At 42.3% G+C, this 119,888-nt stretch overlaps 4 protein-coding genes across 6 annotated transcripts; 2 read left to right on the forward strand and 2 right to left on the reverse strand.

Moving 5' to 3' along the window:
• Positions 1 to 5,738: 5,738 nt before the first annotated feature.
• Positions 5,739 to 54,478, reverse strand: RFX7 (regulatory factor X7). 2 transcript variants are annotated; one of them, XM_088519944.1, is made up of 9 exons: positions 54,196 to 54,478; positions 31,475 to 31,508; positions 24,416 to 24,498; positions 23,534 to 23,656; positions 16,386 to 16,506; positions 15,400 to 15,480; positions 14,529 to 14,736; positions 10,915 to 11,210; positions 5,739 to 9,952 (listed from the first exon to the last, which is right to left on the reverse strand). In XM_088519944.1, exons 1-9 carry the CDS (start codon positions 54,339 to 54,341, stop codon positions 6,656 to 6,658), a joined length of 4,389 nt encoding a protein of 1,462 aa, XP_088376070.1. In that variant the 5' UTR covers positions 54,342 to 54,478; the 3' UTR covers positions 5,739 to 6,655. The 2 variants fall into 2 exon arrangements, with proteins under 2 accessions (XP_088376070.1, XP_088376076.1); XM_088519950.1 differs by having other exon boundaries at positions 15,400 to 15,474; positions 16,380 to 16,506.
• Positions 54,479 to 78,931: 24,453 nt separating this feature from the next.
• LOC148596394 (testis-expressed protein 9-like) lies at positions 78,932 to 87,980 on the forward strand. The gene is made up of 6 exons (XM_088520926.1): positions 78,932 to 79,335; positions 81,107 to 81,170; positions 82,762 to 82,835; positions 86,042 to 86,090; positions 87,129 to 87,205; positions 87,788 to 87,980. Exons 1-6 carry the CDS (start codon positions 78,932 to 78,934, stop codon positions 87,978 to 87,980), a joined length of 861 nt encoding a protein of 286 aa, XP_088377052.1.
• LOC104572171 (testis-expressed protein 9) lies at positions 87,109 to 103,161 on the forward strand. Of its 2 annotated transcripts, XM_010219323.2 has the most exons (7): positions 87,109 to 87,205; positions 87,776 to 87,954; positions 90,037 to 90,119; positions 92,244 to 92,417; positions 94,550 to 94,684; positions 95,213 to 95,347; positions 103,009 to 103,161. In XM_010219323.2, exons 3-7 carry the CDS (start codon positions 90,075 to 90,077, stop codon positions 103,084 to 103,086), a joined length of 567 nt encoding a protein of 188 aa, XP_010217625.2. In that variant the 5' UTR covers positions 87,109 to 87,205; positions 87,776 to 87,954; positions 90,037 to 90,074; the 3' UTR covers positions 103,087 to 103,161. The 2 variants fall into 2 exon arrangements, with proteins under 2 accessions (XP_010217625.2, XP_088383177.1); XM_088527051.1 differs by lacking the exon at positions 94,550 to 94,684.
• Positions 103,162 to 104,473: 1,312 nt separating this feature from the next.
• On the reverse strand, positions 104,474 to 110,761 carry MNS1 (meiosis specific nuclear structural 1). Its single transcript, XM_088519661.1, has 9 exons — positions 110,665 to 110,761; positions 110,422 to 110,549; positions 109,827 to 109,929; positions 108,794 to 109,023; positions 107,844 to 108,060; positions 107,655 to 107,762; positions 106,171 to 106,428; positions 105,110 to 105,235; positions 104,474 to 104,634 (listed from the first exon to the last, which is right to left on the reverse strand). The coding sequence occupies exons 2-9, from the start codon at positions 110,445 to 110,447 to the stop codon at positions 104,536 to 104,538; spliced, it is 1,167 nt and encodes a 388-aa protein (XP_088375787.1). The 5' UTR covers positions 110,448 to 110,549; positions 110,665 to 110,761; the 3' UTR covers positions 104,474 to 104,535.
• Between the last annotated feature and the right edge of the window lie 9,127 nt (positions 110,762 to 119,888).

Here is a 119,888-nt window from a genome sequence, read left to right on the forward strand (position 1 = left end):
TACAAGCCATTTCTTTTGGAGATCTATCCTGACTGATGAGCAAATCGGCGTAGTAAGAAGAGCAACCACAGTGGAGGTGGCGAGTGCATATATAACTGCTACTGTGCATACGCATCTGAATGAAGGGGTAAGCGCTTGTCTGAGTCACCATCCCTCAGATGTCATCCCTCTCCCTCCCGTTTCAGCATGAGGGGGAGCAGAGCTGCCAGAACAGAACAGGAACCGGGAGGTGCTGCGCTCCCCTGGGCTGCTGTCACGCCAGGTTAATTCACCAGCAGCGACGGTGTGCGCGGGCAGCCTGGCTAGGGCTGCTCCACACTCAGCCCTTCACACTGGAACAGAACCAGCATCTTCCGGGGAACCGTGTATTTGGTCCTTTTTGTTTTTCCTTTAAATACCTTCAGATTATCATTCTCCATGTGCACATAAAACAGTGTGTTCTACATGCTCTTTGCTAATGCCTAAAACACTGATAAAATCAGAGAAACTTCCTGTTCTGACTTAGGACACAGGAGCGAGGGCAGTATTTGCACTCCTGTCTTTATATATCTCTTTCATGCTGGATGCTTAATGAATCCCCTCCCTAACTGTTAGTCCTGTATTCCTTTAGGAAAGTGGGCTAATAATTAATTGCCATTTTAAGTTGAATTCACTCACATCTCAGTTTTACTAAAAAAAAAAAAAAAAGTGGATTTTCAATGTGCTGTCCTTGGCCTGCAGCTCTTGTTCAGGTCTGGCACCCCCTTTCCTCTGCCCCCAAGGATGGTGCCCTGGGGCACGCAGGGCTCTGATACCTACTGGCGAGGCTACTACCCTGCCCCACAAATGGAAATGCCAGTACTCCAACGTACTAAGCAGCTACCTTTTCTTTAAAACATATTTGTATATATATATAAATGTATACATATATATATAAAGTGGCTACCTGTATGATATCTTGCAGGTTTTACAGGCCTTAAAAATGAATTTATTAATTTAATTCCTGCACTACTATGAAAATATTTTTACCAAAAGCAGCTACTTTTATGGATAGGTAGATTAAAATGGATCTTCTCTCAAGCTACTAAGGCTCGTTTCCATTTTTGGGCCCATTTTTTAAGTAAAATTTTGAAGTCTAGTTCCACAAAACCAAGGATGTGCTCCAGGTCAGTAGCATAATGCTAAGCAAGAACACTAGTTGAGGCAGCTACTTGAGATGCACTGAAAATTTGTTTCTAATTGGCATCATCTGAGTAGGTATTGTGAAGAGACAAAGTTTTAATGACACGTAGCTTATCATAACCCATAGGAAAGCAGCAGTTCATTAAAATGAAAATGGCGATAGAGAAAAGATGAGGCACAGGGACAAAAATGGAACTTTTTGATGATTGCAGAGCCAGGGCATTACCAGATATAGCAAACGGGTAGGCAGCACCGGGGAGAGCAGGCTCCGGAGGAGGCACGACGAGGCCGCTGGAGAACAGACACGCACGGGCTCGAGGCGGCGGCATCTCCAGCGCTTGCATCACCCGTGGGATCTCTTGCATTTTCAAAACACGTAACAGAAATATTACAACATACCAAGAATTATAACTGTATTGTACATCAATGTAATCTCCTGGCTTAGGTATTTAAACAGTGCAATCTGGAAAAATGTAACCGTAGTCTCTTTAGCAGCATTTGTTTTTAAGCAAACCTCTCATACCCCTCACTTCACTTTTGTCTCCTGTTAATTCACCTAGCTGTACTTAGGTTACATTTTACTTTTTAACAAATTGAGCAGGAAATGCCAAAGAGATTAATAGATTTCTAATAGCTTAGAAACACTGTTATAGGTGATTTATGAACACCATTCCCTCCATCATGACATTAAAACACATCCATCTTTCTGATGCTCCTTCCCCTGCCTCATTTATGTCTCCATGATGATTCTCAGTCTCCTCCTCCTGTGACTAGTCCGAGTGATTTTGTGTCACCACAAAATCTGGCACCTGCCAGCTCACCTCAGCGCCACAGTAGTCTGGGATGGAGTGTGACAGCCAGCGCTGTGTTTCTCTTGGCCAGTGTCTGCTCTGTGGCCATCCTCTTCCATTGTGTTTATGCAGACTAAGCTGGGAATGTTGCTATAGGATTTTACATATGATTTCAGAATGCATTAAGAAATCTTCATAGAAACCTTCCTGCTTGTATGGCAACAAGTCAAGCTGGACCATGACAATACGCTGTGGCAGTGCTTTGCTAGTGTGAAAGAGCAAGGGCAGCCAAGCATCGCCACGGTGGATAGTGACACCAGTAATGTGGCTCTGTGCCACGATGGTGACAGTCACCACCCCAGCATGGACCAAACTCCCACTAACCATCAACGCGGGGATGTCTGCGCCGAGTAAGCTGGCCACGACCGCAGTGCCAGCCAAGGCTGCTCACTACTACGTGCCAACGTACGGCCCAGCCCAAATATCATTTTCATGTCTGACATGACAGCAGATTTGCTTATCAGTAAGTTCTAACTGTTTTTGCCCCCAAACTTAGAGGTATCATCACACAGGTATTGTACTTACCACTTGAAAGGGACATCAGCACAACTGGAATATCAAGAGACAAAGTGAATGATCAGAAGTGTGTAACTACCAACTTGCCTTAAGAGAAGACGGCTCTTAACACAAACCTACCTAGGCCTCCAGCCTGGGCGGCCTGAGCTGGCTGCTCAAATGTAAGTGCTCAGCAAGTCAGTACAGCCAGACAGCTGCGACCTGCCTTCACCACGTCAGGGAGCACGGGCAGCTTCAGGGCACATCCTTCATAGAAATAAAAATCTCCAGAGTCCTTTTAATATAAAATGTTTTTATTGTTTTTGAAAACATTTAAAAAACAATTTTTGAGCACTTTCAATAAAAAAAATAACTGAAATGCTACTGCAATATTCAACTACTGTAGTTTCAGCAGTACAACAGACAACAAAACACTGGGGAGGAAGGGAGAAATCGGGTTTCCTGCACTAAATGAAAACATAGAACAGGGGTTTTTATTTCCTTACGGTGCAGTAAAGAAAGCACAGTATAGTACAAGACTATCATATGAACCTCAAATGCACTGCACAAAAAATGCTTTCCTTCTTTTCAGTTCAGAAGTCAGTGCTTATTGCAATTATTTGCAAATTATTTACTTCATGAATTCTTATCATGATAAAATGATGCAAAAATGCTTTTCAACACCAGAACAATAAAAAATAATCCAAGAAAGGAACATATTCAACAATAACTAAGCTGAATTAGTTAATATAAAAAAGTAAATAACTTGTGAATAACTATGCTCACCTGGTTAACACCGAACCAGTTTCAATACCGCAAAAGAATAAAAAAAAAAATAAAAGTGGTTACAGGAATATATCTAGTACTGTACAAGTCATTAACACGCATGCACGTTTTGTGATCATGTATTAACATGGTGAAGCAAACTAAACTTAATTCTTCCTGCTGTAATATTCTCATGTAAGAGAATAAGAAATAGAAATATCTCATTGAGATCAACGCACATTGCTACATAAGACAATTTCACTTGTCACTTTTAATGACATTTTGCCTTTTAATAATGAAACACATTAAAAAGTCTTTTTTTTTTCTTTTTTCTTTTTAAATCAGTGGGCCGTATTTGTTGCATTTATCCTAAGGAATGTGCCTACCACAGGTTCGACAGAATTTTAGTGCAATATATGAACCCAGAAAGTTTGCTGGACTAACCAACCAAATTTAAAGTGTTTGCTGCAATACTGTACATAGGGTACAAATTCACAAGTTTGTATACTTTAGCAAAAAATGTTATCAAAATAATTTATTTCTTATGTTAGTAGGAAGCCAATAATGTAAACAAGGGGTCAGAACTATCACAAATTCTTAGTTTTGGAGTATCTGACACAGACAGGCTTCCATTTTTTAGGATCACAGGATTTTCCTTTGGGTATTGCATACTTTGGTGTGCAGTAGTGCTCTGTCTTGATGTACAGTAAGGAACTAGCTAGCACTAAGAACAGGGACCCAACAAATTATAACACCAACACACAAACACCTCTAAAATAATACATATTAATGTACAAAGCTGTGTGAACTCGCCCTAGCACCATTTATTGAAGTGAAAATGTTTCATCTCTGTGCCTGGGATTTTACTTGAAACAATCCTTATTGAATTGAACACTTTTTAAATTAAAAATAAATTTGCTTTAATCCACTGATTATAGATTATTCTTGCTAATTAAATCTTGTGTTAGGCCCAATGCAATACTTGGTATTTAAATATAATTTTAAATGCACTTCTAAAAACCTTTGGTGATGACTGCATAATTTAGAATGCATCAACTTTTAAATTGACTCCTGCTTTACTGAGGAACGTTCCTAAGGGGAAGCAGAGGAGTTGGGGGCAGCAACGTCTTGTCACGATGCGTGCACCAGGCCTGGCCCGGCGCCAGGGCAGCGGCCACGCAGGCGCACGGACAGCGCCTGCCGCCACCGGCGCTTCCATTTCCCCCACTCGTCTCCACCACAAAGGGGGGTTCACAAATCCCTGGTCATGCTGGCACTTTACCTATGGTAGAAAAAGAGGGGCTGCTTCCCTTTGCCCCAGTGAAGTCCAAGTGAAAGGAGGATGCTCAGCACGTCACTGCCGAGAGGGCATCAACATGCAGAGAGCTCAGGTCCCCCTGCTCCTTGTTTCCCTACCAAACTTCGGGGCACTTGATCTTGAACAGAACTAGCCACAGCACTGTACATCAGCGTGCCCACAGGTGGGATCTGAGCTCTGGGCCTGCTCCTAGGGAAAAGGCCGAGCTCCCGGGGTGAAGCACAGGGAAGTGAGGCCCCAGGTGAGGTGCTCGAGCCCAGCAGGGTTCGCGCCTGCAGAAGAGGCCTCAGAGCGGGGCCAGGCGCAACGAGCACCCCAAGTGCCAGTGCAGCAGTACCGTGTGGATCAGCACAAACAAAATCTAACCAACACTGAGATCTCTAGTCAACAGGAGAAACAGAAGATCACCAAGACACTTAAATGAAAATCTCCATTCAGTTACAAATCTGATTCTCTCTTCCTTGACTAAATCTAGGGGGTCTCCCCCTTCATGAGTTCATGACCTCTCATTCAAAGAACACAGACAGGGAAATGTTTTCTGCTCTGCTTTCAGCTGCATAAGCATCAATTTACAGGAGCAAATCAATTTTACCTAAGTTTAAGGGATGGCACCATAAGCATCCTCAGTGCTTCTGAGTGTAAAAGCTTGTCTGCAAGTCCTCTTCACAGGATCAGGGCCATGGCTGGTTAAGAACCCCTCTCTTTTCTCTATTCCCATCATGAGAGATAAGATGCCATGCTGGCAAACCAAAGAGATTTTTTTCTCTCTTTTTTTTTTTTTGGTTTAAGTGAGCAAGCAAGGTAGAAATCTAAATGCCTTTTTTTTTCAGGATGGAAGAGCTAAGGACTTCTAATAATAATTAGATCATCAATTCTATCAAATCACTTACAAAAATGGAATTCAGGCTCCTCAAACAATATGCACTTTTAGAAGACTTTTTACCGAAAGAGGGCTCACGTGTCTTACTCTGTATCTGTAAAGTGCCTGGCAGCATTATGGCTCTATACAAAACATTTTTAGTTCAACCACATACATATTCTAATATTTTAATAATCTTTTCTTTGAGAGAAAGGATGAGTGAGAAAGGGCTCAATCTACTAGAACACACAGAGAAAAGGACATCTTCCTACACCTCAGAAAACAGTGGACTTAAATGAATCTTTAAAAATACTATTTTATTGAGCTCCAGTAGCTCTTTTATTTAAAAATGAGGGAAAATATCATGCTCCTTCTCTATCTTTGATAAATAATTAAAATAGGGTATTAGGTCTCGATTAAATTTCAGTGCTCAAAATCTTTCTCCATAAATTTTACCTAATATATTGACATTGAAATGAGAACTAAAATATCAAGTGTGATGTCCTGAACATTAATGGATAAAGCAACTACATAGATTTGCTTCTCTTAAATAAGAAATTTAGTGCATCTTTCTTTTTTTTCTTGATCATTGTTCCTGTTAATTTTTCCTATCTCTGTGCTTGCTAGAGAAGTAAATGACACTGGTACTACAGAGACTTCCCAGTTCCCCCCTGCACAGTACCCAAAATCGCCACATGTTGATCGAGCACTTGCGTGTCGCAGTGCACTTGCATCCACTCCCCATCCGCTGCCCTTCCCTAAGCACCCTGCATTGCAGACCTGAATGCCCAAGGTCTGTAAGAATTATCTGCTAAGAAATAACAAGCAACACAAAGTATGGAAAGCCTAGTAACGAGCTGGACTTGCAGCCTTCCTAAAGCCTCAGCTATAGGTGTCAATGCCGGCTCGCTGTTAAACCACTCCGTTATTTGCTACGGTAAGAAACAGTGTGTGGGAACACTATAAAATTCTAATGTTAATACTGGCTCTTTGATAGCCCATCATCTTCAGAGATCTATTTAAAATTGGTAAGACTGCCTTTTCCCTGCTGAAGAGTGAGCAACTGGTACAGCAAACTTTTTTTTTTCTTTTAAAATGCCACAATACATAGCAAGTGTTTCTGCTGCAGGAGGCACTTCCATTAAGACAAATACAATACGTCTGTCTTTTAGATACAGTGTGCTACATACATACTATAAAACAAAATTAACCCAACATTTCAACAGCAGGATGATCCTTACTCTCCATCCACTCAAAACCAGATGCAGTCATTGAGTTAATGGATTCATTGCAGATTTGTTGAAACAAGGGGTCATTTTTTAATTCCTCCAGTGTAGCATCATCGTCTTGTCCCTGCTGACGACCTGGATCAAACAGTAGGTTTGTATCTAAAGTGTTCAGATCATTAATGCTGCCTGAGAGGTCGGAAGACAACCTGATGTCGCTGGAAAAGACAGATGCAACGTTATTGAGATCTGATGCCACCTGATTCACCAGCTGCTGGTTGGTTGGCAGACTGTCCTCCCCTAAAAGGTCTTTTACAGTGCTGCTGAAATCTAACTGCTGCTCTCCAATGTCTGATTGTGCTTGGTTATCTCCAGAAGAAAAACTGATCTGATCGGTGCTGCTGTTTTTCGTGAGGTAATTTGGTGTTTGGAATTCATAAACTGAAGTGCTGGAATTGATCATATTTTGTGGGTTGGCACTAGGAAAAGCAGTGGATGTTTCTAAAATCTGAGTGAGATTCATCCTGGCTGTGTAATTCGAGGGCATGTTATTCATTCCCAAACCTCTCACTGCATCATCGCTATCAGAATCAAGTTTGTTTAACAACACATTGGTTATTTTTTTAGTGTTTGTTTGTTTCTGAAGAGACGGAAAGGCCGTCTGCATCATCACAGTCAATGGGACTGACTGGCTTCTTTGAGCTATGTTATTGGCACTGGTGTCTGCAGGGATATTAGTAAATACATTGTGAACTTCAGGAGTCACTGGACTTCCAAACGGTGTCACGTTAGAGCGTGGTATATTTGAGACAGGGTAGACAGTGCTGCCACTGAGGTTACGCTGGCGATGGACAGCGGGGCTCACGCTCCGGCACCGCAGGCTGTTGTTGAGAGAGGATCCGGCTCCTTTGCTGTCCAGAGGAGCAGGAACAGCAAAGCCCTCTTGCTTGGCAGTGCTGCTGGCAGGGGCTGCCTGGTGCTGCACAGGCGACACAGGAGTCACACGGCCAAAGTGAGGATCATGGTGCCGCGGCTGAGCCTGGTATGACTGGCCGGGAACTGCAAAAGCATGAGGCTTCCTGAAACGGTCTTCCACTAGCTCCTGATAGCTCGTGAGAATGCCATGGTTTGCAACCGAAGAGTTACTGACACCGCTGTACCCGTTGTTCATCCACTCAAGCTTGGTTTTGTCGGGGTGGGTGGCCATAGGCCGCTGCATCGGCTTCACGGGGCTGCTCGAAATGATGCTCGCGTCGTGGTAGGCCATGCTGGAGCTTATGGGAGTGAAGGCAAAGGGGTTTCGGCACTCCACGGGGCTCGGGGGCACGCTGCTGCTGCAGTTGGAGTGCGGCGTGCCAATGGGCGTGTGGCGGCTGCTGCCCAGCGCGCTGTCCACCGGAGTCGTCTGGGCCAGCCGGGAACACGGGCTCTCCCGCGACACGTTCTGCGACCCAGCGATCATTTCCGAGGTGGGGGTGGGCGTCGGGGTCGGCGTGGGGGTGGGTGTTGGGGTCGGCGTGGGGGTGTGAATCGGAGTGCTGTTGTTGTGGATCGAGTGGTAGAAGTGCGCACTGCTTGGATGAGATGACACGGGAGCTCCCGGAGCTGCTGGCTGAGCCTGAAGTGCCATTCCTAGACAGCCACTGTAAGGATGAGAATTACTCAAGGACATCTGCTCTTCCATTAGCACCAGCTCCTCCACAATGCTGTCCTGGGTAAGGTCATCGTCAAACGAAAAGAAGTTTTCATTCGACTGAGGGACCGCGTGTTCAAACTCCTTCAGCTCCGACTGCAGAGGTAACTGATTTGAAGACTGTGCTTGGATCTGCCCCAGGGAGGAGTCCTGGATCTGGCTCTGTAACTGCTGGCTGTACACATCTGCCTGGATCCCTTCGCAGTGCACTGGCTCCCAGGCGGACTCAGGTAAGTCACTGGAGCCAGGATGAGCTGCCATAGCCATAACACTGATATCTTGCTGCTGTTCACAATTCACAGATGCAAAGTCAGAAGTTTTGGTGATATGGTGCCATGTATTTGGGTTAAAGCTGCCATCAGATTTTGAATCATCTTCTATGATAAACATGTTTCCTTCCAACTTTACTTTTATATCTGGAGACGCTGCTGCTATAAGCTGCTGTTCTAAAGTAGCATCACTGGTATTTACACTGGTATTCAAAGAACAGTCTGCCACCAAGTTTGCTGAAGCTGCAGAATTTACATCGCTGGGAACTTGAGCAAGTGTCGCAGTATTGTCACTGCTCACTAATGATACGACCTGCGGAGCTTTCTTAACACTGTTGGCTTTTTGACCCTCCACAGCATTACCAGCTGAAAGCTGCCCCACCAGTGGTTTCTTTACAGGTGGTACCTGGGAATCCTGAAGTGTAGAAGGCTGTCGCTTCCTGGGACTTTTAGTGCACGTTTTGTCTTTATTTGCAGAGTCACCAGTAGGAGGTGAACTGATGCTGGTGCTGGACAAGTTTTGATTGGCAACTGACAGCGTTACAGTGCTTTGATTATTGCCTGCTGAAGAAACTGGTGTGATCTCATTAGACTGTGTTTTGTATTTGGTCCTTGCTTCTTCAGCTCCCTGATCACAGCCCTTAGCTGTTTTTGCCTCCACAACACCATCAGCTGAAACTTTCAAGGTTGCAACCTCAAAATTGATCTGTTGAGCAGCAGGCAGGCCAGGGGCTCCCTTCACGGATTTAGATGCATCAGAGCTCTCTTGGCCCTGCACTGGGTTCTCATCCAGCAACGCTTCTGGTTCCAGTTTGATCTTGACTGCAGACGTAGCTACCACAGTGCTAGGCTTGGAACCTGGAGACTGAAGTGAAACAACAGATCCATTTTTGATCTGAGGAGCAGTCCTCACTTCTTCTGCTGCTCCTGCGCTGCTGTTAACAGAAGGCGTCTGTTTGACAGGCACACTACTGCTGCTTGGAGCTAGAGATATTGCTGTCATTTTTACCACGTTTAAGGAATTCACATGTTGAGCTGGCACAACAGTCTTGATTGGGCTACTGGAGAAGAGCAACGTGGTGGGAGAGCGGATGGTGAGAGCACTGGTGTTTGCTGGCTTCGGTAAGATCTGTGGGTAGCGATGTCGGGCAGAGCGGTCACCAACCGGACTGGCTGGAACGTTCTGGGGAGTCTTTGGTGACTGTTTGACTGACTGCATGTGCTGAGTGACCACCTGAACATTGAGAGGCAGCACCTTGCTATCAGATGATCCTATAGGACTTGGAGATGTCACCAACTGCCTGGTCCTTGGCACCTGTTTAGTGAGAAAAAGAAAAAGAATGTTGATGAAAGCCCCCAAATCCCATGGGCAATCACGTCCCAAAGCACTTCAAAGATGAAGGCCAACAGTTCCAACCTACTGAACAATCACTTCATATCAAAATCAGCTCTTCAACTTATGCACAAACAATTGCGTATTTGGCTGCCTAGCACTGGTGGACAGATACATGACCTCAACTTTTAAGGCAGTGGTCTATATACAACTCTGATCTTCTACAGGACCTTAAAGAAAGGGTCACTCACATGCAGTCCTTCACCACATGTAAGGAAATGACATAAAAAGGATAAAGAGGAGAGGATGTGTTCAAAACACTGACCATTTTTAAGAGGTCTAGAGTGTGTTAAATGCAAACCTAGTATCAGGCAGAGAAACAGGCTTACTACTAAAAACAGCAACATAGTTAACACCTTATGAGTAGTTAACATCTTCCCCTGCTGCCTCACTTTTGTATGGTTGAAAGACAAGGACAGTCTTTCAAATATAAGGATATTAGATATCTGTGCAAAAATGAAACTGTTCATGTCACTAAATCCACTGGAGCAATGAAAGTCCATTTAGCGCCCGTATTAGGGGCTCAGTGACCTACACGGCTTGTGCTGGCTTTCCTGTCTGGTTACACTTCACGTCAAGGGTAATTATTCCAATATATAAATTAAATTACTGACAGCTTAAATCCAACTGTCACTCACCTCAAAGAGGAACTTGGCTTATTCTACCTAATTACAATTTTACTGATACCATCACAAACTTGATAGTACTGGTATTCTCACGGTACAACAAAGTCACTGGGACAGAAAAACGTCAGTGCACACAAGTCTTTGATAACTGAAGGAAATCATTTTTCTCTCCCACTGACATCACTGCTTAGTTCCTGGCAATTTACAATCCATCCTTTCATGGGTTGTTTTCAGTAGGGAAGCACTGCAGAGCATTACCGGTATCGGGCTGGGGACAGCTGCCACAACGATGCCAATGGGCTGAGGAGACAGGATAGCAGGGCTTCCATTGGAGAGGGTGGCCACGCCGTTGGTTGCAGGGCCTTCTGTTTTCTTTGCTGGAGACTCCCCTGGCAAAGGAGACTGCAGCTTCTGCTCCTGCTGCTTCTTCTGGATCTTACGCTGCAGCTGCTGCTTGGCATCGACAGGAGATGACAGAGTTTTCACTTGTGGTTGAAAGGAATTACTTTCAGCAGTAGGTACAAAAGCTGAGGGCTGGGGGATCCCTTTTATTCCTGAACACACACACACAGAAAAACAGTATTACAATAAAACATACCATGTTTGTTGTGCCATTTCTGCATGTAACCACACATGGCAGGACCTCCACAATCACTCTCAGACTACCTCACCCAGGAAGACATTTCATATTCAAATCTGTTCACTGCTTTAGTTTATTTAAAACATTCTGGCAAAATCTCTACTGTGACATTAGCAGATAAATATTGTGTATTGGCATCTTGTGTCTAGTAATCCCAAACTACATCTTTTGTACTATCAAAATCTAAAAACAATGCATTTCATTAAACTGACAGTAGAGGGCAGTGGCTATGAGACTTTAAAATTCATCTTCTATCATGTTTTTGTTTTGTTATCAATATTTAAAGCACTTTTAAAATAAAATCTTTGCAAAAAGCTGTCAATCTGTGCCATAGATGTGCAGTTCTGAGCAGATTATATTAGCTCATGATCAGTGTGTTAAATATAACACATTATTATGTCAGAATGGATCACCACCAGTGTGTGATCAGGGATAATGCCAAAAGGGTAAGAAATGAAACAACAAGGGCGGAAGGAGAAGCAGGAGAAGGCAAAAAGCAACATAGAAAATATGATGAGAAAAATTTTTTTCTGAAGGCGATGCTTTCGCTGATCATGCACAAGCAAAGGTGCTGCTAGGAAGAGCAAGGAGGAGCGAAGTCATTGGTATAGCTGGTACCAATATCTGTTACTAAATCACATCACAACTATGATCTTTCATTTATTACCAGTCAAGAGATTAATACATTCCCTCCACGAACACTCAGCCCTGTAAAACTCCCCATCAAGAAGTTTTAACACTGTTTCTTTTATACTTCATAGGTTTCTCAGTTTTTAAGACAACTCTTAACTACAAATTAATCATCACCAGCCTCTCAGCAGCTGCCTACATGTACCATGACAGCTCTAATACTGCAGCATGTCTCCACTTTCTGCTTTCAATTCCCTTTTCAAAGAATCATTGAAATACCCAAATACATTTCAGGACCTGGAAAATAACGAGCACGCTGTGTGGGCTAAATACTGAAGGCAAATAACATTATGAGGATACTCTCCCTGCCCTTTTTACCCTACTTGAGGGTAAAACTTTTTCTCTTACTGCCCACACACCTAGTTCCTTGTGAGAAAAGGCAATGGGGATATTTTATTTGCTCCTGCAGCACACAGCAATAAAAGAACCTGTCCTGACCATCCAAGTCCCAGAGACACACAGGAAAAATAAATGCCCATTTTCTCAGAACACCACCTTTTCTCAGAGGAAGCAAGGGTATGGAGGAGCTCCACGAGCCAGAGCTAACCGCATACATGTGCCCCCTTCCTTGCAGCAGCATGGCTAGCAGAGCTGATAAAGCCAAGCAATGACATGTAAAGAAAAGAGTGTACAGACAGCAAAGCCTTGCACTAAGTTTAAAATTGTAATAAAGACAGCCAGAAGGAGAAAGGACAGTGGTGAGGGAAGGGGATTGCCAGAACCCACAGCCCTGACAATCTGCTTCCATTTGAAACTGCCTTTTCTGAAGGTAAGAGATTTGCTTTGGTTCAAACACATTTCCCTCAGCAGATGTGGGGGAGAACCCCCTGGGGAGAGCGTGAGGAACCTATACTTCCCTCTTCAGCCCTCACCTACAACCAAAGAAACTTCAGATGCTTCAGTGACTGAAGAGGGAGACAGAGAATACAGACGTAGATATACCAACAACCACATCAAATAGAACCTTTTCTAGCGACTGAGTACTGAAGGAATTCATCTGGCAGAACCAAATAAAAAACAGCTCTTTTCTTCACTTAACGAGGGCGTGAAATTGTGCAGGAATCCCAGTCACACAAGTGCCCCAGACAATGTTCTCCTGTTCCTCTCAATGCCCTCAGACCCTTATTTTTAGCGTGGCCAATAACAACACTGGCCTAGTTGTACTACCTGACACAGATCAAACATCTCAGGAAAATTTGCATCTGACATATCAAAAACGCCTGTAAGAAAATCTACTCTTGAGAGAAAATTAAGACAGACAATTGTTTCCATATTAGGGCAAGTTATCAGACGGAAACACAGCTATACCAGCGTACGCCTACAAACCCCCACGCTATTGGCACCAAAATCCAGATTTAGCAAAGTGCTTGAAATTCAGTGCCATTACTCATGTGCTTTAAGTTAATCATGCCTTGAAGTGTCTTACAAGATCAAGGCCCTCACTGGTGGCATCACAGGAGACCACGGACTCGGTCGGGAAGGACAGGTATCTTCCCTCCAACAACAGCCCTTGGGCCTGCGGCCGCCTCTCCGGAGCTGCCACAACCGGCGCCTGCGCTACCCACGTGGCCTTCAGCTCTGCGCACGCGGATCCATGGGGCCAGCACGGACTGGAAGACCCGCAACATCCTGACCGTTCCCACTCATGGATCAACTCCTCTCCTTCCACACACCACGAACTAGAAAACCCATTTGTCCAAGAGCACTCTCAATTATGCCGTTAATAGTTTCCTTAACTTCCTCGATTCCATTTCCGTATTGTTAAGGTTTATACTGACCTCTAAGAACTTCTGGAAAAGTAATCAGGTCTCCAAAGTCCTCTCACTGATCACCCCCCAGATAACCTACAGCTCGCACTGGCTATGATCAGGTGCTCACCTCAAGGCCAACTGAGAATTCCCTCTCCCTGTTTCCTTTCCGCTTCTCCTCTCTAAAGGTAGCAAGTACGTCTTGAGATGCAGTTATGTTTTGCTAGACATTCCTACGGCTAGTCCTTCCCAAATGAACAGCAACACTAAAAATCCAAACTGCCGCAAAAAACTGTCAAACACGACAGTGATGTAGCAAACTACCTTCAGAGTCTGAAAGGCTAATGCCACAGACCAGATCTCAGACCATAGCATATTTTCATCTCCTGCTTCTAGACTTCCACAGAGAAAAGTAACTTGCAGCAGCTTGGACTAAAAAAATCTCTTAAATCCATGTTCAAGGGTCAAACCCAGCCTGTCCTGAAAGGAGGTGCTTACTCAAACTGATATATTACTCATGTCACTACAAGCAACTGAACTATCACCCTTTATTTCATCTAACACTCACAGGGAAGGACTGAAATGTCACTGCCTGCAGTGGGATACACTGCCACACAGGGCAGGGACAAAAGCGGCACCTACCCTCAGTCGTCCCGGGCTGCCCACTCGCTTCGCTCCTCTCTTTCCTCGACATACTCAGATTCGATGTTAAAAAAAATCCCTCTTACATAAAATGCATTCCTTCTTTTAAAGATTCCCCCTTGCACAGATTCAGAATTAAGGTAACTCATTACCTGCTGGTGCCCCTGCCATTACTGTTAAAGCTGCCATTGACTTGGTACCGATATAGTGACTTTTTACAAGGAAACGAGCCAACTCCAAGACGGTATCAAAAGGCTGGCTTAGCACTTTCTGGGCCCATTCACAAACAAGCCGGCAGGCCGCGGAGACAACCTCCTCATCAGCACTTTGTAGCTGCCCAGATGGCTCTGTCCCATCCAACTAAACAAAGAAAAAGGAAAGGTTATTTATATTAAAAATTACTAACAACTAAAAACAACACGAATACAGAACAAATGATGATAAAAATGACACAAAGCACTAAGTACATACATTCTTTTTCATGAAATGGGAGAAAAGAACCATAACCAATATGATTCAAAATCAAAATGATTGAACTTTATAATGTTTCCAAGAGCAATATATGAAGCTAACATTTCTGGAAGAAAACTGCAAAGAGAATCCTAACACTCAGACCACCTACAGTTGATGCCTTCTGCATCCCAGTCAACTTACCAGGCATTCTCATCCAAGAACTGTTTCTATCACTGGGGTTCCAACAGTGATATTTTTAAAAATATATACAGTAAAAATAAAACAAGGAATTATCGTTTAAAAGAAATTTGTGAGTAGCACCACTGTGCAAATCTCCTTCATATCCCCCTTTTTTTTTTGTGAAAAGCACTCTAATTATTTCAGAGCTTTAAATTAAAAAAAAGATCAACCAAGATTTGTTTTAGAGTATGAGCGCATTGTAAAGAAAAATCTTATTAAAAGTTACGTAGCTCTTCATTCTGTTTTGGAAATTTTAGATGGACGGTAAAAATAACTTAGGAAATGTAAATTTGCAAAATAAATAAATAAATAAGCAAATGTATACCATACCCCATCTCCAGTTTTATGAAAGTCAAGGTTGGGCAGTGTTGGCATATGCACAAAAGCCTTCTTCCTCAGTCCACTGTAGCAATATGTGATCAAAAATTAAGGTCTAAATTGTCTCGGCTTGTTACTTTGGGCAGAAATAAAACAGCTTTAAGTCTCTCCCCTCTCACCATGAACTTGATGAAAACGTAGCATGAGATGAAAAACGCCATCATTTTCAAAAGTGAATCAATCCATAAAAAAATTGTGCCCGATTTCTAGCCTGTATTTAATTTTTACTTCCAGTTTTAGTTCTTATTTTGCCTGTTTGCTAAATTTTAAGAAGTAACTGGCGCTTCCCTCTCATAAAGCACTTGAACAAACTGCAGAAGTTGCCTTATAATGAGATAAAAGTGGATGAACTTCTCTCAAAGGAAGTCATTTTCTTCCTAAGATTTCATACATTTTTTTGTGGACCTCTCCTCATCTATGAGGATTCTTTAAAAATACGGGACACAAAAAGAAAGATTTATTCTTAGATCATTCTCATCAAAACTGTATTTCCTATTTTACTATTTCCTATTTCACATGTTGACACATGTAAGTCAAATTAGCCATTTTTTTTTCCTGTCCTTAGCATTTCTTTAAGAATTCATATACCGCTTGTTCTCTATGACCTCAAATCCTTTCCAGATTTAATAGTTTTTCACTGTAAACATGGTCTTTATTTCTCTTTATTATACAGTGGATCTTGCATTTACTTACCATATGCATTTGCATATGGATGGAGTGTAATTGCAGTGGCTTAAATGTCTTAACACCTAGCCCCTTAGAAGTGCAAAATAAGGTCACATTTTAATCATCCTGAATTAGACACTGAGGGAACAGAACTGAAAGAGACACCCTGGGCTAAGCTATAATTACATCGTGATTTCTGCCTTCCTTATGACTACGCTACAATTTCTCCAGGCAAATGCAGAAGAAATGACTGAGAAGAGTTCAAGCAAAGGATATTTTGATTTGCCTCTTGTGCCTAAACGGCGAGCCTTCATATTTGGAAAGACATTTTTCATGATCTTTCCAAAATCAGCAGCACTTAATGGGTGGTAGCCAAGATTGTCACAATAGCTCCTGCAACAGAGAAAATAGTGAATGGAAGCAGAGTTAACACAAAAGGCCAGCCTACACGGTGGGCTCCATCAAAAGTTTTTAGAAGAAAACACTCATATCCATCCATATTTAGAACTACATTTAACATTAATGAAGCTATCCACAATGAATCAAATACATTAAAAATGTATAAACAGAGCTATTAATACCAAGGTTTTTCCCTTCTTCTCTTCTGAGTTCAAAGGCAAGTCATGGGGAGATTTAACAAGCAGGGGCATCATCCAGAGCACACAGATTTACTCCACAACTTACTTTGAAGCTTACATTTCAATTCATTTATCTTAGGATATAAGAAAGCAGCAACATCCTCTAGGCAGCAGCATGATTCGTGTGGGGCAAGGCCTGGCATCCTGCATGGCTATTTGAACAGCAGTAGGAGAGAGATTTGCCTGCCCGTACAGACAGACATTTGGCCTAGACAACGTCAGTGCCATGGAGCACGGCCTCCCAGGGCACCAACTCTGCCTTTGTAAGGTACAACACAAGCAGGCAGCGAGGCCCTGGCCCTCTTACCAGGGCACAGGCAACTATTCGCCCATTTTGAACTGCGCAACTTGAAGCAGATGCCAACCTGACAGAGATATCCTTAGAGTCAGTTCTGCATGAGCAGAGAGCAATTTGGCGAGGGCGGCTGCAAACATAAACCTGCTAATCTTTGCACTCCGGAGGATATTTCCTGAGAACACAACACAGAAAAAACAATTGAAGGTGAGCATTTTTCTAAAAGTGGACGTAGTTATCTGTCTTCAGCTCTCAAGAGCAGCAGAAGGAATTTTGTTTCAACATCTGAGATGTTTTAAAACTACCTCCTTGAGGCAGACAGCAAGAATTTTTAATTTCACTGCAAAATATGAACATTCTGGAAAATTACAACCCCATGAAAGCACAAGAGAAAAATGGAAGCTGCTCAGGAACTCTTACCTATGTATCAAGCGCTCAAGGCATCATAAAGATATGAACACTACTACATGCTGCCTTTTATTCAAGACCCTGTGGTATTTAACAGATGTTAATGAGCTACACCCCAAAACATATCCCTAAAGCATTTGCCTTCGGATTTCCATGACGTGCCCAAGGTCATGGAATCAGCACCAGGCAGCAATGACCTCCTTTCCTGGAAAAATTCCTACCAGAAATACATAAAAGCAACCTGTCTCTGAAAAAAAGGAGACGATTGTATGCAGCTCTGCACGGCCTCATAGCAGGGGAGCATTACCTCATCCACCACCTGCCTGCTGCTCTAACCACGTGTGTTTATGCAGACAAACTTCTGCTCAGAGAGACAGATGGAGCATCCCTGAAACAGAAGTTCCATTCCCATGATCACCTACTAAAACCATAACAATTAATAATGACATTTGCTGAAAAGACTGATGTAGGCTGCAAGGCTTTTCATCCAAGTAGACTGAAGGGACCAAAAACTCAGCTCTGTATAGCACAGTATAGGTGTAGTTCTTGAGACACTATAATGTTTTTTTTTTTTTTTTCCTGACAAAACCCTAGTTACTACAGAGTAAGTATCCAGTGCTCTTATCCTTGCTGGAAGTAGGTATCCCTCGTGCAGAAGGCACCACCTCAAAAGTCAGGCTGCTGGATGATAAACAGCAAGGTTTATGGTATTTGGTCCTAATGCTCCCCTGGAGAGCTCATCTGCACCCATTTGCTTCAGCTCCTGGGCTACATTTTTCAAACCCGGAGATGTCACCTGCAGACCTGTATACAGACCCCCCATTATCCATGAGGCTGAGAAAAAAAGGCTTTTGTTTCTCCTTCCAAAAGGCAATGAAAATACGAATGTAATGCAATTCTGATACTTTCAGCCCACTCTTGTGAGAAGACTTTCACCCTTTTTACTTGACAAAGTCAGAAATGAAACAGAGAAAGCAGGAAAAAGAAAAAAAAGGAAAAAAAAGAAAAAAGGGCCTACAGAACACGAGAGTTGACCATGTGAGGGGGAGCCCATGGAAGTTCCATCACTGGAGACGCAGCATCCCAGCTTCCCTCAGGTGGGAAGGCACCTCAGGAGGGCTCCAGCTTTACCCAGGGCTTTACCCAGCCATGTCTTGTAAGCAAGGATGGAGATTTCACATGCATCCCATTCCAATGCTTAATTATCCATCTTCATACATGACCTGGATGTGGCCCTGAGTAACCTACTGGCACTCTGAAGCTGCCTTTGGCAAGGGGCAAGGTGCTGGACCAGGTAATCTCCACCTGTCCTTTCCTACTTGAACTGTTTTGTGTGATTCTATACAGGACCTCCAGAAAGGTCATGAATATATATATATATATATTTTTTTTTTTTTTACTAATTTGCATACCAAATTTCAATAAAGTGAATGTCAGTCACAGTATCTGGATATGTCCCTTTGAAGGGATGGATATGTCTCCAGCTTCACTGCATTCTCTTAAGAACTGAACTGTTTCAGTTATAACGTTGTTCTAGATAGTTGTCTATTTGCTTTTTGTTGTGGCCTCTTAGCACTGAATTTTATATTTACACTTTGAAGATTCTTAAAATGTAGGACACTGTCACTTGGTCATGCTGATTACATGATATTAAGTCTCAACTTCAAGCAAGGAGGGGTGCTCTTTCCTATCATCAGCAATATTGCTGACTGAAAAATATAATATAGTAAACACCAGGATTAGGAAAGTATTAATCAGTTTTAAAGTGAAAAGTATTCTCTACACAGGAGAAAATGAATAAACAGGAGAAAAAAAATAGCTCCTCGAGTCTAGCACATCTGTTTCAGGACAATTATTTGCTAGCAGCAGCAGCAGTTACACAGTCCCCTTGTATCCATGCTGGCAGCTCCTGCAAGCTTGTGATTTCTAAGCTATTATTATTATTATCATGTAATTTCAGTTTTCAGACAGATCATTGCACATGGTCCCTCCTCCTCCTGGCTCAGCCGAGATCCCTCCGTGTCCATCTGGGCTCTGTTATTGACTTGACAACACGGAGGGGAGTCTCTGGCCCGCAGCTCTTCCCGCTGCTGCTCGTGCTCCTGGCACACGGCTGCGCCCCGGAGCGCTGCTGCCCATTCCAGGGTGCTGGGAAGCGGAGCGGGAGGGAAGCTCCCACCCCGGGCAGGAGCCACAGCGGACACACGGCTGCTTGCGTTCCTTTGCACAGTAGATTTGGCAACGAAAGCACTCTTTTTTTGGTGAGATCTTCAGAGTAAACGTATTCTAGACATAAAATACAATGAGAGTAGCCTTGAACTAAATGACCCAAAAGATTACCTAAAAGCCAGAGAAGACCATCAGCCTCTATAGCCCAGATTAAACAGCTTCCTGGGCAATGAACTGGATAAAATGGAGATAACAGACTATATTGAAACAGAAGGGCCAGAGAAAAGCTACAGACACAGTGCCTCCAAAAAATCTGTCCTGCTACTGATCTTGCTTAATGCTGTATTAAATGATGTCATCAGACAAAAGCAGCAAAATCATCTCATTCTGCAACGTTAGGAGGCATCATTAATACAGAAAGCTGTTACAAAAAGCTGAAAAGGGATAGAAAAGGATGAAGAAATAGAAAAAGAATTTTCTGATTTTTAATTAAATAGTTCAAAATACAAAATAACACATATGAGAATTTTCAAGAGTTGTTGCTGTTAAGCAGGCACTCATCAAACCAACACAACAAAAGAGAAAATGGATTTATCAGTTATCCTGTTATCAATTATGACCTATCTATAGCAGCTGATAAAAAGGTGGATACAATCTCAGAGCAAGAGCAGCAGAATTTGAGGCAGACATAGTATTATTGTCGCTCTAAGTACAAGCAAAATCTCACACAGAATGTTGCATGCATTCTGTCATATTTGAGCAAGATTAATTCAACACAAGACAGATATAAAAACACTATTGAGAATAACAATTGATAAAGAGCCTATTACATGAGATGAACCAAAGACCTTGGCTTAAACAAACCAGCAAAACCACTGGGCTCTAAAAATGCATTAGAGTGAAGAACCTCAGGAAGAGCTTGGCTCTCTTTAAGCAAAAGCACAATGCTGGCACCTGAAACAAATTCTTCAAATGAGGTAGGATGGAAACTAGAAGGTTTTAAACCATCAGAGAGATAAAATTCTAGGTCAGATTTTCAAAAGCAGCAGTGGAGGTGAGAAACGACTGCTTTAGACTGAATTTGATCAGCTTCTAAAGAGAACATATAGGCAGTTCCTCATGATCGAAAACTTGATGAAGCTGTAAGTTCCACACTGCTCCTCTCAGGGAGTATTATGCAAAGCACTGCTTAGGTGTTACTGAACAAAATTAGTGCATGCAACCTATACACCAAGTGGCAGGCCCAGCAGCCAGCAAAGCAAGAATTAACGATTTCCACACTAGAAGAAATAGATACAGGCTGTCTCAAAGACCTCCCAATCTGCACTTAAGTCTATCAAGTGAATCTTCAGGCACCAAACAAACACGAACCATCTGATTTTCATCGCTTGAGCCACTGTTGTAAAGCAAAAAGAGGACACAAATGTTTACTCAAATTATTTTGTGGGTAAACTGGGGTTTTGTCTGCATGAATGCCACAGGAGCACACTCGGACTCTAAATGCTACTTCTTCTGAGTTTGGCTTGAACTACACCTGAATTCCTGTGAAAGGGTTTTTATTAATAGAGAGAAGATGCCTCTTTGTAAGACTGGCTTGTACAAAAGGAGGGAAGAATTTGATGGGCAGAAGCATCTGCCTGCCATATTACATGCTAAGCAGCTCCCCATGAGTCCCCATAATATTTTCCAATCTGTATTCCCCCATAAAGCCCAAAGTCAACAGAAGAAATGTCTGTCCACTATAGAAATAAATCTTATGGCACAATTTCCTCTGCCAGCGTAAACAGCATCATAAAGCCAGCAGGAAAAGTGAAGTATCTCCCATCTACCTCCCGTCTCAAATTGAGCTGTGATGTCTCAACCTTCCCAAGCATGATCACCTTATCTTACAATACATTTTTCATTTATTTTATCCCTTTAAAAGCAGAACAGATCTATTCACTTTTACCTAGAGATGTGGGCTTACAATTAGAAGAATAATAAAATAGAAAGACTACAGAATGGAAAAAAAGTCACTGTGTTGAATGAATCCAGAGACAAAAGCCTACAGAAAGGCAAAGGAGCTGGCAAGGCGATTAACACTTGCCAACACTGGATTTGCGTGGAGTAGGAGCACCTGTCTGTCTCACTTCAGGGCAGTAGAAAAATCACTTCAGAGATGAGGCAAAAGCCCAGTGGTTTTGTAAGATTTATTTTTACTGAAGCTTACAGCAGGAATTGAGATGCTGGTACAAAGCAGCACACTTCTGAAGCACTGATTTACGTGCACAATGCATATAATTGCTTACTGGGAGCTCAGACAACATCTATCTTTGCAAGCAGAGAAGAGGAAATGATAACATATAAATGAGACTGAAGCAAGTTTTGGTAGGTCTTAAATCCCCTAGGTAAAGAAAATGATTTATCAAAACTAACTGCCGTATCTATTTATATGCCTCCTCCCCACCTCCTACTCTAAGCCTATTCTTCTGGGCAAGAATAACTCATGAAAATATTCAGAGAAACTGAGTGTTTTAAAAACAGAACAGATGCTTTCAAAGGGGAACAGATTCCAAACATTGATATTTTCCTGAAAATTTGCTTACCACCCTTATTTTGTTAGAGAAAAATACAATACACAAATACTTGATGCAGCTACATCGAAAAGCCATCCAAATTTCACACTACACAATCTGTAGACGAGGATTTTTTTCCGGGCATCTGCAGCTTGGCACGGCATGGAAGCCAAGCAGATTTGTTGCCGAAGCAGGCCATAAATTATTAAATAAGAAATATATTTAAGAATAAGGCTTCCACTTCGCTCCCACCCCGCAGCTGCCGCCGCTGTTGCTGTGTGTGCGTGCGCGGCGCTCGCGGCGGGGATTGGCCGGCCCGGCACATCTGCGCCATTGGCTGCGGTTCCCAGCTGCGTCACCGCTCCAGCCGATGGTGACATCTCAGAAATAGGTGTGTGCGTGTTTATCAAACCCAGGCTCGCTAATGCCATCGTGTTTCAGCTCAGACAGAGGGGAAAAAAACCCCTACCAGAGAGAGTTAATTAAAATGAAGTATTTGCACAAGGGAAGCCAGCAGTAACAATTACTAAAAGCTGATTTCTGTGGGCACTTAAGAGGTGAAGGGTCTCTGCTCCCTGCAAATTACTGTAATTGTTCGGATTATGGAAATACTCATACTAGATCACAGATCTGTTATTTACCTTCAGGCAGCTGGGCTATGTTCCCCCCCCGCTTCCTGCGAGGAACATGCTGTAAATGAATTCAAATCCTGCCTGTCAGATCCTGCCCCTCCCTCGGTTCTAGTTGCTTTCCTTGCTGCACGGTAGCTTTGAGACTCGCAGCACAGACTTGCTGGGGATTGGTTACTGGTGTCATACATATTCAGTTATGCTTCACTGTGCTGTACAGGAACCAGAGTTGCCGCAGGAAGGTCCAGCAGTTAGGCATTATTGCAGAGCGAAAGGTATGACGGGTTTGAAATAGCTCCATTCCCAGGAGGAAAATGGAAATTCAACCTTCACCCTTGAAAGGCAGTCTCACACACCCCCACGTGTATGTGTATATACATACATAAAGCTAGACCAGAACGTATTGTAAGATAGTAACTGATGCTTTTTACCAATATCACTGTTTTTTCACAAAAAAGCATTATTGATATTTTCTTGCTAAGAAATATTTGTATATGTATTTCAGTGTACACAATGCACAGCTTAAATGGTACAGTCCTACTCTCAAAGGCAGAAATAATGAATGGGATTCACCTCCCTGCAGTTAGCATTTTCTCAGTTGCATTAGTACTTAAGGACTACTTATTCTACATGCACTTGTACATGTTTATTAACAGAGTATCTGCAGAGCTTGTGTCACAACACTTGTTATAGCCACATGTACAAATTCAGCTTAGGAGCACTCACTTGTATTCATCATAAACCTCCTGTTTGGGAAGGGATGTCTCCGGGTGTTCTTCCAAGGTATTCCGTATCCAAGAAAATGCATGCATTTGCTGCGCACGGCTAGATGACATGGAGATCTGATCACTGGTGAAAGAAGAGAGAGTTTTGGCAGAGTCACTCTATAGCTCCTCCTTGGTTACAAAACTTAAAAACGGACCACCTACATGGATGGAGAGACACCAGAGAGACAAAAGGCCAGTGCCTCACAAATTTAGCTCTTCCTTCATGTATGGGCATGTTACCTTCCATGTTTACCTACAATTTAGCAAAGTGACCCCATATTTTGTCTCTTTGACAGGTGAGAGTTCAGCTATTTCTCTCTTAAAATTATTGTTTCTTACTGACCACCTAAGCTTCTGCCTGCTCAGTCTTCAGAAGCATCTAACCTTCATAGCAGAGCTCACTGTACTTTCAGGCACTTCTCTGCCTATAATTATTCTGGGCTAACTTGGGCATGTTGTGATCTCCAGATTGTCTTTCTAGCTCTTACTTTAACCAAACAAATGTTACCAAAAATATTCTGAATTCTTTCTTTTCCTACCGTCACATTTGTGTTGCTACATTATCACTTCCTACAGAAAAGAAGGAACAATCACGCTTAGGCTGCACAACATTTTATTTGATGAGCATTGCATGGCAGATTTATGTTTACAAACTACTCATGTGGTACAGATTTCAAAGTTTTGAAGAAAAACCTTTTAGAAAAGTCCTAAATATTTATTAAAGACTTTCCATCAAACACAGCATATAAATGCATGCTGAATATGTAAGAGCCAAGAAAATTATAAAGACTTCAGAATTAGCTGCTTCCCTTTATGTACACACACAAAAGCACATACATACCTTTTGTCTCCATTGTTGGGACCCGAAGGCAGCTGAAGGTAGAGGTAGAGTTTCTCTAGGTCTGTAAACTTCTCAACTTCTTGCTAGATGACAAAAATGTTTTGTTAAAAAAAAAAAAAAAAAAAAAAAAGGTTGGGTGCAACCAAACAGTAAAAGATGAGCTGGAGAGTTGGAACTTGTCACAGAAACAGTATATTCCAGATAACAGCAATATTTATTGAAGTGAATTTGATTTTTATTTCATTTGAAAATGAAAGTGATCAAACACACTGAAACAAGGCATTTAGTTAACAGAAATCTCTCTGATATTAAATTGCCATGCTATGATACTAGATTCCCACGCTATTTCACTCCCATTCTTCCAAAGTAACCTCATTTCAGATGAGATATGGTGAGAATTTTACCTATTGTAGAGAAATAGTGACTACCACAATGAATTAACAGCTAAATGATCTCAAACATGAAAAAAACCAGTTGTGCTAATTTACTTGATCCTCACCAGTTGGTCTCCACGCAGCAAGGAGCAAAGGGACACTCCTTTGAGAAGATGCTGCAGAACCAACACAGCCTTGCCTAAGGGGAAGGAAGAGGGCAGGACTGACGGCCAGCGAGACCTGAATGTTTTCTGCAGCGGTGACCAGCCTCAAGTGAAGGACCTTAATACCTGAACTTCATTTAGAGCCAGGGTCCCCACCGGGCAGAGCCTTTCCAGCCTGCAGCCAGGCCGAGGGCTCTCGCCCGCTGGTGGCCAAGGGAGAGGACAGGGACGGGCTCCCACCTCCTCTCCACGTGCAGCTGCCCTAAGACAGGGGTCCCCTTCCCAACGGCAGCACCAGGAAAACGTGGACTGGGGAAGGAGCGTGGGGAAGGCAGGAGCTTCCTAAGACCAGCTGACAAACATGGCAATAAAACAGTTTCACACAAGTGGGCTACCAGCAACGTGACAGATGTTCCCAGAGCCAAGAGAAACATTTCCAGCAGCAGCCAGGTAACATTGGCTACGCTTGCTGCTTTTATCAGCTGCGGCAAACCACAACATTTGTGTTGGTTTTTTTTTGTTTGGTTGTTTTTTTTCCTCTTGACACACTCCTGAATTTGCTGACACCAATTTGTGTGCGGCTTTTGCAGCAGCTTACACAGCAACGGTGCTTCAACCACCACCTATCCAAGGAGGGATTCCTTCATGGAGCATTTTGCAAAATTCTCTCTGCACAAATCACAGCCTTGGGTCTGCCCTTCAATAAACCTGCAACTGGAAACAGTGACAAATTCTTCAATGAAATAACATAAAGGAAATATAACAACAGCAAGAAAATTTGCATTTATTATATCTCCTTTGCTTCACGGAATTTTTAAATGTTAAATGCCAGGGAAGTCTGCCCTCAGACACAGTTCAGGTAAGATAACCTCATAGTGTAAGCGCTAATCCCCAGAGTGACAAAGCCCTGGAAGAGAGCCTCTCAAATCTAATCTTCTACCTTGCAACAGAAAGGGTGAGGATTTGGGGTGAATACTGAGAGGCCGGGGAACATCAAGCCGCTAGCGCTGCCCTGGGCGGGAGCCCCGGCGCAAGGCAGGGGCTGGGGCCGGGCCCGGAGGGGGGGCTGTGGCTATGTAGGCCACCCCGGCGAAGCCCCTCACTTGAAAAACAACATATGTCAAGAGAAGAATGTGACTGGGATTACAACAGAGAAACCGTTTTCGACAGTGGAAACTACCCAGCAACTCGCTCGTCAGCAAAACTGCCTCCCCAGAGCTCAGACAGCTCAGGATTATGAATTTTTCACATCTTCGGCACAGAAAGCTGGGTAGTAACTTGGTTTCACTGTTTTTGTCGTAAACCCGCTGCTCTGTTCTAGGCCTTGCCACCAGCAGCACATTCCGGACGACTCCTTCGCCCTTTGCGGGGGAGCCCGAAGGCAAGGAGGACGTTAACAGGCCGCAGGGATCCAGGAAGGTTAACAGGCCACAGGGATCCAGGAAGGTAATCCTACCTGGGCAATAACTAGATAAACCTAAGCTTATTAGATGAGCCTGAATCTATTTAGATTTATCCATCTTAGAAATGAAGGAGCTGCACCAAAGGGATGGAAGCTGGCAATCGGCACAAATCAGGAAGCAAAACTATTATGCTCCATTTAGGCTATTTTCTCCAAACGTTTCTAAAACTCTCAAAATTAAGTTCACAATCTTAATAAGTATAATTTCTTTTTAGCCTCAGCTGACATCTACCAGTTCTCAATGCCAAGTCTCCAGCAAGCTCAGTAGTAATGATATTACTGAGACTGCTCAAAGTAACAAAACTTGCAGTTTTTTAATGCAGTCATATAAACATTTATAAAGCAGAGAATCACTTCATCTGGCCAACTGACTAGGAATCTCCAACCAAGGGAAAAAGCAAAAGTAAATAACAATCATAATTAATAATAACAGAAAGTTCTTTCATCCTGAGTTTTCCTTTGTGTCAAGCTTGATTAATATATAAATGAGTAAAAAGAAAGAATACTAAATATAAAATTTCATTTTTCTCCTAATAGTCAATGTGAGGCTTCCTGGAAAAAAACATTCCCCTTTGTGTAACCCTTTAAAGTCTATGCGACAATAGTTTTTAAAACCCACAGGGAATGTAAAACATCTGGGGAATCCTTTTCCACTACTTAGAAGGATCTAAGCAAAAACTGTGCTCAAAGTTTCCTGACCTTAATGGACTGACTCTCTTCGTCCAATTAAATGAAGGGTGTCTAATTCTCTAAAGGTTATTTTTAAACCACGTTTCTTGAGGCTGCATTAGAAAGCTACACAGAGTGCTCAACTGGCTGCAGGACCAAGGTGCAAAGCCCTACAATAGCAAAGGTGGTGCTATGCGAGGTCTCCATGCATTGTGTTCATCTCTTACAACCTCTAACTGCAATCACATCAAACGAAGGGAGATTCAGTGAACATGTGGAGCAGGCAGTATTCATACTGCAGTTAAAACAGAAGGAAAAAAAATGTCCAATACTCTAAATTAGCTATCTGACACAGAAGAACTCAGGACAAAGAATTAGAAACCTGAACTCACAGATCAGTGAAGACCTTCAAGCAGCCTATCAAGAAGCACACGCCTTGACCGAGTTGGTTGTTTGTTTCATTAGTCACCATTCCACAAAAGAATTGCACAAAATACAGCTCTGTGCAAACAAATTAATCCAGAGACCAATTCATCTTTGCAAGACAGCAGCCACACAGATCTGGTCCAAATGAACCTGTCCTTTTGCTGCCTAAGAAAGTTACAGAACAAGGCTCTCATAGGAACAAAAGCAACTTTTTCATCTAGTTGGCATTGTGTTTGAGCAAATAAAAAGTTGGGAAGAACAGGATGGCCAATTTTTTTTTTTAAATGAAAAAGGCAGTTTTTGACATATGGTTCCATTCTGAGTGACAATAACTAGACACTGAAATTTTTCACAGCACATGGGGACAAACGGCAGCCCAGCCCAGCATGCTGCTGGGGAATCCATCTGCGCCACAGGAAACACGAGCTCAGTTGTGCTCCGGCTCCGACCTGGAGAACCCAGAGCTGAACCCGAGCCCCCCTGCTGCAGAGCGCTCTGACTGCTGATCTGCTGGCAGCTCTGACTGCTGGGGAAATTCACCCTAAATTTGTCAAAATTAATTACCATGGAAATCTCCAGGGAATGTGCTTTTTCTGAGTTGTTTTCAAGAAGAAAAAAAGCAGACAGGCCATCTGTAAAGCAAGATGAAGAAGGAAACTACTACTGATACAAGGAACGATGAGTAGAGTTAGAGTTTCTTTAATTAGCACAGCAATAAACAGCATTAAATTTGAATGATTTTACATTTCCATAATGAAGGTAGAACTACGAGTTACTTCTGTCTTAGAGTTTTGTTGAAGAGGAGTCAATGCCCAGAGGCACTGCTGCAAGCTCTTTGCAATACTACCATTTTAGAGGAAACAGACTGATCTTCATATTCAGATCTACATTTGGGTATTTACATATAACTACACTCCAACTAAACTCTCAGGCCTGGAAAGTAAACAAGGCTATGCCGATGGCAACGTAACTTGCACCTAGCGGCAGGCTGGTCCTAAACGTTATCATATTTCAGCAGAACAAATATCTATTATTGAACAATCAGACTAAGAATAGCAGAGCAGACAAGCAGATAATCCCCTCGCTTCGAGTAAGGGAAGCAAGATGCTGAGGTTAAATCATTTGCTCAAGGTCAGATGGTTTGTTTGGAGTATAGTCAAGAAGGAAAATAGTTTTAAGATCACTTATATTTTAAACTATTATTATTATTAAAGAAGCTATTATTATTATTATTGAAAGAGAGATGCTAATAAACACATCCAATATGCCATATCTGAACAGAAGCAACGGAGACATGCTTCAGGTGCTAAATGTTCCAAACAATCCCTAAGAATACATGGCACCATTGTACTGACAGAGCACCCAAGTTCAGCCACGGAAGCTGCACGGAGCTTCTCCGTGTTCTCTGCAGAGCCAAACAGAAGTAACAAGGTGACCACTTGGTCTGCAGCAGGATGCCGAAGCACACGGCTTCAGCAGCAGCAGCCCACGTATTTGTCCTGCCTACACTACAACTGCTCCAGACATCAGTGGCTTTGGTTATTACTGCCATCAATCCAGCAATCTCTCACCAGCACTGACCTCTTTTTAGCAGATTAAGGAAAGAAGCCTTAACCTTCTTGCTAAGTGATTATATGGATCATACCATTTTTTAAATCAGGTTCAAGAGTTCAATTAGTACATAGCAACAAATATAACAAGCAAAGTCATAAGAGGATCTACTTCTAGACATGTTTACTACAGTTAAAAAGATGTTATAATGAATTTTTAATGGCTGTTTACACCACAATTCTTGCTAATTATCTTTTCTGGATTGCACAGCACACAACGATTTTCTTATGATCTTCCAGAACCTGACAGTATGTCAGAATGCAAACAGTACAGCACAAAAGTTAAGGCAAATAACTTTGGTCTCCTGTACAAATAAAAACTGCTCTTTTAGTATCCTCATTACTATCTGTTTTCTACAGTTCTCTGCTCTTAGTTGCTTCCACAGCAGAGACCATTGCCATCGCCTTTGTCTCTTCCCTTTTCTTTCTTGGTACCATGTTGTAAACCAGACATCCTCCATGCTAGAAAGCATCGTCTCTGCACCTGTGTGTGCTAATCCACACGCCACGGCTAAAACCGGTGCTGCCAAACACAAAACAACTGTGAACACAGCTTGATAGTTTCCTCCATGGCTGATTTTTTTTTAAGTTGCTGTCAAAGTGATGCTTAAACGATTTAAGATATCATCAGCACCCTTCCAATGTACCTGAAGGCTGAAAACTGCTGCTCTGTTCCAAGACAGGCTAGGTGCCTCCCGGGGATGCCCGAGCTCTTCCGACCAAGGGCCGCCCACCCTACGGATGAGCGCAAGCTGCCACGCAGACCAACGCCAACACCGGCTTCGACGAAGGAGCAACCACCGCTCCCAGCCTCCGCAGCCCGGGCCCACGAGCCTGCAGAATCCAACACTCCAATAGTCCTACTTTACTCTCTCATTATTTAACAAGCAGATTAGCTGGCTACTTATGTTCTCCTTCCCTGATATTACAAAAGAACTTCCCTCACTTCCCATTTTGTATTGCAGAAAGAGCCGGGTAAGTAGTTTTGCAAGAGCAATTCGCCCTTTTGTCACTGAAGACTAGCAGAGGTCAAATTTAAGATCTTATATTCACCTACTTTTTGTCCACAGATGCCACTGAAAAATAAAAAAAGGGGGAACAAAAAAGGGTATTTTGCATCATTTGTTTAGTCTAATGCAGCCTAAAACTCTTCTTAAGCATAGGTAAAACCGGGTCCCACGTTTGTTTGCAACGCAACAACACAGTTAGCTTTAAACTTCTGGACACGGTAAATTAAAACAACATAGTAAGGGAAGAACTTAGTGCCATCTGAATTTGTCTTTGACAACTTGACTTTAAGGTATTCCTCCCCTGCTCAGCTGGATAGATTCTATTTGATAGTATCCAGATGGTTGTCTGTGTTGTCATCTTATTTTACCTGCTTCTGGATGAAATGACAAAAGATAGAAAGTCAGAATAAATAGTTCCTTCTAATCTTAAGACTTATTAACTCAGACTCCTGATTTAAAGAAGCTTAGAGCTTGCTCACTATTATTACAGAAATAGGCAAAAACACTTCCTGAGTTAGTCCTAGGAATACATTTCCCAGAAATAATCTCTTCTGACAGTCTAGATCTTGTTATTGCAAATGGAAGGAGATGTTTATACATTTAAAGGACTTTGCTTTTTCAAGAATGGCACATCTCTGTCCCAAGAAACACAACTGATGAGCACCTGCACCTAAGACGAGCCCTGCTCATTTCTGGGAAACCACCTGACATGGTGCACAACCTCTGAGGTCGACAGGATTTAAAGAAACAAACCAAAAATCTGACAATTGTGGCACCTGCAAGGTTTACACGGACCAGGACATTAGCATGCCAGGTTTTGCACAAACATACATTCAATACAGTTCCTTCCCTAAAAGGCAATATTGGTCGTTAACCAACTGCTTGAAGGAAACAGCAACAAGTAGTCAAGGGCAATAATCGCTGTTACAACAAAACAAAAGGCAAAAGAGCAAGGGAACCCAAGGGCACAATTTACTTCTTACAGACTCTGGTCTGTGCAACACACAACCCTGCACTGAACACAGCCATACTTACAAAGGTAGCAGGGCACATTGCCATGCCTTATCTGTGTGCACAGTTCTACAAGGGGAAACCCTGGCCAGCATAGTAATCATGCTGCTGCTTTGGGAAGAGGGGAAAAAACTCTCATGAAAATGAACATTAGAGCCACATGATACTTTCTTTTGGCAATGGGAACTACTTTTGATCACATTTAGCAGTCGTGCATTGAAGTACTGACAAGAAAAGGCCTCATAATAGCAGCCAAATGTCTGTCTCTAGAGTCATCTATTTTGGCCTTACAATTTTATCAAATATTAAAAAGCATTCTGGAGTTGTACTTACCAAAATGCAGTCCACTTTAGATTGTACAGTTTTGCTAGACGTGAGGGAAGAAAGAGAGAATAGAAAACTTGAATTAATCTCATCAGTAATGACAAAAATATTACAATTTAGAATAGCTGTAACTATAGTAGATGTTTCATCTCTTTCTGTGAAATATCCTGCTAATCTATGGAAGAATACTCATCCTGATACTTCTTTGTATATAGTCACTCCAAATGCAACTGTTTGTCAGAAGAGTTGCTGTTTTGCTCTTTTACAGAAAAACTCTTTACAGAAGAGGCTGTGCATATGTTTTAATTAAGTATCATTGCAATTGGGAGCCATTAACCCAATGTGCCAAGCTGTCAGGATGGATGAACTACTTCACAGCACTGGGCTCAGAATATTGTATGTTCTTCCACAGTTCAAATGCATTTTACTTTTTATTCTCTTTACACAAAGAAAAAAATCCTGCTTCCAAAAATCCCACCACCTCAAGGCATTTATTTCTAGCTTTCCAAAGAGCTACTACAAAGCAGGAACAGTTGGTATTCTACTGACAACTTAAAGTTTTCCACTTTCATCTCACTACCTCCCAGATGGTTTATTAAAAAGAGACTGGGTGGGGACTGAATTTAAAGTATGCCATAAATGACCTCAGTAAATGCGCCAAGGAGTGCAAATGGTATGGAACTTATTATGCATCACATAAACACACCCGTAAGCAGCTTCTGTGTTTCTTAAGACTACTGTGTTTTACATGCTTGTACTGACTCTGCATCATCTGAAGGTATTTACCATCGCTGTGAAGAGAAGCGGGAGCTTTAGTGTGAAAAAAGCAATAGTCTTTAATCCTGAAGACTTGCTGAACAAACACTAAAACAACTGGCTTCTGAGTTTAGGGAGAAATCTTTTCCTACTGGTATGAAATACAATTCAGACTATCGTTAACCCAGAACAAAGACCATCACTATCAAATATTTCACTTTTATGTGGGCATCACTATGTCACAAAGACGGATCGAGGAAGGTATCCGATGGAAGTGTTCATCACAAGGAAGAAACAAACGTCTCTAGTACAGGGAGAGGAGAGAGAAGGAAGGATCCTGGAACAGCATCTGCTGTTGCCCGAGATGCTCAGAGAGGCAGGATGCAGGCTGTGCAGCCTGCCACGGTACCTCATTTTGGGACCAGGTCCAAAATCTTTTCTGCCAGCACTACTATTACTGATGTGGAAGTGCCCATTCCCATACAAAAGCTCCATACAGCTACAACGATCACATTTAACCAAAACTTCCATGGGTAAGGAGAGCAGACATCTACTGAAGCAGATACATTAGCATTTGATTTTGCACTGGGAGAAGACAGTCAGTTGGGTAGACACTCAAGAATGACAAGGAAGAGATAAAGTAGAGCATTGGGATTTGAGAAGAGAGTGATAAAGGCAGTAAAATGGAAGCTTCTCTTTGCTCAAGGGAATGGGATTAGGTTTAATACAGTGTGTGATAAAGGAAAAGAGCACCCAAATGTCATCTTACTCTCCATAAGCCACTGTCTTACTACATACACACAAGAAAGGAAGAAAAAAAAAAAAAAAAAAACGAGCAAATGGCACCAAGAGTGGAAGTCTGTGGCTGCTGCTAAGGGCAATCCCTGCTTCAGACTCCAAACTGAGCATAGCACATTGCCAAAAGTCAACCAAAACACCCGGCTGTTCCAGGCACAAGCACTTCCTTCCCCCCAGCCCCTGCTCCCCTGCCTCAGGTCCCCGCCAGGTCTCACGATGCCCAGGCTGCTAGAGCCTCTCTTACAAAGCGCTGTTCACGTCTGCAGGCAGCAGCTCATGCCCATTCCGGCACCGAAACCCCGCTCCAGGCTTCTCACGGTAGCTTAACGGGGAAAGGGTGCACAAAAGGCAGGGGATGCAGGGAGAGGAACACACCAAACCCATTCTGAACTCAGCCTCCATTCCACAGGCTGGCACACATCACCATGGGGTAAATTTGTCAGGAGAGCAGGCTGCAGCCAGCATGACTGACAGCCCTACTAGCCTCTGTCACACTGCCCATAAGCACGTCTGTCTGCATTCATATTTTCTTGCAGAAAGAAAGAGGCAAGTAGAGTCATCAGGGCAGCTGACCCCTAGAGTCTCCTTTATCTCCAGAAATCAGTCCAAGACCCTAAATGGAAACTCTCAAATGTTGTTCAGGCTCTTCTAGTTTAACCTCTGTTCCCACAGTACCACCAATGGTGTGCAGAAGGACAAGCAGAAGAGCAGTAATAAGACCATGAGTACAACTTTTATATGTATACATACATATATAGGCACACATACATATTTGTATGCATATACATACACCCTGTTCCGTGGAGCAATGTTTCCTTTTCACCAAATGGTGGCACAAGAAGAATAACAAGAATAGCGTTAGGGCAGCTAATACTATTTCAGAAGAATGAATAGTATTATTCTCTACGCTGAAAGCCTCCCTCAGGTTAAAATAAACGAATTCACTTATTAGGCCTAAAATTGAATTCAGGCATAGACGAGCAATTTATCTAGAATAACATGGAATCCTTCTGAATCTAGGGTAGGGTGTTTCCTACGAGCGATAATAAACTTTTTACAATGGCTCTTGAATTAACAATTTGCAAGAGGTTTCAATTCACCATAAGAACCTGAGAGTGTAAAGTTATAAATAAAAAATTTACAACAAAAGAATTAACCACTATCACAATTAATGATGAAACTTTTAAGCAGACTGTTGGAAACTTAGGCAGACTGTTGGAAACTTAAGATACACTGAACTATTGAAGATAGATGTGGTTCCATTCTACTGCCAAGGGAAATCCTACTCAAAAATATCAGCTCCGTCCAAAACAAAACTACAGCGTTGCTCAAATACACCTCTGAACAAGGATCATCAGCCATCGGGCAGAATTCTCAAAAACACGAGCCCAGCTTCTCTTAACACAGTAAAGGACATTTCTTAGCCTTTGCTTTAGAAGGGCCCAAGAGAGCTGCTTCGTGCAAAACCCCTCTGAGACCAGAGGAGACTTCCAGCCCTCTGTCTTCTCAAGGAAGACATGGTGGCAGCTGTTGCTCGATGGCTGACTACAGCCAGCTTTAACATTTTCAGTTTTTGACCTAACCATTACGCCCGAGAGCAGCCCGAGATCTCAGAGAGACTTTTGAACGTACATTTTGAATGCTGCAATAACTTCAGCTCCTAAATGCCGAAGCCATATTGACAAACTCCTGAAGATGTCTTGGGGAAAGGAAAGAAAAAAAAAAAAGAAAAAAAGAAAATCAGACTAATGCATTTCCTCAAACTGCTCTTCTATCTTATGCCAAAGTATGTGTGTCTGCTTACCATGACCTATTTATGTATTTCTACTCAAACAGCTCCATTTTAATGGCCCTGACTTGGCATGAGCAGAATGAAGAGTGTGTTCTCAGGTGCTTGGTTGGATTTATTTTGCACTGAGGGAGAGATGGAGAGGAAAGTCGGAGAGAGGGCAAGGAGAGTTAATTTTTTTTTCAAAGTGGCATAAAACCAGATGCTACCAACCTTTCTCAAATTAAGCACTATCTTACTTTCAGGAATAGGTAGTTTAACCACTCTAAGCAATAGGGGAATATCGTATTACAAGAGGTGGCGGAATCCAGTTGTTCAAAGAATATTTAGTATTTCCTTAATGCTGTAAATAGTTGAAGGCATATAACCACAAGGGATATGAGAAGCCTTACACCTGAGACCAGAAAGACAAAAGTAGTTAGGAAGAATGGAAAAAGAAAGCACTCAAACCTACCAGCTACTTCCCAGTTAACTCCGTATGACTTCTCAGAGCTTGTGCAATCACTGGAAGTAACCCTTATCAGCTTTTTGACTGTAAATCAGTCATCATTTAATATTAAAGCCAGCAGCACAGCAAATCCTGCAGAAGTATGCACGCACAGTAAGCTGTGTGAATACCCATCAGCAGGAGCATTCCTAGGAGCTCCACAGGCCCCACAGTACAGGTGTCGCCAGCAAACCAGTGTTCTGGGCCAGGGATCTAGCGGGAGAGGGACAGCAGCACCTCCAGGAGGCTGGCACACAGCTCCCCCAGCCACAATCCCTGCCCTAAGAGGCACCCAGGGTAAGCTTTTGACCACAGAGCAGAAAACTAATCCTCAAAGGAAGAAAGATGCCAATAATGGCAATAGTTCAACTTGGCAAAATTCAAGAGAAAAGTAGAAACACAATTACTGTGCAAAAGGCTGGAAGGACTTCTCCCAAAAAATCACTTGCAGCCCACGTGCAGAACTCAAAGTGAACGGTGGCACAGTGCTGCTCCGTTACGTTTACTCGGATGCCTGCAAACAAGCCTTCCATGCCAAAGCGAAGGATGCCCAGGGAAACAGTTGGAGCTGGCGGCCAAGGAAGAAATACTGTGGCCACAAGGCCCATTATTGAGCTATGAAAAGCCTCCGTTTCCCACTGCATCAATCCTTCCCCCAGGTGACTGCCAAGGGCCATTTGTGACAGCAGTCTACAACAGGGTCTAGAGGGTCTTGCACAGGTCCCTGCGCAGGGCCAAGGCTGCCCACGGCTGGCCTGGCCTCCCACGCTTCTCACCTGCTCACTGGGAACAACCAACAGCTCTTCTTCCTGCTCAGGTTCCCGGTGCCTCTCTTCCAAAAATCCCTTTCATCCCCACACTAACCGAGCGGTACTCCACTGCTAAATACCAACAGTACTGATCTAGAGTAAGCCATCTTTGTGAAAGCCACACACAAACAGAGGGAATCATTGTTAAACTGAACACACGTCCTTTTGGAGAGACCCAGACATCCCCTGCAGAACTCAGAGGGTGGTTAAGAAGAGCCTGTCTGTGGTGGCACGCTGCGAGGCGGCGCTCGGTAACAGGATTACTGCCTGCACTGCGGTCGGCGGTACCACGGGAAAGGTGCTATTACTACCGACTTACCACGACGAGTGCTGCATCCCAACAACGCCTGCAGGACTCAGGCCCCGATTCCTAATCTTACTAAATTAATGCTTGCGTTTCTTAGAGTAACAGCTCTAAATATATCTCCGGGTAGCGCTCCATTCAGAAGCACAAAGAAGTGTTAAACGGAGCCAAGGATCATCTGAGGAGAAAATTACGGAACAGCCGCCTGTGTGTGCTGCTACTCAATTAACATCTTAACATATGCCACACTACATTGTCTGGCTTGGCTCGCACGGATTCAAGATGTAAAATGGCTGTAAAAGCATTTCAATTAAATATTTAGAAAGCAGAGTCACAAAAGGTTGATGTATGTGTCTGGATTGCTGAAGTGATGACTACACGGGCTCCCAGCTAGGAGAACACGAGTTTGGGCACGCTGGGGCTGCAGACGAGAGCGCGCGCGGCCAGGGCGTTCCCACCGCTCAGCTGGGCACTGCAGAGCTGCCCAGCCCGCTCCATCCTCACCTCTTGCGGGTGACACTGCACGAGCCAAAAATCACGGCTGCGGATGCCACCTAGGGGCCTGTCCCTGCCTGCAGCCTCCTCTCCCTGCGGATACTCGGCCTTGCCTTCAGGACAAGGTCGGACATTTAACATGCCAGAACTTGAAGGTTTCCAGCTCTGCAGCTCCCGGTGACTTCAGCCATGGCCTGTGCGGTGGGGTGCGAGTCTGTACAAAACCTGGTCTTTTCAGATGTGCCAGTTTGGAAACAAATTTTGGCTCCATGTGACTTCAAATATATTCAAGGATTAAGTTAGCATTATCTAGTCCAAATAGCATTGTCTATTTTGTTTTCCTTCCCAAATATACTGAAATATATCATATATTAGTGAAACTATTTCTGAATTCTCAAAACATCAACTTGGAAGTGTGTCAGAATACCTACCTCACTTCCACCTAAATATCTTACACAACTAAAGGAAGGAGGATCTGGGAATAAACACACGTTGGCAATAAATGTCTTACGGCGCAATCACACCCACGGACATTCATCTGCAGGTGCCACTCAGGCAATGCTGAATCCCACCTATCTGTGAGCTCTTACTGAACGGGAGCAGTTTGTTTTCCTCCCCACGTGAGTGCCTTTTGGTAAGACCAAACTGTACAGCCAGATCAGCTTTGTTTGGTTGCATTGGATCTGCTTGCTGACCCAAAAGAAAATTTATCACTTCTTTAACAGATTCATATTCCAACAAATCAATTAACTTATCCATTTCATCCTACAATTCCATGATGCCACACAAGGCAGAAGGGGAGAGCTGCAGAATAGGTCCTCTTAGCAATACCATGGGATTTTACTTCTAAAATTGACTATTCACTATTCAAAACACTTAAAAACAAACAAACAGAGGCATGGGAAGTTTTGAAGACAGAAGCACAACGGGCCTCTTGTATTTGAAGGCTACTTTAAAAAAAGGGGAAAAAAAGTCTTTATCAGACAACCAGACTTCTTGCCGGAAACACAGCTGAACTTCCTTGCGGAAAAGAAACAATTAGCTGGCTGCTTGTGCTCCAAGTTCTCTCAAGCTTTTTTCAAGAGATCTTCCTAAGTAGGTTAATCTTAGAGTAAATTTTGACAACCCATTTTATATGCAACAGCAGTTTTCTGTCAAATCCAGCTGCACCTTGTCCTCTGCTGTATGTTGCAATTTTAAGCTAGCACAGCAGACTTATAAAATGCCAACTTACAACATCAGGTCATGAAATTTTTCATTCAGTGTAATATCGGTACAAGCAAAGACAGACCTGGTCTCAAGCAGATACAGATTTGTAAACAAAACAGATACCAGTAGCACAAACTTACCCCAACTACTCTTCTAAGTTGCCTGAACATAGTACAAAAGCAAGCAAACTCAAGCAAAAGAATTAAAATGAGATAATTCCAACCTTTCGGTATTCAAATGTAAAAATATTCCCACTCCAGATAAAAGTTACAGGGACTTATAGTGTGCCTTGCAAGTACATGAGGTATTGTTATTTCACCAAAGCATAAAAATAGCCACACAGTTCTCTCTGCTGGAGACGTGGAAGAAGTATACAACTCCCAGGTCTCCACTGACCAAGGCAGTACTGACCAATTTGTAAATATTGGCTCTTCCAGCTTGAAGGCAGACTCCTCCTTAATCCAAGTCAAATCATTTTTCTTGGCAAAATCAGGAAGCAAGAGAAACAGCAAACTGATAAAGGATTGAACAAGGGCTAGCTGCACCGCACTGATGTTCCTAACAACATGTAACCTAATCTACGTCCTTCCACTTGCTGAAGAAAGCAAGTGAGACCAGTTTTAGATCAGACGCAGAAGGGAACAAGACTGGATCACAGTGCTGAAAAAAGTAATGGTTCCGTATGCCACTATATTTTAAGATAGTGCAGGCTAAAATTGGTCAGATAGGGCTTCAACACTTGTTACTAGGGCAAATATAAGTCAAGCATGAGATAAACATTAACTTTAATCCCTTTACCATTTCTAAGACTATGATGATTTTGAGAGTGTTAAGTAAGGCCAATTATATGAAGGTAATGCTGCTAATAAAATGCCCAGATCTCAAATTCAGTCCACTGTAAAGAACTGTGGAGACGGCCTGAGAAGGAACTAGCTGGCAGACAGCAGAGTGCCTGGGTCTGACGGTCAGACCCCTGAACCTGCCCTCAGCTCTCAAAAGAAATCTAACAGGATTCAACACCTCAGACTTACTCCACAATTCTTAAAATAGCTGAGAAGAGCTTACACAACACTTGCTGCCAGGTGCTCTACTTCAGCAACAAGACATTCACATCTGAAGTTCCTTTTTTTTCACAAGTTACTTCAATGAACTCCTAGAGCACACAAAGCAAGCACTCACATATACCTTTCACCTGGGCTCTCTGTGTGTTGCTCTGTGTGTATTCAGGCAGGATCTCTCCAGCCAGGACACACTATTTGAAGGATGTGATGCCCTCTGTACATTATGTGGGAAAATAATACGATTTCAGAGGAGCTGCAGATTATATTTATTATCAACAATCTAGATGAGGCACTGCAGGGTATTCTAAGATGAGGCTGCAAGGATCAGTCGCCTAGAAAGGCTAAATACAGAAAACACATGGTGATCTCACCAAAGCTACATGAGGAGGAGAAAAAAAAAAAAAAAAAAAAGACGACTTGAATAGGACCTCTGCGTCTAAAGTAGGCCTGGCTAAAAGCAGAAAGCAGCGGTACAGTCACCAGCTAGGCAGGTTCGTGGCTAAATGTCAAATCATCTATCATAATAGCTGACCTATTTCAGGATGAAGCCTTCTGGGCTCAATACTAATTACAAAGAAAGATTTGGGTGTTTCTAAATTCAGTCTAAAGACAGCTAAAAGATTTGCTACAGAATTTTTGCTCATATTCAGCAGAAGCCTTATCCTGTTACAACATTATTACTCGAGGGCAATATTTCTCAGGGGTCAGAACTGGAGACAGTACTAACCTTGATGAGATTTTTTGCCTCAGGCTTTTGTTCTACAGGACTCCAGAAAGGAGACCCGGGAAACTAAAGGGGTGACGTGCCCCATCAGCACAACTGATGGGGGGATCCAACTTGCAAAATACACAGGCAGTCGCACACACCACACAACCTGCACACAAAAATCCTCTGTACTACCAACTTCAGAGAAGACAAAATCGTTCCATAAATGTAGAGCCGTGCACCCTCACCGTCAGGACGCAGCATGAAGGAGGGAGCACCTTGCTACACAGTAGATCGCGCAGCAGAATGAAGACCTGCTGCTGTAGGATCCTCCTTCTCCTGCGGAAAGGGGGGCTGTGAATGGTTGAGGGCAAAACAAAATGGTATATACACCCCTGAGAAGATGGGAATGGTTCTACACTCTGCTTAGCTTTATCTCACACACACATATACGTACAAATTTTATCAGATTATTTTATTACATGCATAGTTACACAAAGCTCAGATTAACCCACTATAAAGGCCTTTGATCTTAACAGGATCTATCACAACGGCTTCCTATCCTTCGCTTGCAACCCAGATGAACTTTAGTTTACTTGCAGACTCAAGAGCTTGTCTAAACATGCAAACCATGCTTGTTGAAAACTGCAGCCATACAAACTCCAATTATATTAAAGCAATGTAAGTTCATACCTGCATGCATCTAATTCAGTGCCTAGCTACAAAGCTGTGTTTGAGCAGCTGCATTCACTCTGAGGTGCTGAGAGTTTAACTAAATGTGTCGAATGAGCATGTCAGACTGCACGATGCAGCCCGTCGGTCTGACACAAGATTACAGCTACAAACTACCTGACTTGTGAACCCATGAGGCTTACGGAGCTTCACAGCAACCAAAAGAAGCAACCTCACTGTCAGCGTTATGTATACGACAAGGAAGATTAGCACCATTCACTCAATCACCTTCACTCCACCCATTGCCTCCTTCACTGCTATGGTACTTCTGCAGCGGCGAGGAATGAACAGTCAAGTCTGTCAGACTACATCTTTCCTCTAAAACTTAAGTTTTTAAGGTAAATTATCAACAGCAGATACTAAAGCGGCACTTGATACCCCAATTTTAGAGTTCAGAACTTCATCTCCTCAGCACAGACCATCTGCACAGTCTGCATCAGCAGATCGCGCTAAACTCAGATCTTCTGCCCAGCCTATTTCTAAAGACAACTGGAAAAAAAAAAAAGGCGCAAAATTGGCTATTATTTTCCTGCTTTGCTGGCACAGCATTACCAGTAAACATATCAATATAATATTTTACAGTTGTCAATATCATAGCTTTCCTTGCAAAAACATAGCAGACAGCATGTGTCCTGCCCTTGGGTAGCATACTGAAACCACGCAGGTTACAAATTGGGTTTACCACCATTTAGGATGATTTCCAGAACATTCTCATTACTTCATTAATTCATAATATTTTCAACACAAACTTCTCCTAACAGACTGCAAAGTTATACCATCAGTTACTTAGGAAAACATGCAGAAACAAAAAAATCCACCCATTACAAAATCTACAACAGATCTCAGAAAAAAAAAATCATTAAACTTGCTAATTTCCAAAAATCATAACACCAGAGTCTAAGTTTGGACAGAAAGTTACCAAAGCAATATGGACTGAGATTCTTGCACTGTAGCACCTCACCTGCAGGCTGCAGCACACAACTGACTATCATCTGCAAGTATCTAACATTTTACTGAGCCATACGTGCATGGAGGTCTCACACCAACGTCACCTGTGTTTGCTACCAGGTGCTCTTTTGAACAGAGATAGGCCTGTTAGCAGTACAGAGTCAGTCACACTGGATTTTCACTCCGGTGAGCCATGATCCTGTGCAAATGAGCCACTAGGAGAGCAGATGCCTGTGTCCAGGAGATTAAAATGTCTTTAATTGATTGTTATAACTAAGTTTGATTTCTGTTTTCTGTATACTGCTTTCCTGCCACTCCTCTACTGGGTAGCTGAATTAATAAAGCTGCAGTTGTAGCTCACTCTTCCAAGTTTGACAGAACAGAGGAAGGACCGTATCCTCCAGAAAGTACAGTAGGCTGGAGCTATTTCCTTATGCCTCTACAGGGTAATGCATTTGCTCTGGAAATAAGATTCATTTCATAAAATGGCTCAAGTAACATGGTACTATTTGTTCTTCTTTCACAATTTATTCAATTACTAATATGAATGGTAATACTTGTTTCTTAAACCTTTTTTACTACTATAACACATCTAAAATTCTGTCTCACACACTGTACACTGGTTTTGAAAGATAAATCAGTGGTCTCATTAATATGCAAACATGGGGCAGATAAACCTACTAAACACAAAAGCAGCTCTATCTTCTTTGATGAGCAAGATCTAAAAGCTCCGATTAGCAGGTTCATGTTGGACTCCAAAGCCAAGTGGTGTCAGAGTTTTAGAAGTTCAATTTTGAGTTCCCATTCTTGAATATCTTGGGTCAACGTTTGACACAAAGCTAATAAAATATTCAGTGGCAACTAAGAACCTTCCTGAAATAACAAGAATCATTTTAAGTTACAAATACACATTATTAGTAGTAGGTACTGCAAACATCTACTCCATCACAAATGGCTTACTCTGAGCACATGGGAATTGTTGATAGGCAATATCCCAGTATATACATGTGCCTAACTATTTACAGAAACTGGGCTTTCATACACTGAAAACAGTACAGGAATCTAATTTTAAATAGTTTTTAATCAAGCTACAAGATTAACTGACTTCGTTTACAGAACCATGATGACAAGAAATTCTCACATTCCTAATACCTCCAAAAGCAGCAAGGTTTTGGGAAGGAAAAGATGCAAGTTATTGCCCATTTCATAGCTAAAGAAAGCTAAGCGGGGACTGCTTAAGCTTAATAGTACTGAGCAGAAAAGCTTTTTTTTCTCCCCCTTTTTAGACAGTCTAAAGATGCTGAATCTCAAGGGTACTATCATTTTTTTAAAGCTTTATTAACCAGGAGAATTATTTATAGCGTACATTCAGGCACATGACTATAAAAGTAATCAGACATCCAACTAGTACTCAGAAGTAATCAATAACAGACCGCCGTCCAAGTATCTTCATAGGTCATGGACTTAAGTTTTACAGGTTATCAAGTCTTCAGGTCAAGTATTTTAGCATTTTTTGTATTAAAAAAATGGTAATACTATTAACTAGACTGTATTTTAACAGAAATTTCACTCTAAATTGCATTTAGATAAATTTTTGTCTACTGTAATTAAATCCACAAAAATCAGCATTACCAAATGGCTGTAAAAAGCTTAAAAGTTTTTTTACGTCTTCAGCACATTTAATAATTAGTTAGCATTTTTACTTGACACAGTAAGCTATTTCTAGTTGTTAAACTCAACTGTTCAAAACACCCCTTTCCAAACTTTTAGAACTAGATCTGACAGTCCCACTTTACTCAGCCACTGTTTCAAAAAGACAAATACACTTCTCAGCTGTCAATTCATTTCTCAGCTGTGTATGAACTAATTATTGAACTACACCACTGCAATCTAATCTGAATGAATGTGCTTCTGCAGAGCAGGCTTCTGAAGGCAAAAGCTGCCCAAGTTCTCCAGCACACCCTCGTTCCATGTATGCAACCAGTGATTTGACTACTGTCATTTGACTAATTTGACTGTCTTTTAAACATCAACTAATTTATTCAGCTTACATGACCACTAACAGTAAGTGGTCTAAGCCCTAACACACTTGCTATTCAAAATGCAAATAGGTCTAATAATAATAATAAAACTGCAAATGAAAAAACACAACCTTTTTATGTATCCTAATCAAAGAAACACCACACTTCATCTGTGCTTAGTTAAACAGTTCCTGGGGCACAGCCTCTGACTCTCCTGAGATTTTAAAATGATTGTTGGCTTTTGCTTTCGGCAGGCTCTGAGGAGCTGCAGCTTTCAGGCAAGAAAAGGCAGTCCCAGACATACCCCGCACGCAACAACCTGCGGCTCAGGGTGAGAATAAGGAAGCTCTGTGGCGACTCCGCCAGCGTTCCATGGACTTGGCCTTCACAGAACTATTGAAGGGACCTTTGGAGATCACCTAGTCCCACTCCCCTGCACAAGGAGGGTCACCTAGAGCACACTGCTTACATTGGTAAGGTCCCCCCTCAGCCTTCTGCGTCTCCAACAACACGTCTATGTTCATTCACTCTGGGATGTGCTACCGCTCTTCATGGAGAGATGGAGTAAGAGCTGGCACAACATCCCCTTTGGCGGGCCCAGCTCCCCAACGCACACAAGTCCAGTCTTCACCTGGATGCCCTCCCCTCTCTGAGGGCTGGCAGCGAAGTGCCTCAGCAAGTCTCGCTTGCTCTAACCCACTAGAGAAGGGAGGGATGTGGCCCCTAGTCCCAAATGGCTTCTCATGCTTTTCACTGGATGACAAATCTGTAACCCACCAAGTATCTTTGAAAGGCTTTTAGCCCTCAGCAAGAGAAAGGCTCCTTGCCCTCACTCTTGGGACTGTATCCTCATGTGATGCGTGCTACTTTAGTCCAAAGAGCTTTAGCTGCAGCATCAAAAACCCATGGTCTTTCATTTGGAAGCTGAATGCTCTGCCCTGGTCTACACTTCCTGCCTATGCCCAGCCATGCGCTCTCCTGCAGGAGGCCGTGCTCCAGCACAGGCGGAGCGACGCCGCGTCCCCACGCACAGCACTGCACACAGGTGCTCCTCGAGCCCGCACGCCGACCCGCACTGCCAGCCCCAGGGAGGCTGCTGCTGCGGTTCCCAGCGCTGAGCACAGCAGGACGAGTCACGTGCTCCTCATCTGCAGCAACAGACTTTTGTATAATCAACATAAGGACCACGGAGTAACTGTTTACCTTTCATTGAGAAACACTGCGAGAAGTACGAAACCTCTGAATCTAAACAGAGCATGGGAGATGGCAGTTGTAGGCAGAAGCTGCTGCCTATGCAAGTACCAACAAACACAGAGCTCACTTGGGCAAGCGCTTCTGTCCAGTGATTCCATCAATACGATCCAATCTTACGATTCCATCAATAAAATGAATTTGTACTAGATAAACATTAAAGCCTTTTTTTTTTTTCTCTCTCCCTAATACACTTTTGGGTCTTCAGATCAAGTATACTGTAATTTCTTGTACCAAATAACATTCTTTTAACTCTATATTTTAATATGGTGACATTTTTGAAGAGGAAGGGAAAAATATATAGGATATGGTTAATTAAAGCCAGAAAAACTACACCAAATACCTTCAGGTGGCTCCTAAACAAGGGCAAGGAGGTGGTGACGCAGAACAAATGGCCTGTCCTGGAACACAGCACAACACGGACACAAACTAACTCTTGTTTGCCCAAGAAAGATGCTCTCGAGGCAAAGACTTCCAGACAACCTGCTATTAAGAAGTTCCAACAGTTTGTCTGTATTGCTGACAGCTTTAAAAATAAGTTAATTCACTGCTTTATAAGCAACTGAAATAATGAATGCAACCACTGTAACTCCTGCTGTCCGATGCAATCCAACTTTTTCACTGGCAAGAGTCCCAACAAGCTTTTAATGGCACTTAGGAATTTTTGACGAAGAAATATGGATTGTCCATACCCATGAGACTATCCATCAAAAAGGACAGCCGTGGATTATGGAGCTTGACATTTAACCACAAATTTCCTCTAAGAGGAGATGTGAAGATGCCTCATTTAATGAGAGCGCTCTCTCCAGTAACTAGATTTTCTTCCCAATCTTGAAGCACCTGACAATCAGCACCTGCAGGCAAAGCAGAGCAGAATCTGTTTTTCTGGAGAAACACTGGCATGTTTGAAGAAACATATGTCCTTAGAAACAAACCCTGGCTCTGCAATAACCATGCACTTCACAACAGAGTACATTCACAAGCTATAAAAAGATTACATCTTATATAGCCTCAGCAATATACAACAGCAAAACAAACAACAACAAAACTTAAAAGGATCCCACACTTCAAATCCCTTTACAGTAAGTGTCAGCTGGGTCAATCTCCTACGTACAAACCGAGCCAGCCCTTCATGCTCACCACCTCAACAGTGCCCGGAAACTGAACTAAGAGCTGACGTGAACCCAGAGGAAACGGCATCGACCCACGTTGGACAAGCAGAAAGTTGCTCCTCAGCATAACTGTTACACAGGGCTAAGCTAAAAGCAAAAGGAGGACCTCTCTCCCCTGCAGCTCTGTGAAAGTATTATTGTATAAAAGATAGATGAAACATATTGTTTAGCAAAATGCTCAAGGTGGTAGGGGCACTTCCCCCAAAAGTACATGTTAATATCCACAACCAACTCTTAAGTATTTATATCCTAGCCTATATGCAGTATCCACTTAAAATAGCAGCTGCAAAGAATACTATACTCTTTTGTTAAAAGGTGAGAAGAAAACACACTTCAGTTTTCTTAAATTAATGTATGGATGCAATGCATAAGATGAAAGCACTTATGTAAAAGAATTTCAGTTTGCATTCCATTTCTTGTTTACTATGCACAAAGCTCTAAGGGAAGAGTTTTAAAACATTACTACTCCACTCTTCTGCTTTACTAATGCGTATTGCTTTCGTCTCCTTTGGTTTTCCTGATATTTTCCCAAGTGGCTTGGGAATTTGTTTCTAGGATCGGCCAGGGAAAAAAAAAAAAAAAGAGTGAAAGAAAAAGAAAGGAAGAAAAAAGATTTAAAGCAACAGAAAAAGGCCAATTCCTATGCTCACCTATGAAAAAAAGAAATTGTCTCTACAGTGTGGAGAGCACATTATATTGAAAGTGTATACTGAAAAAATAGACTTAAAATTACCCCTAAGTGGCCACCTCAGGGTAGGCAGCTTGAAGAGAAATCTGTCAGACAGCCCCACAATACTTCCAGTACCATTAACAAACATGACTGGAAAAAACAACACATAGAGGTTTTGGAAGGTTTGCTGAGTCTGATAACGCGCATCATGTAGCAAACTGCATTTGGGTGTTTAAAAGGTGCTAAAAATACAAGCTTTTAAAAAGAGTTTGAAAATACTTTGTGCACCCCAAATTTACTCCTCCTTTCCAAGCTGCAAAACTCGACCTTTCTCTAGGAATGATTCCAAGCAGCTACAACATGAGACCTCCCTGCAGTCACGGTGCAGATCGCATCTAAACAGAGACCAGCTCCTCTCCTGCAACCACCCAACAGCTCCCGGACTCTCCTGATAGCAGTGTCAGTGCAGCAACCACAACCAATTAAAAAGAGGCAACAGGGAAAATACTAGGAAAGTTTTAAATGTTTTCCCACTGTCTTAATGATTAAATACACACAAAAAACACCACACTCGACAGTTTATAGAGAGCCTGTTGATGGCACAGCAGCCGATAACGAGCCTCCTACTTGATGACAGATAATCCTTTTTCCATTAAATCAAGAGAGCATTAAATTGAGATACTGCATAACTCGCATTAAAACAAAACAACCCCCTAAAATCCCAAAACGTTCTAACACCCTCGGAGTTTCTAGACTTATTCAAGGGATTTTTCTTGTTGGCTTGAGAGAAAAAGAAAAATACTGGTCTTCCGATTGGGCTCTTTCTGCATGTCAGAACACTGTATATGTATCTATTCAATTTACCTTTTAAGTGATCTGATGATAATTTTTCAAACATGCAATGCACCATTCAATATTGACTTGCTTGAGACGCATACAAGAAAGCTATTCTATCTCCACATCTTTGCAATTACAAGAAGTTTCTTATTTATAGATGAGGCTTTGTAATATTAGACATTAGAGAGGCTTGAACCAAAAATCCAAATTTTGATCCTGATCTGAATTTTGCAGCTCTGGCCCTTCTCCAATACTTCTGTTTGGCAAGCTGCAGAGTGGAGTACCAAGAGAAGGCAACAGACACAAGTTAGAGGATCTGTATAAAAACATTAAGCTCAATCCTCTCTCTCAAAATGACCGTTCCACCCAAAAAGAATAAGAAAAAACATCCCAAGTGACAATCAATTAAAAATCTGCTCAGTTTCTCAGCATAAAACTGAACACCCAAACTTTAGCTGTACCATCATCCTACCCAGCTTCAGTATTTCTCTAATAAATTTGCACAGCATTGAGAAAATTTCAGGGGGGATTTTTGAGTGCTCTTTTTTTGGCTGAGATTTGGAGTCCTACTTGCCAATGGTATACATACAGGTGCAAATCGCACAAAACTGACCCAAATTCAGGAAATCCAGCTATGGAGGCCTGAGATGACAATCCCACAATCTGGGATGATGTTCTTATTAAGAACTCATTAGAAATGCCGTTCCGTACCACAATGTTGCACTGTCTGATTTTCTTCAACAAAGAGAACTCCTGTGGTGGAAAGGGAATATTTCTGCAATAAGGAGTTGCATATATTTGATGCTGTGAAGTCAACAATTCAATGCACTCCTATTTTAGAACGAATGGTAGTAAAAGTTAGCCAAGCCTTTATTACTCAAATATTGTTTTTCTACGCTACATACTTTTTTAGATCCTACTGTTTGTTGAAACAAAGGAAAACAAAGTCACTAACAAGAGTGGTCCCAGTCTTCCTAAAAGAGGATTCAGAACAGCTCCTTTCTGCAAAGCTCTTCTGCCATACCCAGGGCCAGGATATTTTCTCCAACCTCAACACCATTCTCCAAAGGTTATAGAGAGGTCAGCAATCATTTTATTCAGGTTTATTTTCTAACCTTGTAAAAATTCCTGTAGACCAAATTGGCTCCCACACCTGCTGACACAGAAGCTCCAGCAGCCAGCGGAGGCCGGAGCCCGTGGGGAAGCGGGCAGCGCGCTGCCCGCGCGGGCGCCGCCATCCCCGCGCTGCGAGGAGGCCGCGGCTCCACGGAAGGAGCTGGTTTTCAGCAAGGAACAGCACACGCTTCGCCCTACCTGGGCTTTGCCCAAGGGGAAAAAGTGACATGTAAATGACCAGGCACATACGTAGAGCTTAAACCTCACTTACTGTCAAAGCAAGAGTGCACCGAATGGCCAGGTTTTGGGGTTTTCTTTTTTTAATGGAAACACCTGCCCTAGGAGGCAGGTCTCACCTCAGGAGCAAGTGTTTCTGCAGAACGGCAGCCAAGAGCTACCCTGACCAACTCATGGAGTTGGATGAAAAAACCTGCTTTACATCCCCATATACTTGAGGAAACGGGGGGCGAAGGAGAAGCACACTCAGCTAAATGCTTTGCTGAGGGAGGCTGGCGGCCTCCACGGGAATCGCTGCAAACAAGTCTGAAATACAGTCCACAGCTCACATTTCTCCCTGTATTTGTCTGCTTGTACACCGTGAAAGGAACATTCAGGACAGGGCACTCACACAATCATCTGTAAACAACAGGCCATAAATACAGGGAAAACTAGGCTAGCGACAAGAAAAAAAATCAGTTTTACAGCACCCCTTACCTGAGGGACCCAAAGTACTTCTTGAGATGGGGTAGATGCACTTGTAATATTACTCAGATTTACTGAAATAAATGTGGCCTTCTGTTACATCTGTTCAATAATAATCTTGTTCTTCACAACAGTAGTGAAATATTTAAAAAGGGAATTTCAAGTTGTGTTCCCACCTTCAAAAGTGAGGTGAGAGGGATCAAGAAAGGAGCAAGGGTGGTTGATGTGTTTAGGGCTGGAGGTATAGGATAACCAGAAAAAAATCTATAATTAGTTACAGGAATGTCAAGTTCTCCGCTCAATATTGATAGATTGTTTAGCAAATCTAGAATTGTTGATTTTTACTCCACGTACCCCTCTACCAAGCTACAAGAAACTGAAAGAGTAAATGCAGATGGGCTGGACTACACACACATCCAACTTGATAAAGAAAAAAAAAAATAAAGGTGCAACAGGAATTTCAACTGCAGACGAAAACAGCTGAAAAGTTGTTTACACCTGCATTTGCAAAGAGCCTCAAACCCGTGCCCTCCAAGCTGCCTCTCCACAGCCAGGTATCTCATTAAAAATACCCACGCAGTCGGTCATTTTTCCTGCTCATCCAAGCACACAAATAAGATGCAACTGCGACTACGAGACATCTCAATGGCATTTTCCAAACGGTGGGACATTCACTCGACAGCAGAGCCGCCGGCGCCAATCCCCACGATGACTAATGAGGAGCGATAGATGCAATTGCAGGAGGCAGCAGGACTGATCTCAGTCATAAGCAAGGATGGAGCTTTCAAAAGATTAGAAAACACTGCTATTAAAATCAGCTAATCTGGTTTTCTAACACAGTATCACGAGCCCAGAACTAACAGGGGCACGAGTCACCTCCTACTCTCTTCAACACAAGACATACCAGGCCTTAGAACATACATAATTTTGGCACTAAGTGGCCCAGCTGATGTGGCTTTGGAATAAAACTACTAGCTTGAAGAGTGATTTGAGGACAAAATTATGATCAGAAGCACACACCCACGGCTGGTGCAAAATACTGCAACAGCAACGCTTTGTGTTTCGAGCGGCACGCTGCCTGCTCTTCAGCTCGCTTTACACGAGATATTGGGGAGGGGGAAATTCATCTCAGGCAAAACCATCACATTCAAACCATAATGGATGCCCTTAGGACAAAAAAGCCGACATGCAGGCTAGGTGAAAAACCGGGGCCAAGTCGCGCACTGACGCAAGCAATAGTTTACTGTTTACAACAGTAAACAAGTGCTCATTTAAGAATCATCGCAACTTATTCAAAACAGTGAACACGAAAACAAACCCTACCATTTTAACGCTCTCTGGCTGCATATGGCCTGGATTTTAGCTCAATGCAGCGAGCAAAGCGATGGAAGCGCCTCAAGACCTGGCCTCTTTCATTGACCCCCGTCGGAGCGGAGACACTCTTCCCCTCCGTGACTCACGCCGCTCAGTCCTTCGGCCTCGTTTCTCTTGCATATGGACACTACAGGCTGTCTCTAGCGATAGGATATTCTCCTACAACCTAAGGGAGTAATGAGTCGCCTCGGTCTTTGCTAGTGCATGCTTGCAGCGCCGTACACAAATAACACGCGCTTGGTAATGCAGTATTCTCATCCGAAAGAAATAATTGAAGCCCCGTTAGTCTATATGCTCAGACAGCTGACTAGGGAGGTTTTCCCACCCTCAGGCTCCAACGTCTGGACAAAAAGCTATTAATAAATACAAAAAGCTTTAACGAATCTAAAGGGAAATAAACAGGCAGATTAAGGACCCACGTCCAGCAGAGACCAAGGCGATTCACAAAACCGCCCAAACCGACCTTAATCAGACAGTCTAGGCGCCGCAAAGACGCAGCCTCTCTCGTCTAGACTTCTAATCCATCAATGGGAAAAGACGTCTAATATTATTTCTGCCCTTTTCATCGACACTGCAAGAACACATCCAACTGTCTGAACAAGTTATATATGCAATCTGAAATAAGAACAGACAACATTTCGCTGGATGTGTTCAAGTAGGGCAGCTGGGAGAAAGATACGGTCAGACAGTAATGAACTTTAGCGTCTGTCTGGCTACAATAATTAATCAGCTCTAACTATCTGGCATACCTGTACAGGCAACTATAATGCAAATAAATACTTCCTAATTTGTTTTTAACTGTGAGCATAAAAACTCTCATCTTTTCTCCTCTGTACACACATGGTCACGTGGTATGCAAATTAAAAAAAAAAAAAAAAACACAGCAGTACATTTAAGTCTTCAATACATATATGGACCATGCCTTCAATTTTAACCCGCAGGACTTCATCTATTGTTTGGTTTTAAGGGACACTGCATGTTCACAATTACTTGAGCTACTTTTGTCAAACTACATTTTAATTTAATAAACAGAACAAATTAAGTATGAGTTGAGATAATGAATAACTCATTGTCCTGCTTGAGGCCTGCATCACATACTACATCTATATTTGTCTGTACAGTGGAAGGACAAGCACAGACTTGTTTGTGATCCTCGAGTCCAGTATTTTAGTAACTGCTATATTCTGCTATACTGTTTTCCCTGACAATCATTCTGAGGACTAGAAACCTCAGAAGAAAGGAGTTTAAAAACACCCATGCACTGTGCACAAACAAGTGAGGGAGAAAGGGGGGACAACACAAAAGACTATTCTAGACAGGATGAATCCTTTGGGAAGCAAAGGAGGAATTCAACGCAGCAACCTCCCCACACTTTTAACTGGAAAGGCAGTGGAGGATGGGGGAGGAAGAGGAGGGAATACAGAAAGAGGAAGCTCTCCTCAACAAGTTCTACCTAGCTCTTTTTAACAATAGAGCCCTGCCATTTTCACAAGAAGCCTTCCCACACCTCCGGTGCAGCCTATGAGCTCCCAGCACCCTGCACCTATGGAGGAATAGCAGATCCCAGACAGCACACAGGGAAGAAGAGCCCTTGCAGTGTTTACTCTGAATGCAGCATGCATGACTTCCTCTGCAACGCTCTCTATCCCTTCTGCTTAAGGAGAATGACTGAATCTGCACTAAGACACAAATTAACATTAAACTGGGGTTTCGAATGAAGACTGCTTGCTAGGAATCCAGAAGCAGGGGAAAGCACAGAACTGCTATTATCTGCAGACAAAAGTACAATTTGAACATATCAAAAAAAGTTTATTATAAAACTAACCTTATCTTCCAACACCACATATCTAGAGCACAACCTGCGAGGAACTGATACTGCGTGAAAGGAGCAGAGAGGCTGCAGCCCCATGCAGAAAGCTGCCGGCTGGCCAGGGAGGAAAGGTCAGGCCGATGCGGGGAATATCTATTAAACTACCAGGAGACGGGGCCGGAGGCACCGCCGCAGCCGCCGCTGCTCACAGGCGCTTGGCACCAGCCTGGACACCTGCATGGGGCAAAACTCCACATTCCTGCACACCGAAAGCAACGTCACGCTATTCGCCAAGCGCACCTGAATCAGAACAGCAACCTGATATAAAATGCTAACACATGCACTCGTTTTCCTTTAAAAGAAAGCCCATAATAAAAGGAGCCATTTTGTCTTCAACTTGGACATGATACCTAATCTGAATGCAATGTAAACACACTCTCCGCTGCCTTCCAAACAGCATGTTCATGGAAAGAGAAGAAAATGACAGGGAAGAAATGGCCATCACAAAAATCCCACAGTAAATCAGGACAGCACAGAGGCTTCACCAGCTAAACGGACAGGAAATTCTGCAGTTTGCATTCCTTCTTAAGGTCATTTCGTTGCATAGAAAAACAAAACAAAACAAAAGGTAACAAGTGTGGTTTAAGGGCAATGAATTACTATTCTCTATTTAGATTTTTTTAAAAAGAACAAAATCAAAGGATAAACGCTATTTCACTGTATCATACAATAAAATAAATGAAGGAAACACTATATTTAGATATTCTTCCTCTTAAAGGCACATTACTCAAACCAAAAAAGCTAACTGCACTATGAGGCAATACGCAGGCTAGATGAATCTATAGCATATTAAGGTGAACGCATGCATACAAGCACATACGTACACAAGGAGCACATATATGTGTATGCATGCACACACATAAATAGTACAGATTATCAATAACCCATATTTACATGGGTCCACACTCAAAACACCGTGTGAGCCCTCTCTGGCAAAAACAGCTTTTAGAAGCCTACCGAAAAAAGGCACATACTGCAGGTGATGGCCACTTACGGAATTAAAAATAGCAATAATTTTTATTTGCAGGGCAAGCCCAACCCCCTTTACCTCTTCCCCGCAAACACACATAAAACCAGCCCCGTAGCTGAGCAAGAAATGCGGGTTCATTTTGCAGAGCGATGTTCAGGGCACCAGCACCGGGCAGGTACCGGCAGCGCCGGCCCAAACCGCGCTGCCCTCGCGGGCCCTGAGGGGGCTGCGGACCCGGGCGGTGGCGCCCGCAGGTGGCACCGGCCCCGCTGGGCCGCCCTTATCGCGCCGAGCAGCCCCTCCGCGCAGCGGCTGGCCGCGGAGGGCGCAAAATAAAACAGGATATAAAAAATGAAAGTACGAAAATGTGTATTTTTAAGAAATAATATGCAACACAAAATATTTTTAAAAAGCGAACCCGCCGGCGCTGCCGCCCCCGCGGAGCGCCCACCTGCGCGCAGGGGCGCGGAAGGGCCGCGCGCCGCAGCACAAAGGCGGCCGCGCCGCCCCCCCCGCGGCGGCAGCGCGGAACCGACCTGGGTGGGGGGAGCGCGGCGGCTGCGGGCGGGCGCGTTAAACAAACAACCCCCCCCCCCCACACGCCATACACACGCCCGCCCGCCCGGGGAGCGCGCGGCCCGCGCCGCCCTTACCAGATGGAGGTGCGGATTTTGTGCTGCAGCGCGCTGCCCTCGGCGCCCTGCAGCCCCGGCACCAGGGCGGGCAGGGCCGCGGCGGGCGCGGGGGTGCCGGCCAGCCGCCGCGGCGGCTGCGCCTCCGCCTGCTGCTCCTCGGCCATGGGCGGCGGGGACGCGCTAGGCCTCTGCCGCAGCCCTCGAGTGCGTCGCCTTGCCCCGCGGCCCGGGGCACATCACGGGCGCAGAGCCGAGCCGAGGCGCCGCTACGCCGCGGGATGGCGAGGCGCGCGCGGCGCAGGGCGCATGGCGGCCCGGCCTCCCGCCGCCGCCCCCGCGCAGGGTCGCTCCGTGCTCCCCCGCCTCGCTCCCTCCACCTGGCCCGGCCCGGCCCGGCCCGGCCCAGCCCCGCGCCGCCGCCGCTCGCCCCGCCGTGCCAGCCTGGGCGCCCAGTGCGCAGGCTCGGCGCTGCCCGCGCCCACGGGCCGCCCCGCGCCGCCAACGCCGCCGTGAGGGGCCGGGGGCGCTGCGCGGCCGCGGAGCGCGGCGGGGCGGGGCGGGATGGGACGGGGCGGTGCGGGGGCCTCCCCGCCCGCGGCCTGCGCGCCTCGGCCGCCCGCTCCGCGGGTGCGCGGGGCACCGCGCAGCGGCCCCGAGGCGGCCTGGAAGGGCGCGGAGTCCCCGGCGGAGCCTTTGTGGCGGCAGCGCAGCCTGGACCCGCGTGCCACCAGCCGCTAGATGCCTGGGCCAATAAACCCCCGTTTTGCAGGAAAACTGCGTGGACACACGTGTGCAGACGGACACAGACCAGGGCTTGTGCGCTCGGGCGCATCTGCCAGTTTCCCACACAGAAGCGCCAGGGGCGCCTCTGCTGGGGTCTGTGCCCGGCCCTGTTCGGCCACGGGACAGGGTGGAACCCATGGGCCCTCAGCCTCGAAAGCGCTGCTGGAAGCAGGCGAGCACCAGCCCGACGCCCTGCACCCCACAGCAAGTTCAGCCGGCCATGCTCGCAGGACGGACTGCTGCAGAAAACAGGGGAAAAGACACGCATAGCATTGCAGTGTTGCTTTTTGCCTAAATACATATATTATTTAGCGCCTGTGCGTTCAGCTCCCAACAACATCAAATTGCAATCACACTTGTTTACAGCAGTGTTGGCATCACATGACTCACGCAGAAATCGGTTGCAGCTCTTGTGCAGAGCCCTGGTGCACGCAGGCAGCACTGCGCTCCTCGCCCCGCTGCAGCGAGTCCGCGTGCGCCCACCCCACGGCCCCGCATCCCCGAGGGGCTCTGGCACCCACCATGTCTACTGCCAGCCTTGATAGTCAGGCCGTAGTGCCCAGAGGCCTGAGATAGGGTCCCTGCCCGCAAAGCGAAGGAGGTTATAACCTTCCTTCCTGGTCTGGCGCTGGGAGACGCCGGTGCTCTCCGGTCGATGCTGAGCGGGACGCGTGCGGCCCCAGCGGAAGCGGAGTGCCAAGCGCCTGGCCTGTTTCAGGCCTCCTGCAGCCTCGTCCAGCTCATGCAATAGACCTGACCTACTGCAAAGAAATCCATCCACCATGACTTTTTTTTTTCTTTTTTAAGCAAAGAAGAGCTTGTTCTGACACAACTAAGACACTCGGGGATTGTTTAACTGCTAAGAGATTAGCAGGTGAGCCACCTCAGGCCTCACATCTGCCCCTCTGTGGGTACCCACCCAAGAACCATCCCAGCTCTCTGCTGGAGGTTGTGACCCTGTGGCTGGGAATACCTAAGCCTGACGGGTCAGGGTTTCTGCTCAGCACAGATAGAAATACATGACACTGCAGACACCGAGTTTAATTCTGTGTCCCTTTACTGTAAACAAAGGCAAGGGCTTAGGGCGGAAGCCTTCAGAGTGTTTGCAGGACTGGGATCTTACTTACCATTCCTTCCTTCCTTATCATTTGCTAAATGTCTATTTTAAAGCATGCAACAGCTCAGCCTAGACACCTAGACTAGGGTGTTTCTCCTCCAGTGTCTCTATTCCCAGACACTCCCTTTCTGCAGATTGACTTCGCTAGGCTAGACAGTGAGGTGGCCATATTAGCACTGAAATTCCCATGTTTTCTAACTCAAAAGTGGTGGAATCCTGCTCTGCAGGACAGAGACACTCTTCAAAATGTATCTTCAAAAAGAAACTGATAGAGCGAGCCCCAGAGGCCTGCAAGAAGACAATCTGCTGTGAGGTCTGGGGCACCAGCAAGAGTTAACTCCCTTTTACCTGGTTAGATCCAAAAGCTGTGTTTATTTTTCCTCCATTTCTGGAACTTAAGAGCTAGCACAAGCCCTCTCTGCAGGAAAAAAAATGTGCTTAAATACTGTCTAACCTATTTTTCTGGTATTTCTCTACTGTACTTTAGTGTGTCTTTCTTTTGATTTGGTTTTTTTACTTCTCTGCTATGAATTATCTCTGGCAGTTGGGGAATACACTGTCTCCTGCTTTCGAGGAGGAATGTCTCTGCCCTTTTTTCCGCCAAGTGGCCAGGATGGAGGGGCATGTGCTTTTCCTTGTGCTCCCTGGCGATGGAGAGACATCTGCGGCCTCTTGACTAACACAGGGCCGGGGAGAGACCTGCAGACTCAGAAACTAACCTGAGGAACGAGGCAGATAAATAATGAATTCTTGCTATCTTTATCCTCAAGACAAGCATAAAATAAATTCTGTGAGGATATTTGACTTTAAAGCCTTGCTAAAAAAAGACACTTCGCAAAAGCTTTAAATGCTGGTTCAGTGAACTCCATTTTGGTGCCTTTTTTGCAGCTCTCCTTCCCAAGGGATGTCTGTCTCTGTGTATCCTGCATTATGCCCGAGACATCTCCTCACCACTTCTCCTCTGTTTCTTCCATGCATGTGTAGTGATGGGCAAATGGGAGTGTAGTAAGTAGTAATTCACCTAGCCAATTTTAATGGGTACTTCAACATTTATGCAACATTCAATATTTGGTTAAAAAAGTCTGTCTTAGCTCAAAAACCTTCACACTCATATCATACCAACCAACAGCAGAAACTGGGTTATGTACAGGACACGGGAAGGGAGCTTTTTCAGTGGGATGTTTTAATTCTAGCGAGAGCCTGCCTGGCTGGGAATTGCTGAACTTTGCTGGTTCCTGCAGCCCCTGAGCGCAGGAGGTGCAGGTGCTGTGAGGTGGGCAGCACTGCAACCTGCCCAATAACGGGCAAAGTGCTAAAAACGCCCGCGGAGTCTGAGTCAGGCCCCTCACTCATGGCTCCACCTCTAGCAAAGGTCAGGGGTTCGATACTGCCCCGACTAGCTATGGAAACTGTTCTTCAAAACCACCCTCCCCAGCTCTGGTTCTGTCCTGTGTTGCCATTCATTTGGTCATTTCCATCTCTCTGAGTCAGTTCTAAGATGATAACAGAATGTAAGTGCTGCCCTTGCACGTGCAGATGTAAGCGATCATCAGGCACAGGACAGGGATGGCGCAGGCTCGGCGGGGCCTGGCTGTGCTTGCTTATTCCAGATGAGGAACACCATGTTTTGCGGGATACTATATAGATCGTTTACAGTCAGTAGGTCATGATAACCAGAGTAAATTCCCAGGATTCAGTCTGAAAGTTCTCCTTTCTGTGAACTCCTTTCTTTCAGCTCCCTATCCCCCACAAGACAGCCCAGTGTCCTGTCATGTACAGCAAAGGTCAAAGCAGCCATGTTTCACCACGAGCACTTTCTGCCCATCTGTTCTTAACACTCCAGGGCTTTTTGGTCAAAACTTCAGCCCAGTGCCGTGCTCTACCTCATCCGCACAGCCTTTGGCCCCGGTGGCCGCTCCACACGGCTCTTCCCAATGTTTCTACTGGAAGTCCCACACCTCCAGCCCAGGGTCGCTGCAAAAGGTGGCCCCACACGGTCGTTTCCCAGGACAGTGCCGCAGGGAACACCGGGCATCCGCTCTGCACCATGTGCTGGAGCCAGCTTCCCCCGGCCCCCGGCCAGCGCTGCATGAAGGGTCTTTCACAGCCAGGTCTCAAGCAGCAAAATAGCAGAGGAATACGGCAAAGCATGGAATTCCCTAGAGGCAAGAATCCTTTATGGATCCCAGGTCCTTCTGGTAGCCAAATGGGTTCACTGCAGTCAATACTGAGGAGGAAGAGAAGCCAGGAAGCAATTAGAGAGAGATGCATCAAATTAGTTCAGCCTCTGTATTTGCTAATTTTTAAAATTACTCCTTTCTCATGATCAGGCATGGGGAAAAATTAAATTGTCAAACTGGATAGTTTAACTTTCAATTTATGTATAGCTATATATGCTATATAGAAAGTGTGTACAAAGACAGAAGAATTCTGAATGTTACTACTTTGGATATTTTTCATGTTATAGGAGAGAAGGACTCAATGAAGTGTGACTGATTTTTTAAAAGAACAGATTGCCATGTCTTTTAAAATAGGTCAAGTTTTTGGCCTAGTTTCCTTGATAGTATCCCTTCAAGCAAGGGAGTCTGAGTATCTGTGATAGTGCCACTGCTTTTTTATTCTTAGCCACATGTATGCATGGCTCTAGTTGTAAGACAGCAATGTGCCTACATGGGAATACAATGGAAAGACCAGGTGTGTCGGGCAACATTGCTGAACAATTTACACTGCACGGGAAAATCCCTTCATCAGTATGTATAAGGTTACTTGGATACAAGGCTATTTCTGTCAGACCTTACCTTTCTGCCATACATGTGCACACGCACATATACATATGTGTATATAGGTAATTATGGATGAGACTTGGATGAGACTTGTCACCCTACTTGTCACCCCAGAGGCAGAGGTGGGAGCTCTGCACGTACCTGTTACGATGCAGGTCCTATTCCCACCAAGTTGCTCCCAAGGGAGAGTGCCCTCAGACAGAACGCATCTAAAATGCATCTCAGCCGGGTGAGGCTCTGCACTGACCCTCAAGCACAGTCAGTAATAAACATTACTTGGCTCTCAATGTTGTACAGTAATAGACATACTTGTCAGTGCATGCTCAGAGAAAGAAGTACGATTTAGAACAACAAGGCCTATGCATACATTCAGAATACAAATCTTTTGCTACCTGTGGAGGTCATTAGGGGAACTTTTCATGATTCCAATTAAGCTGTGATTGAAGGCAATGCAAAGGCTTCTCCAGCATTCATCACACTACAATGTGGAAAAATAAGCCAGGCCTCTAATAAGTGAGACAGTTTTGAGAACACCTTTCTTTTAATGATTAAGATTATTTTGCAGTGAAATTTGTGGCTGTAACCACCATCACAGGTGGAGGCCTTTGTTCTGTACCTGCTCAGACTTTGCATCTTCTGCTAACGAATGAGTGTGAACTGTTACATCCCTAGTTTTGTGTGCAAGCTAGGCATGGGCTTGGGACATAAAAAGGCTTGAGAAAGTGGGGGTGGGTCTCTCTCTTTATGCAGGAAAAGTCATCTAGAGAACTCTCAAGGATGTCAATTTCTGAGCAACTCCCCTTGACTCCCATGACTTCATGTGGGACAAGAACACAACATGCACAAATCCGGTTTGAGTTTTCACACTGGCACTTCCTCCCAGTACTGCTCATAAAACATTTTTTTTTCCAGTTCAGAGTAGATCACACATTGGCTTTTTAAATTCTTCCACTAAAAATGCTAAGAATATTATTTTTGTCTGCTCCAACCCAATTAATTACTAAAGATACCAGACAGATTTGTGCTGCCATTGATAAGTAGTAGCAAAATATTAACAACTTGCAATGATATCACTTCCAAAGACTAACAAAGTCCTATCTGCAAAGGAAGGTGTTCTTCAGCATGAAGCATGAGTATGCGACTGCAGACTTACTCAGGAACACTGGACTGAATCTCATTTCTTCATAGTCTGAGTCAAACTGAAGAGAAAAGGCATGTTCCCTGTTTGCATTAGATAGGTTCATAAACTTCACAGGAAGTTCTCCTGACCAATAGAAAGTTTAGTGGGCCATGGACATTAGTTTTTCTTACCAGCATAGAATGTAAGAAACAAAGGCCTTGTGTAGTGCTGTTTATTGATGGTGCTATAGATAGGTGTGGGCTCTTCACACTGTCACCCACCTCTGTGGAAGTTTATGCTACACAGCCCTGGAGTCAGCAGCTCAATAGTATTTAATGTGGGAAAGAGCCACTACGAGGGCAGTGCAGCTGGCATGGCAGCATGACCATGTTGAGCACTCAAGTAAGGGCCTGACTCGGCTGACAGAAGGACAGGATTTTATCCTGTTGGCCTGAAGCAATCTTGTGCAGGGCTGGAGCCAAGAACTTTGAAGAAAATGTTGCTCGTGATCCATCTGGCTGAAATCTTATCCTTATCCTATCTAAAGCACTGGATCTAGCTCAGAGCCAAAATTAGGCTATCAGGAGAGGTACTACAGAACTGGGGTGAAGCCAGATGACTCTTGAGGAAACTGGTCCAGTGGCAGGTACCCACAGGAATCTGTGGTCTTAACCAACGTCGTTGGGTTAGATCCTGAACCTAGAAATAAACAAAACCAACCAACCAAGCAAACAAAGAGCAGATCAGTGTAAGTGGAGCAGGATGAACATCCTTTATCAAAATGCTTCCAATAGCTTTAGAGTTTATTGCAAAAACTGCTAATCAGTTGAGCGGTTACAATATCACTACTCTTACAAATCAAAACTGCACACAGCCAAGAAACAGCTGTTCCCACACTCTACAGCTTCTAACATTTCTCTAACAGCTCAAAAGAAAAACAGACTAAAGTATAAACTTCAGCATGAGCTAACACTTCATGCCCTCTGTTATGTTTAATGTGAACTCAAGAGATGATTGTTGTATTTTAAACTTAATAGCTTTTTAATAAAATGTATGTGTGAAGAATATGGAAATCAGGATAAAAGCTGCCAGTTTATGACTGATTTGTTTTGAGGATAGGATGAAGTGTGGGGATTATAATGGATAAAATCCTGACCTCTGCTGTTTGGGATATCGCGCAAAGTTTTTTAGCAGTTTTCATTTGAATGAACCTCTGTTGAAGCAGCTCAGTTTATGTAATACAAACCAGAGCACACTGAGGCTGGATGTGTTACACCACTGTTAGGAGAAAAAAATAAATACCTCAGGAGGCCAGCTTCCTAACTCGATCTACTTGTAACTTTCCCCATGGGACATGGTTTCTTGTACCTGTACTAGGCTGATTATTTTGTAATTGGAAGCAGCAAAAAAAAAAAAAAAAAAAAAAAAAAAGATTGGAGACAAGAGAAAAAGGTATGTGGCCATCCCTAACAGGCAGAGAGCAAATACTGAACATATATGGTACACATGTGCATGTGCATGGTACACAGCTGCAGTGGGGCACATCCCTGATGCTCCACCAAGGCCTTTTTTAGCAACATGGTGAATATGTATGAAATACTAATACACTGTACAGGAGGAGCCTTTGAAGACTTATGACAGAGCGTACAAAATGGTTGTTTCCACTCCATCTTCCTTTGGCAGCTCATTTTCTGTCCTTCAGGAAGCATGGAGTAGATCTCCAAAGTGAGGAAGGGAAGAAAGAGGGACAGCTTTCCCTCTGCTCTTTGTTTTCATTTTTACCTTGACAATTAGCTGAATCCCATTTTGCTAATTAAAATTTCCCTTTTGTTGTTGTTGTTTGAGTTTTATTTTCCTCAATCCTTCTCTCAGGTTTTAAAATATCCTGCCAAACTCTGGTGGCCCCCAAGCTCAAGAGTCATCCTAGTCAACGCAGGTTTAAGATCACTGCTATTACCATAGTGCTGTAGAGGCCAATTCAACGAGTTTGAGGTTGGCCCAGGGACTATCCTTCCCTCTGACACAGGTCAGGAGGGAGGTTGGCCAGAAGTAACACTTAGACCTTTTATTAACGCAGCAGAGATAGAGCCGTGCTTAGAGCTGTGCCTGTTTGTGCTTCTAAAAAGGGTGGGCCGTGACCATGGCCTGCGGCTCCCTGGCAGGGCGCTCCCATACCAGTAACTCGAGCCGGGCACTCACGGTCACCATAACAGCAGCCGAGCGCACGCACGGCAGTAAGAGTGTGTTAGGAGCATCTTTAGAAACTGCCACAACAGGTTAAAAGAGCTGGACAAGCTGCAGGCCAGCACGTCTTTCCTCCGCAAGCGGCAGCCCTGCTGGAGACGCTGCTCAGAGAGGGAAAACACAACAGTGCAAATGGCAACTTCTCAGGCAGAAAATCTGCTTCAAAAGTTACCACAGTCAACTACTTGACTTAGAGTCGCTTTAGCTCTGTCATGCGGAGGTAGAGGAGAGCAGAAAGTTACTGGCTGTGCTCAGGCCACACAGAGCTGGTCACAGGCCCAAACTCTGCCCTCGCTCATAGCCAGTGATCCGCTTGCACAGCCGTGTCTGGGGACAAACTGCCACGGCAGATACAGAGCTTTCTGACTAGCAACCTAACCATCCAAAAGGAAACAATGTGCTGCTGAATGCCAGATAGATGGCTAGAGAAAATGTTGATTTTAATTTTACACACAGTGTGCTTAATCTGAAAGCACAGCATAGACATAGAGCACACTGGTGTTACTTACAAACATGCCAGATCTGCCCCACTGTATGATATTTTCATATTTTCATTCTGTTTTTATTTTCATCTTAAAGGATTTATTGAATAGAAGTTTCAGCAATCACAATAAACAGTTGCCTCTTATAGAAGAATATAGAAGAATATTGCTCTGCTTTTCAAATTTGCTCCCTTTCTTTCTGAAAGCACATGCAAATTAATGAAAAATAATCATAGGCTAGTCATAAAAAACAATCTGTCAATATTTACACGGTGCTCTTTCATTTCTTGATCTTCCTTTGCTAGTTTGATACTTAAATTAAGCCCAATATGCATCATCAAGCTATGGATCTAATAATTTGAGAAGCTGATATTTTGAGATACATTTCCATTAGCAAATTAAAATCCAAATGGAATGAGGAAAAGTGTCCTAACACAATTCAAAATAATCACTAAATGACAGGTCAGGATATAATAAAATAGGTGAAAAGAGAGAAAACCAAAAAGCCACAGGCAGGCAGCCTTCTCCCAGCGAGCTGAGTCCTTGTGTGCAGTCACAAGGAGGCTTTCGGGACCACATTTGCAATGTTCTTACACTGTAAACTTGACAATTGCTTCAACCATCTTTTCAAACAAAAATGCAGTTATGACAGTTAAGCCAGATCCATTTTAAACTCTTTAGCTTTGCTTTTTTATATGTGATTCTTGTTAGGGACCAAAGGAAATCCTCTGAAAGAGAGGAGAACGAGAGCTCAAAAGTTCCCAACTACAGTTTCACACAGTGGCAAGTGCTGGTGGTCCATGCACCAGGTGCAAGACAGAGCAAAATAAGAGCTATGAGGCAGCTTTTCCATCTCACTGGCATTACAACTGCAGAGTCCAACTTGTTCAGGATTACACTTGGATACTCATAGATAATTCAGCATAAATATAATTTCTCATACCAGAAGTAGAACTTCTTTCTTTAGTGCAATAGGAGCAGACCTGCTGCTTTAATATGGGGTGCCGGAGCAGGGAGGTGAGCTCTTCGACTTCTCTTAGTTTCCTTTTCATTGCAAAAGCGTAAGGCGAGCTGCATCTGAAACCAAATTACCATAGTATTTACTGCACAAAATAGCCCACAGCAAGCATGAAACCAAAAGTGCTGCCACATATCTGCAGTGTGTTTCTTTTAGAGGGTTTCCACCCAGAAGGATGATTCTTTGTTGTAGGAAAGTCCACCTCATTCAAGTTTTTGATTTTTTGGGGTTATTATTCTCAGATTTATTTCAAGCACAGTGTTTTTCAGCAGGAGGAGCCATAGCTGCTGCGGGCCCTGGAAGACCAGCATCTCATCTCCAGGTATTTACGTAGTTGACACCAGTGGCCTTTTTCAGGCAGTGAAATAACCCAAGTCACTACTTCAAATTTAAGTACACAGACCTCTGTGCATTTCTGTAGTTTAGAAAAAGAGAACAAGTTTAACTATGTAAATCCCGCTTGAACTGTGCAAGAACAAACCAGTCTGGGCTTTGATCAATGTAGGGAGAGACTGAAAAAACACTTTTTCTGTTTTCCAGCCACCACTAACACCAGAGCAAAGAGATCCAATTGCCTTTAGTACTGATCATGTCAGGGATAACAGAGGCATTTTTGCATGTTTCATGCTAGTGTCAAGAAATCTAGATGCCTTTTGAAAGTAATCTTATCAAGAAGGACACATTATGTTACACTGAAAGAGTGATTGTTTTCCTTTAGCAGCAAAGGTATAAGCAACAGAGCCTCTCAGCAATGTTCTTTATAGCATATACTTCATTATTGCCCAGTGAAATTCTATACCAAATTTGTTTGTAAAGCCAGAAGATATTTGCACTGAAGTAAAAACAAACCAGATGTTTACTGCAACGTTACCTCTTCACTTGTTTGCCTTGTTGCCTTACTTTAGCCAGGTTTCCCATCTCCACTGAGTACAGGCACTTCCTGCAGCCCCGTTTCTCTTGTTTCTTATGCGATACACAATTAAAAATCTCTCAGAATTTTAATACTTTTGGGGGCTGCATGGCCAGGGAAGGTATCCGGGCCATAGCAGGAGGGAAGTGCTTTCCGAGTGAGCATTCCTGAAGTAATTCATCCAGTGAACTGCCATCTGATTCCTCCACTTAGAGGAACAAAAACACGATATGAGGTGTCCCAATGCCCACAGCTATTTCCTAATGTTGCAAAGATTTTATTTTCTCAGATGCTTATTGACAGCAAAAACTTAGCATCAAATTACTGCCCAGTGTGTGCAAGCCTGTACCCAAAAGCCCTGGCCGGGGAGTGAACAACAAACTTGGCACATTTGCAACCCAGTCCGGAGGCCAAGCTCACTGCGCAACCCTGCAGCTCGCCTCCATCCGAGCACTCTCGTGCATGCCACTCTGGTAAAAGCAGCAGCTTTGAGCTTTTCTCTACAGCACACTTCCCTCTTAAAATTCCCCTTATAAGCATTTTTGCTACTGCAGCTCCACCAGTGCTTCCAACAGTGAAGGGCCAGCATTTTTGCTACTAGAATATTGGCACCCTGTATAGGGTCTCCTCTGCTCCCTCGGGTATCTGCAATTAATGAGAGGAACACAGGGGGTGTGCGCCTGTGGCCGAGGGGGTGCAGGGCTTCGTAGCTCCCCATTTCATGCAAATCCTGCTGCTGGCTCTCCCCCCGGACTCCCTATTTCCCTAGAAACTGCTGAGCGAGACAGACAAAAAGTTCTGTCTGAGGCTGAAAACAATAAAAGCTCTGATCTACTTACGAAAAATGCTGCAAGAGAGCCAGGCTCTATATTATTATACTGTATAATGTACTGTAGTAATACATTATTAAAATTGAAGCAGTTAAATTCATTTTCAAAGGATGATGTGTGGAGATGAACATTCATGAGATTATCCCCATTACTACTGGGGAGGTACACTTTACATTGATTTTCATATAAACATCGTATGATCTTATGTGGTGTGCAGGCAAAGAGCTGGAATCCATTAAAACCATGCTCCAGCTGTGCAATCACTGTCCTCCCAAAAATACATTTTTACATGTGGTTAATGCCAGGAAGACTCTACAGCTTCAATTATGAGAACATCAAAATACATTGTTTATTGCAGGAAAAATAAAAGCATTTGCAGCAATTTAAAATATCCAGTCGACACCACATTGTTAAATCTAGATAATAGAAATCCAGAGAAATTTGAGCTAAATCTGTCTGGATTATAGCTGTGGGATTATCTGCATGCTAAATTACTGTATATGTTTTACTTGCAACTAGGAGGGCATGCAGTTGAGGGAGATGGATGACTATGCAGATCGCAATAAAACTCGTCCCCAAGAGACTTCTTTCTGTGCTAGGTAAACAACCCCTCTCGGCTTATCCGGCGCTCTGGATTGGATTAATGCTGTCCCCTCCCTCCTTTCCTGTTGCCACACGGAGGAACGGGGTCTGTCTTGAACGGCTCCTCGGGCACCGCGAGCTTGACAAAGGTTCTCCCTGTGCCACCCACAGCAGCCGCGCAGTGTGGGAACATTAATTGGCAGGAATATTAATTGCGTTTGCGATACTGAATTAAAGAAAATACAACTGCAGTTTAGCGTGTAACCAAAATAAATTATACTCCATGTTAAGGGACAGGATTAACTCCTGTCGCCGTGCTTGAAGGCCCCTTCCCCTCCCCCTTGTTTACGCGCTGGCTTGCTCGCCTCCTAAGGACGTGCAGCCACCGGACCTGCATCGACCTGACACATAGCATCGCTCCAGCTTTCCCCTCCGGCGCTCCGCGGATGTGCCAGCTGGCACCATGGAAAGCCACGAGGGAAAGCACGGGGGCTGCGGCAGTGCGGGACGGGGCCTGTGAGCGCGCGGCCCGCGCGGACACGGCACCTGCCTGTGGCCGCAGTGAGCTCAGCTGGGCGAGCGGACTGTGGCTCATGCAGGAACCACTCTCATCCCTGCTGCCCTCCTCCGCCTTGGCTTTTATTGCTCACTAACACTTTCTGGATGCTTGTGGTGCAAGGTTGGGCGATCGTAGCTACGTGAGGGATGTGGGGGCTCCCCTGGGGAAGGGGCCAGCGAGGATTTCCTGCTCCCTGGAAGCAGAGGGAAGAACATGGTCTCCCCTGCTTCGTTTCTCAGCGAAATACTGTAGGCAGTTCTGTGAATAGGTTAAATAGTATTTTGGAACCTGGTGGTGGCGGAGGGGAATCTTAACCTTAAAGAGTGAGCGTGGATACGGCTAGAATTATTATATTAGTCGTAGTAGTAGTATTAAAGAGAAACTGTGGGGCTATAATGAAAGGAAGCCCTGGGAATTAGAACATGGCAGTTGTTATTCCCAGCTGCACTCATGTGCCAGTAGATTTGCAGTGTCAGCCCAAAAGGTGTTTGTGATAAAGCAGCACGGATGGTGCCCTTCAGCTTTTCTCCATCAAGAAAAGGGGTAATTTCTCACAATTTCTGGCACTATTGTACCTGCTGTTGTCATTAATGTCTGGAGGCTTGAATATAGTTTCACTGTGTTTTTATGACCTTCTCAAACCGATACTAGTTGACCAAGTACACAAAAGGCTGGTTGTTACACGAACCTTCCCTAGACCAGTGTTTTCTCACAACTAACCCAGAGGCAGAAACATGAGATGCTTTAAGGGTAGAAAGTTAAAGTTACTTAGATGCAAATATGCCAGCAAGAGGGAAAAAGCAGAGCTCAGGTCTACTCTGTGTCAATACTGCAACACAACTGCAAAGACGCGAGACTGCACAGTATCAACCCCGGGATGGTCCCTGCTCTTGATCTCTGCCATAAAGATAACATAGAATAAAAAAACTTGAAAAATAGGCAAGGCTTTGGTAATGATAGGTAAGTGATGAAGGTATACAAGGCGGGCACTGTTCTTCTGAAGTGAGCCAAACTCACATATCAAAGTAAACTCTAAAGGAACTTTGGAAAGAGATAGAATGGTTTCATACCATATTACTAACATAAATATATATATTTATGTTTGGGAGGGATTAAAGCATTACAAAGACTTAAAGTCAAAGAAGAAATCCTATTAATCTCAAACAGCACAGCATAGCTAATAAGTGAAACAACAAAATAGGAGGTTCCATGTTACTTGCAGGAACTCTAGATATGCTTCCCCCTAATCTCTTATATGTTCATTAGCAAATTCATTTTATGTAGGCCATATTTTAAATTATTCCCTCTGCCATGAGAAACCAAGCTGTAAAGGACAACATTAACTCAGCTTGCATGTTTTTGCTTCCAGACAACATGCTGTGGTTAGCAGCAGCAGCAGAGTTTTGGAAGATGGATCCATTTTCATTCAAAGGGAGATGAAACAAATTTAGCAACGTGCTTCAGCAATGTAGTTAGATAACAGCTTGCGTGCTCAGTACTATAAATGGCCTTAACCACTTTCCTGAAGAAAAAAAAAAAAATCCCCGTCACTTTGGCAAAAATCTCAAACAAGACCAAAATCTTTGTCAAGCAACTGATCTACAAAAGTACTATGCAAGTAGGGAAAAAGATGCTTGCGAACTTTACAAGGGCAGCGCTTTCTTTAGGGCAGGTTTGCGGAACCACTCAGAAGTGTCTTTGTCACAAGGGGGCTTTGTAAAAGTCCCCTGGCCCAAGCTGAGGCCCTTGGCTATCAATGCTGCATGCCCCATACATGGGAGGCTGGCGCTTATCTACGGCTCTTCAGCGTGCGCTAGGAAGACATGGTTTATTTGGTTTATTTGGTTTATTTTAATTTCCCATCGGCTTCTCACCACACAGGGAAAACAACCATAAATGGCAAGGAATAGCATTACTTGCAGCTTTATTGTTAACGTCAAAGAGCTGCATGGAAAATACACCACACCCTCAGTGGAGGTGGCTGCTCCCAGCCAGGCCAGCTCTCAGTCACTGCCTCAGAGTCGCGCAGGGAAAGGACACACGATTGCTACACATGCTGCACTGATCTCAAAGACGGGGGGGGAAGCCTTTTTGTCTTTCCCAGGCAATATACTACAAAGTGTTTTCCAGTCCTTAATTTCCACTTATTTCTATTATGTGCTGGGTGATTTCTCTATCTTTCCATGTGCCTGATTTGAAAAACAGCCATCAGATAAACCTCTCCTAACTTCTGTTCTTTGCACTTTCATAAATGATGCACCAGATGCTCGATATGTCTATCTTTGCTGTGCCCATTTTGAGTTTGGAGACCCTTACCTTAGGTCTTTTACCACGGCTAAATGAGCCCTGACAGCCTTGGTTGGGAATCAGTTCTCTTTTCCTTCCGTTTGTGTGATCTCCAGCACTGTCTCCCAAATCATCCAGAGAAACAACAACCATGTTCCTTCTCCCATTTCCTCTATGCGCAAGAGGGACACTACTGCATGGCCCCCCAGGCCAGGCAATGGAGGAGGAAGCACGTATGATACTTGGGCAAATCTTCAGTACAGCGAGGGAAAGATAAACAGGATTGCGAGATGTGAGCAATCCCCTGATTAATTGCTACGATCTCAGAAAACCCGTCCTCTGCTAAGAGTCAGTTTATTGAAAAATATTGATGATTTTGCTGTATCTGATATCTGCTTAATATGATTACAAACTGAAACTACAATTTCTTCTCCTGATGATTAAAATAAACTTAATTAAGGAAAAGCGTTAATTAATTGACTTTGCTTACATCACCAGTATACATATTATTCTTAGTGAGATAGTTTAAAAAAACAAAAAACAAAAAAACAAAAAAAAAACACCCCCAAAACAAAAAACCACTAATATATTAGAGATATACACAGGAGGAAAAGGGGTAGATTTGCACTTGCTCCACCCACATATATGCCTCTGTACTTAAGCAAAAAGCCTTTTTCTTTTCAAAAACTCTATCCTATATATATATATATATATATATATGTATGTATGTATATATTCAGATGTGGCCAAGTATTTTAAAACTCATGCCAGAGGTAATACACTCTTCAGTGCCTTTAGTGAATATAGCAGCTTTTCTGGTTGCATAGCATCAGTTATCATGTTTTAGTGCATTCTGGAATGCATTAATTTTCAGTTTGTGCCACAGCTGTCACAGACAACACGGTTGGTAGTTCTACCCACTTAAGAAAAAACGAAAGCTGAATGATCCTTATACGAATGAAGGCGCCATTCTGGAGGTGTAACCAGAGTCTGACAGGCCCAGTACAGAATTTTATTTGCATTTCACCTTTACTTCTACTTAAATATGAATATTAATCTAATATTCATCATTATTAAATATTAATGCTTAATATACAGTAAAAAGAAACCCTGCAGAATCTTTTTATAACCAGAGCAATTTAATATGTTAATTTCCACACTTAAAAGGGATTAAATATATCTTAATGTTTAAATATAAATTAAGTATAAAACAATGTTTAAGTATAAACTGTACTTCTGATTTCATAACTTGTAATTTCAGTTATTTTACAAAGAATACTTTCACCACTCAAGCTGCCCATTGACAGGGAGAATGTAACTTTTCTTCAACAGCAAGCATTTGCTTTTGTCTCTTCCTTCTCCTTTCTGCTGCATATCCAGTGGCATACTCTTGTAAAATGGATGTTGCAAATCCCAGAGAAGAAGGCCCAAATCCAAGTACACAAAATACCTGCTCTAGTGGATCTTTTTCTTTTGATCAGACTTTAGGAAAGAGAACCCACAGCCCATCCTTTGAACTGAATCTGCTTTGGGTTTTTTTTCTTTTTTTTCCCCCTCCTTTTTCCCCACTTAAGACAGCCAAAGGCATAACAACTGATTCATTCAAAATTAACCTTAGCCTTTATTTTTTTTCTCTTCTTCTCTCTGCCACTTTGTTGTTCAGCATATTTTAACACAAAGGTTCATTTAAAAACACTGCTAAGTAATTTGACAATATGTTTTGAAGGTATGCCTTTTACCTACCACCACGTTGCTTACACACTTGTCCTACAACACTCCATACAGCGTGTAACAGCAATAACCAATAAAACACCAATAAAAGGATTCAATTGCTCCTGGAAGACAGGACAAGACTGTGTGGAGCAATAATACAGAAGCAAGGGCATCTTTCCCCTGGGAAAGCCTTAACTGTCCTAAGGAAGACAGGAACATAGTGAGCACACTGCAAACGTTCAGTTGCTGTCCAGGCCCTAGCCTGGGAGCTCAGCCCCTCAGCCCAGGCAAGGTAACCTCTTCTGAAGAGATGTTCATTTGTGCCCACCTGTCCCACAGCAGTTATGCCCAAAGCTTGGCCTCTGTGGCCCTGCTCACAGAGACGCTGCCCTTGGGCCTTGGGGATGGCCTTTGCTCAGTTTGTCAGCCTGCAAAGCGCTGCTAGGCCCGTGAGCATGATGATACCTCTGCAAAGCCTCAACAAGCTCAGTATAAGCATCTTTCGAAAGACTTGATCTGATCTGAGTTCACACATGGGGAATGAGAACTCCCTGGTAGCTGAGCTACCATGAGCTACTCCTGGTAGCTGTCTTCCCTGTGAACGTTCCCTATATGGCATGTGGATCCCCAAGGCAAGGGACTGCCACGGGCGCTGTGGGGCATCTGCCGACTTCAGTGCAACTTGCGAGTACTCAGCTGGCCTAAGAGCTGGGCCCTGTGTTTTTAAAAGCTATCAAACATTCTGCTGTAAAATAGCATCTTTTCTTTGCGTGTGCCAGAACAACAACAATAGCAGAAGAACGGCTGCTGGCTCTGCAATGGTAACTATTGCAGTCTGCATTTGTTTATGAAAAAGACAAGAAAAATAACAAACTAACATTCTCCCTCTACTCCACACTGAGCTACACATATTTTACTATGGCTAGTAAAAAGTTGGTATGTCGGCTAGGCTGAAAGCCATTCCCAAAGCAGTTTAATGAACTAACAAGGCCAGCACCTTCACACTGATGGCTTGCACAAGAGGTTGCCTTTTCATCCCTTACCCTGGCAGGGTTTTCTAGCACGGGGCAGGCATTAGCAAGCACACCAAGGGCTGAACCAACAATATAGACCGAATTAGCATTTCTTTTATCAAGCAGAGTAGAACAAACAAATGCCAAGACATGTGCTATTCTAGTTTAAGGCTACACCAAGGGAACATCATTTGCGAACGTGAACATTGACACGTTTACAATGTTAGAACTCGTTTGTACTTGTTAACGTCATGTTAATTTGTTTGGTGTAACTGCAGTGTATCTGTTGAATATTTCGGTACCATTATATCTTACACTGATCCAAATTAAAAATGGACAAAAAATACACCAGATGATAGTAAAGAACAGATTTGTTTTGCTGTTGTTGATAACATAAAAAGTAATTTTAGAAGACATCATATGACACTTGCCTTCCTCCTTGAAATGCGCATTCCACTGTACAGTGTGGAATGCCCCGTAAGAGCAGCAGGATGCGTTTTTTAAATTAATTTCTATGCCAAGCAGCATGTACAGAACATACTTTTCTGGCAATGAAGAGGAATTGCATACAAGCATTAACACACCTATGTAAATAAAACATTTGCACGAAGAGCAGGAGGGTATGTGGTTCTTTCAGGCTGTAGGGTTTTTCCCTCAGCACTAAGTATGTGACTGGGCCCTCACAGACAGGACCAGCAAACTCCGACCAGGAAGGGAGAGGGCGAAGAGCAGGAGAAGGGGCCGATTCGCACTTGCTCCTGCCATAACTGTTGGTCTTTATATTTAAGGAAGAAGGCTGTTTCTTTTCAAAACTCTACCCTGATAATAGTATGTCACTCTTGGAAATAGTGATTTTTTTTTTTCTTAGAAGCAGCTTGTCACTTCACTTAAATTTAAGCAAGATGGGATTTTTCCTTTTTTCTGTAGAGAAAAACTAAGGCATAAAATGAGCCTCCTTGGAAGCTCCAGCGTTCAAATCTAGGGAACAGTACTTAGCCTCATTTTATATCATTTTATTTCTGGTTCATAACAAGTAAAATGAATTTCTAGCAAAAGGAGACGCTGATTTATCTCAGCTTACATATCCTTTTTTTGAAATAAGGTGGGGAAATGATTTGTTTATGGGAAAAATCCTATACTCCCGGAACAGAAAGGCCTAGAGAACTGATGACTTTCGGTCTTAAGATTGAGCCATAATTATTTTTTTAAATGTAACTTCACACATGACAGTATTTGAGATTGACATTCAAACAAAACTACTAATTTCAAAATGGCAAAGTATTATCTTAAAGTTTGTTTTCAGGGAACAAACTAGGAAAATAATGTTAGCATTTGTCATAATAGCTCTTCAAGGATACCCTGAATTAGAAAATACTGTGTCCTACACTGTATCCACAGTAGGAGGAAGTCCCATCATTGGAGAAGGATATTTCTTTTATTTTGGTGCTGCCATGATCTGAAATCCTCTGACTCACCATACTGACCCTATGCTTTTTTTTTTTTTTTAATCAATTGTCAATGAATCCAACTGTTAAAGTGATAAGGAAACTTCCTCTTTTTTTTTCTTCCCACAAAAATACCAGTTAATTCTGCAACAAAAAAAGTCATACAGTTGTTGTTACAATGTGGTAATATTAGAGAGGCCACTTTGAGGAGTGGTCTGACGAATATTTGCCAAACCTTTTGATCCTTAGTAATCAGAAGTGCCCAAAATCCAGAGATTAAAGGATTAGGCCTCAAGAAAGACTCGTGGTATTTCAAGAAAATGTGACTGATGCTCACCACTTACTTTTTTACAGTGCTGATGAGATTTAGTGTTTAAGGTCCTTTCCTGTTCAGACATAAAAGCTGCTGTAATCAGAGTATTACTAGGGAAAACTACACTGGTTGGGGATTCAATATGTTTAAATTGCTGAGCCAAGGTTATTGTTTGGATTAGGTTAGAAAGGATGATACTAAAATACGCAAGCTTCCATAGCGCAGAAAAGCAGAGAACAAAGCAAAACATTTAGATATTCAAAGTGAGACAGAACCTGGAGACCATATGATTGATTATACCTATATGAAAAGTAGCTTAGAATAAGCTAGGAACTCGATACAGCTGTTACGTCTGCACGGCTACCAGCACCAGAACAAACACCCAGCTGAACCGACAAGCGCAGGGACCCTGCAGACGAGGAGCCGCACAAAGCCCGGCTGCCCAGCGTGTGGCCCCGCGTTGCCGGTTGTTCCTGCGCCCCTTCCCGCCTCCACTGCTCCACGCTCGCCACAGGAACCGCAGGATAACGATCCCGGTACGCGTGCAGGTAAGGCCCAGAGGCTTTCTGCAGGCTTTATATACCCAAACTGCTAGCAGCTTTTGCACAAAACAAACAAGAACACATGGTCTGCTTTATATCATAGGGAGAGATCTTTATAAACCTATCTGGTGATCTATAGAAATCTGTATCTGGTGAGAAAACAGCAGCGTGAACACGCGTTCCTGTGCACAGCCGTGCCCTCTGAAACACCGTTGGATTATCGCTGCTGATTAGGGGAGGCAACAAAACAAACAAGCAGCTGCCTGGGGAATTCCCACAATGGCTGCATTATCGATTTAGCAGTTCCACGTTGCCTAGGTCCCAACACTCCACTAATATTTGAAAATACTGTGAATCAGTTAACATGGATAGTTATTGTCAGTCCAAGACGGCCAAGCAGTAGTAGTTTTGTTACTACAGGCCTCTCTCCTGCATACAGGCCTCACTGATTTTAGCTCTGCCACATACAAAAGGGAATATATATCCCTTAACATGATTCTTGGTCTAAAAATGGTTACCATTTGCATATATAACATGCTACTTATACTATGCATGGAGCTCATAAATTAAAAATAATAAAAAAAGGACAACAACATGAGCAAGGTATTGGATCTGTTGTCTCTTCAGCGTAACACACTTGCAGGGATTTTTATGCAAAAAATCCACTGTCCTGTGACACTCTTGTTCCTGTGATCAGACAAGTAATGCGCATACACAGAGCCCCTACAATGCTGGTAACTAATGGTATTCAGGCCTTGACTAAATGTCCCAATATTTATAACAAGAAAATTCTAAGTAATCTTGAACTCACTGGTAAGTGCAACACATCAGTAACAATTTTGCCTCTGAAGAAATAATTCAGTGATGAGACCAAAATTAAAAAATGTGAAAGTGAACAATGAATAAATAATGAACAAAATTTCAGGTGTTTTCCAGTACTATCCTGTGAAAGAGACAGGTATGTTCACAGGGACAGAATATTTACAGTTTGTGCAAGTTAGTGTTACGTATCTGGTAACTGAAAGAACAAATTTATCTATACAAATCATGTTACTTACAACAATACAAAATTTATTTTTAAACTAGACAAACTGCTTTAGGTAACAAACCGGACCAGTTGCTGCACTACCAATGGCCAAATGTGATTTAGTCTCAAAGCATAAAAATACACAAAAATAGTACCAGAAACATAGAAGTACATGAGACCAGGTCTTCATCTTAAGAGGTCATTCTGATGAGAAGTATGTATACAGTGATATCTTCCATGAGAGATTACCTCAGATATAAAGCAGAACGGAAGCCCATAAGAAAGGAGCCCATTTTTGGGCCAACTATTTAAATGGAACCTACTTGAATATAGTTCTAAACAAACAAAAACCCCCAAAACACACACACAAGAAACAGATATTCCCCTCCAAAATGAAAAACCCGAGTATTTCAGACTTGATGACGGTGCTGCAGTCAGCACATGAAGACTTTGTGCAATTGCCTCATATGATATATTCACTTACTTGATTTGATACATCTTTTTTGGACAGTAGTCTCAAAATGGATGAACAATTTCTTCTCCAACACATTTTCCATTAAATGCTTATGAAGCATTTCCATTAAGTGCTTATTATGCTTAAATAATATGATGATATGATGCTTCGCATGATGTCATGATATCACTGTTGGTTTACTCGAAAATTAATCTGAAATTCTGGTTTAACTATTACAGAAAGAGTACACAGCCCAGCAAAATATTTTAGATGTAGATTGTAACTTCTACAGAAAGTTGTTGTTGGCTGGGTCCAGCATACAGATTAAGAGGCATCTCTATTTCCTATATGCTTAAGTCTAACAATATGTGTAGGATTGCACAAGACAAAGATAATAAAATCTTGGCCCTGAGAGCCTTAAAATCTATGTTGGCATATGGTAATCTCAAGTGGGATTAAAGTAGTTTGTACCAATTGCACAGCACTGCACATGCCTTTCCATATAAATATGAGCATTACTACAATGACAAACAGCAGCTGTAAGCTAGGAAGAAATCTTTTTAAAGGAAGAATTAAAATAAAAGAATCAGAGTCATATACTAGGATCTGAGTTAAGGAAGCCAGCTTTAAAGATGTGCTTCAATGACATTAATAACAAAAGAAACACACCATTAAACACAATCCTGAATGAAGTTATATTTTGAGTTGAGGCTATAAGCCTTGGGACACATCTTGTGAGTAGAGATACTGCACATATATTCAAAACACTTCAGATATGACACATAAAATGTTAAATGCTAATTAAAACTGTATTTCTCTACCCAGAGAATGATTCATACTACTGATTTTTTTTTTAAATAATAGTTTAACTGTAATATAGTTAACACTAATATAGTTAACACACAAAAAAAACAGAAATACCCAACTGTGTTCTGGGTACCACATACAAACCAGAACTGTTGGCCATACCAGTGTTTCCACTGTTTCACCACTGTGTGAACTTTCTTCCAGATTCTGAATGTGCCTAATGCATATGAGACAAACCTCTTTCCATGAAAGGATATCTAAACTAAAAGTTGCCCTGCCTGAGAAGAAAGTAGTATAAAGGCTCAGGTGGTATAAAAAGTAAGACATACTTTTAAGAATATATAAAATGCAAGTTTACATGCTTTTCTAAATCAATGCCTTTGATCAGTTCTGCAATTAATTATTGGTGGTGATATGCACGGAAGCACAACTTGTTTTACCAATTTGGGCTACATTTCCTTTTTCTTAATGTTACATGTTCTGCTCATGACATAACTGGGATTCAGCAATTTTTGATTACCACAGTAGTATTTTAGAGTTCCTTTTTGGAAAAGCAGCATACCTGGAGGCAAGAAGACAAAATCTAGTCCATTGTACCACAATGGCTATGGCTACTATGAACAAAAGATATATTTAAAAGTGTAAAGAGAATAACTTTATATATAAATCTCTCGTTTTTAGTGTGGATGAAGGAGGAACAACAAAAATGCGTGCCTGCAGAAGAAAACCAAACATATGTAACAATTAAATAATGCATATTCTTCGGCATAATCATAGGCCAATACTTTATATTGACTCTCCAATATCCTCTACAATGAGCTATCCTAACATCATTGCAGGGAGGCAACTCTTTTGTCCAGCACAACTCGGCGGCAGTGACTGTTTTTTTGTTCTGTGTATTTGTCTACCTCCTCCTTGTCTGAAGGATAAGCAGTGGTAATGCAAGGAACCACAGGATTTGGAATGTATACATTTTGTTAGACCTATTTAATTCTGGGCTATCTCCATCAATAAATTTCAGAAAACAAATTTAAACACATGGAGGCTAGAGAAGACTGATGAAGTGCTACCCTAGATCATGGAAAGATACAAGGAATAGGTCCCAAGCACAGTTCAAAATGATCACAAATGCTGATCTGTTTGAATTCTTCATCTAAATCTGAGGTATACGTAGCTTTGGAATGACAAAATTTTGAATTTACAACTATGATGTCTGAGTTAGCTTTTAAAAAATATGTATTAAATGGAAATTGAGAGTCTGGTATCAAATAATGTTGGATAAGTCTTAGACCATACCAGTGTTATGCTTTAATATGCTTTTTTTTCTTCCAGATAAATACCGAGATTTATTTTTCCTAGCTCTTTATGTATCTTGCTATTGGTTGCCATCTAATATAAGCCTATTCGCTACCCAGTTACCAACTGTGTATTACAGAATTAACCACAACTGTTAAGGTTGCATCAGGTCAAGTTCAAAGTGATAAAACCTTAATGGACTAAGGTATCAAGAATATAACACAGTCTCTTATGGATGTTTTCTATGTCTCTCCAGAGAAATACTTAAAACACTAAGAAATATTTATTTAGAAATACCAAAGTTTTAATACTATTTCAAAACATAGGTAGTTGATTTCTAAACCCAGCTGATATAAAGGTAATTCAATTTTAAAAAGTACATGTATTAATGTAGTGAATGTTATAAAAATGGTGCAGAACCTGCAGTCTTAATATATATGTTATTCTTCCCAGAAGGCTCTAAACAAAAAGAAAGTTGTGTTACTGTTTTTGTTAACATACTTAATCATTTATGATATCATAAATTACCCCTCTTTTGCTTATTAACAGTCAGCTGACTAGAAAACCAGTGTCTCTAATCTCTCTAATCCCAAATAGTAATTTTGTTGCTGGAGTAACTAACTAGCAGAGATCCTCTAGCTAATACTTTTGGCATTTTTAATGTCATGATCTTATAGCTAGATTTGATGAGAATTTCAAAAATATTAATTATATTACTAAAATGAATTTTAATTTCTGCAAATAGTATTTGGGGGGGGGGGGGGAGATGCCACTGTTGGTCAACTGCACTGTTGTTGCATTTAGCTCATCCCACCACCCTGACATCCCTTCTCTGAATTCCTTTGTTTCTCTTTGAATCCCCAAATCTTTCTAAAAATCTCACTTCAACTTTAAAATTTCCATCTCTTGAGGAATCGACAATTTATCTCCATAACAAAATCCACTTTTCCCTCCATGGAAGTCTACTATGGACCTCCAAATCAAAAACTTAACTGGTAGAGTTAAAAATCACACCCCCCCCCGCCCAGAAGTATATTCTTTTCCCCCACATTTTCAGCAACACCAATGTTACTGTTGAGCACTTCCATTTTCTATCCGGATGATACTCCCATAGGGTGCAGATGTGGCACAAGCTCAGCACTCTACAATACTTCGCTTTTCTACCTTTTCCTTAGCATTAGAGCGGTTGGAAATAAAGGACTGAGTGTCAGAGAGAGACTTGATTAGTCTACAGAGTGGCAGCATCAATTAGTAAGTAACTTGTGAAAGGAAAAATAAATGAATGAATGAGCAAGTGAGTGGGAGAGAAAGTGATACCCGAAAAGAGCAGTAAGCAGAGGAGTCGGGGAGAGAAAAAAAGAAAAGAAGCCAAACTGTGGGAGCAAGAGGAACCCAGAGAGTCCGCACCTCCTCCCGCACACCCCGCCGCCATGTTGGAGGCGCCATGGCTGCGCCGCCGGGCCCGGGCCCGGGCCCGCTCGGGGCTGCGGTGGCCGCTGCAGCGCCGTCCCGACGGCCCCCGGCGAGGGGCACGGAGCGCCTCCCGCCTCCCCTCCGCCTGGCGGCGGCGGGACGGTGCCCCCCGCGGCGGGGAGCGGGCGGGACAGCGGCGGAAAGCGGGAGGAGGGACGAGGGGCCAGCCCGCCCCGGTTGCCCTGGGGAAGGAGACGCCGCGGAGGAGCGGGGACAAAATGGCGGCGGCGCGGAGCGAGCGGCCGGGCCCGGGCCGCGCGGCGGGCGCTGCCTCCCCCTCTCCGCGGGCGCCGAGGCCGCCGGGCGGCGCGGGGAGCAGCGCGGTTAGCGGCGCGCTGCTGGCCAGAGAGGAGCGCTACAAGTAAGGCGGCCGGCGGCGCGGCCCCGCAGAAACCCTGCGCCAAAGCAGGCGCCTTCCCGGCGCCGAGAACGCCCGTAACGCCCCGTTCCCCGCGCAGCAGCCCGCCCTGGGCCGCCGCTTGCAGCGGGAGCGGCCCGTGCCGGAGCAGGCCGGGCTGCCGACAGGTAGAATCAGAGTAATGGTAGGAAAAGACCTAGTCCAACCGCAAACCCATCACCATCATGCCTCAACCTCGTCCCTCAGTGCCTCATCTACATAGCACAGCACTTCCATTTCGCGAGTTTAGATTACGAATATCCGGTTGAGACATAAAACAGTAGCTGAATTACAGCTGCTAGAGCTGAATTACAGTACCAAATTACAGAAGAGAAAGCACATCATTGCCCCATGTTTTAAGGTGCCCATATGCCTGCCTGCCAGTTCTGTCCCCATAAGTGGTCAAGATTTACCACAATTCCTGAAGAAAATAACTACATGACATAATCAAGTAACTAAGTTGTGCCACTATACATAGTGGAAGGTTAATGTGTGGTTATGTGATGCGACCATACCTGACTCCTCTCCCAAGTCCTGCTGTATACACTTCAGCTAAAGATTGGAAGTAAAAAACAGAAAGCATTGAGGAATTAAAAAAAAAAAAAAAAGGTGCATTAAGCAGTAATACAGAAGACAAATCTATAGTTATTTTGGCTGTACGCAATCATTCTATGAAAATTGGTATTTATTTTTGTAGAAAAAAATCATAAGATTTTCTACTATACTGTCATGAACATTGTTTTGTGTCACGATAGGTTTCCTTGAGAACCTAATGCTAATGAGCATATAAAACTAATCCTTTGCCATAAAGGAAATGGTGCAATAATCAAGGTATAGCACAGCACAGGATTCAGTTTGCTTTTCTAGCCTATAAGAAAATAAACAAAGAAACATAACTAATACCCACAAAACAAAAACAAACCAACAGAAAAACAAAAAAACACAAGCTTACTGTCTATACTCATAGAGGACAACCGTTTTAAATTAAAGAGGAGGCAAAGTTTCAGTCAGCTTTCATCAATCATTGTAGGAATCCATCAGTTTCAATTTCCAATAAATAATGTAAGCATTATTGACCGTCAGAGACTGCAAGGGGTTTTTTTTGCAACTGTCAGCCAAGGTGAAGAATAAGTCCAAACTGATTTATGAAGTAACTTAGTATTTTAATGCACATCTAGTAATACTAGAGGTAGGTAGTTGTTTTATATTGATGTAATTCCAAATGAGGTATCATTTTGGAAGAAAATATAAAACCTTGCTTGTTCTTACTGGTGCAATCAACACACAAACAGTCAAAATCATAGGACAGGCCAAAAAACATAAAAATCTTTTGTCACCTTATTTAGGTTAGTAAGGTTTCCCTCCTCTTTCCCCCCCGCCCCCATTCTTCCCATCATTCATTTTATTCCTTTTGACTTTCTATAATTTATAGGTGCAATATTCGGCATGTGACAAGGGCAGGTCTTACTAAGTTAAGCAAGAGCTTGTAAAGATGACAATCTAAGCCTTACTGCTTAGTACATATATATGACTGAGCTAATCAGTAGTTTTATTACTATTGACTTGAGAGAAACCTAGGAAATTGAAACATGAATTGGTTAGTACTCTGAAGTACATTTTGGTGATTCTTTGTAGGAGTTATTAAAACTTCACTTAGGTGGGACAGATAGTATCATGTCTACATTTATTTTTAAATCTTTTGGAAGCTTACTGACAAGCATTCTTACTCTTTCAGGAGACTGAATGCAGAATTGGAAGCAAAAACAGAAAAGGTGGTACGTCAAGCTGAAGAAATAATGGTGAGTCGAAGGGGAAGACTGTTACATAGCTTAGCCTTGGTTCACATAAATGGGGTCCAAGTTTCAGAAAAATCTTTACCATGTCAGTAAAGATATTTTGTTTTCAAATTAAACCTAAGCCTTCCCCAACCTCAAGATTGTAAACTTTTAATAAAAGCATTCAGAAGTAGTTTTGATGCAATTTTACAGGCAATTATGTTCATATAAGTGACTCAAGTTTGTGCAGATTATATATAAAGTTATGTAGATGTCTATTATGTTTAAGCAAAGCCTCTGCAGATGGCTTTATGTCTTTTAAACAAATGAAATGCTATTTTGGTGTCTGAAAGCCAGGTACTGCTGCAATAACATCCTAGTGCAATAGAATTTGCATTGTTCAAAATGAAAGAAATACCAAGAATTAGCAACATACAAAAAAAAAAAAAAAAAAACAAACCTAAGCACTTATTTTTCTTATTTTTCTTTTTTTTCTTTTTTCCTTTTTTTTTTTTTTTTAAATGTTTTGTTTGTCAGCATTTTGTTTCTCTAACTTTGGTGTGTCTATGTACCAGATATAGGAAAGTTTTGGTAGAAATTTTGACATGTAAAAGAAGTCTGGCTAATACACAGACAAACTTGAAGGAAGAAGCATCACATCTATCATATGATTAACTAGAAGGGTGACCGGCATATTAGATATATTCCTTATAGGGTTGTAATCCTTCAAATAAGGCTTAACAAACAAATTATAAAACTCCAGAAAATCTGTAATTCTCATATACTCTTTGTCTATGCTTGAAACTTCTTTTAATCCTTTATCCTTTGAAAGGATTCTTCTCCTGAGGAGGATGTGGTAAGCTAAAGCTAACTGCTTGGCCTTTGAACAGAAGCAGGTAAAGCATCCCAAATAACAGCTAATCTCTTTCGTTTAGAGTCCAGCAAAAAGAGCAATTGTCCCCCTAGCCCCCCCCACACACTTTTTTTTTTTTTTTTTTTTTTTTAAATGAAGGCATCAGAGAACTAATATTCTTAGAACACTTAAAATACAACATGGCACTGCTAAATTGCACAAATACACATTAACAAAAGAAAAACAAGTCTTCGTTTTTAAAAATTCTGAATAGGATAACTGCTTTTAGTACTGTATTATGCTTTCTAACTGTAATTTACTATCATAGAAGCTATCTAAACATTCAGTGTTCAGCCAAGTTGTTCTCTAATGTACCTACAGCAAATCACTGTCCAAATTATAGGTCCTTATGCAATACAGCTATTTTTGAAGCTAACTATGCGGCATGGAAACCGAAAATATGTTGCATCTGGTACACCTATGCTATTCCTGCGTTTCAGAGAAAGGAGGCAGAGTATCAGCATTTCAGATGATGTTAAGTTCTGTGAAAAGTTTTACACGCAAAAAGGAAAGTATGCGTTGTAAACATTTGAGGATATCAATGATTTTTAGCCATATGTTTGAGAAATTCTTTTTCATGACAGCTCACTTGCTTCAGGGTGGTAGACTCAAAGTCTTGTTATTTACTAACACATAATACTTCTATTGCAGAAGATATTAACCAATAAATGACTTAGCTTCCCAATTTTCTCCCCAATAAAGAAAAGCCAACAAGAGATACTATCCAGGCCAGTTTCAGTACAAACAGACAAGTCATGCGAAGCTGGCAAACAGAGGTATGTGCTTTATAGTTGTTGGATATTTACAGGTAATTTTTGCCTCCAATCCTGTGCATTCCAACTTGCCTAAGTCATAACCCTGTTTCCTCCATTGCAGCATACTAGACAAGTACTAGTGAAGTCTACAGTTTATTACAATTTGAAAAAGTAAATACTGAAGACTTTAGTGTTACTGTTTTTTCAAGCAATAACCCTGATGTTGCTGCAAGTATTACATCTGTGAGACTAAGTGTAAGTAAAGGTAACATGCATTATGTGCAGCACAAAACAGTAATTTAAAAAACAAACAAACAAAAAAACCAAACAAAAAAACCAGCTCAGTTGAAAAAGTGGGAGGGAATAGATACTAATTCTTTTGTTTCTAATTTAACTTGTGCTAAATCCCTCCCAGAAGTGCTTGATCAAAACAAAACTAAAACAACAACAACACTTAGACAGCCAGAGGTTCAGCTGACACCCTCAGGATCTTGGGGATCATTACACTTGAGGCAGACTTACCTTTTTGCCTTCATAAATATAAGAACAGCAGCACTTTTTGGCATGTATTTGAACATGTTAGTATCAGACTGGATACACAACATGAATATGTAACCGTTCAAGGGCTGCTATATTGATAGCATTAAAAAAAAAAAAAGGGTCAATCTAAGATTTATAAATTTAATCAAAGATTCTCTTAAATTCCAAAATTTATGATGTTACTAATGTCAAAAAGAAAGATGCAACATCAAACTACAAGCTGCTTCAAATATTAAGTTGCAGTTGGGAAACTGTTTTGAAATTATATTTGTGAACGTGCTGAAGATGATGTCATGCTTCTGTGCAGAGTAAGAGCTAATTAAAACAAAAAGTGAAGTTTTGTATACCTGTAAAGGGATTTTTTCAGTACACAAAAAGATATGACAGCAAGTATGTGATGATTTAGAGGGACTGAATACTAGAGAGAAGACATTTAAAATTCAAACCAGCTTTGAGTTAGGAGGGTTCTTTTCCAAGCAGTATGATTGCAGGAATCAGCCCTACAAAGGGAGTTAATAGTTCTGATGGAGCTGGAAATGCTAGGGGAAAAAATATGTATATAGTAAAGTGCAGACAATTAGCATGTCACTACCAGCCAATACACCAATTGCCCATTTAAAAAAAAAAAAAAAAAAAAAAAGGCAGCCTCCCTTTCTGTTGTGGTAAACAGTTACTAGAAAGAAGAGTTGAAATCCCATATTGTAATAAAAACAAAACAAGTACAACACAGAACTGCATGTCGGTATTTGTCTACACACATCCATGAATGAACATTGAGGTTAGTCAACTGGATTAATTCCAAGTATTTAATATATACATATTTTTGTGAAAGCAAACAGTATCCATAACCCAATATCCAAGATTGCTTTGAAAGGAGTTATATAAATGCTAAAGCTACTGGAAGGAGGGGAAAAGACTGATGCAAACTAATAGGATCAGAAAGAAAAAGACCAGTTTAGAAAAACTGAGTAAACAGAGGTCTGAAAAACAAAAACAAAGCCCACCAAAAATATTTAAGTCAATCTATTAATTGGTGTAATTCTGGAATTCCAGTAGTTTAGTGTTCACACGGAAGCCTCAGTTGCAGAGAGCAGACAGCTGCTCTGGTGACGCTGCATCACGGTGGTTTTTGTTTCCAGGCCCGCAGCGACGGAGGCCACGCGCACGGGCTGCGAACAAAGGGCCCGCTCGGGGACGTGCCCCGTGTTCACACGCACGGCTGGCGTCGCGACGCGGGGGCTTCCGCGGCAGCCGCCCCGTGCGCAGCCCCCCACTCGTCTCTGTGTCTCTTCAGCTCTTACACTTTGTGGCACTTACCAAGAAGGCTGTATACAGCCATCTTGGGAAGGCTTTAAACAGATAAGTTGTCATGCCAAGGGGAGAAGAAAGAAACCAATAACATTTAAATGAATTCCTCAAATTGCTTGAGCAGTGAGGGTTTTTTTTTTTTTTTTTTTTTTTTTTTTTTTTTTAATAAATCCTTGAGCCAACAGACAGGCTAAAAATAGTCTATCAATGGAAAGCAGCATGCTTTTTTGAGCATTAAGGTTGTTGTATTTTCATATCTTTCAGAATAATGCATACTGATATTTCTGTGGCAGCAGATCCAAGCTTTCTGCATGCCTCTATAGCTAGCCAATAGGAGGGAAGCATGAAGAAAATAGGGTAAACAGACAAAAACTAATCATCCTATTCTTGAAGTCTGTTGCCATCCACGCAAAGATGATTTTTCTAGGGTTTCCCCCCCTCCCCCTCCTTTTTTTGGATTAGTAAAATCTGGAGCTTTTTGCAGATAATTCTTGTTGATGAATGGAAGTTCATATTCAAAGGCAAAATCTAAACCTTTGTATAAATCAACTGAACCCAAAAATAAAATGTTTAAGTTTTATTACAGAACTTTTGTAAGCTTCCGTGTTAATTGAATAGTAGAAAACATAGAAGGTAACACAAAACTAACCTTGCAGTGCATTAACATAGATCCATGTAACTGAAGGTTTGGAAAAAAATAAATAAGTCTATATATCAAAAACTTAGAATGAAAAATACATGGGATACTAAAGTTCTGCTTGTTTCCAACATAAAAATTTAACATGAAGTTTAAAAACTAAAACCTATCATATTTAGGAAAATAAGCAGATAAGCAAGCTGCTTTATTTACTCTTTTTTTTTCTACATAGATAAAGTGATACAATATTTGTTATATATATTTCAGAAAATTCTGTCGGGATAGTTTTTAAAAGTGTTTCTATCTGTTAACTCACTTGACAGTTCCTGTCAATTCACTTGACAACAGTCAATATAAGCACACCATAGCACTTCCTCTAAATATACAAAAACAAAGGGGCTTGTATCTTCCTTCCATGGGTATTCAGAAATTTGAATGTAGGTCAGGTAAGTGTGTAGACCACTGAGCTTTGAAAATGTTTGTCTCCTGAAGCTGTTAACACTCTGCATCCTGTGCAAGTCCTCCCCAAATAATTGATTTAATAGCTTGATAGTTGCAGCAATCACCTGAAATGTTAGAGACTAGACTTCAGGTGTTCCCACCTTAGCTACTTTGTTTACTCTAGATGTATTAAATAGTCTCCTGATTGTGACAGATTTATTAATGTTGACTGCAGAAAGTTTGTTTTGCTGCTCAAGTTCTGTGAACTTTGCTTAATTTTTATTTTGTATTTATTTTGCAGAGATTCATTCTACCCTGAAGCCACCTCTTTCACACGCTCACATGTCAAGGTAACAAACTCAAAACTATCCTGACTGACATCTTGTTCCAGTGTAATTTCCAAATACTGCTTTTGGTTTTGAGGCTATGCTGAATCATAGATGACATATGGGGAAAGGAACGGGGTTTAAAAATAAAGTGATGTTCAAAGCAGAATGGTAAAGAGACAGCTGGAGCAAGGTACCCTAGATTTTATTTTGGGGGTGGGAGGGCAGGGAAGTTGGGATGGTGCCAGGCAGTAGCACTGGTAGCTGGGTGGAGTTTCCACCATTTAATTTTTATGTTTATATTTCTTTCCTGTAAGGCCATATCTGTTACTTCTCAGAAGTGTGCAGTATTTTGAGGTTCGCAGGTTCAGAGCACTAAGGACAAACTAGTAGAACATATTTCAGTCTGCCTTCTTCCTCTCTCCCTGGTATAATGCTAAAGATACTACTATTTAATTTCAAATATAGTAATTAAAGATTAGTCAGAATAACAATACAAGAAGGAAAATACAATGTGAAAAGAAAGTTAGGAATGAAGCTATGAAATGTAGTAGTATAACCACAATTAGATTGAATCTGTTGTGAGAGGAACTAAAGCTTCCAAGAATGTTGTTCCAGTTGTTTGCTACAGTACAACAGAGAAAGCGGATTTCTGAAAGTGACTTGCTTGAGAGAGATCTTACAAGCACATAGCTAGAGCTTCCTTTTACAGGGAATAAATAGGGTTCCTAAAAAAAGAAAAAAGTTTTCTGATAGTCCAATAGTTAATATATTAATAACCGAGAACCTTGCTTATGCATTAATTTATCATATGTATGCATACAAAAAGCTACCACTAACAAGCAACTATTGGCTGTATTGTAATTTGGATATGTGAACACAGTTTGCAAGATAAAGACTTGCACAAGTCAAGCTAGGAAAGAGCTGTGCTTTTCTGAAGTTCTGAAAGTTGGACAGTCACACTTTGAAAGTATCCTAGAGTCTGAACATAGGAAAATTGAAAAGATGCTAGCAAAGAGTCATTCCTAACTAAAGCCCACTGCTTTCGGAAAAATTTTGTAGCCATCAAACAAGAAGTGTAATTCCGTGGCTCAGAACAGACCGTACTCTGGCAGTCAAGGAAAAAGGCCATCTTCGAGGTAATTAGTTATACATTTTTTTTCTTCTGCAATAAAATACTGCCCTTTCTGTTTATCAGCATACGTGTATAAGCCTGCATAACATAAGTTCTTGTATCCATATATCTATGTTTGCAAAACAAATGCACGGAACCTTATCTCCCCACCCCAGTCAGCTCCATCATGTAGCTATCTCAGTTTACCTGCCTAGAGCACCTAAAATCAATAGTGAACACGTGATTAGTATTACAAGAACGAGACTTGTTTTCCACTTCAAGGCTAATAGGTAAGCCCTGTGTTTCAATAAAAGATGCCTGCCTGTCTCTATTGTTTGAGGCAGCCTAAGGAAGCACACTTAGGTGGTGAAGAAGAAAACTGTGATTTGTGACTGGGCAAGAGATGGGAAAAACCAGGTCCTCCAGGGTCTAACTATAATCCTATTTTGGTGAGTCTTGGGCTGCCATTGATGCGTTATTCATGGACATATGAATGATAAAGTTATTTTAGTTAAGGGACTTTGGATACAAAAGTTATTGTATTTGCTATATTTAAAAGTATTATAGATAAAAAAAAATCTATTTTTCCTCCTAGTTCAAAAATAAGAAATACAGAAATACAAAATGCCAGTGATGTTGCAGCACTAGAGGATTGCACAGATTATTCTCTAGCAAAAACAATAAGCAAAATTGAAGAAGAGCTAGAGAAAAGCGACTTGCCAGATTGTCTGGATGATGATGTTATTCCAAGTGCTGGAAATGAAATTGGAGCAGGTAGGTCTCCTCCTATCAAGGAGTAGCTTTTTTTGCTTCCTGTTAGAAATTCTTTATTTGATGCAGGGTGAGGGAGAAAGGGAAGTTCTCCAGAAATGATAGAAGAACTTCTCATCCCTTAAATTATATTATGGGAAGAAAAAAGATTTTAGTTCTTTATGTAATCTAACAGTTTGGTGTCACCAAACAAGAAGCATACAAATAGTTTGATTTTTAATCTCAATTAGTTCTCTGCAAGCCTTCCTTTGATAAGTCTCTCAAAACACATATTTATGTACTTCTCATTCCTGAACTAAAAATAAATTGCTTTAGAAAGTACACCACATAAATTCAAGGTAATGCAGTTACTTTTGGTGTCTAGTAATAAGAAGTTCTTGTGTGTCAAGAGCAGATTTGTGAATATTGAGGATTGTGCCTCCAACTTGAATTATAAGCTAAACTGAAAAAATACTCTGGACTGACTTGGCTTTTTGAATCCATCATTTAGAACTCGCTGAATGCCTCCCAGATCAGAACTCCCTCTTTAATGTGTTAGGGTACTGCAGAGCAGCTGACTCAGAGACCACTACAGGCTTCACACTGAAGTGGATTTAAAGAGTAAGTCAGTTGTGTTGCAGGGAAACTAATTCCCTAGCAGGGAATGATGAGGCTTCCGTGCCTGTATTAGACTCATGCTCACAAACTTCCATAGCATGGTCCTTTCCCTTGCGTTCCACAGGGATCTGCCTGGACTTGGTTTCCTCACCTCTCCTTTACAGTGCAGCTATTCTACTACCTTCCCAGCAACTTGCATGTTATTTTTCTCAAGGTCTATCTTTGTAGGAAATATTTTAACACTACTATAACAAGCAATGGCAAAAGTACATCAAAACATCAAAGTAAATATGAGTCTTCAAAAGTTTATCTAGTACACACAGGAACATATATATGTATATATACACACACATATATAAACAAAATACCTGAAGAGGTAGTCTTGCTTCATGTCATCTCAGGAGCTCAAGACCCTTATTCACCCCTGTAAGAGGGAGAAACCTCTCTCAATTTCCCTCTCCTGAACTGTTCATTACTTTGTAATTGAAAGACCCTCCCATCAAGTGACACTCCCTCCTTATCAGCCTCACCTAGTGATTAAAATTGACCAATTAGGAATTCAATTATTTAATTATCTTGATCTGCTGAGAAAATTCAACCTAATTTTGAATAATACACATGTCTTAAAGATGGCTTTTGTTTTTGAAAACAAAAACTTTGTTTTTGAAACAAAGCAGACCAAGTTATAAGGGAAAGTTGTCTGGGGACTAAACCAGAGTAAAACAAGAGACAGGATAGCGTAGAGAAACAAGCATTTCTCACAGTTACTGTCATGCAGAGCAATCTGTTACGAACCTTACACCATTCAATATACAGAAGAATAGTCTGAAAAAAGGGAAAGATAGTAACTAAAGGAATCTATAGACAAAACTGATTTTAAGGTAGATAAAAGTGACATTGAAGTTTTAAGCATGCCAACATAGAAAAAGAATCACATAATACTGAATAGGACAATAAAATGGAGAATTATATTCACCTTTAAAAATGCAAAGTAATGCTGATTGGAAAAAAAAAACATTGAGAGAAATATGAAAGATTCTGTAATGAAATCACTAACGGTAAAGGAAAAACTGTATTTTAGTAGTGCAAAAACCAGCACATGCCTTATTAAATTGGAATTAAAACAAGCTACATGGACTGCTTTATTTCACATAATACATCATTAAATTGGAAAATTCTTTGTCATGGGATGCTGTGGATGCCAAGCAAGAAAGAAAGATTCTGAGTTCCTCCCCCCCAAAAAAAAAAATCTATCCAAAGTTTTGCCTAAGAATAAAAAATTGCCATGCTTTTATCTGGAAAGATAAGTTTTAGTTTGCCTATTTCTGTTTAATAATTGTAAACAATTAGTGTAGTGTATTTTTAAAAATGGGCAGGTAAAAATGAGTTCTTAGTTTGATCCTGCTTGGTAGCATCTCTTCTGCATTACATTATGTTTCAGAGAATACTTAAATTGTGGGTATCAAATGTAACTTTTTATGTTCACAGAAACTCAAATCAGATTTCTTAAAGCAAAGTTACGTGTTATGCAGGAAGAGCTGGATAATGTAGTATGTGAATGCAGGAAAAAGGTAAGAGTTGAGTTTTTTATCAGTAGAAACGGAGTCTATCTACAAATAATCACAATAGTTTTCCCTCGCCTCCAGTTTTCCTAGTAGGATTTTTTGTTGTTGCTTCAACTTCATATATTCAAGAGCTAAGGTTCTCTTTTTTAAAACTTTCTAAGGACTTAGAGTTAGGAGAAATACTTTGTATACAGCTGTGGTCTTTGGACTAAAAGCTTGTCAGATAAAATTTGGGAAGATGAATCAGAGACAGGAAAGAAGGAAAGCTAAGGCAGAGTGATGAGCAAAGACATTCAAGAAACTCAGATACCAGGGATGTCCAGGGCAGAAAAAAAAAATTGGGAAGTGCTGCTCTGCAGTTCAATTTAAGTGACATATTATTGTCCAAATAGAAGCCAGGGATTCTCCATTTTCAATATTACCCTTGTTGTAAGGATTGTTATCTGTATTTGGAGAGATGATAAGGTAGGGTAAAGCAAACTGCTGCCTTACTAACAGCTATGGCCTGCCTTGTCTGGCACTATGTTTTAGGTGGTGGTTAAGCATCTGTTGAGCTCTAAAATCTAAAAGGGTTTGGGTCCATCTGCCTGAGGGCCCTTCTCTTTTTCATGCATGTATAATCAAGCAAGGTTTTTGAGCTAACTCCCCCTTTCTCACGAGTGGATTATTCTCAGCTGTGATCTCTTAACTTCAGAATGCTTTTTTTTTCTATTTAGTCTCCAGGCCTAAACCTGATCATGACACTAAGAGTATAATTCTGACAAGGAACATGTTTTCTCTCAAGCTTTTGATTTAAGGTTAAGGAGTATGTTATTTAGCTTTATGTGGATGGATATCTAAAGAAAATCTTTATAAAGAATTGAAGTTTTGTATTTTATATCTCTCCTTGATAATTTATTGTTGCATTTTTATTAAAATGTACAGCTGTCTGTACATTTTGATACTTCAATTTTGCTGTGGTCCAAAGAAAATTGTTACAGTAGATTTCAAATCAAATACCATTTTGTCAGCAGTTGCTGAATTTCATCACACCGTTTCAAAATACTACAGGGCTCAGGGGCTTTATGAGATGACAGAAGAAATCCCTGTATCCATCCTCTTGCTTCCACAGCACAGACCCTGTAAATGTATCATTTTGGTTACTGTTTTGTGTGTTGCAGAAATAACTGGTGCTCTCAAGGTCACACAAATTTCATATTTGTAGTGCCCTGAAACAGATATTTTGTTTGCTTGTTTCAATTCACAGTACAGTTTTTATAAGGAAGCAATAAATCAGTTGTAAATAAGTAGAAGTTCCTGAGGTATATTCAGTCACCCACTATTTGTGGTAAAGCACGTGTGTCCTAGGGCTTTAGAGGGCAGGAGATAAAGCCTTGTTCTCATAGAAACTCTATTTTAGCATGTGCTGTGAGGGGGTTAGTATATCTGCAAACTTTCTCACATTAATATTCATTTACAATATTTAAAAGATTATAAAAGAAAAATGCCTTTGCATCATAATGCTTGAAGTGGGATGTAATTGTCAGTAGGTCATGAAGCTAATACAGGATTCACTTGATGTTAAGTGAAACCTCTGTTAGAATATTTGATGTCCCTGGAACATTAGTTTGCTTTTAAGTAGAAAGCACATAATCTTCTCAAACATAATGGATTGGTTTAGCAGCAATTATGTTCTCTCTTTTTTTTTTCCCCACCTTTTTTTCCTAGTGTGTCCCTATTTATGTGCTACTGTTATTCGTATTATTCTATAAAATAATGATGGTGAGTATTAGTAAGCTTTGAATTATGGGATATCAGATTTGTTTTACATACTACAAGACAGTCATAGATAAAAGACTGTAGAAAATAATAAGGAAAAATATTTCTCTTTTCTAAAGTACTGCCTTAGCAAACTGTGGCTCTAAGCATTATTTTTTTAAATTATATGGTTTCCTTTCTCAAAGTATTGTGAAATCTGTCGTGAAATATCTTATCACTTTGAAATAATTTAAAAAGTAGTACTGGTTATCATCATACCTCCAACACATACATTGGTGTTACCTTTTATTTAAAAACATTAGCATCACGTTATCCTACTGCTTCCTTGCAATGTTCAAAAAATTTTTTAATTTCACAATTACTGTTCAACAGGAAGATGAAAATGAGAATTTAAAATCTCAGCTTAAAGATACTATGGAAGAGAACGCTAGACTGCAACGAACAATCAGTCTGCAGCAGTCTCAGACTGAGAAGTACAAAGTGGTGTCACAAGAAGCAAACAAAAAAAGTGAAGGATTACAACAAGAGGTCGTAGCACTAGAAAAGGTATGGCACATACTGCTCTCATTTAGCTCAAAAAAGGAATAAAAGCATCAAATCACCTTCTTACCTGAGATTTACAGATTCGTAGCCAACTATTTTTTCATTAAAATTTCTATCTCTGATAAATTGTATTTTTGAAAGGAAAACTATATTCTGTTAGATGTTTTTTCTCTTCTTTCTATTGTAGATGCTTCTACACTAATATTTTTTCTATATTTTAATTACATTCTTCTATAAAAGATCCACAAGAGGCAAAACAACCTATTCAGAAACTGCAATCAAACTGAACAAAGGTGGAATTCTGGAAAATGCAATGGAAATTTCTGTGGTTTTGATGATAATTACTAAAAATTACTTCTATAAATAATACTTCTATTATAACTGTAGGACATGCTGAATGTTGGGGGGGGGAAAAAAACACACCTGCACTTTTCTGGAGGTGGAAGAAAGATGCCTAATTGTTATTGAAACCAGACTGTTTCAGAACTAGTTGCTGCAATTTGGATGAATCAAAATGAACCTGGCTCTGACTGTGGGTCACATATGCAAAATTGTGTATGTGCCTAGTTACAGCAGATGGCTGAAATACTCATTGTTGTTTGTTTGGAACCTAATCTAGGAGCAGCATGTGTTTCTTCTTTAATTACTCGAAGCTAGAGAGATTGCCTTCAAAATCAAACATGTAATATAAGTGGGTTACTGCATCATTTAAAAATTTGTGGAAAACTGAACACAAGCTGTAGCCTAACAAAGTGTTATTTATACTTCCATTAAATATTGCAATGCAGCAGTACAAACTTTCATCTTAATGGTAAGTAATACTGAAATTTTAAAACGTACTAAGTGTGAGTGGTCTTTTTTTTGTGGTTACTTTGAAGTTTCAGATCACTTAAGTAGGTATCTTAACTGTTGATTCTATCAGGAAAAATACCTGTGTAGTTATTCTACTCTCCAGCTAATAAAAAATAGGGCTAAGAGACCTTACAAGGTCACTTAGTCCTTTGTCTCCAACCGAAACAGGATAGATTGTGCCTGAACCACCTTGGACATAGGTTTGTTCAACCTGTTGTTAGAACGTTCAGTGGTAGCAGTCGCTGTGGCTTCCTCAGCCAGACTGCGCTGCTGCTCGTGCAGATCACCTCTCCGGTGTTTAGGAGATGTCCCTTCTTTCAAATGCGCTTTTGCCATATAGATTTCTCAATTAGACATTTACTTAAGGCACAGTATAAACACATTAAAAAACATATTTATAAAATAAGTGATGTGGAAGTTTAGATTAACGACCACAAGTGCTCAGGTGGAACTGAGAAAACTGCAACAATTGCTCAGAAACAAAATAGGCTGCTGGTAAAAGCTTAAAAGCCTCCTCTCTGCCCTATTTTTGTTAAATGAACCTGTCTTTTTGAACCTACAGTTAAAAGAAAGAAGTCTACAGCTTTTCCATAAAGTTGTCAAGATGTGCTTTTTCTTCCAAAATTGTTTCTCTTATTTCTTCTACTTTGTCTTTGTTTCTCTGTATTCCCTGATCTCTAATCTCATTACTCTGTTCCTCAACTTGGCCTCTTTCTCATTTTCCTGCTTGCAGATCTGTGAACTACTCGGAGATAAGAGGGAACTGCTTTCACTGTTGCTGTAAACACTTGAGTTACTGTCTCCTAGATGAAGTAGTTATCACCCTCAGCCACCTTCAGCTAGACTTAGCTTTTATAATGCTGAATGGTGATTTGTGGTACTATCTAGGAATAAGAGTTAAAAGAATCAGGGGGGAAAAGCAGCTGGGGATACTATTCTCTGTTCCAAAATTTGTCACAAGATTGGGTGTATGTTTCTTCTGACAGAGCACAGAAGGTTTTCCTGTTAGTCCTCTGGTCTTTCTTACATGAGCGGCTCCACAATATTTGAAGAGACTATTAAAAATTTTAAAAGACACATTGTCAAGATTTTCTGGAAAGAAAAAGAAAGAGGGAGATGTCGTAACAGTGGAATTATGGGCCTAGAGACTAATTCTGTCCACAGGCAAAAAAGTCTACAGCAGGATTTCAAGAATGAGCCTTGATGTAAATGTATTGCTTATATGGGATCCATTAAGTATCATTATTCATAATGTCTGTTTTTGTCTTTGACTTCTTGCATAGGAATTAGAGAAGCTAAAGCGTGCACAAAAGCAGGCCTCAACCAGTCAGAGTGCCACAGAAGTTCGCTTAAATAGGGCTGTGGAAGAAGTAGAGAGGTATAAAGCAGAGCTGAATAAACTGAAGCAAAGTCACAAGGTACAGTGGCTTAGAAAAACAAATTTAAACTTGTAATCATTCAAAAATGCTAGAATAAGGCAGAAAACGTGAACAACTTTACAGGTTTTGTATCTCACAGACAATTCCCAAGTTGACTTGTAATTGGTCACCAAACAGCTTGATTCAATATGCCCCCTGTTACCATTAGAACCTATGCTGGAGGTTAAAAAAAACCAAAGTGATAGTCTATCTGTATTTTTCCTTTTTGTTTGAAAATTAGATGTGTTTAGAACCAGGGAGCAGTACATATACATCCCTCATACATACACTGGCAAACAACAATATGAATGCTTCTTGTGTTTCCCCTGGAGTGCCAGTAAGTCTAGCTATCTGAGTTTTGCTTTTCTTCTTCTAGGCTTTGGCGAGGGAATATTTTGGCGCATTCTGTTTCTTTTCTGGAATGTCCTGTGTGGCTACTGTTAGTCATTTTGTTATGGTATTCCAAGTTTAATTGCTTAAAACACCACTTCCAGGAATAACAAGTTTCTTCTTTTTCCTCTGTGGTAGGATGCAGCTAACCAAGAACTCAAAACAATTGAAGAATTAAAAACAGAAAACAAGAAACTGCAGAAGCAAAAAGGAGAGCTAATGACAGGTTTTAAGAAGCAGTTGAAGTTGATAGATGTTTTAAAGAGACAAAAGGTAAGAGCACAAATACTGTTTTACTTCACTAGGCAACTTTAAGTGTGTCAGATGTCAAGTAACACGCTGTGTAACTAGAGCCCCGAGACCAAGAGCAGCAGCCTCAGTTTTGTTAGCTTGTGTTGCCAGAATTGTCCTCCATAGCAAAGGCTGGACATTCTTGAGTTGAGCCTGGAACTGATAATGTACCAGTTTGGGATTACATGTGCACCGTTCACCCATTCGAAGAGAATTTTCATTCCCCTCTTTCAGGATGCCCACTCTGCTGCAGCAGTTCCTGCCGTTTGCTGTTTATAAAAAAATGGCTGCAGAGACTTCTGGGCTACCACCAGTCTAAGGAGGAAAAAAAAAAAAAAAAAAAGACTGCACTTCTGAGTCTGCTCTGTGTTATGTGATTGAATCACAAACTTCGCTATCTCAGACAGTAAATCTCCTATAACAGTTTGTGCCTCCCAGATTAGTGTCTGCAGGCCTGTATTATTTATTAGTCCCAGTGTTGCATAGTGACTGTCCTGGCTGGAGCTTGCAGCGAGGATTTGCAGCTCCGCTCTCGAGCGGGGCTTTGGCTGCACCCTGGGCTCTGCAGAGAGACCTGGGGCCTTCAGAGCGTGGTCCTTTCATATTTCCTGTTGTATTCACGGTGAGACATTCCAGTTTGAGAATGAAAAAGATGCAGTAGTCACTCATATCTACCCTGTCCACAACCCGGCTGTCACGGAACGAGTGGTGGTGGGGGGTGAGTGACAAAATGCACTTCACTCGTGGGAAAGAAATAGGAATAGGTTTTATTGGTAATGACAATGGTTTCACGAGATTCTATGGCAAGGTCACTTATTAGTTACTGCATGGAGGTTCAAGATATACACAGAATTATCAAGGACACCCTCCCGTTGGGTCACGAGGTTCAGACTGGACCCCCTTGCTTTCCAAACTCCTTCTGAGAGGAGTCTGGGTGCGGCTGAATCCAGTCCTAGTCCCAGACCTGGTCAACGGTTTATGTCTAAGGGATTTGTGCACAAAGTAAGGTTTACAAGTTCAAAAGAGAAAGGCGCGCTATAGTGACTTACCACAAATCTGTAGTGGGAAGGATCTCTTAACCTCGAGGAGTATCCTTGAGAGGCGTCCCTGCTCAAGGGGAGATCCCAGCGTGCAGCCCGCTGCCATGCAAGGAGAGCTCAATGGGCTCTTGGGCTGTCTCCGTATTTATGGGATAAGATGATTGACTGATAGTCATTCTTTCAATTCAGAAATGACTGTTGGCTGATGTACTCACAGTTAGCCTTATCTCCCCATCAGGATAGGGCCATCAGGACTGTTATTGATGGTTGATGTCTGGGTGGGGGAAGAAATCAGGGAGGCAACTACCAGGATCAGATAATGTGGTAGTTAACACCTGAACAGGGCCACGTGTGAGAAGTCAGGATGAGCTGGGGAAGGAGCATATCCGTCACACTCCACCCCGTGACTATAGTCAATTCATCTTATCATCACAGAGTGGTGGTACGGTCACCTCTTGCCTCTGTGCCATAAATAGTGTATTAATAATTTTTTGCATTTACAGGTCCATGGCAAGTGAACATAGTTAGCATAAAGTATTGCTGTTACATACTAATTTATACATTTTGGCTGGTTGAATTTTGGTTATTTGTTTTGTCATGTACCAGACCTTTACATACAATATGATTATAATAGACCTAATAACACTAAAGTTAGTAAAATTACAATTGGATGAAGCATGAGATTAAAAATTCCCGTTGCTATTGGCGACCATCCAAGAAGGGTTTCCCACCAGTGGTGTTCTCCATCCCTTTTCACTCTTTCCAGAACATGGTGTATTTCTTCTGTACCGTGATGAACAGTGATCAGAGTCCTTTGTCCATTGTCCTGGATGCGTTTCAGCAATTGATGCAAGTTGTCATGTTGTAGCAGATTTTTTTTTTCACCAACATAAGGTTCATTCCAATGGGGGCAGGCATTAGAATCAATTTCTGTACTTGCAGTATACTTAACACGAGCATGTGACTGTGGCCACACTGGGGTTCTTTGATCACAGGTCAGTACTATTGCCAGCGTTTGGAATAGCAACATGAATACAGCATTTCCATCTCTCGTCCTGCGTGCTGCTGCAAGAGAAAATAGAAACTTGTTTCGGTGGGGTGAGACCGAACAGGTTACCCCATTTTAAAAAGAAGGAAAAATCCATCGTGCGCTAATTCTATGTTTTGCACCGCTGTTATCAGTAGCTTCCCAGGCAAGTGGGCCGTGAGGTTTAGTTAGAGTCATAGGCACAGTACCAATGGATGGTAAATTGACCATCACGGGCTGTCCTGGCTGTAATGTTGTTGGACATTCTCTTTTACCTCTAGGTTGAGCACTAGGCTCAATTTTCACAAAGAATGCTCTGCTTACAGGGCTTCCAGTAGGCCCATAACGATTATTTAATTGTTGGAGCACTTTGGGAAGTCGGATATCCCATTGGGCCTTGTGTGGGTTGAGGCTCCTTTTCAACAAGCCATTAGCTCTTTCTATCATCCCATTTGATTGGGGATAGTAGGGGCTGTGAAATACCCACTGAATTCCTTCTTGCTTTGCCCAATCTTGCACTTCTTTACATGAGAAATGTGAGCCATTATCACTTTGGATAAAATCAGGAGTAGGTAGGTGTGAGAACCAAGACAATAGTCCTTGCACAGTACTCCGCCCATTGGCTTTTCTACACTTAGTTGCCAGAAGCAACCCAGAGACCACTTCCACTCCTGTGAGGATATATTGATATCCTGCAGAGGATTTGAATGGTCCGATATAATCAATTTGCCATGTAGACCACAAAGGCTTTCCCTCATTGATATGTAGAGGTGGAGCTTTAGCAGGATGATCTGCTTGCAACCTTAATCTGCACTGAGGACATTCTGTGAGAATAGTTTCACAAGTTTTCCTGTTTATGGACCAGCCTCTACTCTGTGCAGCAAAGTAAAGTGCTTCCTTACCCGTGTGACCTAGGTTTTGATGTAACCATTCTCCCAACCGATACCACTCAGGATCTAAGGTGATTTTCCTAATTTTAGTCAACTCATCTACCTTTTGGTTCCACTTTGTGGCTGGTTGATTATCCTTAGCATGAGCTTTCACCCATCCCATTTTAAATGGTGTTTTTCTCGCTATACCCAGCAATAGCTGCCAGTCCTGTTTTCTCCAGACTGGGGTTCTAGAGATAATCTGTTGCTTCTCCAAGTCAGCTACGACTTCAGAGATGCCACTCTGTGCCGCAGCAGAGATTGGGTATTGCGGTACATTAGTAATTTTTGAATCAGGGAGTGCAGGGGCTGTGCGAAGTACACACACTGTAGCCTCCCGATTTCTACCCAGGTTGGGGTAGATGTTTGATCCAAATGACCATATACTGCCATCTGGCAAATGCCAGGTTCGTCCATTTAAAACATCAAAGCCTAAAATATTTTCAAAATGATCTTTAACTGCAAAGCGAGTAGCCAACACACGCCTCTCACCCGGGAGCCATAGATTAACCTTGGCAGTTTGACACACAACACTTGCTCCATTCACACCAGTAATGGTAACTTTTTGCCGTCCAGGTTGCACATCCAGCTTTTTGGCATTCTGTGTTGTTAGTATTGAGATCTGTGCTCCTGTATCTATTAAAAACTTCACTAATTGTCGCTGAGGACCAACAGGAATTAGGATAGATGGGCCATTATCACTTATCCACTGATAAGCCTCCACTCGCCGGACAGGCAGGCCCAATTGTCTCCCCGGCATTACTCGTTTTTTGAACTCATTTCTTGTAGTTCTTCTCTAAGGTGAGAGAAGGGATTGTTTCTTTTTCCAGGGTCTGGCACTGGAGGAGTCGATGTACGCTCCTTCCTTTCGCCATTACCTCGTTTCTGGAATGCTTCAACGAGACTGAGAATTATGCTTGTGGGTTTACCTTGTATAGCAGCTCTTGGAATGCCGAGAGCCAGAGCTTTTCTCCATACTTCATTCCTACATTTCTTAAATTCAGTCTGTAAGAGCTGCTGCTCTTTCCCTTTGAGCTTGTTTTCAGTTCCCTGCTTTACTGGTCTCACTCTGTGATGTTCACTTTGGGGTTTAGAGTTTGCATTGTTGTTAGGATCACACCAACCCATCTCACGGCCATAATTAGCTATGCCGTGCATTAGCTCAGCCCAAGTGGGGAGCTGTCGATGGGGGTCATTAATACCTAATTGCTCATTGTGTTCGGTGTCCTGCCTTATCTCATCCCGTTTGGCCACCAGATAGTGCTTAAGGATGGCTGGGGCACCTCTTACCAGTGGTTTTAGCATTGCAGGGTTCACTATAGCAGATATGGGCGCATTGTCAGGCCCTCGTTCATGCATGGCCTGGATACAGGCAGCTTTTGTGACAGCAATAGATATGTCACTTAATGATTTGATAGGAATTATGGAGGGTTCTCCCCGGTCCATTGCATCTATTCCTCCAGCCCAGTAGGCCACTCGGCTGGTGATTGAGTGGGGAGTAGCTGGTGGGTCAGGTCCTAGGTTTAGGAAAACACCAGGGCCCCAATAGCCGTTTGCTTCATCTCCACTCAGCATTATCCGATCTCCACCACTCAAGCAGACTCGCCACAGATATTCAGTTTCTGTTTCACCTGGTTTCCTGCTATACTTCTCTTGTAGGTTGGTTAGTTGTAAAGGGTCCCAGGGAATAGTCCTGGTAGTGTATCGCGGAGCACCACCTCGGGGTCCGTCAGTTCTTTCTGTTTTCACTATAGGTCGAGCCTCATATACAGGAGGTTCGGGGGGATATGAGGGGTCATTGTCATTGTCTGAGCTACTATCCTCAGAACTGGGGGAACTTCCCCAAATGTCCCCATCCCAATCCTCAGGGGATACTATCAGTTTCTTTACTTGTACCACATCAGGAGGGCGAGGAGCCCGTAAAAGCATCATTTCTACCTTTTCCTCCAATTTTTGCCTCTTTTCCTGTTCTTCTTGTAATTGCTTTTGTAATTGCTGGATCTTTAAGGATAACAGCAATTCAGTGTTTTTCCTTCCTTCTATTTCTACTCTAAGATCCTGTTCTGTTTTAGTCCTCTCTTTACGTTCTTGTTTTGCGGCTTCCAGACAAGTTCCCAGCATCTTACAAATAATACCCTTTCCTTTACCATCCTTTAAGGAACCTCTAGCCGACTTTAAATGTTCTTCCACAGCTTCCCAATCATGCCAGTTATCACGAGCCCACTCCTCTGAGAAGTTGGGACTCGGGTTCACTCCATGCCTCCGTAAATAATTAGTGATACAACTTGCCATCCTGCCGACTACGCCAATTTTGTCACGGAACGAGTGGTGGTGGGGGGTGAGTGACAAAATGCACTTCACTCGTGGGAAAGAAATAGGAATAGGTTTTATTGGTAATGACAATGGTTTCACGAGATTCTATGGCAAGGTCACTTATTAGTTACTGCATGGAGGTTCAAGATATACACAGAATTATCAAGGACACCCTCCCGTTGGGTCACGAGGTTCAGACTGGACCCCCTTGCTTTCCAAACTCCTTCTGAGAGGAGTCTGGGTGCGGCTGAATCCAGTCCTAGTCCCAGACCTGGTCAACGGTTTATGTCTAAGGGATTTGTGCACAAAGTAAGGTTTACAAGTTCAAAAGAGAAAGGCGCGCTATAGTGACTTACCACAAATCTGTAGTGGGAAGGATCTCTTAACCTCGAGGAGTATCCTTGAGAGGCGTCCCTGCTCAAGGGGAGATCCCAGCGTGCAGCCCGCTGCCATGCAAGGAGAGCTCAATGGGCTCTTGGGCTGTCTCCGTATTTATGGGATAAGATGATTGACTGATAGTCATTCTTTCAATTCAGAAATGACTGTTGGCTGATGTACTCACAGTTAGCCTTATCTCCCCATCAGGATAGGGCCATCAGGACTGTTATTGATGGTTGATGTCTGGGTGGGGGAAGAAATCAGGGAGGCAACTACCAGGATCAGATAATGTGGTAGTTAACACCTGAACAGGGCCACGTGTGAGAAGTCAGGATGAGCTGGGGAAGGAGCATATCCGTCACACCGGCTTGTCATTCTGGGGTCCGTTAACTCGCTGAAAGGGAGCCAAGGGATCATAGTTCTGTAACACTGAGTCTGAAGCGTAACCTCAGGGAACATCACAAAACTTGACTAAATACATTTAACAAAGAAACACTGCACCAGAACCGAAGATAGATACAGTTGAGACAATTATTTATTCTTTGTTATTAAAAACATTACTTACAGAAAACCGTTGCTGTTAATTTTCATTCTTGTAAACAGGTTGTGGTTGGAAGAAACTGAGGGCAAATGGTGATGGCTTGGGCTTTTATAACTTCTGCTGGGAAAAGGGGAGGGCAGGCAAAGCTCACATTTCACCAAAATACATAATCAGCTGAAGAGCTTCGCTTCTGTTTAGGCAAGGACTTTTACCGAATCCATCAGAAAATACTTAGTTTGGGCCCTTTGTGTGATACTGAGTGCTAGATTCAGAGCTGTGCAGTAAGTAGAGATAGACTGAAGAGCAGGACAAGCTACCACAGGAGGAATGATAGGGGCAGGATCTCAAAATGGTGTTCAAGTGCCCTAGTAGGATGCCTTGCAGCTGGCAGTTGCTGGTGTTCAAATTGGTCTCTCTCAGCCCATTCTCTGCTTGCCTTGAAAGTGAGAATTTCATAGAAAATACTAGTTTTAAGAGAACATTGGGGGAAGTCACTGTGAGTTTGACAGAGCTGGAGGGTATTGTATTACATCTGGGAGTTGGATCCTCTTTTTTTGTGAAAACAGATCATTGTACGACAGCTGACAGATTGTTTTATACCCCAGCTAGTTCCTGTGCTTCAAAACATTAAAAAAATCATATTCTAAATAAAATTACTTAGATTGGACATTTTCTTTGCCCCTTTAAATGAGCACAGGTAAAAGTTTATGTCTCGTTCTTGGTGTGAGGACAGGGCTGAGTAGAACAGGTGGGACCTTTGCTCCCCTCACTGGGAGTGGAGGGAGCTTTCTGGCTGCTGCTGCTTCTTGAGGGGTAGTTTCTTTTGCTGGGGCCATTTAATGCTCTTTGTTTTGTGCTGCTTATGTTCATTTATAACTGCAGGACATTTCTTTTGCTAAGTACGTGTATGAGAAGCAGAAGCTAAGTAGGAATCTTAGTGACATTTGCTTTGTAGGAGCTCTAAAGTTGAGAGGAATATTGATCAGCTTGAAAGTGCACAAATTTTCTTAAGGTGATACAAGGAATGTCACATTCTTCAGTGATTTCCAGGCCCTGTTGAAAGTGTCGTATCTGTAAGATAATGCAAGAAACTAAGGAAAAGTTACAGTTCATGGTTTCTTAGAGTGGAAGTTATGATATTTAGTACAAAACATGTGTTTCCCCTTCCTCTCCACCTTCCTTTTTTTCTTTTTTTCTAGCTTACCTTAATGCTACAAAATAGGATTGTTGCAGGAAACTATGAATAGCCGTGACAGCTTGGAACAGCCGACTGCCCATCAATACCCAAATATGAAAAAGCAGAATGACAGAGCACATCCAGTATTTTATTCCAGCTACATAGGAGTTTATACTAGTCATTCATGTTGCTTTATTCTCTGCTTCTAGCTAATTTAATTTATTTTCCTTTCTTTAAGATGCATATTGAAGCCGCTAAGATGCTTTCCTTTACGGAAGAGGAATTCATGAAAGCGCTGGACTGGGGAAATTCTTGATTCAATGAAAAAGCAGCTTCTGCTTGAAACACAAGCCCAACAGCATCTTATTTTGGCACTGTAGACAAGTACCCATTGCTCATTACAGCTATATGTTTCCATTATATTCATAGTGTTCAATTTGCTTACGTTGAAATTGTTTATTTTGTAAAAAAAAAATCAAAAAAAGTAGATAAATGGTTTGCAACATCCCATGAAATCTAAGTCTCTTTGGCACTGGTGCCAAATTTGTTCAGTCCATACTGAGCAGACAAGCACAAAACATGCAAGGAATATTCCACCGAGTAACCGGTTACCAGCTCGTTCTGTCTCAGCATTTAAAAATTGCCTCAGATAAGGTGGTATTTGGGCTAAAGGGAAGACTGTCTCATTTCAAAAAACTTCTCATGCAGCAGGAAGAAAGAAATCTATGATCCATTTGAGAAGACAATGTCACATCCTTCTAAAAACACAAGTTTTTAAGGTATCGGGTATTGTCTGTTCTCTGCAACATATTGCCCTGCACCAACTAACCAGGTTCTCTGCCTAGTGTAAGCCTCAACATCTGTTTAATAGAAATGGTGATAGCTTTAGCAGTCACACCTTATACCCTGCCTGGCAAAAATAAATCTTTCCCCTGCCATCACATATTACCTAGGGATGGAGTCAGAGTAACAGCTCTATTTTCCACAGGTGCCTCCTTAAAGACATTATAATGGTGTCATCATAATCAAGAACTAGATAAAAGTTTGAGTGTAGGTAAGCGGAACATATTGTGGGTACATTAATTAAAAAAAAAACTGTAAAAGTCTGTGCTGGAATGCATGAATCTCTCGTAATTTTGCAGCTATTTCAGTGGCTTCTTCCCTTGGAGTAATTTATAAGGAACAAGACACCTAAGACACCTAAGGTTTATCACTAAAAGACAGGAATTCAACAGGAAGACAATGATTCTGACCTCAGAAAGCAACTGTTCACACTTAAACCCTGCTAGAAACTAAGGACATGACTAGCAGTGACACAATCAACTCAGACCTGCCATTCAAGATGAGAAATCTACATTTTAGTACATTAGTATTTTAATAGTTTAATGCTGAATCTTCAAATCAAAAATAAAAATAGTATTTTAAGATAATCACAAAGTCCATACTGACATATACGTCTGAATTTATACTAGCTTAGGTTTCTGTAAAGTTGCTGGAGAAAACAGTTTTTAACAGTGTTGTGGTACTGACCTCATGGTTTTAGGTAAAGTAATAGAGCAATCCATAAACAAATAATTTATTGATGAGGGGAAAAAGCACAATATGCACTGAAATAGAACTAGCTGCTCTTCAGTTTAGAACTCTGGTCTTAAAATGGAGACCCTTTTTATAACATTAAGGAAGAACTAACTCAACAGTGAACAGACATTTTCCTTAGCAACCGGATGACATCTAGTGGTGGAGCAGAGGATGAGATGGGGAAACGTCAGTGCTCTGCTGGAGACGTGTTGCCACTTCTCTTCTGATAGGCCAGCCTAAATTCCTCCCCAAGCATGTTAACGTCGTCTTCATCTTTGAGTATTCCCTGCAATAGGGTAAACACACACATGGGAAGATTAAGCAAAATACAGAGATTATTACTGGATCTTTGAAGTTAGCTATGAAAGTGAATGCAGTAGTTTGTATCCATGGTACTTCATGTTGCTTTTAAAAACAAAACTCCATGACTACCCAAGTGTCAAGACAAATTGACAGCCCTGAAAACCTTCATCAAATACTCAGCTGCCATCCACACGCCTAAAGCTCTGGATGTGCAAAGGACAACAGGGACACTCTTGAGCTCGTCCCACGTGAGCCACCGGTGCTGAAATGCAGCCCTGACACAGTGCCCCATACACCAAGAGTCCTTTCTGTTCTCTGCTTCCCAAATCAAAAGAACAAAAGTGAGCACAGGAAGGCAGGCACAGCAAGGACATCTGCTGATTCCTATTGCAACTTTAAACTATCCAAGGGAAAAGTGATCTGCAAAACAAACGTTTAAGGTAATATAATTCACTTACTCTAGGAAGATAACCTAGTAACTTAGATGCATGCTCTTTCAGGAGTTTCTGTCTCTCTTCTTCAACAATTAAACGAATGTTTTCTTGTCTTCTCTCTTCTAACTGCCTTTCTTCAAATTCACGTTCCTGCAATGAACAAGTTTTCAGTACTGTTCAATTTCTGTTCTGTTCCACCACTATCTACAGTAGTGTGAGCAGAAATATTTGTCAGTGGAGTAAGTTTCCTCTCCTGGTCTGCAGTGTCTACAAGTAATTAACTCTCAGTCATAGCAGATTCATTTAAAAAAGATAAAAAACTGCACGTCAAAAACAAGCACTGTTTAAACAAGCTACGTTTAGTAACTAGGAAAAAAGTTTCAAACAAGAGAAAAGACTCTGAAAAGCAAAACATCAAGCCTGCCTAATCACATAAATGTTTAATCTTATATTAGAACCTGTTTTAAAGGATCAGCAAGTGGAGATCTGATTCTAAGTCGGTTGTTTCTACCCTAATATTCTAACCCAGGAGAAGGAAAAACAGGCATGTATTCTCATGATGATGACTAGAAACTGCAGTTCACATTACATGTATCATTTATGCCCCAAAAAACAAAGCCACCAATTGCAAAATAGAATGTCATGACTATCTCTACATATAAGCATTTTGTTTCTCAGATGCTAATCCAAGAGATTTAATTTAGCAACTGAAATCAAGGCTGGGTTTTCCCCCTTCTCACATATTATTAGTGCTGCCTCATCAGTGACCGAGCTGTGTAACAGCTGTGGTGCTGCTCGTGCACCTCTTTGGGAGATGTTTGCAGAGCAGATCATGTATACAGGGATGTACAGGGGCTACTGACTCTTGAGCAGAGCAAGGTTAGCTCTAAAAAGGCTTTTTTGTTGTCAGTAAAGCAAACCAAAGCCTTGCCCCCTGCTCTGCACGTTCTCTGCAGTTCTCCCCTCACCCTTCCCTAATGAACAATCCCTTTGTAATAAATAGTTCCTTGGCATAGGAAAAGTATTCTTGTATTGGAGCAGCACAGCTCAGACACGAGGCAACAGTGAGAAGTAACTTCTCTTACCTTGTCTGCCAGAAATTGTTTGTGACGGTCTTCAATAAGTTTTTCCACAGCCCTTCTGTGTTCAAGCTGTTTCATTCTTCGTTTCTGAGCGTTCATCTGTTCGATACGATCGTCCTCTGCAAATTTGGCCAACATCTCTTGTCTGAAGGCTTCTTCCTCTTCTTGCATAGCTTGTTGCACTATCTTCTTTAAAGCCAATTGCTCTTCATATGTTTGCCTTAAGTCTATACGTTGCCTTATTCTCTTTTCAATTTCTTCCTATAAAGGAAAATATTTTTTCCTGAAGTTTTTCCATAAAGAGCATTTTATTGACTATCAGTCTATCTGAATGTTGTGGCATAAATTTACTGTAGTCATTATCTTCTAGCATAATGAAGTGCAGACACTCCACATGTGACAGTGAAGTCTGAATTATTAACCACTTTGGTCAAATGACAAGTCTCTCAAGACTGTCAAAATTAAGTCCAGAACAAAAGGAGAAATACTATTTTTATGACTATGAAGTGAAACGAGACAGTCCTCTCTAAAAATACCAATGTTAATGTCCTTGCATCTGTGTAACATTTTCTTTGTCACTCTCATGGCAAGATAAGTGGAGGGCAGCATGCGGAACAACACCACCGGACAATTGATTAACCTAAAACCTGAACTTCAAAATTATAAGCATTCGCCTTGGTGAGGTGAATAAATTAATAAATGGGACCACAGGGGCTCCTTTCACCTTCACATCTTTTCCTGATTGAAATAAAACCATAATACATGTTAGGGACTGAAGAGGAAACTCATCAAAGGAGGGAATTCTCCCTTCCAAACAAGGTTAGTTTGAAAACTGCTTCTCTCACTAAGAAAGTTTAAGAAATAAAGGTTGTGGGAAACCTCCTTTTACCAGGACAGGAAGTGGAAACAACTGAAATTCAGTTAGGTTAAAGCATCTAAAACTTTTGTCAGCATTCGGCTTTTTGCTTTGAGACACCTTACAGACTGCAGAGGGATCTAAATCCCCCAAAACCATCCCAAAGCCAAGAAAGCAAAATCTGAAATGTAAAAATGACGCTTAGACATGGGCAACCTACCAGCATTACTAAAGGAAAGGTTTTGGAAAGGGTCATTACTGGCCTCTCGAAGGGCAAGATGTAGATGGAAATGCATCAGAGAGCCATAATTATAAATTAGGAATTTTACTGTGTAAACACTAGTGTATATTTTTCCCATCTAGACCAGCTTCATTGACCTGCATGTTCTGCAGGAATTATTGCAAGGTTGCAAGATTTGTCTTTCCAATTCAAGTTTTACTTTAACAGTTGATACACAAGTACACGAAATATGCACTTTACATAGAAAAATTCTGGTTTCTAACAAATTGTCTTTACTTTTGAAATAGCCATAGACACATCCGACAGGAAAAGTCCAGGAATAATGAAGTAACCCTGTCTCCTTTCTCCTTTGTTACCTATGTACCACTCCAGCTCCCTGGCAGCACTTACCATCTCCTTCTTCCTGTCCATCTCAGCTTGTTCCTCCTCATGCAGCTCTTGTCGTACTTGTTCCAGTTCTTCACGTTTCTGCTGTTCCCTTTTCAGGTTCTGGGCAATCTATGACAAGAAGGAGAAAGGATTTCTTTATGAAATATAGGAATATTCAATATTTGTTGCATAAATGTCAACTTTCAATACCATGCTTTGAAGTCTTTGTTTTTTCTCCTCACTTTCCCGAACTTTAGCCATTCGATCTTCTTCTCGTTGCTGCTGCATGTTGGCAAACTCCACGATTTTCCTATTTTCTTCTTCCATCTCTTCCCGTTTCCTCCTTCTCCAGAGAGCTTGTTCTTTTTTAAATTCTTCAATATATGCCTGTGTTGCTCTCATTTTTTCTAGCTTAAGCTGCTTTTCCCTATATAAGCGCAGGAAAAAAGGAGAGAAACGTTTAAACAGTTACTTAACACGTTAAAAAAGGCCACGTGGTCATCACTGACAGCATATCCAGAGCGTAAGATTCAAATGCCCCTTTTCCCCTTAGGTGGACTAATTAACGTACTGCTCCTAAAAGAAACATTCAACACGTTCAACCCTTGACTCAGGGAGACAGACTCCATTCACTGGCAGCCACTATCACTGTGTTTCATACATGCTCCATCAAAACAGGAAGGGGAGGAGGAAGGAAGGTAAGCGGCTTAAAAAAGACTTTTGTTTTAATTGACAGCTGTGTGTAATTTAGAACACTTTTAACTTCTTCCCCCCCCCCTTTCTTTTTTTAATTCACACTCAATTCTCCATCCCTACCCACGCAGATCTCCTTTCCTACCTATGTCCAAACATAAGCTTAAAAGTCAAGATAACAAGGAGGCAGGAATATAAGGCCAGATGGAAATGAGGCGCAGTAGTTGCCAGCAGCACAGCTCTGAAGAGGGCACTGCTTGAGGCTACATCACAGACTGAGGGAAAACGAACACAAGATAGTCTGGAACGGCAGGAATACTCTCGCTCTAAATGGCAAAATTCACGTGGCTAAGAAACTTTCCTGAAAGAAAATGATGTGTTAAAATGGGCCTTTTTTTATAAAATAAATTTACTTTTTTAAAATAGAAGTTTTTGTTTTAAATTAATAAAAATCCGAAGTAACTAACATTTGGTCTTCCTCATAGATCTTCCTTACTATTTCATCAATCATGAGTTTCTCTTTTAGAAACTCTTCATAAGCATCCTGCTTCTTCCTCTCTTGCTCCTCGAGCTGTTTCTCCAGTTCTTGCTGATACATCCTCTTCTCTTTGTTTCGCCTCAGCTCTGCAGAACTTTCTTCTTTTGTCACCCTGTCATACTCTTCCCTCATTTTTTGGGCTATTTCAGCCTCACGTTTCTTAAAAAAGGAAAAAAAAAATTACTCTGACTCATATAACTTGTAATGAAAAACGACAGTATAGGAAAGGAGTTACACAGCACTGCAAACAGCCCAAATGTTTTCTACCCTAAATCATCTGTAATTATAACGCCTCAGTAGACTGCTCTGTAAATAAATATCTTCAAGGAAGCCCTAGATACACAAAAGAACTCAAACTAACAGCACCTAAAGGACACTACACATTGTGCTACTGCGAGAGGGAGTGCACCCATCTTGAAACCGGCTCACAGCAGCGCCATGTCCGATACGTGGTTTAACTGTGTGCTCCACCTGCAGCGCTTTCTTTCCGAGCTGCGTACAAAACAGCAGTTTAATCAGAACCTGCTTCCCCGTCATCAGCATGTTATTCCACAAACAAAAGCTCCGAATTCTTTTCTGGAGTTACTCAGACAAATATTCAGTGCAGGACAGCACTTCCAACAACCTGCTGTGGAGGCACCGATCCTCCGCGAGGCACCGGCTGCACAAGGGCAGCCGCACGGCCCCGCACCTCCCCTCTGAGCAGCAAGTCCCCGCGTGCAGCTGCTCTCCCTGCACCAGGAAAAGGAGCGTTTTTCTCAAGGCAGCTAATCAGCCCTTAGTAATAACAAGAGATTTGTAAAAAATGTTGAATTTTAGTTTAGAATATTGGATTAGAATGTTAAATTAGTTTAAATAAAAAAGGCCCTCGGCTGCAAAGGAGAATTCCTCAGCATAATCCATACAAACAGTTCCAGCACTCTAGAGGTTGCTGAGAACAAAATGGGAATGAAGCCAATTACCATTTTCTCATACTCGATAGCTTCTTTTTCAGCAATCTGTGCAGCTCTTTCTTTATTCATATAGGCTGATTTTAGCCTTTTTTCTAACTCTCGAAGTTCAAGACTGGAAAAAAACAGAAACAATAATTGTATCCTATTGAATTAGGATAAGATGGAGGCAGGTACCTGCAAAAAAAGAGCAGATCCATCCCTGAAAGCCTATTGAGAAATCAAATCTCCGTACGGGTGAGTTAATGTGCTGAGGTTGATAAACAAGAACAAAAAAGAAGGCAACGGCCACTGAACAACTCAAAACTGAACTAGAAATTTTAACTGATTTGAAGTAATATTACAGCAAGAATTATATGTATGTGCAAAGCCCAAATGTGTTCCACACTTCACAACTGCAGCTTGTTTCTATGGAATCCATAACAAGGGGTTAGCAATGGCAGTATCAACAGCTTACTAGGAATTCAAGTTGGGTGCTGTGCAAATAAATGGAGATACACGGGATCAGGAAATACAAATAGATAGCAGGCGACTGAATAGTTATAAAGAGTTTTACAAAAGCAGGCGGTTACGTGGGAATTAAGCAGCTGCACTTCTGAGGCCATACCTGTTCTCTCTCACTTGCTGCCTCATCTTCTCGTCCTTCTGCTTCTCGCGGTTCAGGCGCGCCAGCTCCGCCGCCAGCCGCTCCTCCTGCTCCAGCTGCCGCGCTCGCTGCCGCCTGCCCTGCTCCGCCTGGGCGCAGCCAACGGCCCCGTGGCAGCGCGGCCCGGGTCCGGGCAGGCCGCGGAGCTCCGCGGCGGCGGGACGGGGGGGCCGCCCGGCGCCAGCCCCGCCGCGCCCGCCTCACCTGCAGCGCCGCCGCCTCCAGCCGCCGCTCGCGCTCCGCCGCCTCCCGCAGCCGCGCCGCCCGCCGCCGCGCCGCGCGCTCCTCCGCCTCGGGCAGCGCCGCGTCCTGCCGCGCGCCGGCCTGCGCAGACACCCGGCGGCTGCGGCGGCTGCTGCTGCTGCCGCCATCGCCCCGGCCCCGGCCGCGCTCCCGCCACCGCCCGCTCCCGCCCGGCCCCGCCGCTCACCATGGCGCCTGGGCCGCGCCGCGCGCCGCGCTGCCATGGCAACACGGCGGCGCCGGGCGGAAGTGAAGCGAGGGGAGGTCGCACCGGCAACTTCCGCGAGGACGCGGCGCTCCCATAGGCCTAGCGGGAGGCACCTGAATCACGTGGCCAGGGAGGGCGGGAAAATGGCGCGCCGTCTCCGAGCAACAGGGCGGCGGCCCCGCCCCACTGCAGGGCCCCGCCCCCAGCGCAGGCCCCGCCGGAAGGAGGGCGGTGCCGGCGGGGGGCGGAGCCCGGCAGTGCGGCCCGGCCCGGCCCAGCCACCCTGGCGCCGCAGTTCCGCCTGCCCCGCAGTTCCGCCCTGCCCGGCGCCCTCCGCACCCCGCGCGGCGGCAGCACCGGGCCCAGAGCGCCGCGTTCCGGGCTCCCCAGGCAGGGGCCTGTGAGGGAGGAAGGTCCGAACTGTCGTGGGCCTGGGCCAGCCGTGGCCTCCAGGGCTGGGTGCTCTCCTGAGCAAGAGCGCCAAGTCCCATCACAACCCACAGGGATTTTCTTCCTTACCAAAAGATTATCCTCGCATCTGGAAACTAACCTTCAAAAAACCTTCAAACACATGTAAAATTTTAATCTTTGCACATACAACTTATTTGAAACTCTGAAAAGTTTGAATCTCTAAAAAGAAGGAATGGGAAGAGGAAGAACGTGTGAATGGAGATGTCAAGGGAAGTGGATAGAAACATGGGAGTGTATGAGAGACCTGTGCATGAGTTCACAAAGCACTTACAAAATTAAAAAGTGGCTGTATCTTTATGTTAGCACAGAGCATGTGAATAGTGTTTCTTTCAGAGAAAGGACAGAACACAGCAATAATTTTCAGTAAGATCCCAAAGGGAAAATAGATCCAAGTTTCAAGTCCTCTGTGCCTCATTATTCTTTGATTTCCCATACATTTCAGATTTGCTGCAGTGTGTCTATAATAAAAAGAAGTAAATAATGCAATTGGAGAATTCTTTTATCCTCACACCTTATGGCAGTCTGTGTTCAGAAAACTCTTACCTTTAATATCCTCATAGCTTTCCTCAACCTAAATTAAACCACAGGGACAATACAGCAAGTTCACTGTGCATGCAGATTTCCAGAGTAACCTTTCAGCGTGTGCATTGCCTGGCACAGGGAACAGGGAAGGGAAAACACTCCAGAAGCCCTACAGAAACAACCATTTACTCATCCTTGCTCCCTTCATTGAATTAAACACTAAATCATTTCCTCCTGCTTTAGATGCTATAAGGGGTCTTGAGGCTGCTCAAGGCTTTGCCCCATCAGGGCAAAGGGATAACCTCAGGGATGGAGACCACACAGCCTCCCCAGGCTCCTGTCACAGGGCTTCACTGTCCTCATAGGTATCATTTCCCTCCCTATATCCTGTCAAAACCCTCTTGTGACAATTTGTGACCGTTGTCTCTCTGCTCCCACCTCAACAAAAAGCCTGGCCCTGTGGTCTCGGGAATGTCCCTGCAGGCACCGGCAGCTGCTGGGGGCCCCCCGACGTCCCCCCTCTTGGAGGCTGAGCAAGCCCTGTGCCCTCTCCCCTCGTCACCGCGCTGTGCTCCTGCCCCTGCCTCATGCTGAACTTCCCGCATTAGTCAATACCTTCCTTATACTGCACCCATCCAAAATGGGATGCAGTATTCTAGATTCAGTCTAACGAATGGCAAGTAAAGAGGAGCAACGACTCCCCTCAATGGGGGAGTTATTTGGGGGTTAAAATTAAGGTGATGCACAAGTACACACCAGAAAAGGTTATTAAAATGGACATGGTGAAGCCATTTTGCAGGTTTACCTCCTTTTCTAGGGTGTTTTAATAGATGATCACACCATGTGACAGTGACAAATGCATTCCAGCTGAGATAAGATATGTGGGTCATGCTGACTTTGCAACACTATAAACCACTACTGGGGATAACACAGCCTCTCTGTGAGGTAATTTGCCTTATTCAGATGAAAAGATAAATGTGAATTAGCAGGGAAGAGGCTGCAACATTTGAGCAGTGCTATTGATCTCCTAAAGACCTAGATAAGTCACAGAGAAGCGAATGCTTGCTTTGCTTGATGTTAGTGATGGATGGGATAGCAGATCTAGCAGCTAAGGGGCTGTCTCTGTCAAGAGAATCATAGCACTAACACTATATATGTTTTTAATTATCTTGCAGTACTGGGAAGAGTACTCATGGTAGCAGGAAGCATCTTTTACTTACGTTTAAACAAAAATACTATGAGCAAGTAAAATATTCAGTTCTTCAAATGCATTCAAAAATACAACTGTATCTGACTAGAAACCATTGTTTCAATTAATATTTAGCTCTAGTATTTTCAAGGAATAAAGAGAATTAATGGAATGTCTCAGTCCAGAAAGGCTGTTTGTGGCAAGGACATGAACAGAATTTGTCTTTCAAGGACATGGGTTTTTCTTTGCTTTTGGGCTTCCATCTTTACCTATCAATGAAGAGTAAAAGCTGTGCATCTAAATACTGACATAACTAAAAGATTTCACTGCATCTATATCTGCAGTACTGCATAGCATGATTTTTTTTTTGATAAAAACAGCTCTTACCATTACCTATTAATACTTATTACTGACTCATTTAAATTTATCAAACACTCGCCTACTATTCCAAGGATTAGACACAGGTTTTAACAACTGAATATATAAATTCCAAAGACCTCAATTTTATTCCAGTGACATAGATAGGGAGACTTTTGCTGATTAGGCATGAAATTGTTGCTTTTATTTCTAATAAATAGACAGGAGAACACTGAGTTCCGAGGTAGTTTGCAGAGAGGATGTTCAAGAATAGAAATTGTAAGATAGTGCAACTAAACCTGTTTCTGCTTCTGTGCCAGCAGATGGGTTAGTCCCTTCTAGACTTAAGTTCTGACAAAATCATTTTTCATCCATCAGTCTCTTACCTCCTCACAATCCTTGTCCTTTCTTTGTTTGCACGCTAGCAATACCAGAAAACATAAATGCTTCTTGAAACATGAAGACCAAATTAATTTGGACTCTGCAGAAAAAAAATGAGCAATCAGGACACAGTTTCTTCAGTCATAATATCAAACCTCTTTCCAGCCTAAAACTATCTGTTCAGGGTTTGTTCCAAGCGAAGCTTTTGGCAGGCTGCTCCTTTCACTCCTTCTTTGAGTGTTTCTGTATTCTCTCCCATTCTCACTACTCTAAACAATACTAAGTTTGTGACTTCTGCATCCCTCCCCAACTGATGCTTTCTGCCAACATCATTTATGCAGCTTTGTAATGTTGCAGCCCTATATTTTATAGCACTTCTTATTGATTCCCTATTTTGATCTACAAAGGTGAATTGCTTAGATGCGTCATGAATAAAAGACAGCGATTATAGTATCAGCATCAACCAGGTTGCACACAATACCCAACATAAGAGTGTGTTCCATTCAGTGAGCTGGGAAATGAGCTCTCACAGCACACAGAGAAGCCTGAGCTCTCTTGCCAACTGGCTGCCTGGCAAGCAATTCTGTTAGGGTTACAGAGCAGGGCATTTCTTTTGTGCATTTGGCACAGCCTTGCTAGCATTTACCGATTAAAAACAATTAGAGAGCCATGTCCACCATGCTCTTTTTAATCAAAAGAGCAAGCACTGGGGAGAAGCCAAGCTGCAGCTACCAGGCAAACCTGCTTTGCCCGCAGCCATTTTGTTTTAAACAAATACATTACTTGTGTATAAAGATGATTGCAAAAATCACTGCTATAACCACATTTTTGGTTTGTGCAACAAGAGCTTTTCTCACTTAATCATTTAGTCCAAAAAGAAACAAATAATAACAACAACAAAATAAATAAGCAAACTCATGCATCAGTCCCCAAAGGGGCTGAGTGTGATGCGCACGTGACCCTGCTGCCTCGGTCCAGCTCTGGCTCCAGCACTTCGTGCTGCCAGGCTGCTCGGAAGGGCTCGGGAGCTGCTGCAGACGCTGCTTCCCGGCCCAGCGCTAGGACAGCTGGAGGAGGCCCTGAGCCTGTTCAGTGAATTCCCTGATGTTTTATTCAGAAGCCTGTAGAGAAGAGCACACAATGGTTAACGATACATTTCACTGCTGATAAAACAGCAATTTTAAACTCCAGAACAATGAACGGGCAAATCGCCCTGGTTATTGCCAGGGCTCTTCGGGACCAGCGCTGTCCACGGTGAGGCCTCACCGTGGGGCACCGGTGGCCGCTGGCCCCCCAGGGCCATCCAGCAGGCGAGAGCCCTCGTGCCAGCTGGCTCCGCACCCCGTCCCAGCCCGGCAGCGCCAAGAGCCGCACACGGGGCCTGGCCGGGCCCTCTGCCGGGCCGGCCTGCGGAGCCGAGGCCGCAGCAACCCCCAGGCACAGGGGCCGCTCGGGCTCGTCTGCCTGCACCCAGCGCACACCTTGTTCCTCCCGAGCAGGAGACAAGGGACAGCAACCCCCCCGACCGCCCTCGAGTTATCACGCTTGTATTGCCATGTACTCTCCTCTTGACTCTGCCCAGCACCCAGAAGCGCCTCCCCAGTGGGTTATGGGGCAGGATGGGGTCAACCTTCCACAAATACCTTCATCACAGGCCCAAGGCTCTAGTCTGCTCCGAGAAATGCTCCCAGGAGCCAAACTCACACTTGCTGCAATGATAATGAGTAATTGTATACAGTTTGTATATAAAAAACAGTTGCATTCCTTGTACAATAAGCAAAATGTTAGTTTTTTTTTGAAATAAACAATTATACCGAAATTATATTTCCACAATTTAGAAACCAACCCTAATGTAATTTGCTACAGCTGGACACCACCTGCAGAGCACTCTTTAAGTACTCTGAACATTACATACTTATCTTTTAAATATTGATAATGCCATTTTTCATTTATGTGACATGAAGTCCCACAGGGAATAATTATGCTAATAAACCTTAATGATTCTTGCAAATAAATGATCAAACAAAATTGCTACTGTTGATTTATATTAATGGATGCCTTTAGGAGGAGATTTGTCAGAATGTGCTGCTTCTTGAATCCCAATTCATCTTATTTAGCAGAAGAAAGTATATAGTTTGTAAAATAGATTAAATGTTTAAAATATAATGTGTTCATGAAAATGTTTAAAATATGTGTTCATGGAATTTCTGCAGTTGATAATGTTCAAGTATTACCATCTTGCCTTATGGCAAATCTGCATTAAATGGCTTTGTATACAACTTTCTTTAGCCCTTTCTTTTCCTTCTTCTCTCCTTGGTGGCTAAGAAGTCCTCCTTTTGAAGATCTTTACCTTAACCTTCCTTTCTGTTGCCCATGTAAGAATTTGTGATCATTTTGTGGTCCTAGCGGATGAATACCATTTGTTAAACTATTTTGTTTTCCCAGCAATTAGTCCAGAAACATTCTTGGTGCTTTTACAAGGTCACATCGTCTGAAGAGTGCTGACCTGGGGAATTTTACAGGGTACGCGAAGATAAACTTGGACAGTTTTTTTCCTGCTACTTTCTGATACACTGAAAATTCCCACCCCAGACCCATCTGTGCTTTTGAAATTTTAACTAGGTTGAAATTCATGTCATTTTGCAAAGGTAAGGCCCTTGTCATAAATTCAGAATTACATATGTTAGAAATATTTAAAAATATAAGAATAAAACCCACCAATATATTAAAAAATACCAAACCACATATTTTTGGTCATCTCTAGCTACATCCAAGTGACATTTCTTGCAAACTATTTTCTGTAAGTTTTCTGTATTTTCTCTAAGTTTTCTTTCTAGTTATTAATCTTCTAAGTGTAAGTAGTTGCAATAATAAGATACATAAAGCCATGAAATAACTTATACCAAACCTTTTTTGTAGAAATCTTTCAGGTAATATTTTTGTTTAGAGAGTGATATTTTTTAAATGGGTCAAGTTTTAATCTCAGTAAAAGTGAAAGAATCAACATTTAACATACATGTTAAAAATGCAAGAGTTGACTCATTTACGGGCTCTTTCGTAAGCCTAGAGTGTCTTCTAACCTGCTGTAGGTAATCCACAGCACTGTTTAATGACTACTGTGTAAGCATTCCTGCCCATCATTATTTGTGTATTACATCTGCTTGCGAAACACGTTAAATCAGCCACAGTCAGTGCTGTGGCCTTTTTTTTTTTTTTTTTGGTGTCACTTGGGGCATGCATTTTGCTGTTGGAGTGAAAGCCAGACTATGCAAGCCCTGATTTGCAAAAGGATAGAAGGGTAAAATGAGCTTCTGCACCTATTTGCATTAGACTGTCCTGGGACATGATCTCAGTCCCGAGAAGGCAACGTCCCCCGATATGAACCACGATATTAAACTGCACATTCTAACAGGATATTTGCAAATACTGCGCTCACGACTGCAGCGGTGCATGATGACCAAGTACCACGGTGCATTAAAGAAAAAGCAAACCAACAAAAACCCCGCCCCAACCCCCTCCCCCCCAAAAGAAAAACAAACAAACAAAAAAACCCCTTTTTTTCTAACAATAACCTACGATGCCTTTATAGGCACTTTGCATACACAGATCTCAAAGCAGAGGGCGGCATTAATTACAGCTGTCTGAATTCAGCACTGCTTACATCTGCCTGAGGATAACAAAAGGAAATAGATAAAAAATAGATCCACATGGTTTATTTTTAAAATAAGAGTTTTGAAGCTCAAACTTAGATGACACTAAAATGCCTTCTACTCATTTTAATTGTTTGCTGTTGTCTGTCTTCTTTTAACTTTAAAATATCAAAAATACCCTGTTTTCCTGGACAACTTCCAGGAAATGACTCAAGGTCTCTATAACTTGAGTTTCACATTCATGAATTCATCAAGGCTACTGAATATTTATCAGATTTTTGGGGGTTTCTTTTTCAGCTGAAACATTTGCATTTAAATAAATATTAATAAAAGAAAGAGCTAAAAACAGTCTTCTAGAATTCCCTTTCTCTTGCCTTACCTCTTTTAACTTTCATACCATCACTGTAGCCATTGTCTACCAAATCTTCCCAGCAGACAGAGCATATGTTACTGCTGTAAAAACCAAGAAGCAGTTTGGGAACAATTATGTCATGTGATTACACGAGTTTATAACATGTATATTGTTATTATACTTGTTGCTTTTTATTACTATTATAAAAAACCCTATAATTTATCATTTGGTAAGTCTTTGATTAAAAGTGACATTGAGTTTGCCATTCATTACTTTATTGGGGGTATTTTATTCCATTTCTTTTACTTTTCCATGAAAACATTCTTCCAAAAAATAAGAATTTTGGCACCTTTTTGGTGCCAACACCAACAGTAAGGACTTCATGGTGTCAGCATCACCCTCCTTGGTGCTGATGGAGACCCAAGATGTTTCTCTGCAGCACCAGGGGAAGAGTTGGGAACACCTGGGCCTGTGAAGCCTCACGTTTGCAAATCCATCTATTACACACCAGGTTTCAAGAACAGGCTTTCCATTCATAAGATTTTTTTAAAAAATTATTATTATTATTATTATTATTATTGGGGGTGTTGCTGCTAATATGGTGAGCCAGGGTCACTCAGGGTAGACTAAAAACACCCCACCTGGAAGTACGGGATGCAGCAGCCTGTAAGCAGAAATTCCCACCCCTTCTGGGAGGTTTGCTGGTCATTACACGGGGTCCACTAACGTAAGCTGCAGCTGCCAAACTGCAGTTCAAAAACATTAAACAAATTTCTAATACTGTTTTTTGATGCCAGCAATTGCTGTTGTTACAACAAAACCTCCACTCCAAAAGGCTGTCTCAACTCCCAGACAGGCACTGTGAGACAGTTTGGTAGCCTCTGGACTATCACACCACATCCATACTGGTGGCGAGTGCCTAATTCTGAGAGTCTTCTTTTTATACATTTGCTAGAACTAATCTATATCATTGTAAACTAACAGCAATTTCATGTCTTCAGGAAAAAGTATCTTCTCATTCTAAATCCTCTTTAATGATCATGCCTACCCCATTCCACTGAGATTGTTCCAAGGGAAGCAACTCTAATCTATTTAGCTTCAAGGAGTGCTTCTCTCTGACATGTGCTCTCCTAACAGACCATTTATCAGGATGAATGGCGCTCCCCAGAGACTGCAGACAGCAGGACAGGCCTAGCCTGAGTGACAGTCTGTCCAGGAGAGATTGACTTTAATGAAGCCCAGAATAAACAGGAAGATTAAGAGTGCAAAAAATCCGTGACAAGTTTTGAGTTCACTTGAGCAGCTTACTGTGCTGCACAGATCTGCTGTTGCGGTATAAACACTATGTATCTGTTTGGCTGCTAATGATCTCCTATAACACACAGAAATTCTGCAAGCATTACAAGAAAAATCTTTCCCTCTGAGTCCCACCTCTGAAACGCCACACAATTGTCACTATGTACTTGAATGCCAGGAACATCCATACAGAACTGCAGGCTGGGATGGACCTCTGGAGGTCACCTGGTCTGACCCCCGGCTTAAAGCAGGGCCAGCTTCCAGCATGCATTTCCTTCATTTTGAATTTCATACTTAAGTAATTCCTGTTCAGATGACAACCTTCTGTTGTGTATAAAGCAGACTATTTATATTCACCCTGGAATTTCTATCTCTGCAGTAAAGACCTGGTGGCAGTAAGAACTGGAATTCCATTGTGTGGAATGTGCCTTACCGAAGTTCAGACCTCTGGTTTGCAACACCTCTAGCAGAGTGTGTCGGAAGTCCTGCTGCTGCTCATGGTATGACTCTGGTTTTAAGTGGCTGCTTCAGGGTGAGATGCTGTGAGCATTTCTCTTTATTGGCTATTAAGGGGAAAGGATCATCTTAGATGCAAGTGTCTTCGGATAGATAACTTCTTCCCAATTATATCTGAGGTGTGACTCAGTATTAATTCATTATCTTGACAATTGTGATTCTTTTACCCTAAACATCTCTCCATCACTCCCACTTTACTTCTTTTCCTGGATTCTGATCAATATCAATTGGTGCTTCCTGCAC

The sequence above is a fragment of the Tinamus guttatus genome, unplaced genomic scaffold (assembly GCF_059628265.1).
Source record: "Tinamus guttatus ecotype Peru unplaced genomic scaffold, ASM5962826v1 Tinamus_guttatus_pri_ptg000004l, whole genome shotgun sequence".
NCBI lineage: Eukaryota > Metazoa > Chordata > Aves > Tinamiformes > Tinamidae > Tinamus > Tinamus guttatus.

What these genes read in the sequence shown, in the direction of transcription:
- RFX7 (XM_088519944.1), bottom strand. Translation starts at nt 54,341, where the DNA reads ATGGCCGAGGAGCAGCAGGCGGAGGCGCAGCCGCCGCGGCGGCTGGCC. An exon ending in AAAATCCGCACCTCCATCTG is followed by an intron (nt 31,509 to 54,195) that starts GTAAGGGCGGCG and finishes CCTCACGTCTAG; the next exon opens with CAAAACTGTACAATCTAAAG. An exon ending in GAGGTTTATGATGAATACAA is followed by an intron (nt 16,507 to 23,533) that starts GTGAGTGCTCCT and finishes TCTCTGTTGCAG; the next exon opens with GAGCTATTGTGACAATCTTG.
- LOC104572171 (XM_010219323.2), top strand. Translation starts at nt 90,075, where the DNA reads ATGCAGGAAGAGCTGGATAATGTAGTATGTGAATGCAGGAAAAAG. An exon ending in TATGTGAATGCAGGAAAAAG is followed by an intron (nt 90,120 to 92,243) that starts GTAAGAGTTGAG and finishes ACTGTTCAACAG; the next exon opens with GAAGATGAAAATGAGAATTT. An exon ending in AACTGAAGCAAAGTCACAAG is followed by an intron (nt 94,685 to 95,212) that starts GTACAGTGGCTT and finishes CCTCTGTGGTAG; the next exon opens with GATGCAGCTAACCAAGAACT.
- LOC148596394 (XM_088520926.1), top strand. Translation starts at nt 78,932, where the DNA reads ATGTTGGAGGCGCCATGGCTGCGCCGCCGGGCCCGGGCCCGGGCCCGC. An exon ending in GTCAAGCTGAAGAAATAATG is followed by an intron (nt 81,171 to 82,761) that starts GTGAGTCGAAGG and finishes TCCCCAATAAAG; the next exon opens with AAAAGCCAACAAGAGATACT. An exon ending in TGCGAAGCTGGCAAACAGAG is followed by an intron (nt 82,836 to 86,041) that starts GTATGTGCTTTA and finishes TTTATTTTGCAG; the next exon opens with AGATTCATTCTACCCTGAAG.
- MNS1 (XM_088519661.1), bottom strand. Translation starts at nt 110,447, where the DNA reads ATGAGGCAGCAAGTGAGAGAGAACAG. An exon ending in CAGCAAGTGAGAGAGAACAG is followed by an intron (nt 109,930 to 110,421) that starts GTATGGCCTCAG and finishes GTTTTTTTCCAG; the next exon opens with TCTTGAACTTCGAGAGTTAG. An exon ending in CTATCGAGTATGAGAAAATG is followed by an intron (nt 109,024 to 109,826) that starts GTAATTGGCTTC and finishes TCCTTTTTTAAG; the next exon opens with AAACGTGAGGCTGAAATAGC.